A 144,179-nucleotide genomic window follows, 5' to 3' on the forward strand; every position below is an offset into this window, starting at 1 on the left:
GTTGAGGTATGGACAGCTACACACTGAGGCTTTGAGCCTCAGTCCTGCCTGTTCACATTTTATTCTGTAAAAACTAAATTTTCACTGCTTTTATGACCTTTTTAGTGGGGAGAACATAGCTAGGATTTAATGATTTAACAAATCTTTTGAATCCTTTGTCCTCCACAATGCTAAATGGCTGGGAGTCCTCAATCACCATGCTGACCAGGTCTTCATCTATTTGAGATTGTTCTCCTGAGGAAAGACAATAAAGATAAAGCACAAATATAAATATCACACACGTAACTTATAACAGTTGTATAATATTGTTATATCATTTAGTAACATTACTGCATCCTATATTATCATGGCATTTGATGGCTCACCTGGTCTTGCTCCACAATCGGTGTCCCCCTTATTCTCATGCAAAGCTCTGTAGTGCCTAAGCATGGATGAGGTGTTGTTGTTATATCCCAGCTCCCTGGCACATAGCAAACACTTCACCTTGTACAAAAGTCAAGACAGCTCAACATAAATTGTATTGCACCATCAGTATCATGAAAATACATCTTCTGTAGAAATTTACATACCTTGTTGGGAGGAATAAGATCAAAATGTTCCCACACAGGGGAGGACATCCTCCTCTTCTTAGCTGGCTCCATTCTCTCCTGACTTTCTCTCCTCACTCTCATAAACCTCCATACGGTCTCCAAACTCTCACTAACCGCAACTCTCCATCAAACACCCACATTTTTGAATGAAGTCTGAGGGGTTTATATCGCTGTCATATCTCGCGGCAAAGTTCGAACCACTTCATGAACCAGTCACGTGGTACAGCCGGGCAGCGAGGCTTCGGACGTCATCATTTTCAGCTCCTCCCATAAATGAAGCAAGCCTCGATACGCGCTTCGCGGAAACGCCCCCTCCATTACTCGACACACGCTCCGAAGCCTCGATACAGAACGTCCCATCACTAGTTTCTGGTGTTTGGGTCTGTTTTTCTGTATTTATGCAGATAAAGTGTAAACTCAGATGAATTATACCATCAAATGTTAAAGGAAAATATCAGGATGAGTGTCTGTGAGCTGAGAAGGACGTGAAGCGAGCAGTTTATCCCAGAGCTGAAGCTGCTCTGTGTGCAGAGATGAGCTCAGATTCCTGCTGTGATTGATCAACAGTCACAGAAATGTAGACTTGTAGTTATTACTGCAGTATGGTCACAGCAGATACTGATAAACATGTATTATGAGGATGGATGATCAAGTTTCTCACTCTCTCCTTTAAATCTCAGTTTTTTCTTCTTCACAGTTTATCTGTTAATTTATTAATGAATAACACTGAAAGAGTTTCTGTTATATTTCCCCTTGAACATCAGCTTATTAGGGCGGCATTAGGAAATAGCCCCCCTCCAAAGAATGAATAAATGAATGATGATAATAATAAAATGATTCAAAAGCAGAGCTCAGAGTGGTAGAATGGTCAAACATGGATCCACGGGTGGTTCAACTGCATTTGGTGACGTGACTAAAGCAAATCTTTCAAATAATCCCACCATCAACGGGATGTTGTCTCCTTTACTACGGTTACTTTACTTGGTCACCGTGTGAATTTCTTTGAAATGAACCAAATTCTTTTATTTGTCGGTTGTTGCATATTTAACCTCTACAGTCAGGAAAGGAGGAGATGAGGCCTCAACAATGTTGGGTTGTAGCTGTGCTTCAGGTTAGAGTGAGTGTCCATGGAATAAATGTAAGTCAGTGAACTGGAAACATGACTGTGTTCAAACTTTGTTTTCCTTTTTATAATGAGTCTAATCAAAGGTGGACAGAAGTATCTCCACTGTGACTTTTCTGTGTCACCATCAGAGCTTCTGCACAGTGTTTCTGGGGCAGATAACATTGCAGCATTATGGAGACATTATGGAGACAAAAAGAAAAGCGTCTGGACTTCTTTAAGTTAAACTTAAAGAAATCCAGACGCTTTTCTTGGACTGTTGGTTTCAGTGTTGAGTCTCATTCACACACTCCCTCAGACTCTTCACACACACTGATTTGCTGACATAAACACACTCCTGTGTGCTTCACACACACACTGAGGACCATCTACAGACTGTGAGCTCCGTCTTCTTTGTCTTTGGAGCCGAACTCTGACAAAGTTAGGAACAAAACTTTCTCCAGCGTGTGAACTTTCCTCCTAGACTCAGTCTGAGCAGTCAGACCACATATTTCTAAAGCAGCACATGAAGGTGTGGCTCACACACACACAGGTGAAGGAAACAGCTGCAGTATTAAAAACTGCTTCACTGTCTACAAATATATGAACTGAATGTTTCTTTCAGGCTGTAAAAACCTTATTTATCCTCCATTACAGTCCTGCATTCAGAGCATTACTTCTGTTATATTAGTACATGTATTTTATTCTGATGAACACATGAAACTCTGAGCTGGATTGAATCCATTGAATCAGAGTCCAGGACTCAGACTAAACACACTGAATGTGTCCTGAGCTCGGCCGCTGTTCCACAGTAACTGCTGTCAGAGTCACTGTTACTGAGTTAGCTTAGCTAGCAGAGCAGCTAGCAGTTAGAGTATGAACTCTGTAAGCAGTCAGCTCGGTCCTGGACATGGTTACTGACATAAAGCTGCTCTCTGCAGCCATGTTTGACCTGCTGCTTTGTAGGACTACAGTAATGGAGGATTTGGAGGCTGAACTGGGCTCTGTGACACTTTTTGTAGTGAACTGATGAAAGCTGCGTCTCAGATGGATGTTAGTCCAACACATCAGACACGACCTCTGCAGCTCTCAGTTGATGTGCACATGAATGATTTGTGTTTCCTCTGCAGGTGAAGGTAGAAAGTGTGTGTGAGCTGATGTGAATTGAGCAGCATGGATCAGTGTGAGGACAGAGAGGAGGGAGTCCCTCCCTCTAAAAGCACTCTGTGTGGGGAACATGAGAGCCAGACCAAAGCTCAGAGGTGAGATGACCATCTCTAACTGTCCATGACTCTTCTCCATGTCACAGCTCAGCACTCACATCACTGCTCCATCATTATTCACACTCATACCTCTGTGTGTGTTGTTTTAAAGCCCAGAGCTGTGGGGCGTACCAGGCTCAGCTGGACATAACCCTGAAACTAATCCAGAGCCTGGACCTGAACCCAGCTGTGTTTCCTTAAAGAGCAACATGTCGAAGGATGCTGTTATAGACTTTAAAGGCTGTTCTTCTGCTGCTGAGAGGTAATGTGTGTCTAGATGTTGTTCCTGACTCTGTATTTCTGAATAAATCCTCATGTTTAATATCAGCTCAGCTCTTTTTCACACACATTTCTATGTTGGTATGTGAAGCGGTGTGTGTTGGAGTGTTTCCACAAACACAGCAGTCAGAGTGGAAAGAGTGGATGTTGTAGGAGGTGTTTGTGTAGTGAAGAGGCTGAGTGTCTGTAGGACTCCAGCTGCTCCAGCAGGTGTCTCCTTTGTGCTTTGCTTCAAACACAGTGTAGGGAGGAGCTTCCACTCAGGTGTTTCAGGTGTTGCTGGATGGAGGAGGACAAATAGTTTTTCCCTTCAGTGACACTTCAGCAGCTCAATGTTCTGGGAGATGTTTGTCTTTATGAAGGTTTATGGATTATTGTTCTTACTTTGGTTAAACTGAGCAATACATTTTCCATCTAACATTTAAAGTAAATTTCCAGGTGAATAAAAGATCTGCAGCTGCAGCCTCTGTGATGTTTCACAGTCTGAAAGTAACAAATTCAACCAGAGTTCAAACAAAGGCTTAATATACGTGTGTGTTTGATATAATGCCAACAAGTACAAACAGGTGTTCTTACAGGTCTTAATCACAGAGGTCTGATAAGTCTGGTGACTTTCACACTCAGCAATTTTGCTGCCTTTTATTTTATATTGGCCTTTTTAAAGCCCTTCAAAGTCTCCCACATTCATACAGAGCTTTTAACACCAAACTCCTTTACAGTCCTTCTCCTCTCACACACGATCACACGACTGATTTGTCTGCAGCAGCTGTGTTACTGCTAGTATTTTATTATGTGTGTAATCTCCTCATATTGTTCCTGTGGTTTAGTTTGACGTCCTTCTGCAAACTCAGCTGCTCTGTTGCTGATACACGTCTCCATGAATATGATTGATCAGATGCTGCCAACACCATGTGTTTCATGTGAGCGCTCAGCTGAAACCCTGGGTTGACTTATCGAGTTAATAACAAGCTTCACGTGACTGTGAATGCTAAAGTGAATCCAGATAAAGGAAAGAGACCCTGCTAATGTTGGACTCACTTCTTAGTGTAGATCCCAGGAGGAAGTTCAACATAGCCATTCTTTGTGCTAGCTCGACCAAACCTGAGACCACAGTGCAGGATAATGATCATCATCTGTCTCTGTCAAGGACATTTAAAATCCACAAATAACAAACATAATTATATTTGATCATTAAAAATGATGATTAAACAAAGTGTCAAACATACTTAAGTAGAAGGACTGATGTTTGTGTTAAAATACCCTCTTAAAGCTGAAATAATGATTCAACTTTCTCCAAAAGTTGTTTCTGTTCATAGCGTTTAAATGGTAAATGGCCTGTATTTATATAGCGCTTTTACTAGTCCCTAAGGACCCCAAAGCGCTTTACATATCCAGTCATCCACCCATTCACACACACATTCACACACTGGTGATGGCAGCTACATTGTAGCCACAGCCACCCTGGGGCGCACTGACAGAGGCGAGGCTGCCGGACACTGGCGCCACCGGGCCCTCTGACCACCACCAGTAGGCAACAGGTGAAGTGTCTTGCCCAAGGACACAACGACCGAGACTGTCCAAGCCGAGGCTCGAACCGGCAACCTTCCGATTACAAGACGAACGCCCAACTCTTGAGCCACGATCGCCCCCCCGTTTAGTGGGAGAAACGTTTCGTCATCATCCAGGTGACTCCTTCAGTCTCAGCTGACTGCAGGATTCAATCTTATAAACAGGACATTTGCATGATGACTGAAACCTGCCCACTGAAGGAACGATGGGCTGGGAGGTCAGTTCCTTAATCTTAATTATGCAATTCTCATGACCATTGATCAACAACCACTGATCAATGGTCATGAGTCCCATTCACAGAGAGTTGGGGAATGGCTGCAATCACAGCATGTAAGATGGTGACAGATGTACCCTTAGGCCCCCTCCTCAATTCAGAGATGGTCTTTCCCTTTTCACGTAAATGGCCTCCTTGACTCCGCCCTCAAACCAGCGTTCCTCCCTGTCCGGGATGTTACATCCTCATCATTGAAAGAGTGTCCACTGGCCTGTAGGTGTAAATAGACTGCAGAGTCCTGGCCTGACGAGGTAGCTCTTCTGTGTTGTAGCCAGAGGTTGTTTGGTTTCCTCGATGTATAAATCCTGCCAATCGTCCTGCACTTAACAGCGTACACTATGTTACTCTGTTTGTGTCGGGGGACCCGATCCTTGGGGTGGACCAGTTTTTGGCGCAGCGTGTTTTGGGGTTTAAAAGCCACAGAGACCCAGTGTTTAGAAAAAATGCGACTCAGCTGCTCCGACACTCCTGACACATATGGGATAGCTACAGGTTTTCTCTTAGGCAGCGGTTGTCCTTCTCTCCTGGATCGACTGGAACTTTCTTTAGGAGCCTTTCCAGCTTTGACAAAAGTCCAACTGGGACACATTTACGCTACGTCCAGATGAAGAGAATCAACTTTTGGAGATTTACTTTCCTGGATGATTGAGAATGCATCAAGACGTTCCTCCTAAAGTGTTATTCAGAAAAATGACAAAAAAAGTTTTAAAAATAAGGATTAAAATATTAAAAACTATGTTTTTGAGTTTCCTGATGTAGCACAAAAATATATGAACATAACTGTATATAGGACAGATATTTTACGGTTCTTTTAGGCAGCACCAAAAAACAAAAAGACTATTTTTAAGCTGTCTGAGGTAGTGAGTCAACATGTCACACTGGGACAAAGGTCAGGGAGTAAAAGTGTGTTTTAAAGGAGGTTTAAAAGCAGCGAGTGAAGGAGCCTGTCGAGGTAAATCGTTCCATAACTGATCAAATTCAGTTGGTGGACCTCTGTGTGAAATCAAGCATCTGGTTCGCAGAGAGGATAACCCTCACATGGGCTGTACAACATTATATAGGGAGACATTGTATTTTTATTTTATTTTTTATTCCTATTTATTCTATTTATCCCCTTTGTATATTTTATTTATATTTGTCTCTGTATTTATATATATATATATATATATATATATAAACAATTCTGTAACTGTAACTTCGGTCGTTGCTGTGCTTTTTGGAAGTCGAATTTCCCAGAGGAACCCACCCGAGGGATTAATAAAGTTCTATCTTATCTTATCTCTTATCTTATCTTAAAAACAGAGATTATCGTAGCCATCGCTCTCTCGCATGGACGTGGCAGTCTTGCTGTCTGCTGCGAATCCTCCCCGTACCTCCGTGACCTCGTCTGGTATCTGCTCCCTCCTCTGTAAGAGACAGTAAAGGAAAACACGTCTCTGCCTAGTCTTGAAAATCTAATCTTATCATCCATTGTTCTTCTAGGGCCTCTTCTTCTTGTGGCCTCAGCTAACTGCTAATATTTAAATGGCTAACATTAACATGTGTGCCAGCCAGGTTCACATTTATGATTAACTATGATTAATTAACTGATGTTGAACCTGGAGCTTTACTGACCTCTGAAATTCCTCCTAAAGTGTTATTCAGTGTTGTGACAGTCAGCTGCTTCAGCTGCTGCTGGGATGGGCTGTGGCAAAGAGAACAGAGAAAATCCAAATCAGAGTTTTTCTCTGAATTAAAAGGAAACAACAATATATTCTACATGGTGAAACTGATGGTTTCTGGTGTTTGGGTCTGTTTTTCTGTATTTATGCAGATAAAGTGTAAACTCAGATGAATTATACCATCAAATGTTAAAGGAAAATATCAGGATGAGTGTCTGTGAGCTGAGAAGGACGTGAAGCGAGCAGTTTATCCCAGAGCTGAAGCTGCTCTGTGTGCAGAGATGAGCTCAGATTCCTGCTGTGATTGATCAACAGTCACAGAAATGTAGACTTGTAGTTATTACTGCAGTATGGTCACAGCAGATACTGATAAACATGTATTATGAGGATGGATGATCAAGTTTCTCACTCTCTCCTTTAAATCTCAGTTTTTTCTTCTTCACAGTTTATCTGTTAATTTATTAATGAATAACACTGAAAGAGTTTCTGTTATATTTCCCCTTGAACATCAGCTTATTAGGGCGGCATTAGGAAATAGCCCCCCTCCAAAGAATGAATAAATGAATGATGATAATAATAAAATGATTCAAAAGCAGAGCTCAGAGTGGTAGAATGGTCAAACATGGATCCACGGGTGGTTCAACTGCATTTGGTGACGTGACTAAAGCAAATCTTTCAAATAATCCCACCATCAACGGGATGTTGTCTCCTTTACTACGGTTACTTTACTTGGTCACCGTGTGAATTTCTTTGAAATGAACCAAATTCTTTTATTTGTTGGTTGTTGCATATTTAACCTCTACAGTCAGGAAAGGAGGAGATGAGGCCTCAACAATGTTGGGTTGTAGCTGTGGTTCAGGTTAGAGTGAGTGTCCATGGAATAAATGTAAGTCAGTGAACTGGAAACATGACTGTGTTCAAACTTTGTTTTCCTTTTTATAATGAGTCTAATCAAAGGTGGACAGAAGTATCTCCACTGTGACTTTTCTGTGTCACCATCAGAGCTTCTGCACAGTGTTGTCAAATCTGGATGTTTGTCACTAACAGTCACTGATTGTAGTGATAAAGAAATGTGTTCACAGAGGGAGGAAGAGGAAGAGGAGTGGTGTTTGTGATGAGGAGCAGCTGTCCTGCTGTGCTTTGTGCCAGGACGTCCTGAAGGATCCAGTCTCTACCAGCTGTGGACACTGGTTCTGCAAACAGTGCATTTCCTCATACTGGGACCAGTCTGCTTCATCAGGAGACTCGTCCTGTCCCCAGTGTGGAGAAAGATCCAGAAGCAGAGCTGGACTGCAGACAGCCAGTCAGAGCAGCTGTGTACAAAGTAAGACTGAACATCTGTCTGCTGATGGACTCATTTCTGAAAACTGGACTTCTTGTGTTGTTCAGACATTGAAGAGTTTTCTTTCTCTTTAGTCTCATTGTTTTTCTTTCTTTCAGCAGATGTTGGTCTGCAGGAGGTTTTAGATGAACATAAGATCAGTCTGAGGAGGAGATGTGAACGTGTGACTGAAGGAAGTGATGAAACAGGAAGTAGAACCCTCCTCAACACCATCTACACTGAGCTCTACATCACAGAGGGACAGAGTGAAGAGGTTCATACCCAACATGAGGTGAGGCAGCTGGAGACAGCTTCCAAGATGGACGCCCTCCATGACGCTCCAATCAGGTGCCAGGACATCTTTAAAGCCTTACCTGACCAACAGAGACCCATCAGAGTGGTTCTGACCAACGGCGTGGCTGGTGTTGGAAAAACCTTCTCAGTGCAGAAGTTCACTCTGGACTGGGCAGAGGGCTTGGAGAACCAACATGTCAGTGTGGTGGTTCTGCTTTCATTCAGGGAGCTGAACCTGATCAGAGGTGAGCAGTACAGTCTTCTGGAGCTGCTCCATGTTTTCCATCCAACATTACAGAAGGTCACAGCAGAGAAGCTGGCTGTCTCTCAGGTTTTGTTCATCTTTGACGGCCTGGATGAAAGCAGACTTTCATTGGATTTCACCAACAGGAAGCTGCTGTCTGATGTCACACAGAAGTCATCAGTCAGCCAGCTGCTGACAAACCTCATCCAGGGGAATCTGCTTCCCTCGGCTCTCGTCTGGATAACTTCCCGACCCGCAGCAGCCAATCAGATCCCTCCTACATGTGTTGACAGGCTAACAGAAGTACGAGGCTTCACTGACGCCCAGAAGGAGGAGTACTTCAGGAGGAGATTCAGTGATGAAGAGCTGTCCAGCAGAATCATCTCCCACATGAAGACATCCAGGAGCCTCCACATCATGTGTAGAATTCCAGTCTTCTGCTGGATCACTGCTACAGTTCTGGAGCACATGTTGACTACAGAGCAGAGAGGAGAGCTGCCCAAGACCCTGACTGACATGTACTCACACTTCCTGCTGGTTCAGACAAAGAGGAAGAAGAACAAGTACCATGAGGGACATGAGACGAGTCCACAGGAGCTGACGGAGGCTGACAGGGAAGTTCTTCTGAAGCTGGGGAGGCTGGCGTTTGAACATCTGGAGAAAGGAAACATCATGTTCTACCAAGAAGACCTGGAGCAGTGTGGTCTGGATGTAACAGAGGCCTCGGTGTACTCAGGAGTTTGTACAGAGATCTTCAAAAGAGAGTGTGTGATCTTCCAGAAACCAGTCTACTGCTTTGTTCATCTGAGCATTCAGGAGTTTCTGGCTGCTGTCTACAAGTTCCACTGTCACACCAACAGGAAGACAAAGGTGCTGAAGATGTTTCTAAAATCAGAATCTTTCACCAAGATGATTTCCAGTCTTTTTGATGACAAAGATCTCCAATCACTTGATGTATTTCTGAGGAGAGCCATGGAGAAATCCCTCCAGAGTAAAAATGGCCACCTGGACCTGTTTGTTCGCTTCCTTCATGGCCTCTGTCTGGAGTCCAACCAGAGACTCTTAGTAGGTCTGCTGGGTCAGACAGAGATCAGTCATAGAACCATCCAGAGAGTCATCAACAACCTGAAGAAGATGAACAGTGATGAAATCTCTCCTGACAGAAGCATCAACATCTTCCACTGTCTGATGGAGATGAACGACCTCTCAGTACATCAGGAGATCCAAGAGTTCCTGAAGTCAGAGAACAGATCAGAGAAGAAACTCTCTGAGATCCAGTGCTCAGCTCTGGCCTTCATGATGCAGATGTCAGAGGAGGTTCTGGATGAGTTTGACCTGCTGAAGTACAAAACATCAGAGTGGGGACGACAGAGACTGATTCCAGCTGTGAGGAACTGCAGAAAGGCTGGGTGAGTCCAGATGTGATCATTAACATCATTGATCAGTGTAGGTTAGTAGTTTAATGTTGAAAATAAAATCAGATTGTAACCACAAAGTGTTTGTGTCCGTACGCTGCAACCTTCCACACCATTCCTTTATTGTACAGACTCAGCAGCAGCTCCATGGATCCCAAATCCAAGAGTGGAGAACAGATTTGAAGTGTGTCACATCCATGCAGTCACAGCTGTTTCCACCATGTTTCCACTGATATTAATCCTGTTCAATGACACGTTTCATATCAGTGAATATGTTCTTTAGGACGTCCACTGACATGTTTAAGTGTCCTGCTGGAAATCACTCAAATCATCCATGAAATCCATGAAAAATCCTTTTAGTGTTTCTAACTTCACCCTCTGTCCTCTCTCTCTCTCCATCCTAGTAAGTAAGTAAGTAAGTAAGTAAGTAAAATTTATTTATATAGCACATTTCACAGATAAAAATCACAAAGTGCTTTACAGTAAGATCAGACATACAAGTTAAAATTAATTAAATTAATTAAAAGCCCGTTTGTATAAAAATGTCTTCAGCTGCTTTTTAAAGGAGTCAGTAGAGTCTAGACACAGTAGTAAAGACAACGGCGGAGAGTTCCACAGCCTAGGTGCCAGTGCCTGAAAAGCCCGATCCCCACATGTTTTAAACCTAGTACGTGGGACCACCAGTAGCCTCTGACCTGAAGACCTAAGTGCTCGGGATGAAGCATGAGGTTTCAACAGGTCAGAGATATACTGGGGAGCTTCACCATGCAGAGCTCTAAAAGTTACAACTAAAATTTTAAAATGAACCCTAAAATTTACAGGCAACCAATGAAGAGAAGCCAAAACTGGAGTAATGTGTGACCTCTTGTTTGTACCAGTTAAAAGTCTTGCCGCTGCATTCTGTACAGCCTGAAGGCGATCCAGAGCTGATTTGTTAAGACACGTAAAAAGACCGTTACAATAATCCAAACGAGAAGAGATAAAAGCATGAATAATCATCTCAAGTTCTGCCTTTGACACCAGTAGCCTGAGTTTAGAAATGTTTCTTAGATGATAAAAACAGTTCCGGACAAGTTGTTTAGAGTGTTTCTCAAGAGACATCGAACTGTCAAATATAACACCTAAGTTTCTGAGACTCGACTGAAATGAAGGGTCTAAAAAACTGATATGCTGCCTAATTTCTGAGAGCATGTGATCAGGTGCAATAATCAAAGTTTCTGTTTTATCTGCATTTAACTGAAGGAAATTGTCATTTAACCATTGTTTGATTTCTGACAGACAATTATTTAAACAAGACAATTTATACAACTCAGAAGCTTTGAAAGAACAGTACAACTGAATGTCATCAGCATAGAGATGATAAGAAATGTTATTGTAACATCTGATAATGTGGCCTAGAGGGAGGATATACAGCAAAAAGAGAATAGGACCTAAAACAGATCCTTGAGGTACCCCAGAAGACAGAACTGATGTTTCCGACAGCACATGATTTATACAGACAGTAAAGGATCTCTCAGATAGATATGACATAAACCATTTTAAAACAACGCCAGTAATCCCAAACAAGTCCTTCAGCCTATTTATCATGATGCTGTGATCAACAGTATCAAAAGCAGAGCTGAGATCCAACATAACCAGAACAGTGTACTCTCCAGAGTCTGCTGCCATCAGAATGTCACTAGACACTTTAAGCAAAGCGGTTTCAGTGGAGTGCAATTTGCGGAAACCAGACTGGAAAATGTCCAGAACATTGTTCTCCTCACTGCTTCTTTCACTGATAATCACACAAACATCGTATTCAGCTACAAAATAACACAATAATATCATCTGATGATCATTATTATAAGAGCAGGATCCATATTTGATATCAGAGTAACACACTGCTTGGTTATGTGCAGTCATCATCAGTGACTGTGGGTCAAACAGAAGCTCTCTGATTGGTTGCTGACCTTGGTCACCTGTCCACTCTCACCTGTTTGTGTTTGCTCTCTCTTTGCTGTCTCCATCCTCTCTCTCCTTTCTCTCCCTCTCTGTCTTTGTACGTCACTCAGGTCCAATGGAAACAGTGACATTTACAAACCAATCAAAGACAAACTGATCCATGTCAGGTTATAACAATATTCAAAGTGAATACAGGCTGCTGCTGGACACAGACAGGTAACATCATTTTGACTTGCTGTCACCTGGATCTGGACTCATAAACACTGAAGCCCTGAACAGGAATACAAATCATTTTCTGCCAACTAGCGACACACCAGCAGATAATGGCTCAGAAAGCTCAAATGAGCCAATCATTTCTGTGTTTAGTTCCCCTGAAATCAGATCTGATATCAGCAGCTCTGAGTTCATTCATCATTATTGTCCAGTGATGAGATTTCTGCTCCGTTTGGTAACAGTCAGCAGGTTTTTCCTGCGTGTGGACGTGAACAGTCGTACCTGACAGCAGGTAGCAAACAGAGATCATCTTTCCAGCTGGAACTCTTCACTGAGCTGAACTCATTCAAAATGTTCTGGAGTCAAAACAGGAAACAGTCCAAATGTGTGTCTTCACTCTGACTCTGGATCAGATCTCAGTGACAGACTGTGGACATTATGGAAGCCTAAATGTGACACCATCTTCCTCCTTCATCTGCAGATTAAAGCCAAACAAAGATTCTCATTAAAAGTCTGCAGGTCTGAGAGAGACTCAATCGTTGTGTCATGTCAAACACAGTAAGAGGAGCTGAAGCACAGATGTGAAGAGCAGATTCATCAGATTATGACCTCACTCTGTTTTGTCTTCATATACATTCAGTCTGTGTTTATAATGCAGATTTTCTGCTTTTATAATAACACATTTTATATTTTCTATCATCACAGACTGACTCAGTGTGGACTCTCAGAGTCTCACTGTGAAGTTGTGGCCTCAGCTCTGAAGTCCAACCCCTCCCATCTGACAGAGCTGGACATGAGCAGAAACTACAAGCTGCAGGATTCAGGTGTGAAGCTTCTGTGTGCTGGACTGGAGAGTCCAAACTGTCGACTGGAGACTCTGAGGTGAGTTCACTGACTGCGGCTGTTGTTGTTTTTCTATATTTCAGGTCTTTGATGTTTGAAACTTTCTTTAGTTCCTAAATGTTCAGGATGTGTCTGAAGACAAATGTGAAGAAGTTTGAGTGCTTTCAGAAATGTTGTCTTTCCAAACGACTGAACAAGAGTTTTTCCTTTTGGCTCCAAACAGAAGTGACAGACTTGAGCAGGGTTCATTTAAAGGCTGACAGAAGTGGAGTGGTGACGGGGAGATGTTTGACAGGACAGTGTTTCAGCCTCCACAGGTTCATGTTGTGCTCCATCAGTCAGTGAAGATGAAGTCAGTGCTGATGAGGCTGTAGAGTGTGTGAAGGATGTGAATGAGGATGATGAAGATCTGATGATAGCAGATAAAAACAGGCTGCAGAGACTTTGAGCCATACAGGGCACACAGTGTGTGTACAGAACAGCTGAAATCATTATGGAGGCCTCACTGGAATATGGAAGCATCACAGTACAGCTTCAGTGAAGCATTAAAGTCTCTGATATGAGATGAGAAATGAAGCAGCCAGAGCTTTTTCATGAGTGGAAATCCACTGTGACTGTGAGCTGCTGCTACAGCCTCCAGATTAGCCAGCAGCTCATCCTGCTCAACATTTCCTCACCAACTTTAATGGAAGTGTGATGTTTTCAGCTGGAGTGATGGTCAGGGTGGCCTCCCTCTCCTCTTCTTCTCCTCTTCCTCTTTCCTTTGTAAAGCCACTTCTGCTGCTTTCATTCATTTGGAAGTCCTGTAGCTGAGTTTGGGAGAGACTAACAGCCTCGGCAGCAGAGGGGAGAAAGGCTGTAACTGTTGGGTCTGTGTTTCCACAAGCCCCGCTAATTCTAGAGACTTATTCATCATGAAGAAAACAAGACAGTCGATCGATCCATTACTTGCGCAAGGGAGGCCTCGTCTGTGTCCAGCACGACAATGACCCCAATGGTGGCCTCCTCTCGCTGCCTTTTATTGACAATCTTCAAACAATAGTTTACAAAGCACCTCCCCTTGCAACCCCCCTTTGGTTACATAGACAAGGCACTGTGTGTGTGTGTGTGTGTGTGTGTGTGTGTGTGTGTGTGTGTGTGTTACCTCCTGCTGACCAAAGGGTCATAAACCCAGGAAGTTTACATCAAAAGAAACAGATCTTTCAGATAGGATGTATCTACAATAAAACCTCCCCCAGCACAGAGTGGCTGGAGAGGTGGTCAGGATCAAAGGGATGGCTTTGATCCTACTGCTTAAACTAAGACTGTACAAATTTAAGAAACACAATGGCAACATTCAACAATTAGACTTAACATTTCCCTCCTTTTTGTCATTGTTCTTAAATTTCAACTTATGCACCCTTTGTTTGGACAGTGTCAGTATAGATTTCATTCATACACAGTAAACTACATCCTATACATAAGCAAATCAGTATCAACAGTCCAAAAACAGGAATTAATTTTTTCAAAAGAAGATGCCACCAAGGACCAGACGGTAACCAAGCTATCCAGCCTTGTGGCGGATCTACTCCTGTCGTGCAATTCATTATGTATTTCTTCAAGTAAACAACTGAATGTCAAAGGTCAAACAAGAAGAATCATCATTCTCAAAAATCATATGTCACTACAATCCAACTGTATACAGACATAGGTATTTAAACGCATCAGTTGACTTTATTGTTTGTCCATATGGCTCTCAGCTAACTTCAAAGCTGCAGCCTGGTCAACACCCTTCTTTATGACTCCTATCAACCCCCCAAATCTTTTCACTGTAGGCATCCTGTGGGGGTTAGAGTCAACTGGTGAATTATCTGCATTTACAACTCTTCTCCTGTCCTGTTGTCACCACAGAAAAAGCTTTGTAAAGGAAATTGGATCAAGCTGTTTTGAACTTCTTGGCTCGAAACCTCAAGTGTTCATGATGTAATGTAGACAAAAGGCTTCTCTGTTTACATCCTTCTTGCAGAAGACAAAAGAATAGGTGATGTTGCCATGTTCCATGGTTGATCTCCAACTTGGGCTAATCCATTGTCCTTCATACACATAGGCAATTGGCCTGTTTCCAGTTCGTTTAGCTGTTCAATGTCCTGCAGCAAGTCATATTCTTTGAGTCAGACGAGCAGGTCTGTCTCACCAGAGCAGTTCACCTTCCCAGCTACTGGTGAATCAACCTTCCATTCAGGTTCAGAGCAGTTGAAAAGTTGGCAGTGTTCCCGGATGTGTTGCTAAAGCAACCAGACAAACTGCCTCGCTCTCAGTGATGCTATAGGGCCACAGTCCAGAAGAATGTGTAGCCAGTGGCATCACAAGCATAACCATTGGTCTCGTTCTTTATGTGAGCGGTTGTGTTCTTAAACTGCCACCAGTAGTTGTTGAAAACCCATGCTGGTACTGGGTGTGGTTTGCTCTGTTCCAGTGCGCTCCCTGTCATCCCACTCAGGGTCCACAGGCACAAGAAGATGCACAGCACATTCCCAGCCATTCTGATGAGTACCTGTGGCTCAGTTGGTTTCTTCACCGGATTGAGACGAGGGGCCCTGGAGGCTTTCCCCCCCCTTTGTTCCCGGTCTTCCTGCCACTTACTCCGAGCTGGCCTGGATGTGTGTCACCTTCTTGCAGTGCGCTTGATATATCCAAGTGTTCCTTCCAGCAATCTTCACTGCTGTGGTCGTCGTCAGCAGCATCCGATATGGACCTTCCCACCATGGACTGGACCAGCACTTCCTCTCCATGGCCTTATCAACATCCAATCTCCAGACTTCAGACTCTGCTCCTGCGGAGAAACAGAATCATCTGGCAGATCATTTGTTCTCATGACTACTTTACTTTTAAACATTTTCAAGCATCTAATCTGCTAATACGCTCTCTCTTCTGCTTTTCTATCATCACTACAGAAGACTGGAACTCTAAATGCTCTAACATGTGTAATCTCAAAGAGTCAGACCATTCTCTGTTGGAGTAATCCTCATGTACTTATTCTATACAGTCTAACCATGTCCTGCCTGTCTTCCTAAATCTTAACTTTACTATTCCATTAGTTCTCTCTGCCTGCAAAAGTTTTTTTTTTTAAAAAGTATTTAATAATCCTAGAATGAGTATAACGACTGCTCATTTCCCTCCTGTTTGAGACATGGCAAAGCCAATGGCTCAAAATAGCAGCAGTCTTATACAAATTATCAGGCAGTACTGGTTTATCACACAGATAAAAAAATCATCCTGCAAGCTTGCTCCCTCTGTAAGTCACAACTGTTTTCCTGCTGTAGGTGAGTGGGCCTGCATGTCTGCTGATGCTGTACTGATAAAAGGTTAACACCATGTTTAACTACAGCTGCTTCTTTTGTGATCTTATCTGCAAAAACTTTCCCTAATGCAACTGGATCTTTCCCTCACATGTGTGCTGCACATTTACAAACGGCAATTCTACTGGTTAATAACACTGCCTCCAGCAGATTTTGCAAGAGTTTGGTGTGTTCTGCAGGTTTCCCTGTAGAGGTTGTCACACCTCGTCTCACTCACTGCACTACAAAGAAATGTACAGTAGCAAATGTATACTGCCTATCAGTGTATATTGTCTCTCTACAGCTTTACACACTTCCGTTAAAGCTAGCATCTCTGCTGCTCAAGCAAATATGAAACATGCTAGTTGTCCTACATAGATAACTCTCTCTCACTGTCTGCTACAGTAAAACCTGTTCTAGTCTGTCCCTCTGCTGTTGTAAAACTCAAACCATCAGCAAACCAAACCTTTCCCTCAACGAGTGGCACATCTATTAAGTCATCCCTCAGCTTACACTTCTTCTCCTCGCGCTCTCTACACTCATGAGAAGTGCCCTCCTCCGTTGGCAAAAAGGGTTGGACAGATTCAGAATTGTGCACCACTTTATGGTAATATGTGTGGTTGTGAGAGTAACATTAAAGACAAGTGTCTTGTAGGTGTCAGAAATGTAAGTTTAGTCTGCAGTAGTAGACATCTACCTCGTGTGGAACTAACAATGTCAAAAGGTGAAATAAACTATTGAAACATTGTACAGCTTAAAATGCTGCACATACTGATCTCACGCATGGAGGTAAAGCACGAGCAACTAGAGCTAATCTTTTAGGATAGTAAGTTACTGGCTTCACTTGTGGAAAAAGTGCTGTTAGTTATTTTACAGTCACCTGGCATTTGTGCTGTTCACAGAACCACAAGTCCATCGCTGGACCTCCTCTGCGCTGTCACTTTCTGGAGCTTGGCACGCTCCCTCAGGTTCCATTTTCCAACGCTGCTGAAGATTTAACCCTAGAACACTATCGCTATAAATAGTAACACGATCACTAATGCCGGGTGATTTTTACCCGATATAATATAACCAATGAAAAGTAATCAAATATATCAAAATATGACAACACATGACAAATTAGAGTGGTCTTCTTTTACTTTCAACTGTGCCATGTCTAACAAAATGAAAAATAAAACTCCTAAAACAAAATAATGACTCTGGAAAGCTGGTCTTTGGTCCACCCATTCCTGGGACATTTGAGACTTCCCTGGTGATGGCACAGGCTCCTCGACACGCAAACAGCTTAGTTGTCTTCCTTAACGTCAACGTCGAAACTCTTTCATCTTATTTAAGATTTGCTGTGCAAAGTCTCCTCGTGACGATCCTTTGGAAGACCAGTAACACAGCTCTCTGTGCTGAAGGTGATCTCCGATCCTCCTGAAAACTCTCTCCTGGCCTCAGCTTCCATCTTGTGGACGATCCTCTCAGTCACTCCTTCTCGTCATGGCACCTCACGATATCTACAAATTAAAAAATGACACTCCTCTCGCCACACGGCTTTCGCCATGTGTCAACTCCCCAATGAGACATGTACAAGAGTGTTGCACAGTCTCCCTAAAACAGTCTCCAAGGTTTGTCCCTTGGAGCAGCTTCACTCCAAGCTGTAACCCTGTGTAAAAACATTAGTCAGCATTGAAATGTTCAGCTTGTTTAGCTCCCAGCTCCTGTATCCTAGAAGACAGTCTTAAAATTAAAACAACTTCACATTTGCAACCAACTATAGATCATAAGAGTAATAAAGTATTCAGCATCACAGAGACAAGTATCATTGCAGGTTTATTCTAAACTCATTAAACTCCTACTTTTCCCCATAATTTGTTCCAAATTATTTAACATCTCACTGTCATTCCACATTGTAATCAGTGACGTCCCTTAAGTTTGTTACTCACCATGAGCCCAACAGTGTGGTCAGATAATGGGCCCCGATGTAACTATTCTGTAACCACTGCACATCTGTTCAATTGTCACTCGTCTGTCTGTGCTGAATCCTTTACAAGCACTCTTAAAGAAAAACAACATTAGCCAAACACAAGGTTCATCCCGGTTGTCAGGTGTCGGCCATCCAGATTCCAGAGGAGCTGTGAAAAGTCATAAAGTTAACACTCGCTGTGGAAAAAGTAACAATGGTCTCATCACAGTATGTCTCACACTGCATTCATTTCTTCCCTGTAACATTCTCTCAAAAACACAGTGTAATTTCATCATCAACATATAGCCTGTAACTACAGTTCTCTTCATACAAAATCTCAGTAATCCTGTGGTAGAGAAACATCATTAAGTTGTGTCCTGCTGTAAACCACATGATCAAATCACATGATTAACCATCTGCTGTAAAGAGAAATGTAAATGTTAGCGCTGCGCAGGTGTGTACACACTTTCTCACAGTAATCTCTGTGAGCAACACAAGGTAGTGAATGACACACACATGGTAAATTCACAGACATAGAATTTAAACTAAAAAGGTTAAATTTTCAGAGTTCACATAGTCATGTGACCCAAGTTTCCTCCTGTGGTCTCCTTCTGCTCCTGCAACAGAGACACACACAGAGACACATCCACACCTTTGTCAGGTGGGGGTTGACTTCACACAATGGTGTTAAGTCAGTCAGTCTTGTCAGCTTTTGTCAGTCAGTCAGTTTCCCATTTATTTTAAAACTCTTACTCATTCACTCAGTGATTCCTTCTTTTGCTAATTGTGGAAATTATCGTCGCATCCGTTTCCACGCTCAGCAAAACAACGTCATTTCAAAAAGAAAAATAATTTAGACTGGATTTTCTCGCTGAATCCTTTTGGACAGGAACTTGTCTCAAATAAGTGGATTTCTCCTGAGCCCATTTTAATTTTGGAGAAGCTCACTTTGCAACAGTTTTCTCGACGACGCTTCGATTCTGATCGTGCTCAAACAGAGATCATCAAACAAAACTTTCAGTGCACCATGAAAGTAACAAAATAAAAGAAAGAAAATAAAGGAAATCAAAGGAAAGAAAGGCCTTGTTTAAGTCATGACACGTGTTCTTCATGCCAGGGGGATAAATCGTCACAACCCAATTGGCAGGCTCAACTTAAATAACAAAAGACAAATCAAACAGCCAGTTTAATCTCAAACATTCATCCAATCAGCCATACACACAACATACAGCATAACCCTGTTGTCTTAGCACATAATAAGTTTTAGTTCTCATGTAACTAAATGTGTGCCATGGTAAAACTTCTTCACACACCAGAAACTCACAATCAGCTCACTCAGCTCACTCATTTAAGACCTCTCATCTATGATGCAACCATCTGTCCTCCTATAATATTCAGTCCACTAGTCTATGTATCACTTTCATCTTACTAGTGACTTGGACAAGATGACAAACAGAATCTCATGCTTAAGATGCTGTCTGGTCTTCATGAGTATCATTTATGTGTAAATGCATGTAGGGTTAGTATAGTTAATGCATTTTCAGTATGTTTTTGTGTTCTTCTCTCATCACACTTTCATTATTCTCATCACTGCTTAAAACAACACACATCTCTCTCTGTTTTTTTTTCTTTAACTGTACTTTTCTCCAAAACAGAAAATAGCATTACAGCTGTTTCAGACTTAGAAACACCAAACACTCTTCGTGCTATCATTCATCCACACAACTATTTTATTTCTTTTTGTCCACTGGGCAGGTGACCTGCAGAATCACGTCTGCCCCAGCTGGATACCTTTCACACACACCATGACGTCAGACACACTCACGGACTGGATCAGGAGAAAAACTTTCTTCATCTTCACACTCTGGGACAGAAACACCATATGTTTTTTTTTGTTTGTTTGTTTGTTTTGTGTCAGGGATGGATATGTAGTTGTAACGTTTGTGTTCACTAACTTTACTTTCTGTTTCCTACCCTGCCCAGTCTGTCTTGGACTCAATGCTTCTCCCAATGTCTCTCCATACTCAGCCTCTGCTCTCTCACGCTCTTCTCTGGCTCTACTTTCTGCTAACATTCTTGCTTCTCTCCTCTTCTGAACCTGCTCCAGCCACAACTTAGCAATTGCTAACTGCAATTCCTTCCTCTGCTTCGCTTTACCTGTTTTACCAGCTACACTTACAGCTATTCTTTCTACCAGCATTTTACACTGAACTTCCACTAATGTCCCTTCAAATCCACATTTCTTACGCCAACAACCTACATACTGCGTACTGCCTGGTAAAAATTTCTCCATAAATTTTAAATCTCCTTCTAAAGCAGACTTACACATTTTATTCTCCATTAACAATCAGCCACACTCACGCAGACCACGTCTGGCCCGCACACACACACAACATAGGCCTATCGCTTGCGTCTGCACGCACAGCTAGCGCTCTCTGTTGAAAACTCTCAAACGCCCCATATGGCGGAGAATTCAACCTTCGGACACTCTCTAACGCCCCAAATGGCGGAGATTCCGGACTCCTTCACGGCGGAGACGCCGAACCTAGGTTATCTCCACGCCCCAAATGGCGGAGAACTCTCTACGCCCCAAATGGCGGAGAAGCCTGCGTCTCTCTCACGCGGCTAGCGCGCTCCCGGACTCACGTTTAACGCACAGCCCGTAGCCGCTCTCTAAGGCCTTCTGTACTCACTGTTTGTTTACGTTCATGGGAAGAGCCTCTGGATCCCGTCAATCGTCATCCATCCCGAGGGGAGGTCAGGAGCAAACTTCCCGGCCTGGTGGCAAGCCAAAAACACCAGGGCTTTACGTCAATCATCCCAGACGTTGCGGTGGCGTCCTCTCCCTCTCCTCGGTGGATGCAATGTGTTAGGCTCCGGCTCCGAAGGACCAAATAAATGTTGGGTCTGTGTTTCCACAAACCCCGCTAATTCTAGAGACTTATTCATCATGAAGAAAACAAGACAGTCGATCGATCCATTACTTGCGCAAGGGAGGCCTCGTCTGTGTCCAGCACGACAATGACCCCAATGGTGGCCTCCTCTCGCTGCCTTTTATTGACAATCTTCAAACAATAGTTTACAAAGCACCTCCCCTTGCAACCCCCCTTTGGTTACATAGACAAGGCACTGTATGTAAGTGTGTGTGTGTGTGTGTGTGTGTGTGTGTGTGTGTGTGTGTGTGTGTGTGTGTGTGTGTGTGTGTGTGTGTGTTACCTCCTGCTGACCAAAGGGTCATAAACCCAGGAAGCTTACATCAAAAGAAACAGATCTTCCAGATAGGATGTATCTACAATAAAACCTCCCCCAGCACAGAGTGGTTGGAGAGGTGGTCAGGATCAAAGGAATGGCTTTGATCCTACTGCTTAAACTAAGACTGTACAAATTTAAGAAACACAATGGCAACATTCAACAATTAGACTTAACAGTAACACCACCACTTTACTCTGTTCTACCTGTCACATCATTTTATCAGGAAACAAATATGCTCATGTTTTTACTATGTTTGTCTTGAAGATGTAAGAAGATCACATGGTGCTTTTTATTATTGTGTTGGTTTGTTTGCTGTCTCTTGGATGGAGCCCAGCTGTGCGTGGCCCCTGGGCCTGTGGTCAGAGTGTGTGCTGGATAATCCGGCCCAGGATGAGGCCAAACTGACATGGGATGAAATGTCTGTCACATAATTGAGCTTTGTGAGAAATGTACGACTTTAATGTGAAACATTCAGAGTTTTTTCTCTTGTTGTGTTTGTTTGAAGCTGCTTCCTGTTGGCTTCAGCTGTTTGGAGTTTCCATTTTCTAAACTTCTACATTCTGAACCTTCTTCAGCTCTGAACAGATGATGAAACACTGAATGATTTCAAGCTCACACTTTGTCTAATAAACTTACATCTTTCATTCTTTATACAGATTGGGGGACTGTGGTTTGTCAGAGATCAGCTGTGATTATCTGGCAGCAGCACTGAAGTCCAACCCCTCCCATCTGAGAGAGCTGGACCTGAGCAGGAACAACAAGCTGCAGGATTCAGGAGTGAAGCATCTGTGTGGTTTCCTGGAGAGTCCAGGATGTGGACTTGAAACTCTGGGGTCAGTCAGCATGTTTTAGTTGTGCTGAGATGAATATGATGTGAAAGTTGTGCTGACACTAAACTGCAGACATCAGGCTGATATTATACTGATCCACACTGAGGATCTTCATGGTAAAGTCTGTTTTCTTCTTCTCTGGTTTAGTCCATTGACTGCAGCAGAACAATGTTCACATTTCAAACCTTCAAAGAAGAAGAAAAATCCTCCACTGGATAATTCACTGTGAAACTCTCCAACTCTTCATTCCACCTTAAAGTCTGTCTGACACTGAAATCCAAAGCAAAATGTGCGTTTGCTTTACAGACAGCAGTCCAACACAAACATACACACATCATCCAAAACACAGTCCAACATCCAAATCTCCTCCACTGCCAGCATGAATGATGGGAAAGAGAAGGAGGAACACTCTGACATTCAGGGTTAGAATGAGTTTCATGAAGCAGACTGTGAAGATCAAAGCTGCATTAGAAAGCTTACATGAATGAATGAGTGGACAGAAGTGGACAGAGATCATCTGAAGCACTTCAAAGGCTTTAAATCAGCACATTTCTCTTTATTCTTTATCAACTCTGTTAGTTTCTCTCAGTTTTCTGTGGAATGAAGCTAACAGCAGGCTAATAAGATGCTGACCAATAGGTTTCTATTAAAGGTTGTAATTTGTATATGAAAAAGTGCTTTGGCTCAGCAGGGATCAGCTTACAGGTACAGCTGCTGGATGGGATTAGCATGTCATAGCTATCTACCAAACTGCTAACTGGGGGATTTCAGGCCATCTATGGATCATTTTTGCTAACTGTTTATTCAGCTTAGGCTCACAGGGCTGCAGCCTGTGCCCTAGCTGTCATAGGGCAAGAGGCGTGGTCCACCTGCACAGGTGAGCAGTCCATCACAGGGCCAACAGAGAGAGACAGAGAAGCACTCTCTCACATCCACACCTACAGCCAATTTAGAAGCACCAATGAACCTAAGCAGCATTTCATTGGACTGTGGGAGAACATCCAACCTCCACAGAAAGGCCAACAAGCTTCAACCTACAACCTTCTTGCTTTAAGGCACTAGTGCGAACCACTTTTCCCCATTTCAGCCCAAATCCTGCATCTTCCTGTTTCTGACTCCAGGCCAGCTCCACTAACACTTTCTCATCAGACACTGCCACCTAGTGGAGGAAGTCTTAGTTCCATTTGAAGCTTCAGATGACAGTTAGTTCCTTTACAAAGAGGTGGAGGTGGTGGGGCCACAGCACCATCATCACTGAGTGCCATAGGACACTTAACCTTTGTTTCCATATGCTGGGAACTTCCTGTTGTTCCAAGGAGGACTGGAAAATGTGTGAAGATCTCCCAGTCAGTTCCTCACAGCACACTTCAATCATTTCCCTCCCACAGCATCAGGACCAGGGCTTTTTCTCTCTTTGGTCCCACTAAGAGATTTCCACACAAACACCTCATCAGTGGGACTCTCAGAGCTACCAGCCCTTTGCTACAATCACAAAGCTCTTCATTGAAATCAATGATATCAAAGCTGGAATCCAATGAGTCCAAGTCTTCTGCTGATTCAGCATCACATTCATCTTTGCTCCTTGTTCTGCATCCCCACCATGGACTTCATTCCTTTCCAAGCCAGCCTTGAGTGTCCTTTATTCAGCTCATCCTCTGCTTTACTTTTACACCTGATTTTAGCTGCTTTATCTCTCTTTCAACAAGTTTCTGTGCCTCAATCTTTTTCTTCTCTCCCTCATAACAAGACAGCTTCTTCTGCCTGAGAACATGTTGGAGTGATTTACTAATCCAGGGCTGCTTATTGGGGAAAATACTTCCTGTTTCCAAAGTAATCCCCATTTTTCCCAGAAAGAAATGTAAGTAGAAATCAATGATCTAAGTGAGAACATGAGCCTTTAACAATAGCAGCAAAATATTTCTCCAATCTCAATACTCCCTCTCTCGACCTCTGGAACACCAGAGGTCACAATACATTGTGTGGGGTCACTCCTCGGCCCACTCAGCTGCTTCCATGTCCATCCATGGCATCATGGACATCGGGGTCACCACTCCCGCTCTGACCCTCTCTAGCCGTCCTCTGGCTCAGCAAATCAGACAACCTCATGTCATCTAAGTGGCCCAGTAATAAACACCAGCTCCCCCTCGAGAACACTCCATGCGTAAGATTAGGTTTTTTCTGCGTCCCTCTCTTGTGGTCCATCATGCCTCGGGCCTCCAGGATCCTCACCCCCCTGTGGTCGCCGAGATCTTGTGTAAAGCAAACCAAACACCTTTTCCTGCACCTCCCTAACTTATCATCTTTGGGACTCTTTAATCAAAAGCCTGATCCTAATTATCTTCTTGACTTATTGACTTGTATTTATATATATTCTTCAACGTTACTCATCATTTTAAAACTCTTAAAACGCTGCTTTCACGTCCCTGCATGCGTTTCCTGTCGCTTGCCTTATCTAATCATCAACATCCTGTACACAGAAGTCTCGCTGCTGCAAGGCCTCCACTCTGACCTAGAATCTCCTTTCACAAGAAAATCATTATAAGCGCCTATTCTACTAAAAGATCCAAAAAAAAAACAACCACTTTAATCAATTAAGTTTAAACATATAAGCAATTACTCCTGCATACATTTTATCACAGCTAAACGCTGCCTTGAAACAACTCCTGTGTGTTAACACTAACTTCATTTTAAAACTCACATTTCCTATGTTATAGCCTGTTTTTGGTACAGCCTTTTTATTTCATCTTGCTCCTTTGATGTAACAATACCTTCTCATTCTAGTTTATCAGACTTAACCAAAATATATGCTTTCCTTCCTTTGGTCCTTCTCTAAAGCAAGAAACTCCTATTCAGTTCCTCTTTTCTGTCACTTGTTACAGGGCCAGCTCAAGTTCAGTTAAACGCTAAATTAATTTGAGGCCTTTTGCCTGGAATCAATACTGTCATGTGTGTTTATGGACTCTATATGTCTGTAAGCGTGTGCAATCCTTCAATAACTCATATCATCCTCACAGTAGATTGGCTAATCATAGCGCTAGCCAAAGGCTCGTGACCCACAAGAGACGAATTGAGCCACAACTCCCTTAAAGGCACAAAATGCAATATGTATAAAAAGTCATTTCTACGTATAAGCTCTCCCCTTTATCCTAAAAATAAATCTATGTAATATCTGTATGTGTGTCTTCTATTCATTAATGTAATTGTCAGTTATTTTCTCTCTTTATTTTACCTTCTTTTTGTTTACCTCTTTGTTTGTGACGTGGACATCCCTAAACCATCCTGAGTTCCGGCTTCAATTTCAACCCAATTGTACCCTCTATTCTCGCAGTCGAACTCGTCTGGGCTTCACCTTCCCACTGGCCCCTGTGCCCTTCTCTTAGTGTCCTTTGTTGTCTTGTGATCCCCAGCAAACACAGTCTGTTTCTTCTCTGTTTCTTCTCCGTTGCTCTTTTCAGTATTTTCCTTTTAGATTAAATCCCAGCCTGGCAAAATATCCCATTCAGTGTCTTTAAACAGTTATGTCACACTGTTCTTACCAGCCTGCAGTTCACCGTGCATTTTCCATCACGTGCTTTTCTTCCATGCTGCTGCTGGTATCGTCAGTGTAGTTTCAGTTGCACTGTCTTTTGCCTGCTGTTAATTCTTGAAGTCCACGATGTTCTGTCGGTCTTCATCAGGAGATTAACTGTCCTATGAGCTTCTTCTCAGGATCGGGACAAGTGGGAGGTCAAGCTGTAAAATTTTAAGCCAAAATCTGGCCTGTTTTCCTCCCAATTCTGTTAATCAATGGTTTTGTACTCAAGATTCTAGGTTGAAAGAAGTCCACCTGTATTGACACACTAAAGCATACAATTAATATCCTTTTCATTTCTTTTCTTAAAACCTCCATTTGCTTCATCTGCCTGGAGTTTAACTCGTATGTTTCTCTCTCTGTGTGCTCACTTGTCACAGTCAGTTCCTTTTATGGGCATGCAAAGTTCCTGTCACACACACCATTTCCTGTCAACCTTGCAGCTGCTCAGAACCATATTTTCTGTTTCTATCTCTCCTGTTTTGTTTTTTTTACAGGCTAATAAAACTCTTGTTTTACTAAGTCTTGATCTAAAACAATTCACCCTTATTTCACGCACACACTTCTAAATATACTAAATTCTTTGCGTTTGTCAGATCGTCTCACACACACACCGCCTTTTCTCTCACACTTCCACTTCTGCACTCACTCTACTATCAACTTTCATAGTGTTATTATTATTTATTATTTTGTACAAATCACACCCAATCACTCAAAGCCTGCTACTCACAGCATTCACACACTTAAACTGTGACAAGAGTTGAGGAATATACTCACAACACGCTTTCCTAAGAGTATTTCAGACATGCCTTTCATAATCAGAAAGAGCAAGTCAAAGAAAACAATTGAAACCTCTATTAATTCTCACAGCACACACATAGAATAGAAAAAATAAAACACACCAGCATGTATTGCTGATGAGAGGTTACTCCTAAAAGTAATATGTTAGTCTTAAATATATACAGTGCACTCACTATATTTATATATCAAAACTCAGTCAATTACTATACATCCACTACGGCAACTCAAAACTTTATTTATAGCCCTCTAATGAACATAAATGGCGTCTTAAACACACACTCAACAATGTTTGCAGCAGTATTTGTAAAACCAACTGTGGTTTAAACAGTTCACTGCTGACTAATTTGCATTTTCACACTCACACACACACAGTCTAAAAATAGCTCCAGCACTGCCTCAGACTCCTTTCACACAGAGATCTCTTATTTTATATTACAAAGACGTCTTATATTTACAACCACTGTCACATCTGTCAGCTTTAGCGCCTAAACAATTTCGACAAATTTAAGTTAACGGTCCAATCGATAAAGTCCAACTTTTTTGTGATCAATTAACCAGTATCTGTCCAACAGTTTCTGGCCTCATCTCTAAAATCCCTAACTCAATTTAAAAGCGTCAACCAACCCAAACTTTGCCTGAAGCTCTATTTTTGGCATTTCACAGCCAAGGCTTACCCCGAAGTTTTAAGTTAAAGTTACACGCCCGAAGTCCAACTTCTGCTGGCCAAAAAAGCGCAGACTACCGTTCCAAACGGTAAGGAGACTCTAACTCCTAGTTATTCTGGAGTGCCCCAAGCTCCACAGTGACCAACTGACTATCCCTCTTCGAGGACAATGCCTAAGCGTCCTTGGCATTGGCAAGCGTTACCTCTGAGCACTGCGCTTCCTATCAGTCCAACTGACGTTCTTGAATAATTTATAATACTTTGGAACAACAGTAAAACAGCCAAAAAAGTGTAAGACTGAAGCAGGTCCAACCTTATAACCAATACGGGCTCCACCCCAAACAATAACCAAATTCCCTAATATACTAAAATCACTCAGCAGTCCAACTGCTTTCCACGGTCCAACCGTATTAAATCCTTTAGCGGTCCAACCGCATTCAATCATTTTTAGCAGTCCAACTGCATTAAATCCTCAGTACTGTCATGAGATTCTCATCAAAATCAAAGCAGACATTCCCCAGTAATTTCAGTGAGTAGACTTTAATTTGTAATGTCCAATTTGGCACACTTTGGAAATAATTCAACAGGTAGTGCCTTACCTTTGGATAAGCGGCTTAGAACAACAATGAGAAAAAGAGAGCTGATTATTAGCTCATCAAAACACAAAACAAAATCACAATGAATTATCGGTTAATTTCATTTAAAATAATTCATTAAGTATTTATGTACAATTCAAATTAGTTAATTACATATTTTGTTGGTTTGTTTTCTATTTTAATTATTTTACTGACACATTTAATGAATTATTTAATGATGTATTTATTTAATTCACGTTGCTACTCCTGGCCCTGCATCGCTGTTCATAAATACATTTTATTTGTCAGCTTCACCCATCAAAGTCAGGGGGCGGGGTTAATGCTGATCAAGTCAAAACCATTGCTTTGGTCTGGTGGGCGTTCTTTTAGTGGGCTTTTCTCAATACTAAGTAGGCCTACACACCAGGGTTTGGACATGTGTGGACCCAAACTATACTTTTACCCTTTTTTGTGTGTCACCAAATACACTTTAATATTTTCTAGACAAGAATGTAGTGGCGTAATCTTTAACCTCGTTTGGCTCCAAACAGAAGTGACAGACTTGAGCAGGGTTCATTTAAAGGCTGACAGAAGTGGAGTGGTGACGGGGAGATGTTTGACAGGACAGTGTTTCAGCCTCCACAGGTTCATGTTGTGCTCCATCAGTCAGTGAAGATGAAGTCAGTGCTGATGAGGCTGTAGAGTGTGTGAGGGATGTGAATGAGGATGATGAAGATCTGATGATAGCAGATAAAAACAGGCTGCAGAGACTTTGAGCCATACAGGGCACACAGTGTGTGTACAGAACAGCTGAAATCATTATGGAGGCCTCACTGGGATATGGAAGCATCACAGTACAGCTTCAGTGAAGCATTAAAGTCTCTGATATGAGATGAGAAATGAAGCAGCCAGAGCTTTTTCATGAGTGGAAACCCACTGTGACTGTGAGCTGCTGCTACAGCCTCCAGATTAGCCAGCAGCTCATCCTGCTCAACATGGACCTGTGGTCAGAGTGTGTGCTGGATAATCCGGCCCAGGATGAGGCCAAACTGACATGGGATGAAATGTCTGTCACATAATTGAGCTTAGTGTAGTTTCATTTCTGCACAATTTAAAAACAACCAAAACTTTGTTCTGTCTTTTCTATGTTATACTGTAGACTTTCTTTGATACTGTGTCCAAAAGGAGCAGCTTTTACTTTGAAGGGGAGGCGTCTCTGTTTCCTCTTCAGGTTGGATGATGGAAGCAAATTAGTAGCTGTGTCCCAAAACGTCGGCTGCATCCTCCAGAGGCTGCATTTGAAGGCCGATTACGTCACAGCCAGGCGATGAAGGCTGTCCGTATTTGTCGACTCCTTCAAATGTGCCCGACAAATGCGTCCTTCATTTCCCCGAATTTGAAGGATTCGTCGGGTGTGTCCTTCGTGGCCCACCATATCCCAGAATTCATATCCCAGCCAAATTTCAGCTGCCAACAATGGCGGCAGCTACTAAGTTTTCAAATTACTCTTATTAATCTTTCTGGGTCACAAAATAAACTTTTAACATATTTTCAGGCGAGAAAGTAGCTGTGTAAACTTCAAATATCTGCTTGGTTTATCAAGACATCACATATTTGCAAAAGTGTGCCGACGTTTTCGGAGACGTCTGTTACCCACCCGCTCGCTAGCAAGCCGGGGGGTTCAATGGTCACTCCAGCCGGCGAGAGCAGCGGACGCCCGGCTTCATCGTTTTCAGACCCCGCTCTTTCGCTACTCAGGTGAAACACGATATATAAGTCACTCGGATAACTTAAAAATGTAATTGTTTGCCTTTTTTCTGTGTTTTATTTGTTCCGGAGTAAATCGGTTTGGCTGAGATCAAAGTTCCTCCGGGATTTTCACACAGCTGAATAAACGTTAAACAGGAAACTGATTAAACAGAAGTGTGAGACGGTCGAGAGTTTACGCCAGTGTCCTGTTATATTTTAGATAGCAAGGAGCAGACGGCCGAGTTTATTTAACTCCACCAACACAGCGGTGACACAAATCTGAAGGCTAGACCGTCCCATTTCACAGCCTCGCACTTCCAGCCTTTTCGGTCTTTGAAGGACCCGGCCCATGTAGGCCGCGAATACCGGGTCCTCCGAAGGATGCAGCCGACGTTTTGGGACAAAGCTAGTGTGTGATGTTCTTTCAGTGTTGCACTTTGTAGACGCTCCCTGAGCACTGGTCTCACAGCCAGCTGCACATAGAGACCAGTGTTGTTAGTCCAGGTCAGAAGATGACTTGTTGGAATGAAAATGAGCTTGTAGTTTGTCTGCTTTAATAATGTGACTGGAAAAAGGTGTTGGACTTCAAATATGTCCATTTCTTTCACACTTCACCTTTAAAAGTGAAGCCTTGTGGTTCCTGGAAGGAAAAACACGACTTTTTCAAGTCTTTGTCCTGTTTTTATGAGAAATGTACGACTTTAATGTGAAACATTCAGAGTTTTTTCTCTTGTTGTGTTTGTTTGAAGCTGCTTCCTGTTGGCTTCAGCTGTTTGGAGTTTCCATTTTCTAAACTTCTACATTCTGAACCTTCTTCAGCTCTGAACAGATGATGAAACACTGAATGATTTCAAGCTCACACTTTGTCTAATAAACTTACATCTTTCATTCTTTATACAGATTGAGTCTCTGTGGTTTGTCAGAGATCAGCTGTGATTATCTGGCAGCAGCACTGAAGTCCAACCCCTCCCATCTGAGAGAGCTGAACCTGAGCTGGAACTACAACCTGCAGGATTCAGGAGTGAAGCATCTGTGTGGTTTCCTGGAGAGTCCAGGATGTGGACTTGAAACTCTGAGGTCAGTGAGCATGTTTTAGTTGTGCTGAGATGAATATGATGTGAAAGTTGTGCTGACACTAAACTGCAGACATCAGGCTGATATTATACTGATCCACACTGAGGATCTTCATGGTAAAGTCTGTTTTCTTCTTCTCTGGTTTAGTCCATTGACTGCAGCAGAACAATGTTCACATTTCAAACAGTGAGACTCAACGTATGGCCCGCGGCCCACACGCGGCCTGCCCAGCTTTCCTGATTCAGAGAGAGGGGACCCTGATTAACTGTGTAGTGTTCTTCCTCACAGTTCTAAGTATCAGACACAACAATGAATAATCCACAGCTGACTGTCTTTAGCAGGTCAAAGGTCACGGCACACAGCAGACAGTGGGAAATATTATAACTCTGATCATTTATCAGCACATATCCATATGTATAAAAACAAAGCTGACACTGTGAGACTTGATCAGAGGTGTGATCATCACAGCAGAGGCCTTTGTGTCAAAGTCACTGAGGATCAAACAGAAACACATGAAGCAGATTTTCCTGTTCTGGCTTTTTATAGCAGATAACCTTCAAAATATTCTGCAGTCCATCAAAAACTGAAGCAAACCATGAATCAACATGTGAACATGAGCTGATGCTGCTGAAGTGAAGCAAAGTTACAGAGGTTTGATTACAGACACAGCTGAGAGTTTGTAATCTGTCATCATTTTAAAAGGTTTACATTTCTTCAGTATATCCACATTTGCAGCTGGTACCTCAACCTCCACTTGTCCAACACAACTGCTGTCCACTGCCTCCATGACATTGTGATTTTGCTGTTGGTCTTCTGTCAGCTCTTCATCAATCACTTCTGCACGGGGCACACCTTCAGACTCTGCAGCTGCATAACAAAAGCCTGTAAGATAAAATTAGACATAAGGTAAATGTACACCAATATTCCAATGACAGGTGTGTGATTCATCTGGAAGTTATGTGCGGATTAGTGTACAGTGATAGCAATTTAGTATGTTTTTAGAGGGGGGGGGGGTTGTTTACCTCCGATGGGTGCTCTTTTTCACTTCCGTTGCGTACGCCTTGAGTGCCGGTCCGAGTCTGATACAGGTATGTCGTCATGCCCCATGTGCAGTGTTGGTTCCCAGTCTGGATTTGTTACATCCATTTCATATGCTGGTTTGCCTGCAATAATGCCAAATCATAAGCTACTCAGTCGACATGACGTGGTTCTGCAGCATCACACATTAGCATGTTTTATCTCATTATCTATGACCTCAGCACATTGAAAATAACACTAAAAGCCTTTCAAGAGTGATATGAATTAATTTAGAACTCACCGGAAAGAAAATGCCGTGAGCAAACCAACAAAAAGCTGGGGATTGCAGAGAACTCGATATCCCCTCGTCTCACCGCTGCAATCCAAGCCTGACGTCTTTGTTTAGTAATATCGGATACATGGGATCCCTCACGTTGCCTCCAGGACGGAAAACGATGAAAAGAGAGCCCGTTATCCAGCTTCTTGCCTTCACGATCGTGTGATCTAACGTTGCAACCGACAACACAACACGTACGATCCATAGCTGAAATGGTATCCTTTGGCTGGCCTACTGTCATGGCGGAAGGGGGCATGGCCCATCTCCCGTGACATCACGCTCCAAAGCCCTATAGGTGGGAAAATGTACCATGTCGACCAATCAAAAATGATATGGAAACATGACATTTGGTTGTTTAGCAAAAGGGGGAAGTTTTAGGAGTGACCGGCAAGAGAGAGCGAGTGAGCGAAAGAGAGAGAGAGTTTTGATACGCGAGAGATTTGTGACGTTTACCGTGTTTGGTCTCAAGTTAGTTTGTTGTCTTGTGTATTTAGTGTGTAGCTGTTGTTTTGTTTTGTGTGTCAGTTCTACTAGTGATCGTCACAGTTGCTGCCTTAAAGCCAACAAAGGCAGATTGCAGTGTAAACGCTGAGTGACACACCTGCTGTCAGACCTGCAGGTTTATCCCTGTGCTGTTCTCATATGTGTTAGAGTGACACAAACTATTGTTTGACACCTGATTGTTCTGTAAATAGTTTGAAATGATTATATGAAAAACGTCTGAGCCTTGGCTGCATTTTTTGGTAAATAGTACCATATAACTTTGTTGTTTGCAAAACGTGTGCGTATTTTTAAAAATGTACAATCTCTATTTGCATTTCAAGTTATGAAGATGATTCGTTAAACATGTGTGTGGTTTTTACAGTCAAAATATCACTTTCTACTTGTATTTTAAATTTTGTCTGAATTTAGATAAATTGTGCTGATACAGTTGGTCAAAATGAGAAAATAACAGATTGGCAAGATAAACTGTTTTTAAAGGTAAAATATAGAGGCCACATCAAAAGTAGTCAAAAAGGGTTAAAGGCTAAAAGCAAAGTTGTCACCAAGTACTGTTTATATTTGTGTGTATTGCTGCAGCTTTTTTGAGTATTAATTTGGTGCCTTTGTGTGAAATAATGGTATTGTGAGTGATCCATATAGTCACAAAGAATAGCCACTTGTTTCTGTGCTACCAAAGTTCCCCGGCTTTCATTCAAAATGTGTTTATCGTCAGCACCTGCACATTAAACTACTTAAACATTATAAATGTCTTCAAGCTCACACTGAGGCCTGTGGGGTACTATCAGCCACTGAGACAGTACACACATTTATATGTGTTTGTATATGAATATTTCATACTTTAAGACTGCCTGTTTATTTAAGGGAGATGAACAAAATACATTGGAATTGTACAAAATAATATCATGGATGATAAATTAAATAGATTTTAAGTAGATGCTTGTGCATTCTTAAAGTCTTATATGTTGAACTGAACTATGTGATCTGTTCAAAGCCTTAATCTTAATTTGAAGTGAAATGTGCATTTTGAGTTTATACACTATGTATATAAGGCGACCGTTTCCTTTTGCAGTATTTTTGTGTGGTGTACTTTTCTATGTCTTAACAAAAGGGGAACAAAGGTGTTTAAGTTCACCTAGGATGATGTGTTTTAATTTTCACATGGTCTTGCTTGAATTTGACCCTGACAAAGGCGTATGAACTCTGTCAGCTGTTTGGAGTTTCCATTTTCTAAACTTCTACATTCTGAACCTTCTTCAGCTCTGAACAGATGATGAAACACTGAATGATTTCAAGCTCACACTTTGTCTAATAAACTTACATCTTTCATTCTTTATACAGATTGTGGGTCTGTGGTTTGTCAGAGATCAGCTGTGATTATCTGGCAGCAGCACTGAAGTCCAACCCCTCCCATCTGAGAGAGCTGCACCTGAGCTGGAACAACAAGCTGCAGGATTCAGGCGTGAAGCATCTGTGTGGTTTCCTGGAGAGTCCAGGATGTGGACTTGAAACTCTGGGGTCAGTCAGCATGTTTTAGTTGTGCTGAGATGAATATGATGTGAAAGTTGTGCTGACACTAAACTGCAGACATCAGGCTGATATTATACTGATCCACACTGAGGATCTTCATGGTAAAGTCTGTTTTCTTCTTCTCTGGTTTAGTCCATTGACTGCAGCAGAACAATGTTCACATTTCAAACCTTCAAAGAAGAAGAAAAATCCTCCACTGGATAATTCACTGTGAAACTCTCCAACTCTTCATTCCACCTTAAAGTCTGTCTGACACTGAAATCCAAAGCAAAATGTGCGTTTGCTTTACAGACAGCAGTCCAACACAAACATACACACATCATCCAAAACACAGTCCAACATCCAAATCCCCTCCACTGCCAGCATGAATGATGGGAAAGAGAAGGAGGAACACTCTGACATTCAGGGTTAGAATGAGTTTCATGAAGCAGACTGTGAAGATCAAAGCTGCATTAGAAAGCTTACATGAATGAATGAGTGGACAGAAGTGGACAGAGATCATCTGAAGCACTTCAAAGGCTTTAAATCAGCACATTTCTCTTTATTCTTTATCAACTCTGTTAGTTTCTCTCAGTTTTCTGTGGAATGAAGCTAACAGCAGGCTAATAAGATGCTGACCAATAGGTTTCTATTAAAGGTTGTAATTTGTATATGAAAAAGTGCTTTGGCTCAGCAGGGATCAGCTTACAGGTAGAATACAGCTGCTGGATGGGATTAGCATGTCATAGCTATCTACCAAACTGCTATGGATCATTTTTGCTAACTGTTTATTCAGCTTAGGCTCACAGGGCTGAAGCCTGTGCCCTAGCTGTCATAGGGCAAGAGGCGTGGTCCACCTGCACAGGTGAGCAGTCCATCACAGGGCCAACAGAGAGAGACAGAGAAGCACTCTCTCACATCCACACCTACAGCCAATTTAGAAGCACCAATGAACCTAAGCAGCATTTCATTGGACTGTGGGAGAACATCCAACCTCCACAGAAAGGCCAACAAGCTTCAACCTACAACCTTCTTGCTTTAAGGCACTAGTGCGAACCACTTTTCCCCATTTCAGCCCAAATCCTGCATCTTCCTGTTTCTGACTCCAGGCCAGCTCCACTAACACTTTCTCATCAGACACTGCCACCTAGTGGAGGAAGTCTTAGTTCCACTTGAAGCTTCAGATGACAGTTAGTTCCTTTACAAAGAGGTGGAGGTGGTGGGGCCACAGCACCATCATCACTGAGTGCCATAGGACACTTAACCTTTGTTTCCATATGCTGGGAACTTCCTGTTGTTCCAAGGAGGACTGGAAAATGTGTGAAAACCTCCCAGTCAGTTCCTCACAGCACACTTCAATCATTTCCCTCCCACAGCATCAGGACCAGGGCTTTTTCTCTCTTTGGTCCCACTAAGAGATTTCCACACAAACACCTCATCAGTGGGACTCTCAGAGCTACCAGCCCTTTGCTACAATCACAAAGCTCTTCATTGAAATCAATGATATCAAAGCTGGAATCAAATGAGTCCAAGTCTTCTGCTGATTCAGCATCACACTCATCTTTGCTCCTTGTTCTGCATCCCCACCATGGACTTCATTCCTTTCCAAGCCAGCCTTGAGTGTCCTTTATTCAGCTCATCCTCTGCTTTACTTTTACACCTGATTTTAGCTGCTTTATCTCTCTTTCAACAAGTTTCTGTGCCTCAATCTTTTTCTTCTCTCCCTCATAACAAGACAGCTTCTTCTGCCTGAGAACATGTTGGAGTGATTTACTAATCCAGGGCTGCTTATTGGGGAAAATACTTCCTGTTTCCAAAGTAATCCCCATTTTTCCCAGAAAGAAATGTAAGTAGAAATCGATGATCTAAGTGAGAACATGAGCCTTTAAAAAGTCCCAGTGGGTGCAGTCAAAGCAGTCCCTCAGTCCCAGTATATAGTCTTTGGTCCAGACTGGAACAACTGTGTGCCCAGTTTGAGCTCTCTTCAGTGCTGTGACCTGACAGACCCAGAGGGGCCATCACATCACATTTAGAAGCTCCTCTAATGGAGCCACAACACATGTCCAACACTTAGTCTGTCTTGTTGGACCAACTGGAAGAAATGATTCAAGGACTTAGTCACAGAACAGAGATTCAAATCTCCAAAATCCAACTGGCTGCATCAGGACATATAGTCTGAAACTCTGCACAGTTTCCTGTTTGAAGCTGCTTCCTGTTGGCTTCAGCTGTTTGGAGTTTCCATTTTCTAAACTTCTACATTCTGAACCTTCTTCAGCTCTGAACAGATGATGAAACACTGAATGATTTCAAGCTCACACTTTGTCTAATAAACTTACATCTTTCATTCTTTATACAGATTGATGGACTGTGGTTTGTCAGAGATCAGCTGTGATTATCTGGCAGCAGCACTGAAGTCCAACCCCTCCCATCTGAGAGAGCTGGAGCTGCAAGGAAACAACCTGAAGCATCCAGATGTGAAGCAGCTGTCTGATCTTCAGCAGAGTCCAGACTACAGACTGGAGACTCTGGGGTCAGTAGAGTGATGGAGTGAGTGGGTGGTGCTGTCAGCAGTATTGTACTAAACACAGTCAGTATGAAACAAAGATCCAGTGTTTCCTGTAAAGCTGCAGCTTCTCAGTGAAGCTGTGAGAGGAGAATGGTGACAGGCTTCAGGATTGGACACAAACACTTCCTGTTTCTGACCTTTATGGTCACCATAGTAACGGCTGACACGCTCTGATCAAACACTGTCAACAGCCAATCAGCTCTCTGAACAAAGCAGCACGCAGACCAATGACTGCATTCGTTTCCAAGTTTAAAGCAGTGAAGAACACAGTCTGTAGGTGAGGAAGAATTTAGTGAGAGCAGATGTTTGGATGGAATTCCTCCAGTTAACAGCTGGAACCGTCCATCTGGATTGTTGGGCTTGTTGTTGGGGTTCCTACAGAGCTCAGAGTGGACACACCAAGGTTCTTCTAATGAATGAAAGTCCAAACTCAAACTAGGAGGGAAAAACATTTTCATCAACTTCAATAAAAATCCAAAGATTAGAAAAAGTGAAGCAACAATGAGTCCTAGTACAGTCCCAGCACTGAAGTCCCTGCTGCTCTTTATACTGGATGTGCTGCATCACTGACTGACAGCTGATGAAGAGTCTCTGGAAACACTCGTTTATCTCCTCTGCTCTTCCTTCTTCTCTCTGCAGGTGTAGGCCATGATGGTAAACAGGACGGTGTGTGTGCTGAGAGAGGAGGAGCTGTGTCCTGATGATCCAGAGAGGTTGAAGCAGCAGCAGCTTGTGTGTAGAGACGCTCTGACTGGGCCATGTTACTGGGAGGTGGAGAGGAGAGCTTCATCCAGCAGTGACTGACAGAGGAATGAGAAGAAGTGCAGATGACTGTCAGTGCTGCAGAGTGAACTGCTCTGAGAACAGCTCCACTGTCAGACACAATGTAGAGTCCAGCATCATCCCTGTGTGTCCCTCTGGATCTGACAGAGGATCATCAGTGTATCTGGACTGCTCTGCTGCTGCTCTGTCCTTCTACAGTCTCTGCACAGTCTCTGTCTGACTCTGGCTTCAGACCCTCCTGGATCAAACTCACCTGGAAAGACATTCAACCATCACTCAATAGATTTGAATACAGAATATATTTGATATATACTGTAGATGTACTGTAGAGTTGCAGTTTGTCACTTGTAAATACAGTCTGTGAGCAGCTGTGAGCTGAAAGATCTTTCTAGAAACACGAAATGTTTTCACTCTTCTGTTGCTTTTTCATATATTTCCACAACATTAATATTGATCCCACCTGTCTCACCTGTTTCATGCTTTTATACATAATAACAGGACACGTGTGATCTGAGCGCTGCTGTGGTTGCTGTGCTGCACGTCTTCATTTAGATAACAGAGACATCTAGTGGTTCAGAGGGAGAACTGCAGGAGGTGGAGCTGTGTTTTAGCATGGAAAACTTTTTATCTTTTAGGCGCAGATACAAATATGACAAGTATCAGTGTGAGATACAAAAGGTCACATCAGTCAGCAGAGGGAACAGTGATCACACAGCAATGTAAGAATAGAAACATAACAGTGAATCTGGACATGTATACAGATGGAAGCAAACAAACAGGATGTAACACTACATTAAAGCCACAAATGGGAAGAAAACAAACACAAAGGAAAATATATTTGATCTCAGGAATCCAAATCAGATGCTTTAGAGCAGGGGTCGGCAACCCTGGGCACGCGTGTCACAGCTGCCACGTGAAGGGTTAACTGATGGCACGACCATAGCTGGACTGGCCATCGGGCATACTGATGGTGATTTTTCGTTTTTAATGGGCTGATGATGTTTTTTTATTTTCTTGTAACGGTATAAACAATGGAAGGTGGTGGATTGGCCGGATGCTGGTCGATATGTAAAAATAAGTCAGTTGTTTGGTGGTGGCTATGGCGGAGCTTCCACAGAGGCAGCAGGTGGATGAGGGAAAGGGGAGGCAGGAGGAGCAGAGACCCGAGGCGGCCGCCGGTCCGAGTGTCAGGTGAACTGAACTTCAGGTAAGAAGTTATGACCTGCAGTCTGTCTGGGTCAGATATAAACCAAGTTTAGGTGGAGTTTATTTTCCTTGTGCTGACTTTTTACAGTCAGTTACAATAACTCATACTGTGTACTAGCTAGCATGACGGAGTTTCTATACAGCTGGGTGGTGCTATGATGTTACTGATAGTGAACTTTACAGTGGCTTGCAAAAGTATTCGGCCCCCTTGAACTTTCCCACATTTTGTCACATTACAGCACAAACATGAATCAGTTTTATTGGAATTCCACGTGAAAGACCAACACAAAGTGGAACGAAAATCATACATGATTCCAAACATTTTTTACAATAAATAACTGCAAAGTGGGGTGTGCGTAATTATTCTGTCATGGAAAAACACACTGCCATCAACTGTTTTGTTTTTGTCAAAATCACTGTAATATAATCACTGTGCCTTTATATACATGTGACTTATATTAATGCTGCTGCCCTCTTGTGGCTAAAGTGTAATTATGTTCTTGTTATTAAGGAAAACATTTGAGAGTAACATGAAAAATGAGTCAGCACTTTGGCTTCAGCTTAAGAAATCCTCATTTTTATGTCATCAGTTATAGTTGCATGTATTCATTATCATAATTTAACCTTTAATATTGATGTTTTAAATAGATTTTGAGTAAATTAGCAATTTTATGGTATTTTATGGTTGTATTAAATTAATACATCACTAATGAATTAATTATTTCAGTAATTAATTTAAAAATGTACATAGTCAATTAAAGAAATATATTAATAATGAATTATCAGTTAATTTCATTTAAAATGTTTCATTATTTGTTTATATACAATTCAAATTAGTTAATTACATATTTAATCAATTATTGGTTTGTTTTCTATTTTAATTATTTTACTGACACATTTAATGAATTATTTAATGATGTATTTATTTAATTCACGTTGCTACTCCTGGCCCTGCATCGCTGTTCATAAATACATTTTATTTGTCAGCTTCACCCATCAAAGTCAGGGGGCGGGGTTAATGCTGATCAAGTCAAAACCATTGCTTTGGTCTGGTGGGCGTTCTTTTAGTGGGCTTTTCTGTCACGGCCTGCGTGGCAGACTATGATGAGGGGAAGGAGGACCCAAATGCTGGACTCTTTGATGAGGTAGTGCGTTTATTTACAGTGATGCTAAATAATCCAAACAACAATAAATCCCCAGTGCGTTCCCGACTCTGACATGTCCTCTTGCCAGTGTTGGTGTTCTTTGTCTCCGCTCCTCAGTGTCTGAGCACCCCGTGCTCGCTGCCCTCTCGTCTCCACACTCATCCTGGGGAATAACAAAGAGGCAGCCGTCAGCAACGCCACAATGCAGCAGACTAACCTTAACTAACTCGCCAAGAGACTAACGTGAAGTTACGCAATGATCCAGCATCAGAGACAGCTCCACCACACTCCTAAGTAGCTCCTCTGACGAGGCTTGATCAGCTGCAGGTGTGAGTAATTCTCCTCCGCAGGTGTGGCCAGGCTCCTGGCTGACACACTCACACACACACCTAGATACACAAACATGGAAACAGGAGACAGCAGCACCAAAAACACACATGTCCATAACTTCTTACAGGCCCTGGGTCACCCAGACCCCGGTCCCATGACAATTCCTCAAAACTAAGTAGGCCTACACACCAGGGTTTGGACATGTGTGGACCCAAACTATACTTAAACTTTACCCTTTTTTGTGTGTCACCAAATACACTTTAATATCTTCTAGACAAGAATGCAGTGTCACAATCTTTAACCTCCTAAGACCCAAACTCCTCCGTGGCATTCATTTTTAGTTTCTCTTTGATATTTGGGCTGATTGGGACCTGATGAATGTAAAAACAAAGAATTACCAGATTTTTTTTTTTTTTTTTTTTAACCAAATTTTAGTTTCTGAGAAAAATGAGAGCCACATATGAGGCTATTTGTCTAAAATTTTGATAGCACAGTGGCAGTGTAACATCCTTGTGAGTGGATATCAGGCCCATCCATCCATCCATCCATCTTCATCCGCTTATCCGAGGTCGGGTCGCGGGGGTAGCAGCCTAAGCAAAGAGGTCCAGACCTCCCTCTCCCCAGCCACCTCCTCCAGCTTGTCCGGGGGAATACCAAGGCGTTCCCAGGCCAGCCGAGAGATATAATCTCTCCAGCGTGTCCTGGGTCTGCCCCGGGGCCTCCTCCCGGTGGGACATGCCTGGAACACCTCGCCCAGGAGGCGCCCAGGGGGCATCCTTGCCAGATGCCCGAACCACCTCAGCTGGCTCCTTTCGATGTGGAGCAGCAGCTGCTCTACTCTAAGCCCCTCCCGGATGGCCGAACTTCTCACCCTATCTCTAAGGGAGAGGCCAGCCACCCTTCGGAGGAAGCTCATTTCCGCCGCTTGTATCCGCGATCTCGTTCTTTCGGTCACTACCCACAGCTCGTGGCCATAGGTGAGGGTAGGGACGTAGATCGACCGGTAAATTGAGAGCTTCGCTTTTACACTCAGCTCCCTCTTCACCACGACTGACCGGTGCAGTGTCCGCATTACTGCAGCCGCAGCCCCAATCCGTCTGTCGATCTCCAGCTCCCTTCTCCCATCACTCGCGAACAAGACCCCGAGATACTTGAACTCCTCCACTTGGGGCAGGAACTCATCCCCGACCCGGAGTGGGCACTCCACCCTTTTCCGGCTGAGAACCATGGCCTCAGATTTGGAGGTGCTGATCCTCATTCCCGCTGCGTTACACTCGGCTGCGAACCGCTCCAGTGCGAGCTGGAGGCCCTCACCCGATGAAGCCAACAGAACCACATCATCCGCAAAAATCAGAGATGAGATTCTGAGGCCACCAAAGCGAAAGCCCTCCGCCACTTGGCTGCGCCTAGAAATCCTGTCCATAAAAATTATGAACAGAACCGGAGACAAAGGGCAGCCCTGGCGGAGCCCATCACCCACCGGGAACGAGTCCGACTTATTGCCGGCAATGCGAACCAAGCTCTTGCAACGGTTGTATAGGGATTGAATGGCCCGTAGCAATGGGCCAGACACCCCACACTCGCGCAACACCTCCCACAGGACGCCCCGAGGGACACGGTCGAATGCCTTCTCCAGGTCCACAAAACACATGTAGACTGGTTGGGCAAACTCCCATGCACCCTCAAGTATCCTCGAGAGGACAAAGAGCTGGTCCAGTGTTCCGCGACCAGGACGAAAACCGCATTGTTCCTCCTGTATCCGAGGTTCGACTAGCGGACGAACCCTCCTCTCCAGCACCCTGGCATAGACTTTCCCGGGGAGGCTGAGGAGTGTGATCCCCCTGTAGTTGGAACACACCCTCCGGTCCCCCTTCTTGAAGATGGGGACCACCACCCCGGTCTGCCAGTCCACAGGTACTGCCCCTGATCTCCACGCAACATTGCAGAGAGCAAAATGTAGTATTTTGGTCTAAACAACCCAAAATGTGATGTCTACATATGTGGACGCCAGGTCCTAGGAGGTTAAATATCTGCTCACTTTGTCAAAATGAACCTAATCATCTCTGATGAATTCAGTGATGTCTGCCAGCTCACCTTGCAAGTGGTCGAGCTTATACCGCCGACAACGCGGCACACAACTTGTAAACCCCCTGCTGACTATCAGCTCTGGAGTTATTTGTTTATGTTAGTTTCAACTGTTCCTGCAAAAAGTAAGCACGTGTTACTGATAAAAAGTCCAATAGAAGCAAAGTCTAAACTTTGAAAACAGAAACCTGTCTGATTAAGATCTGATCTTTGGGGGGTTTCAATAAGCAGTGTGACCCATGTATATGCATCAGGGGTGGTTTTGATTATCGATTTATCGATTAAAATCGATTCTGGCTTGGATAACGTGATATCGATTCATTAAAATCCTGAATCGATTTTTAATATAAATTTATTTTGGCCAAAACGCCAGAATCTCAGGTTAAACCTCCCAAAGTTTCAACAACCACCAAACAGCTAAAACAGTAAATGAGAGCAGGAACACGGATTCTGCACAAAGACGTAAACACAAAGCGCGGAGCCGCCGACGCATCAGAATCAGTGAGATGTGACTTTCTCACCTGACTGCACGGACACGAGCTGAAAGCCGACAGCTCGCTGATTCTGATGTTGCGGCGGCTCCGCGCTTTGTGTTTACGCCCTTTTTGCGCTGATTCTGAAGCTGCAGGTTTGATGTCTCTCCAAACAATATTGAGTAAACCAGCATCAAAAGAAGCTCCAAACTACGCTTCACATAAACATCGTCATGAATTCCCTCTGATTGTTTTGCTGCCACCAGGATAAAATCACACTTCATGCACAGCTCTCTCTCTCTCTCTCTCTCTCTCTCTGTACTTCAAGAACAGTTTCCTGTTTTCTGCATTATTCGCTTGCTTGTTACGCACAAGTCTACCGTTCTTACAGCCTGTCGGCCGCTGTTTTTTTTTCTTTTACTTACTTCTGAAAACAAAGCCTCGTTTCTGCCGTTCAATACTGAACAAATTTAAACTTTTTAAAATGATGCAAAATTGCAAAATGCTCAGCTGTGTCTGTAATCAAACCTCTGTAACTTTGCTCTGCTTCACATCAGCAGCATCAGGTAATGTTCATATGTTCATTAATGGTTTTCTTTTGTTTTTGATGTACTGCAGAATATTTGTATAAAATCCCAGGCCAGGAAAACCTTCATGTTTTTCTGTTTGATCCTCAGCTACTTTGACACAAAGGCCTCTGCTGTGATGCTCACACCTTTGATAAAGTCTGGCAAGTGTCAGATTTCTTTTTATAGATATAAAAATATAGAAATGTACTGATGCATGTAGTAACTGTTAGCTTTAACTGTACAAGGCTTGTTAGACATAATGAAACACACCGTACAGATTTCTGGATGTTAGACTATAATTTTTATAATGATTATTAATCTTGAGTCTAAAAAGTCAGTCAAGTATATCCAGGATATCTTTCTGTTAACTGGATTCACTGACACTAACACTGGGACCAGGATAAGCGGTCGCATGAAGCTGGTTATCAGCTGACAATCTTATTATTTAATTAATTTAATTAAGTTATTTAATTTTTCTAATTTTTCCTCTACATTTCCCCTGAAATGAAGGGATTGTGTTAAACATGCTTTAGTTCCTCACATTTTTCTGCATCTCTTTGTTCAACCCCCTGAATTAAAGCTGAAAGTCTGCACTTCAAACACATCTGAGTTGTTGCATTTAAAATTGATTTTAGTGTATGTACAGAACCAAAATCAGAAACTAAGTTCTCTCTGTCCAGATATTTATGGACCTAACTGTATAATCTCTACAGCACGTAAAAAATGCTGTAAATAAAGAAGTCTGTGAAAATGTGGCACTTAAGGTCAATTTAAACTGAAGTGATATAATCTTCTCCCCACAGTTTGAGTTTGTATTGTCTCAGCTGCAGACAGACTATGATATTAATATTATTAGTTATTAATATTATTAGTTATAAAGGACACCTTCCTGCCTTTAGTCTTATTCATGATGATTATTAGTCGTCTTCTAATGTCCACAAGTCTGTATGATGTGTTTCATAGTTTCTAACAAGCCTTTTAAACTTAAGTTACTGCATTGCTGAAACACCAACATCTGCTTATTGAACAAAACAAAAACAACCAAAAGTCCACACATCTGATTTCATTTTTATTTTAATAGACTTCCAAAGATTATACCAGATAACTGGCCTCAGAATATAATTGAATAAACATTTTTGAAAACGATAACCTAATCCTGTCTTGACAGGCTGAGCTCTTCAGTATCCACCAACAGCATCGTCATGCTGAGTCAGACGTTTCTGCTCCTGCTGGAAATACTCTTCCTCTTTCCACATTGTACCAAATGTTTTTAAATGTTAGTTTCAATTTAAAATGAAAGATTAAAAAAGTGTAACACATATAAACATCAGATAATTAAGACAAGCGAATGGTTCAGTTCCACATGTGCTCCGCTGACACATTAAACTTCAGTAAAATGATGCAGTTATGAAACAACTTTAATCTAAAACAAACTGATTTGCTCAGGAGCAAAAACAGTGAAGTCAGTGACTGTAAGTGAGTGAGCTGTGCTGGTGACTGGATATCAGATTTCCAGTCATTAGAGCAGATAAGTGGCAGAACTATATTACTGATTTAATTTAAATGCAAATAGCCCAAATCCTGATTAAAGCATCAGGTTCACTTATAAAGTATTCTGTAGTTATCTTAGTGTCCATCGCCCTTCCCAACATGGGAATAAAGCAGCTGTGAGAGAATTAAACATGAATGAATCAATGGTACGGAAGTGGAGGAAGCAAGAAGAATGAGCTGAGTAAAGTTTGACTCATGCGACATTTTTGTTTCGCTTAATGCGCCTTATAATCCAGTGAGCCTCATGGTCTGTAAAATATGGTGCATTTGCAAATTATGTGCACAATATTGGAACTAAACTATTTTATATTGACAAACAGCGGCCCGCATTAAACTGTGACTGTCACCAGGTAATGTGGGCGTGTTTGCTGAATAAGCAGCAGGTGTTAAACAGCTGACAGGTGAACAGGATGCATGCAGGTAAACTCGAGGGCCCTTCGAGCTGATCGGTGGTGTCGTGAGGAGAATTTCAGCTCATTATTCATGTTACAGAAACACAGAGGTACGAGACCAGGCAGAAGACTTTCTGATTATTTGTTTTTAGTTAAAATAATTCCATTGTTGTCTAGTGATGGTGTGGTAAAGCTCTGTGAATGTGTCCAATTTTTCCGGCTTTGTTGCTTCACCCAAAGGCAGATCACACAAAGTTTAACTGCTTATTATGAAGAACTGACATCTGCTGGTCATTTAATGTTCAGCAGCACTGCTGTGAGAATACCTGTAGGACACATACCAGTGGATATGTGAGCACATGCACAGCTGCAGGGCTAGAAGGGCCCAAATGAATTAAATAAATAGATTCTTAAATAATTAATTAAATGTGTTATTAATTGATTAATTACATTTATTTAAAAATCATTAAATTTTTAATTTATTGTAAATGTTGGAAATGAAATTATTTGGCATTAAATCAATGATGTATGTATTTAATAAGTATTTTGAACTTAGATTCCTGTCAACTCACAATCGACACAAACACAGTGAACACAAAGCTCCAGCTGTCTGACAACAACAGGACCACTGTATATACTATGGGCACCATGATGCCCATAGTATATACAGTATTCTGAAGAAGGTCTAAAATGTCACTGTGTGTGCGTGCATGTGTGTGTTTTATTTAGATGGATTTTTTTAAATTATTACTCATGATATAACATTGTGCAGACATGCCTGGTAAGGACATGAGGAGGAAACAGCAGGAGCTGTGTGAGGCTACTAAAGGCAGGGCTATAACATTTTCTGTCATCATTTTATTATAGATTAAGTGCAGGAGTTGTTAGGTGTGGATAATTAGATTATAGTTTATTGCAATAGCAAGTTGTGCCTTGTTCTCAGATAGACAGCAAGTGGAGAGTGATATATGAAATGATGGGAAGGAAGGAAGAAGAGAAGCAAAGAGTGATTCACAGGCAGAGCCTAAATTATTTCTCACAGTTTTTCGTTGCCTTATGGTTCCAAGCGCTGTCACCAATCTTTGCATTTTGTTATTATCTCATGACCCTTGTTTAATCAGCTACCATCTCTCCTATGGACTTTTTAATGTTTACAGTCTCAGATCAAAACAGCCCTGCCCTTCCCATATTAGATTCTTGATGAATGTGTGTTGTTATTATTCAGCCTGGTTCAATGTGCCCCTTTTTAACTTTGAGCACCCGCCCCTTTAAACCTGTCTGCACGTCCCTGGTGGCCAACCACCTGGCAGGGCCACACCCACCAGGCCTGAAGGTGCCTGTAAACAGGTGCTCTCAGAAACTCCGGCATCCACACACAAACACAGATATACAGTGGGGCAAAAAAGTATTTAGTCAGCCACCGATTGTGCAAGTTCCCCCACTTAAAATGATGACAGAGGTCAGTAATTTGCACCAGAGGTACACTTCAACTGTGAGAGACAGAATGTGAAAAAAAAATCCATGAATTCACATGGTAGGATTTGTAAAGAATTTATTCGTAAATTAGGGTGGAAAATAAGTATTTGGTCACTTCAAACAAGGAAAATCTCTGGCTCTCACAGACCTGTAACGTCTTCTGTAAGAAGCTTTTCTGTCCCCCACTCGTTACCTGTATGAATGGCACCTGTTTGAACTCATCATCTGTATAAAAGACACCTGTCCACAGCCTCAAACAGTCAGACTCCAAACTCCGCCATGACCAAGACCAAAGAGCTTTCGAAGGACACCAGGAAAAGTATTGTAGACCTGCACCAGACTGGGAAGAGTGAATCTACAATAGGCAAGCAGCTTGGTGTGAAAAAATCAACTGTGGGAGCAATCATCAGAAAATGGAAGACATACAAGACCACTGATAATCTCCCTCGATCTGGGGCTCCACGCAAGATCTCATCCCGTGGGGTCAAAATGATCATGAGAACAGTGAGCAAAGATCCCAGAACCACACGGGGGGACCTGGTGAATGACCTGCAGAGAGCTGGGACCAAAGTAACAAAGGTCACCATCAGTAACACACTACAACGGCAGGGAATCAAATCCCGCAGTGCCAGACGTGTTCCACTGCTGAAGCCAGTGCATGTCCAGGCCCGTCTGAAGTTTGCCAGAGAGCACATGGATGATACAGCAGAGGATTGGGAGAATTGGAAGGAATTGGAAAGAATTGTGGAGAACACAAGGTCCCTCAGGGTCTCATTGTAAATTTCGACGAAGCTCGCTGTGAACGTGAACTGTGAACTGTGAAGTGAGTGGGGGTTAATGCCCCACACTCTTTTCTGTCACTGCTTTGAATGCACAGACTGGTCTTAATGTTGATCTTTGTAATCTTCAGTGTTACGACCCGGCTCAAAAGCCGCAACATAAAAACAGAGATGAATAGCAGAGTGTGGGTGAGAAGAGGTTTCATCCTAAAATGGAAAACCAGGTTGGCTAAAATGGCTGGTGCTTCGATGGAAGGGCAGCACAGTCACCCAGCTGAAACACACTAAAGGGAGTTTGCTCAATTACACTGAACACCATCACTCACCCACTTAAAAGCAAAACAAACTGACATTCAGTCTCCACTAAAATGTCCAAAGATCCCGGACGAGCCACCACTTATGTTATGTATAGTGTGATTTGGCCATCTGAACATGCTACCTATATAAATCCCAGCAGGAAGCATGTTTTAATAGTGTGATTGGGTCATCTGAACAGGCTACCTATATAAATCCCAGCAGGAAGCATGTTTTAATAGTGTGATTGGGTCATCTGAACACGCTACCTATATAAATCCCAGCAGGAAGCATGTTTTAATAGTGTGATTGGGTCATCTGAACATGCTACCTATATAAATCCCAGCAGGAAGCATGTTTTAATAGTGTGATTGGGTCATCTGAACATGCTACCTATATAAATCCCAGCAGGAAGCATGTTTTAATAGTGTGATTGGGTCATCTGAACACGCTACCTATATAAATCCCAGCAGGAAGCATGTTTTAATAGTGTGATTGGGCCATCTGAACATGCTACCTATATAAATCCCAGCAGGAAGCATGTTTTAATAGTGTGATTGGGCCATCTAAACATGCTACCTATATAAATCCCAGCAGGAAGCATGTTTTAATAGTGTGATTGGGCCATCTGAACACGCTACCTATATAAATCCCAGCAGGAAGCATGTTTTAATAGTGTGATTGGGTCATCTGAACACGCTACCTATATAAATCCCAGCAGGAAGCATGTTTTAATAGTGTGATTGGGTCATCTGAACACGCTACCTATATAAATCCCAGCAGGAAGCATGTTTTAATAGTGTGATTGGGTCATCTGAACACGCTACCTATATAAATCCCAGCAGGAAGCATGTTTTAATAGTGTGATTGGGTCATCTGAACACGCTACCTATATAAATCCCAGCAGGAAGCATGTTTTAATAGTGTGATTGGGTCATCTGAACACGCTACCTATATAAATCCAAGCAGGAAGCATGTTTTAATAGTGTGATTGGGTCATCTGAACACGCTACCTATATAAATCCCAGCAGGAAGCATGTTTTAATAGTGTGATTGGGTCATCTGAACACGCTACCTATATAAATCCCAGCAGGAAGCATGTTTTAATAGTGTGATTGGGTCATCTGAACACGCTACCTATATAAATCCCAGCAGGAAGCATGTTTTAATAGTGTGACTGGGTCATCTGAACACGCTACCTATATAAATCCCAGCAGGAAGCATGTTTTAATAGTGTGATTGGGTCATCTGAACACGCTACCTATATAAATCCCAGCAGGAAGCATGTTTTAATAGTGTGATTGGGTCATCTGAACACGCTACCTATATAAATCCCAGCAGGAAGCATGTTTTAATAGTGTGACTGGGTCATCTGAACACGCTACCTATATAAATCCCAGCAGGAAGCATGTTTTAATAGTGTGATTGGGTCATCTGAACACGCTACCTATATAAATCCCAGCAGGAAGCATGTTTTAATAGTGTGATTGGGTCATCTGAACACGCTACCTATATAAATCCCAGCAGGAAGCATGTTTTAATAGTGTGATTGGGTCATCTGAACACGCTACCTATATAAATCCCAGCAGGAAGCATGTTTTAATAGTGTGATTGGGTCATCTGAACACGCTACCTATATAAATCCCAGCAGGAAGCATGTTTTAATAGTGTGATTGGGTCATCTGAACACGCTACCTATATAAATCCCAGCAGGAAGCATGTTTTAATAGTGTGATTGGGTCATCTGAACATGCTACCTATATAAATCCCAGCAGGAAGCATGTTTTAATAGTGTGATTGGGTCATCTGAACACGCTACCTATATAAATCCCAGCAGGAAGCATGTTTTAATAGTGTGATTTGGCCATCTGAACACGCTACCTATATAAATCCCAGCAGGAAGCATGTTTTAATAGTGTGATTGGGTCATCTGAACATGCTACCTATATAAATCCCAGCAGGAAGCATGTTTTAATAGTGTGATTGGGTCATCTGAACATGCTACCTATATAAATCCCAGCAGGAAGCATGTTTTAATAGTGTGATTGGGTCATCTGAACACGCTACCTATATAAATCCCAGCAGGAAGCATGTTTTAATAGTGTGATTGGGTCATCTGAACACGCTACCTATATAAATCCCAGCAGGAAGCATGTTTTAATAGTGTGATTGGGTCATCTGAACACCCTACCTATATAAATCCCAGCAGGAAGCATGTTTTAATAGTGTGATTTGGCCATCTGAACATGCTACCTATATAAATCCCAGCAGGAAGCATGTTTTAATAGTGTGATTGGGCCATCTGAACATGCTACCTATATAAATCCCAGCAGGAAGCATGTTTTAATAGTGTGATTGGGTCATCTGAACATGCTACCTATATAAATCCCAGCAGGAAGCATGTTTTAATAGTGTGATTTGGCCATCTGAACATGCTACCTATATAAATCCCAGCAGGAAGCATGTTTTAATAGTGTGATTGGGCCATCTGAACACGCTACCTATATAAATCCCAGCAGGAAGCATGTTTTAATAGTGTGATTGGGCCATCTGAACATGCTACCTATATAAATCCCAGCAGGAAGCATGTTTTAATAGTGTGATTGGGCCATCTGAACATGCTACCTATATAAATCCCAGCAGGAAGCATGTTTTAATAGTGTGATTGGGCCATCTGAACACGCTACCTATATAAATCCCAGCAGGAAGCATGTTTTAATAGTGTGATTGGGCCATCTGAACATGCTACCTATATAAATCCCAGCAGGAAGCATGTTTTAATAGTGTGATTGGGCCATCTGAACATGCTACCTATATAAATCCCAGCAGGAAGCATGTTTTAATAGTGTGATTGGGTCATCTGAACACGCTACCTATATAAATCCCAGCAGGAAGCATGTTTTAATAGTGTGATTGGGTCATCTGAACATGCTACCTATACAACGGAGCCATTAACCACGTAAGGTAGCATATTCTGATAAGTTAGCACGGATTGATAGACAAGACTATAAATTTACGCTACGGTAGGATGTTTTGACAGAACACCGGTTCTCGTCGCCAACATTTTTCTTTTGTTAAGCTTACTGTTATCAAGGCATGGTAAATGAACAGTAAACCTTGCCTGATGACTAATCTTCCCGTTTCCCTCTCATTGATTTATTTGGGTTGTCATGGCAGAAGTATTAAACGATGCCTTTTATTAGAACATAAGCATTTAAATGGAGCAATTGTATTTGAATTAGTTAAATATGAGTGGGCAACTCTGACCATGACAAGACTGCATTTGCTCTAAAGAATTAATAAAAAATTTAGACATATTGTTGTCATTATTTTTACTCTTCAATTTTATGTGTTTTTTTCTTTAAGATGGTATCAGAAGTTGCTCCTCCACCATGAAAAAAACCATCTGCATATATTCTCTCACTACATCCACGATTCTCCTCTGTGGTCTTCCTCATTCATCCTGTTTGGAGCTTAATGTTCAACATCCTTTATCTGTTAAAATTACAGAAGGAGAAGAAAGTAATCATCAGAGCAGGAATCATGATAAATGATAAATAGATTACCAGTACATACAAACATAACACTTGCATAATTTCTCTGATAACGCTGCATTGGATGGGTTTATTAACGGTGGGCTGAAATTGTACTACAGTCTGCTGGTGAGGAACTTTTTTGAGTGTTGAATAAAATGTCCTCCACAATCTGTATATGAATTGTCATTAAAACCACAGAGATTCTTACTTATAAAGGAAAGAAAAGTGGGACAAAGCCCATCAACATATAGTGTATATTTTCTGAAACATTACAAAGATGCAGGTAATTCTGGGTTCACCTGAATTACAGATTAGACTGGTGGACAAACAGAGATGTTGTGTACAACTGGTGACAGCATCAGTGACAACAAATTAATCAGCGAGGCTGGAAGCAGAATTAGGAGGCGTCAGAGTCAGCGAGGGTCAGAGATCGACGAACAAATTGCCCACCTTCATGGATAATGCATCCCCCTCAGAAGGATTCAAAATTAGGCCACGAAGAACAGTTCAGGAAACCTATTTTGTTTCGTCTGTGAAACTGTATAAATAAAATGTAAATTATGTTAAAGGCAAACACATTTGTAAGCCATAAGAAACAAACATGCTTTGCAATATACCTTCAAACATCTGTATAGATTTGATACATTATTTATTAACTGAATTTGCTAACATGTCTTACATAGTGAGTGTGTCACGGCTGCCGAGGCGAGCCGTGCGGAATAAATGAGGATCCAATCACAGGCAGTCGTGGAGAAGTGAAGGTGATTTATTGAACACAAAAAGAATGTGGACAAACAGCAAACGGGGCTCGAACTAAACTAAACTGGGAAACAACTAAACTACAGAGCACAATCCTGATTGAAAACGAGCAGAGGAGAATGACGATGAAAAGCAAGGAGAAGGCACGGTGGATACACTGAGTAATACAGACGAACCGGCAACATGCAGGAGAACACACAGGGCTTAAATACACACACACCAGTAATCAGGGGATGAGAGACAGGAGGGCAACACAGCTGGGAGAAATCAGAGCTGATGGGACAGGGGAAATGTAAACTGAACATACTCACATCAGACAGAGACCTTCACAATAAAACAGGAAACTCAGACACGGGGAACCAAACAAGACACAGATCTAAACAGACAGCTTCACAAACAGATGGGGTGACACCATAGACAGACAGAGACACAGACTCAAAGGCAGACCGAATATCACACATAGAACTCAAACAATAATAATAATCATCATCATCATAATAAACTAGAAAATGATAACTAAAAGCACTGGGTCACTGACCCAGGACCATGACAGAGTGTTTCTTTTACTGATGATATTTCAGTGATATGTATTTTTTATGACTAAATAATGCTCTATCGAACACCTGGCAATAACAGCAGGTGTGGCAATTTTGTAATTTGTTGTTTAAATTTGATATTATTGTAGGCAGTATATTTTCTTAGCCTTTGTCATACTCATGCTTAACCCTCTCAGGCTCAAATTAAGTTTTTGTTGCTAATGCACAAAAGAATACCTGCAGTGGTACTTCTGAGTAAAAAACTCATGAAATATGTATGTGGGGTGATCAGGTTGTTAGCTTTTAACTGTTGCATATCTGCAATGCCTGCCTTGAGAGGGTTAACAAAGCAATCTCAGAAACCGTACAGTAATCTTGGGTGTGTGGGGGTCACCCAGAGTCAGAATCTAGTGAGATATCAGTGTCACCTCTTACAGTTTTCCTGTAATCTGAGCTCAAATATGAGAAAATATAGAGTACAGTACAGTAAATTGGGTAAATTTTACTGTTAATTTTCTCTGAATCGTACAGTAATTTGGGCTGTGGATCACAGGGTGGAGTGGAAAAAGTGGAAAAGTGGAGATGAACCAAAACTGGGAGTGGATTGTGAAGTACAATAGTGTCAGGACCAGAGTTGGTCAAGTTACTTGAAAAAAGTAATCAGTAACTAATTACTGATTACTTCCCCCAAAAAGTAATCCTGTTACTTTACTGATTACTTATTTTCAAAAGTAATTAATTACTTAGTTACTTTTTAAAAACACGATTTACAACCTGAATAGGTGATAAAGCGATAGATCTTTCAGCCCAATTCTACTTTTTCTGCATAATTCATCATATAAAATGTAATCAAATGGAAAAGTCTCTCTTTTTAAAACTTGTTTAATTAGTTTTAATCTTTTAACTTTATGCATCAAGCAAAAATTGAATTATATGTAACATTCTCTGACTGGAAGAAATTTGTTTAATATTTAAACTTATTTTCTGCCCATTCCAGCACATAAAATAAAATATTTTTTGTGTTTACACTCACTCTTTCAAATAGATGCAAGTAAAACACAGCAGAAAATAAATAAAATCAAAGACTAGCGGTCCTTTGGCTCTATTTTCACCTGTAAAGCAGGAGTAGGGTAGGCGGAGGTTTACCCTGGTGCAGGTGTGCCGCGGTCAGTTGAAGAATCCGCGAGTTTCTCTGTGACTTTCCCATTACGTCGTAGCGCACTCGGTGCTTGCTTGGAAGTTTAGGGGGTTTTTTCGCCGTAAAAAGAAGTTTTCTTCCCACGCACAACGGACACTAATGTTTTTGTCACTTTTTATGGAATCAAACTCAAAGTAAGGTCAGTACTTCCACGCTTTAAACGCTGCACGCTCATACTCTCTCCCGCACTCGATATATTATCCATTGTTGATCTGCACACAGCTGTTGTCACGGACGTTGCACTTGCTTACGTCACTGTCATGAGACATTCTCGCAAAAAAATCACTGTTTTAGTAACGCAGCGTTCCTACGGGAAAGTAACGGTAATCTAATTATCGTTTTTGCAATAGTAATCCCTTACTTTACTTGTTACTTGAAAAAAGTAATCGGATTACAAGTAACGCGTTACTGCCCATCTCTGGTCAGGACACAAAAGACTGCATTTCTAAGCCAGTCGGCACCCGTACCGTAATATGCATAAGAATAGTGCAACAACATTTTAGGTGCGGCTGGCTTGACTGTGTGGTCGTAAGTGAGGGCTCAATTGACCACGGTCAAATATGGTGCTGGAGAAACAAACTACAGAGAACTTCGTAAAGAGAGTATTGAGTGCTTTGGCGATGTAAATGGACTGGTTCTTATATAGTACTCAAAGCACTTTAAAGAACTTGCCTCATTCAGGTGTACGCAAGCACTTTTCTCTGTAAGCACTTTCTGTGTAATGTTCACACACATTCGGAGAGCAACTCTGGGTTGGTATCTTGCCCAGGGATATTTGGCATGCAGACGGGGATTGAAGCACCTTCCTCTACTACCTGAGCAAAGCCACCCCATGTTCGTCTGTGCACAGATTTCTTTCAATACAGTATTATCACAATTGTGCAAAAATACAGGCATGAAAGCTTAAAGTGCGCGATCACAATAAAGGTGACGCTCAGAGACTGACTGAGTGATCTGAGAACTCATCAGCCCTCATCACTGCCTTCACTTACTTGCTGCTATGGGTGCAGGAATAACATAGTTATGCAGTTATCTGGGACTCTCCACCATTTGACCTTAGAACTGAAGAAGCTTCTCGGATGAGAGGTGAAACGTCTTCAAGTAACTTAAAGAAGTCCAGACGCTTTTCTTTACAAGCTCCTTTGACCAGTTATGCAGTTACTTTCTCAGTCTGCTAGAGCCTCCACTTGAACGCAAGAACCTTCATTTATCTTCTCAAACGGAATTCAAAATGTTTTTTTACAAATTGAAGGATTAAGATATAAATCGCAGAAGCATCGATCCACACATTCAAAGAAGAACAACCCAACAAACTCTTCATAAAACCCCAAGAGATATGAAAATCTTTATTTCTGTCTATTCTGTGTTGTTAATAACATCACATCTTCACATAGTAGCAAAAACATATTAAACAAACATTAATCTCAACATGCATACTGTACTTCAAGTTTCTCTCATGGAAAGGCCAGTGTTACTTTTATAGTATCCTTTCCATAAATATCATAAATATCTTTACCCATGTAGTGGAATTATTTTATTTTTTCATTTTAGTTAACAAGTATAATGTGACCACATTCACTTTTTATCAGGACAAGCTACACCACCACGGTGGTTAGCATACAATAACACTGCCTTGTTCTCAAAGCTTCTTGCTAACTGTACTTTTTTCTGAGATGTTCTCTTTAAGTAAGGATACTGAAAGTGTAAGCAGTGTATACGGTCACATCACGTGCTTAAGGTTGTGTTAGCACTGATAATTCCTTCACAGTTCTTTAAAGATGCTGAAGTCATCATATCAGCTGTAAATGCAGTGCTGCTGCTGTCCTTACGCTATACTTTCAAGCATCACACTTTCTTACTGGCCAGTTTATTTCCACTTTTTATGCTCTAGTATGGTGTGACTGAATGAAGTCAGCAAACCAAATTCTGTCCATCTGAGGATGAGAAGAAACTTGCATGAAATGGGAAGCATGAGATGAAGATGGCTCCTATGCTTTAGACGTGGCACTGTTTCTGCCATTGTAAGTACGCTAATGCTTGAAAGATCCATTAAAAGTCTGACACTTCACTCTTCAGCTGGAGCGTCCATCAAGTTTTACATTCCAGGTTTCCTCGTTGGGATTACGACTCAGACGATGATGTGAAAAATTAGTTATTACATTAAACCCATAAGATCAACACTGGCAAAAAAGCCGTGCACTTCACAGAGCAGCTTTCTATGGCCGAGCAGCTCCTGCAGGTGTAAGGTGTAGGTGTCACAGCACTCTGGTCCAAAGAGGTTATGTGCAGCATGCAGACAGAAAATGGCTTTACAGAATATGACTGAATGTTGAGGCACCAAAACACACTCAGTCTGCCCCTCAGTCTGATCAAGAAGAAAACCTGACTGAGCGCTTCATAACATCAGTACGATGATGTCCCAGAGGCCATGTTCAGGTTATTCTCCCGTCCACACTGAGCGGGCGGATCAGTGGAGTCTGCATTAGCTTTAACAGAAAGGTCTGATTTAAGCAGGTAAGCTGAATAGACAAGAAAAGCTAGAAAGCTTTATCAACTATAACCCCAGCGAGGACCTTGACAGGTGTCTTGTGTACAGGTGAAGGCTGGACAGTCAGCAGGATACCTTCCTAACATTTGTCATTCCCAGCATTGAACCGTTTCCTGGCACAGCCTCAGTGAAACAGAGCATCGTTTCCACCCCACAGTTACAGACAGGCTGTGCTTTTCTTTGGTAACACCGTCGAATGAGCCCCGTGTCCTCTCTCAGTAGCTGCTTTCGTGTCCTGTCAGGATGTACAGGCTGCTCAGTGCTGACGGGTCATCAGTCGGTGTGCTCTGAAGGATGATGTCTCTGCACATTGTCAGCAAATGAGAAGGAGATGAGTTGTAAAGGAGAGCCAGAGAAAGGCAGTACTAACCTAAAGCCAGTGCCTCCACCTGCTTCTACTCCTCCCACCTCTAGTACTAACACTACTCTACTGATACTACAACCACTGTAGTTTGACTTTAATGCTACACACTGGTACAGTACTGGTACACTTACTGGAGTTTTACTCCTGTTCCTGCTCATCACCACGCCTACTACTTTTTTAAACTTTATGATAAGTGTGAACATTTACACACCAGCATACAAACAAGTTTAAAGTAGAAAAAAGGAAGCAAAGAGCTGAGAAATACATAAAACATAACACAGAAGAAAAAGAAACCTTTGCAGGGATTCCTTCTACACCCAGTTTGAGTAAAAACTAACTGAAACACAAGGAAAGAAGATAAGATCCACTAAATAAGGGTTGTATAATAATACTTAGTACTGGCAGCCACCAGCGCTAAGCCTCAGCCTCCCAGTAGACACACCTATGGTACCGATTTAAAATCCTACATGTCTTTTTTCTCAGGTTATCACGTTCACAAACTTTGGTGTCCACGCTATTTGCCTGCCAGGCTGACAATGATTTAGATCACAGAAACATTTTTAAGCTGTTATTCCTGGTTTCACAGTGGAAAACTCCGGGTAACGTCCATTATCTTTGCTCCTGTATAAGACTTTCCTGAATGCTGAGGTTTGGTCTTCCACATGAAATTCAGTACTTTTGTTTCAGTTTCATTAATGATGCATTGATTTTGGACATCGATGTAATACATATGTGATACACGACAGTCTTTGAGTCCGTCCTTCTCATATATAATCCCACTGTTTTTGCACTTCAGATGATTCCAGTAATGACTGATTTAAAAAAGAAAAGTGAAATATTTCTAATGAACTCACCACGATTCTTATTACAAACTTCATTAAGAGCTGCTGGATCAACAGGGGTGTCCTGGATTTGTTAGTAATATAATATAGTAATATATTATTATTAGTTTTAATTATTTAGTCAAAAATCAATTCCAGACTGCTCTGAGCAACATGCTGCAGCGAGAGTCCTGACAGGGACTAGAAACAGAACATTTATTGGCTCCCTGTTTTATCCAGAATAAAAGATTCAAAATCCTCACATAAAAGGTTTTGAATAATCAGCCCCTGTCTTATCTTAATGACCTTATAGTACCATATCACCCCATTAGAGCACTTCGTTCCAAGTATTTAAAAGTAAAATGGGAGCCAGACCCTTCGGTTTCCAGGCCCCTCTTGGTAAATGGTAAATGGACCGGTTCTTATATAGTGCAGCGTTCGATACTGTTGATCATAATATCCTATTAGAGCGATTAGAACATGCTGTAGGTATTACAAGTACTGCGCTGCAGTGGTTTGTATCATATCTATCTAATAGACTCCAATTCGTGCATGTAAATGGAGAGTCCTCTTCACACACTGAGGTTAATTATGGAGTTCCACAGGGTTCAGTGCTAGGACCAATTCTGTTTACATTATACATGCTTCCCTTAGGCAGTATCATTAGAAGACATAGCATACATTTTCACTGCTATGCAGATGACACCCAGCTCTATCTGTCCATGAAGCCAGATAACACACACCAATTAGTTAAACTGCAGGAATGTCTTAAAGACATAAAGACCTGGATGGCCGCTAACTTTCTGCTTCTTAATTCAGATAAAACTGAGGTTATTGTACTCGGCCCTGAAAATCTTAGAAATATGGTATCTAATCAGATTCTTACTCTGGATGGCATTACCTTGGCCTCCAGTAACGCGGTGAGGAACCTTGGAGTCATTTTTGACCAGGACATGTCCTTCAACGCACATATTAAACAAATATGTAAGACTGCTTTCTTCCATTTGCGCAACATCTCTAAAATTAGAAATATCCTGTCTCAGAGTGACGCTGAAAAACTAGTTCATGCATTTATTACTTCCAGGCTGGACTACTGTAATTCATTATTATCAGGATGTCCAAAAAACTCACTGAAAAGCCTTCAGCTAATCCAAAATGCTGCAGCAAGAGTCCTGACAGGGACTAGAAAGAGAGAGCATATTTCTCCTGTTTTGGCTTCCCTTCATTGGCTTCCTGTTAAATCCAGAATTGAATTCAAAATCCTGCTCCTCACATACAAGGTCTTAAATAATCAGGCCCCATCTTATCTTAATGACCTTGTAGTACCATATCACCCTATTAGAGCGCTCCGCTCTCGCTCTGCAGGCCTACTTGTTGTTCCTAGAGTATTTAAAAGTAGAATGGGAGGGAGAGCCTTCAGTTTTCAGGCCCCTCTTCTGTGGAACCAGCTTCCAGTTTGGATTCGGGAGACAGACACTATCTCTACTTTTAAGATTAGGCTTAAAACTTTCCTTTTTTCTAAAGCATATAGTTAGGGCTGGACCAGGTGACCCTGAATCCTCCCTTTGTTATGCTGCAATAGATGTAGGCTGCCGGGGGATTCCCATGATGCATTGAGTTTTTCCTTTCCAGTCACCTTTCTCACTCACTATGTATTAATAGACCTCTCTGCATTGAATCATATCTGTTATTAACCTCTGTCTCTCTTCCACAGCATGTCTTTATCCTGTCTTCCTTCTCTCACCCCAACCGGTCGCAGCAGATGGCCGCCCCTCCCTGAGCCTGGTTCTGCCGGAGGTTTCTTCCTGTTAAAAGGGAGTTTTTCCTTCCCACTGTCGCCAAAGTGCTTGCTCATAGGGGGTCATATGATTGTTGGGTTTTTCTCTGTATCTATGAAGCGCCTTGAGGTGACTTTTGTTGTGATTTGGCGCTATATAAATAAAATTGAATTGAATAGTGGTTTTCTACTCTGAGCACTCAAAGCTTGCCTCATTCACCCGTTCACACCCATTCATACTCTGACGGATGCACCGAAGAGCAACTTTCATGCAGGATATCTGGCATGTAGACGGGGAGTAGGTGACCTGCTCCCCCACCTGAACTACAGCCACCACTTCTGTGGAACCAGCTTCCAGTTTGGGTTTGGGAGACAGACACCCTCTCTACTTTTAACATTAGGCTTCAAACTTTCCTTTCTTCCCTGAATCCTCCCTTAGTTAGCCTAAGTCTAGGCTGCTGGCGGGTTCCCGTGATGCACCAAGTGTTTCTTCTTCAGTCGCCCTTTTCACTCACTATCTATTTAAACACCTCTCTGCATTCAATCATTAGTTGAGAATATTCTCTGGCTCTCTTCCCCAGATTGTCTTTGTCCCGTCTTCCTCCTCTCACCCCCCCAACCAATCGCAGCAGATGCCCGCCCCTCCCCCAGCCTGGTTCAGGTTTTCACCTGCTAAAAGGGAGTTTTTCACCTTTGTGCACCATAATTGCAGGGCCTTTACCTTACAATATACAGTGTCTTGAAGTGACTATTGTTGTGATTTGGTACTAGCATAAAGAAAATTAGCACTAAGGAAAGTAGTTTTCTGTACAAAGTGTCAGGTAGACGGTAGTTGATAACTTTAATGGCTGTTTTTCTTTGGAGGGCTGCATGCAAACACATAGGCTGCATTTCCTAAATCCTTGGATCTGAGTAACCAACAGAACAAACACTCTAGTGTGACTCCTGCTTTAATGCTACCATTAATGCTAGCAGTATTCATGCTACTTCCACATGCTACTCTGAAAATCACTTCCAGGTCTATTAACAATAGTATCAAGAAAAATACTATCCTGATTACTTCTGATGTACTAGGATTACTAGTTTCTCACAGTGATTGATAGCTCTTGTCAGCATACAGTTAACATACCTGTTTGTTCCCAGAACTCTGAACACACGACTCTCATCTGTAATTTCTTGTGTTACCTGCACATAAAGTGAAAATTCACATGTGTAATGACTTAGAACTAATATGATAAGCACATGATACGAGCTCAGCCAACGTTGGATGAATTTACTAGTTCATCACCTCATCTGAAACTCCTCCCTTTGAGGCCATGCTTCCAGAACGCCAGCACACTATCCTGCAAGCAGACTGACAGAACAGGAGGTGTCACTCAGCTTTCAGGACACACATCAGCTCTCATTCACTTTGTCACATCATCATTTCTACCTAGTGTTTCAATGGGGAAGTCAAAGACTATTTCTGCAGCCAGCTGTCTGGATGGAAGTCCTTGCAGGTTCACGATCTTTACAGTTCCTGTCCAAACAGTACACAGATTGAGAATGAGCATGAAAGACATTTGAAGGATTCACAATATGCGAGGGGACTTACTTTCCAAGGTGATGAGAACAGTGTCTCGGTCCAGCTGGGTTACCTGCACGACTCTGAGTGCTCCACTATCTCCTGATGCACGGAAAGAAGGAAGCTTGTTGCAACAAGTTGAAGCTTGAAGCTTCAGGAAGTCAGCAGAGACACGCAGAAACGGTCCTACCTGGCACTGGAACAGGAGCGCCGTTCAGCTCTATAATATCAAACCTGAGCTGTTGGCCGGTTGGTGGTTTATCATTACTACAGTCTCTCACTCCAACACACAGCTGAGAAGAGAATCTGGGAGTCTGATGGCGAGTTGCTGTGAAACAGTCACCAAGGAAAACAAAAAAAACTAAATAAATTCTCATGGATGGTTAAGTGATGCTTGTTAAACCTGAGCTGAACCTGTTCATACAACCGTCAAAAACAGCACAACAGAATTCTTGTATGATTATTAAATCTTGAGATTAAAGATAAACCGATGCCATCCACCCATCCATCCATCCATCCATCCATCCATCCATCCATCCATCCGTCCAGCCGTCCATCCATTCATCCATCCATCCATCCATCCATCCATCCATCCATCCATCCATCCATCCATCCATCCATCCATTCAATTCAATTCAATTCAATTCAATTTTATTTATATAGCGCCAAATCACAACAAAAGTCGCCTCAAGGCGCTTCATCCATCCATCCACCCGTCCATCTGTTCGTCCAAACATCCACCCACCCGTCCATCCATCCATCCATCCATCCATCCATCCATCCATCCATCCATCCATCCATCCGTCCATCCATCCATCCATCCATCCATCCATCCATCCACCCGTCCACCCATCCACCCACCCATCCCTCCATCCATCCATCCATCCATCCATCCATCCATCCAGCCGTCCATCCATCCATCCACCCGTCCATCCATCCATCCATCCATCCATCCACCCGTCGATCCATCCTTCCATCCATCCATCCATCCATCCATCCATCCATCCCCTAACTGCACGTCTTTGGACTGATGCCACTTTTCCATAATGTTGTGGCACAGGCGTGTTTCTCCAAGCAGCACTGTGTTAGGACTGCAGACAGGCTTAACACAGAGCTCTGTTCTCACAGTACATACATTATCGTTATGAAATGTGCGAGACATTCACAAAAAAACTGTCAATTATCTGTGCTATGTGATCTAATGGTGCATGCTGGCGTTGAACTGTGTGCTGATAACACTGTTCCTGTAGCACAGAAAACACATGGTAACCATTCAGTTACACGAGCTTGGACCCAGAGAAGGTGCTGTTGGTGTTTTTGGACGGCGTTTATACAACGTTTCTTTTATTTAGTCTCTAAAATCTTGTTGGGCTTGAATAAAAAGTATGCATATGTTATTAAAAAAAAATCAATTACATTCTTCAGCTTCAGATTTTGATATGCTGTCTGTCTACTTTTATGTAATCCAGGTCTAATGGCTGGTTTGCATTGTGGAAATAGGGTTAGAGTTAGAAAGGAAGACATTTATTCAGGTGGCAAGTTCGACATATCTGTACAAACCTTTAGATGCATGAACTTTTGAAGAGGCTCATACCACAAGAGTAAAACCAGGCCAGATGGGACAGCCCCGCACAGATATGTACTATCTGTGTATGGGTTTCTTGCTGAAACAGAGAGAGCAGGACTAAGTGTCTGCAGTTGTTCTCCGTGAACAAACAGACTGACCAGAGTAACTCGGCATTGCTTACCTACACTGCACCTCCTACAACCTTTAGTGTCAGGAATCTTTACAGATATGGTAAACTTTCTGTGGCCAACAGAGAATATCCAGGTCAGAACAAGCAGACAAAATTGGGTTTACAGTATCCTCCTTCCTCAAAATCAGGTGGTAGCATCATACATGACATTATTAACACTGCTGCACCTACAGCTCCTGTTTCCCTGCATCTGTGATGGCGTGTCGTACCTGAGACCGATCCGCTCAGTGAGGCGGTTGGTGCTGAGCGACAGGCTGCTGTGTTTCTTGTGCAGATGTCCTTTCTGTTCAAACAGAGCTGGCAGGCTGTGCGAGTAAAGCTGGGCCGACTTGCCTGCAGGATGGAGCCTTTTTAGAGCAGCATATTATCGAGTGGACACAATGTTCTCCATTTGTGTCACGCTGTTTGTTACCTGATACGGACATCAGCACATTGTTCATAACATATAGCCATATACATCGCTGAGGGAGGAGCTGTGGGGAAAAGACAAGCAGTTCACTGAGACTTCAAACATCCAGCTTCAGTCATCAGACTGTTCCAGAAACATCATTTCCTGGTTTTCAGTGCTCCTCCTTTCATCAGGAGCTGCACTCCTTACTCAGGTTTTTCAGGGTGATGCGATTAATGACTTGCACTTTTTTGTTATTACTTGCATTTTTACACAATGCTCTTCTACTCTGACTGACACTTTCAACTACCAGCTTGACCGCGCATCACTCTTTTCTACCTCAAAACGACCAGTTACACATGTCTGCATGAATTCTGCACGCACGTTTGCACTACAAGCTGCACACAAACACGTGCGCACATCCATGATTTACTCCAAACCTAACTTAACCTTCGGCGCTTTTTAACTTTCAACCCCTTCAGTGGAAACATTGGGAGAAGTTTGCCAGTGTGGTATTATAATATTATTTTATGCCACGTTAGACCCCTAATTGAAGATTGTGAATTATTATGTAGTTTTAGTTTGCATTATTCTCCTGAATTAGAAGAAGGTGATAACTATTGCATTTGTTAAACTGATTTGCATTACATTAGACTGCTGATTTATTGTGAATGAATGATATTGTTTCATGATGCATTATACTGCTGAGTTATAAGAAATACTGTTCGCAGAAAGTCATCGCCTTATTTGTCTGATTAGAAGAGAACAGAACATGCTGGAGTTTTCTGCCCCATCTCAGCAGGAGCAGATAAACAGGGAGCCAAGGTCGTAGCTTAGGCGCCGTGTGAGAGAAAGCATGTGAATGTTTAGGCTTTTATGATAAGGTGGGGGCCACTAGAGGCTATAAGAGTTTGATCAATGCTCCACCATTTTGAGATCTGATGCTGTCTGCGTACGGTGTCCATCTCCCACGCGTGTGATCATTAAAATCATCGTTTGACTCAACCCGGTCGGACCAGTGTTGTTATTGTGGTTTTTCCTCTTGTATCCATCCCCAATATTTGAATCCGTAACACCATCAAACTCGTCGTTGGAGGGGAGAGGGAGGGGAAACAGGAGGACAAAGGATGGCGGGAACAACTGAGCTGTAGTGCTTTTTTTTTTCAACTGTGCAATATTTGCAATATTGTTTTATATTCGACCTTTTTTGTGGGGCAAATAATATTGACACCAGTCATTTTGTGTTTTTCTGAAATTATTCTGTTATTGTGTACAAAATATTTAAAAAATTCAGCTATATATGTTGATGCATGCTTTTATTACCAGTCGCATTGATTGCTGTAACGCCCTGCTCTCTGGTCTCCCCAAAAAGAATATATCACCCTTACAACTTTTACAAAACTGCAGCTCGTGTGCTGACGAAGACCAGAGGGTGGGCCCACAGTACACCGGTTTTAGAATCGCTGCATTGGCTCCCCGTGTATTTCAGGATCGATTTTAAAGTTCTTTTATTGGTTTTTAAATGTCTTAATGGTCTGCTTCTCTCAATGACTATCGCCCTGTAGCCCTCACCTCAGTAGTGATGAAGTGCTTTGAACGCCTGGTCAGAGACTTCATCATTTCTTCACTACCAGACACACTGGACCCACTACAGTTCGCTTACCGTCCAAATCGTTCCACAGACGATGCCATCTCTCATCTCCTCCACACATCAGTCACTCACTTGGACACTAGAAGGGGGAATTATGTTAAAATGCTCTTCATAGACTACAGCTCTGCATTTAATACCATAATTCCCTCCACACTCACCACCAAGCTGGAGCATCTGGGACTCAGCTCATCTATGTGTCAGTGGATCTCCAACTTCCTAACTGGCAGACCACAGGCAGTAAGGATGGGCGGACATGTCTCAGCCTCCACCACTCTCAGCACTGGAGCCCCCCAGGGGTGTGTTCTGAGCCCCCTGCTGTACTCTCTGTACACATATGACTGTGTGGCCACTACCAGCTCCACCACCATCATCAAGTTTGCTGACGACACCGTCGTGGTGGGCCTGATCTCTGATAACAACGAGACGGCCTACCTGAAGGAGATTAGGAATCTGGAGAACTGGTGCCAGAGGAACAACCTCCTTCTAAACGTCAGTAAGACAAAGGAGCTGATAGTGGACTTCAGCACTAAGCAGGAGAGGAACTACCAGACCCCTGTCATCAACGAGTGCCCAGTGGAGAGAGTGGACAGCTTCAAATACCTCAGAGTTCACATCACGCAGGACCTGTCATGGTCCTGTCACATCAACACCGTGGTGAAAAAGGCCCGACAGCGTCTCTACCACCTCAGACGCTTGAGAGACTTCCAACTGCCCTCCAAGGTGCTCAGGAACTTTTACTCCTGCACCATAGAGAGCATCCTGACGGGAAACATCTTAACCTGGTTCGGGAACAGCACCATGCAGGACAGACGAGCTCTACAGAGGGTTGTGCGGTCAGCTGAGCGCACCATCCGCTCCGAGCTCCCTGACCTGCACTCAATCTACAGCAGGCGGTGCTGGACCAAGGCCAGGAAGATTGTGAAGGACCTCAGCCATCCCAACAACAGACTGTTCTCTCTGCTGAGGTCAGGAAAGCGATTCCGCTCCCTGAAGACCAACACAGAGAGACTGAGGAGGAGCTTCTTCCCGCAGGCGATACGGTCTCTCAATCACACCACCACACAGTACTGACCCACACATATGGTTCTTACACACACACTGGACTTTCTGGACATTGTTTTCACTTCATCACTTAAATCACTTTAAGCATATTTGCACTGCACAAGACATAATGTGGATTGCACAACACTGGTCACTATATTCTTCATTTCCAGTTAATACTTGTACAGCTGCTGTTATTGTGTATATATTTATTTATTTATATTTCTTCATACATTCTTATATAGTTCTATATTGTGTATTTTGTTGTACAGTTATTTTATTTTCAACTTTAATTTATATATTTTATGTTATTCTCCCAGTTAAATTTACCCTTCATTCTAATTTGTGTTGTACAGTTATTTCATTTTTAACCTTAATTTATATCTTATTCCCTCCTAGTTAAATTTACCCTTTTTAATTTTTCCTATTTATTTCCTATTTATTTCCTTTTTTTTTTTTCTTTAGGTCACGAGCAGTTGTCCAAGCATTTCACTGCATATCGTACTGTGTACGACTGTGTGCGTGAAAAATAAAATTTGAATTTGAATTTGATTTGGGCCGTCTTATCTCTCAGATCTGCTTTTACCATATGAACCCTCGCGGACCTTGAGGTCCTCTGGTACTGGCCTTTTGACTGTTCCCAAAGACAGCACACATACTCACGGAGAGGCAGCTTTTCAGTGGTATGGTCCTCGTCTGTGGAACAGCCTGCCGGAGGAGCTCAGGGCCGCAGAGAACGTACATGTTTTTAAGAACAGGCTCAAGACCACCTTTTTAATTTATCTTTCACCTAACGTTTATTTATTTTATGCTTATTTATTCTATCCTGTTATTCTATTTATTAATTTAGGTTTTACCTAATATTTATTGATTTTATTCTTACTCATTTTTTATCTTCTTACTATTTCTATTGTATCCCGTTCTTATTTACTTTATCTTTTTACCCTGTATATATCCTATTGTGACATATCTCCAGTGTTTCTCTGCACCGGGGCTGTGATCGACCGTGGCTGCTGGGGCTCTGGGGGTCCTCTCAGCCTGGCTGGGGGGGGGGGGATATGGGTGCATTCATGATTGTTTATGTTAATGAGAGTGTGGGGGGTTAGTTGGAGGGCGGGGTGGGGTGCTTTTAACCATGTAAAGCACTTTGTGCTACTTTTTTTGTATGAAAAGTGCTTTATAAATAAAGATTGATTGATTGATTGATTAATTTCCCAGCTTTGGTCATTATATACAGTATTTTGGAGACAGAGAGTTACAGACTCTCTCCCAGACCACGGACTCATAATACAAGTCAGAGCTTTATAAAAAAAAAAAAGTTGTGTTTTCTAAATTGGAGTTCAAGTTATTTGTACTTCCAATAGTGTTAACATACTACACAGGTCATGAACAAGATTTCTTTTACATTTTCATTGTAAATGGGCTGAAGCAGTTAATTAAAAGTAGTCTAACATAAATGTAAACGCTGTAATTTGATTATTTTAATAAACCATGAAACTTGGATGGATTCGATGCCGGCGTGACCACAGTGCACACGTCTGCTGTCGCTCACAGTGGTCCAAGGAACCGCTCAGGGAGTTTGTGTGTTCGCTCAGACACCTGAAAAATTAGAGGGAACATTGGGCCTCTGACATTCAGTACCCAGTTATTAAAATGTTAAGTGTAAATCATCCGCAGCCCACAATAGCAGCTGAATTTACTACGATTTCAGATCTTTTTACACGTCAATAAGAAACCACCGATGTGTAAAACAGGCTGACAACAGGCTGACAACAGGCTGACAACAGAATGACGTAAACCACACTGCTGCAACTGTGCAGCTCTCAGGTTTTATCTATTGTTTCTCTGTGTGGCCAGCAGGGGGAGGTGTTTTTTTTTTTTTTTTTAAATATTAATGAAAACATTTTTCATGAAAGTTGCAAATTTGTTATCTGTTTTTATGACATTTTTCACTGTGGATTACAACAACATCAACATTAGAAAATGAAATACATTTATAGTAGGTGATCATTAATCACTATTATTGGCACTATTAAAGGGCCCCAAAAATCAAACTTTGCTTAGGGCACCACGGAGGGCCAACCCTTTTTACACTTCAACGATTGTACACAAAATACAATCATCCATCCTTCTATCTATTTATTTTTGTCCACTTATATAATTCAGCATCACAGGGAAGCTGGATCCCAGTTGTTTTTCACAGAGGGCCAAGCAGTGGAGGGAGCTGCCGACCTCCCAGCAATACATGTAAAAGCTTTATTTTATGCTGACTCTGGTCATCTTTATCTATCATAAAAATTTGCTTCACGATCTGAAACACGTAAGTGTGGCAAATATGCAAATAGCTAAGAAATCAGGATGGGGTAAATCGTTTCTCACTGCACTTCTGTTAGGCGACTGAATAAAAACACAAAGTCAGCAGTCTGGCTATGAATGTCTTTAATGTTTCCAAGATCAGAATCACATCAGGGTGTACAACCTCACCCCTGGCGCCGTTGCCCACCTCTCAATTTTAAATACACGTATACATTGAGGGCTACCAGGAGGGGCTATGCGCTTACCTGCTGCTGAGTAATTGCATATGAGAGCATGAGGGTGGGAATGGATGTTTGTATCTGTGTGTGCCTGTTTGTCTGTGTCCATATGTCAGGTCGGGTATCAGACGCCACCTCTCTGGGGACATCTCAGGCCCTCCAAGGTATGGAGGCCTATCTCCCCCCACCACTCCCCCTGCCAGTGGCAGACGCCTTCAGACATCGGTGCATTGGTGGTTCTTTGTGTCTGGGGATGGGCGTCCAGGTACTGCTTGTCGGGGCCTGGAGCCTGGGGCTCGGTCACTCTGGCACAGCTGGCTGCCGGCGGAGCTCACGGGCACGTCACGTTTAAATCATGCTTTTTATCCGTTTTTGTTTTTTAATGTTCTGTAAAGAACTTGGGATCACCTTGTTGTTGAATTGTGCGATATAAATAAACTTGCCTTGCATTTTGGCTGCTACCTCAAAGCACACTGTGCGCTGTCGATCTTACGTGCTGCACAATAATATTCAATATTTAGTATTTACAGTTATATTCACATAGATCATCGCGGTGATGTTGTTTATTATATTGCTCTCTTTTGTTTGCTTCTTTTCTCTTTTTTCTTTCTCAACAGGTGATCCAGGTGATTGATAGATGGATTTTTTGTCTGTTTGTTTTGTTGGCTTGGACAACTTCCTACCAGACCCGTGGAAGTGGAAGCTTCAGTGAAGAAAGATTCCTGCTCCCAGCCGTTCATTGGCTCGGCATTTTAAACCCCTAAAGGGTCACCTGGCCTGTAAATAAACAGGGCCAATAAAAAAAATCACAAGAATAATACAAAAACTTCAGCCAGTTTATCTTAATACATTAAGTTATTCTTGTGTACACAGTAATTCATAAATAAATAATGTATATTATCAATAAAGATTGATCTAAACAGTTTAACTGTTATGTGCAGATAAAGGTTGCATAGCTTTAAAACATTTGCTATCCAGCAAATATCAGTCAAACTCAACACAAAAGGAAACACAACAATGGTTCAAATTGTTTGGACCGGTGATCCAAATCAACTGGTGTTGGTCAAACAGATGTGTGGTAGACTTACTTTGAAGGAGCTGCTACCGACAAACCAGCAAATAAACACCAAATATTTCATCTGTGACATTTGTGAGGTTTCCTCAAACACACAATACATTTGTAACTTTTAATTTTTTCTGTTTTTGTGTCTTGCAAATAAACCTTTAAACTGATTTGAAATGATGTTATGCATTTATTTTTGGCCCTTATCTACGGTGGCCCTGAGAGGCCAAATGGACTGCAACTTAAGAAAACACCAGCAATAAAAAAAAACGCTGCAAAAGCACAAAAAACACAACTGAAATAGGAAAAAAGAAAACACAAATACAAAAAACGAAAACACAAATAGGAAAAAACGAAAACACAAATAGGAAAAAAGAAAACAGAACTGTTTCTGGGGAGACAATAGTAATTAGTAATAAACAGAGCCAGTGTGACTAAGTGGAGCTTGTGAGAGTGAGTGGATTGAAGAAAGTGAGGGACTCAGATGTGTCAGTTGGTTTGTCTTTGTTTGTGAGTGTGGAGGAGAGTTAGATTGGGTTGGTTTTAAAGCTAAGTTAAGAATATTCTGAATTTCAATTCATTTTTATTTACATAGCACCAAATCACAACAACAGTCGCCTCAAGGCGCTTTATATTGTACAGTTTAATTTCCAAAACTTGCATATGATCTTCAGTTTGCAGCTGGACTATCACATAGCAGCTGGAGCAGTCTCACATGGAGGCCAGTCCACTGCTGCCACCTGTGGCCAAGTGCCATAGCCTACTACTAGATGAACTTGTGACACACATCTGCAGCAGAGGCTGAGTGGCTGCTCTCACACCTGGAGCATCCAAATCGACCCACAAACACGCTGAAAGATGCAATGCCATCAATGTGGATTGTCAAGACTGAGAGACCTCTTCCCTCTGACCCCTCCCCAAACCCTCAAACCCTCCTACCCACCTCGACATACAAACTCTGTGTGGCTTCACGTGTTCTGTTGATGTTTACATGATCGAAATAACTTGAATACAAACACAAACAAACAAAGAGGAAGACCGCACCGGAAGGAAACAACTACAAGTCCCAGCATCCTCTGTGTTTAGGGAGCAGTAGTGAAAGTGAAAGTATTGAGCCTCCGTTCAGAGCAGCAGGAGGAGGAAGGTGGAGCTGAGGCAGGTGAGTGTTTACATGAATATGTTTCTTCTTATGACATAAAATAATTCCACGCTGTTCGTGTCTGTGGGTGAAATGTGAGGCCGGTCGGCTCCTCTGAGCGCTGGTTTCCTGTAAGTAGAGAGGAAGTGAGTTTAGCTGAGCCTCCGTTTAGTGTGAGAGAGCAGGAGGAGAGTGAGAGCTGTGCTGAGGCAGGGTGAGTGTTAACACCGCTCTGACATTACTGTGTCTCTGTGGCGGGAACAACAGGCTCCGTCAGTGGAGGCAAAAATAATCAGACTTTGGTTTTTCAAAGGAAACAACTTTATGTCGGAAGTTCCCGCACGCTCATTGGATAACGATGTGTCAATCTCGAGCTATTAGCCAATGAGCGTGCGGATTCACAGAAAGACCCGCCTTTATCACGGGACTTTAAAAACTACAATGGCGACAGAAACTCCGTGAGTGGAGTTCAGGGTGACGTTATGAAACTGTGACGTTTGAGCCACTTCCTGTTCTCAGTCCCAGCGTCCTGATCACCGAGGTTTCTGTTGCTCTGATATCTGATATTGATTATATTGGTAAACAGGCTGTAGCATAAACATCAAACACAGCTGAAGCAGTTTTTGGATGGTTGGCTTCAAATGATCCGTCGGTTTGAAAAGTAAAAACAATTAAAAAATCATATGCAAGCTGATGCAGGGTGAGTGTTAACACCAGGACTTTAGAGGGAAGAAGAGTCACAGCTCAGCATGTTGTTGACGGGTTGTTGTTCAATCGGGGGAAGACATCTGAATCATTGCAGGGGGAATGGCTTTCACAACTTTAATGAATTTACTCTGAGTACATGATATGCCATAATTATCTATGAGTTTGTTATATGTTAACACATTTCCGTCATTGTCTAAAAGGTGTAAAACCGTCCAAATGCCATGATCCATCCAATCCTTATAAAAGATGGATTTTCTTTTATCGTATACATCTGTTGTTCCAAATCGAATTTGTATGTGGAGAAAAAATATGCTTGTGTATCATTTTCCAGTACTGGAGAACCTGTTTGTGAAAATTGGATAATTTAATTTGGAAATTTCAAAGTCGCACTTTATAAGAAATTCAATGCCACCCAGCTTCTCCAAAATTACTTTGGGAAAATAAAACCAAATACTGTTTGAATTATTTATGAAAGATTGCAACCATTTGAGTTTGATGGAACCATCATTGCTTCAAAATCAATCGCATTCAAACCTCCTTCTTCAAATGACTTCACTATATCATTCTTCCTAACATAATGTTGCTTGTTTCTCCAAATGTAATTGAAATTAATTTGATTTATATTATTGATTAGACTATTGGAAACATATAAACATTGTGATGGATAAATCAATCCAGAGATACCTTCTGTTTTAGTAAGCAAGACACGTCCAAAGATGGAGAGGTGTCTTTGTAGCCTGTAATCTTTTTGATTTCTGGGTAATTTGCTCAAAATGTAGATTTTCTCTATTATTTGTGTTCTTTGACATTATAATACCCAAATATTTAATGTCAGTTTTAACAGCTATGTTAAGAGAGCTACTAGGTCACAATCATGAATAGTTAATAATTTGCATTTTCTAATATTCAGGTACAAACCAGAAGCCTTTGAGAAAAGTGAAATTTCATTCATGTTCTATAAAAACTGACGATTCCTCGTCTAACATTAAAGCGTTTAGATGTTCCAAAAGGTAAAGAAACAGAACTATTGAGTCAGAGTATAATAAAGAAATTAAATCTATGAAGTTTTGTTTACCAAAACCAAAATAGGGTAGAGCTTTTAAAATAAAAGGATGTTCGACCGTATCAAATGCCTTATAAAAGTCTAAAAAAAGAATCACACCATCATCTTCAATTAAGTGATTAGAATCCAGTAGATCTACAACCAATCTAATATTATTGGTCGTAGATTATCGATTAGTCTTTTATCTTTACCAGGTTTGGGAATAAGGGAGATAAGACCCTGTTTCATTGTCGTTGCTAACATTTCATTACTAATGATTTCAGTAATAGTTTTGAAGAAAAATTCTTTTATTTCTTTCCAGAAGAATTTATAAAAGATTGCAGTCAAGCCATCCTGACCAGGAGCTTTGTCATTTTCAGTTTGTTTAAGGCTTGATCTCAGTCATCCAGTGATATATCAGAATCACAAATTTCTCTGAATGCAGAATCGATTTTTGGAGTATAAGGTTCAATCTGATCACAAAAAGTTAATGAATCAGCAATTAAATATTTTGAGGAGAATAAATTTGAGTAAAATTTATGTTTTTCTTCCGCTACAGTCTTATGATTTGTGCATTCCTCCCCATTTATGATTAATGTATTAATAGATTTCTTTTCTTGCCTCTGTTTCTCCAAATTGTAGAAATATGAAGCACTTTTTCAGTTTCTTCTATCCATTTTGCACGAGCTCTAATGTAAGCTCCATGAGCCTTTTTCTTGTATAGATCATCTAATTGAGTAAAGACAACAGGGATTTCTTATCAGCCTCTGACATAAAATGTCTATTACAATAGTTATTTATATCGTAAAGTAATTTACTTTCAAATTCCTTCTGTTGTCTACTTTTCATTTTACTAAACGTAATTGAAAATTCTCTAACTTTAAATGAAAAAATTCCCATCTATGTATGTAATTGCCAATTGTTACGTTGTTGTAAATGTTATGGAGGAGCTCTTTAACTATCTTAACATACCCGTCATCAATTAATAGATCTGCATTTAATTTCCAGTAATCTTTTTTTAAACTGCGTTTTATTTTCAGGGTTAAGTTTAAAAGTAATAATACTGTGATCTGTCAACGGGGCTGCTGAGATGGAAACATGTGAAACATCTATATAGTAAAGTCGACCCAACCACAGTATGGAACGCCAGGAGTGCCATAATGAATTAATTAAATGCACCATTGAATAATAAATTAAATGTGACAATAATTAATTAAAATTTGAAATAATTAATTAAAATGGGAAATAAATAATTAAATAAACATTTTTTGACACATTTAATTAATTAATTAATTATTTCACGTTTTAATTAATTATTGCCACATTTAAATAATTATTTAATGGTGTATTTAATTAATTCATTTTGGCACAGTTGACTCCTTCAGGTCTCACCATAAATTTATTTTATGTGTCAACCTCACCCATCAAACCCAGGGGGCGGGGTTAATGCTGATCGAGTCAGAACCATTGCTTTGGCCTGGTGGCCATTGTTTTTAGAAGGCGTTACTGCACACCAACAACTGCCATGTGGAAACTAACAGAACTGAACTTTGAAAAACCCTGTTTGTGTTTGTGTGTGGGATGGACTCAAGCGCAGACAAGGCAGCTAGAATACAGTTCCGTTTTTTACTATACAACACCAGGTGCAAATATATACAAGTGAGATGGCAGGGGGAATCCAGGGCACAGGGAAATCCGGGAAAGGAGCTCTTCACACACGAGGGACTTCATAAAAAACACAGCACACCAAGGGTTCCAGGGAAACGGAATTCCTGTTTACAGACAACAAGTGATTAATCCAAAGGGTCAGCGATACGAAAAGGCAACAAGAGACTAGTACTCCGGAGCTTACTACCGAGGTTACTCAATAGTCCAGCGACGAGATGTTTCCAGCCTCTGCCTTAAGTAGTGGATGAGTTTAGGCGATGAGCCACAGATGTGTGATTAACTTCAGGTGCAAGGGCCAGGGGCGGGAGCCCGCAATGAGCTCCGCCCTGGCGAGACACAGCTAGCGTGAGAGAGGTCGATGTAAACAAGAAACATATGTAGCCAACCTGAGTCAGCCGGGCAGACACGGGGACCATGACAGTTTGTGTCTCACCAAATACCGTTTTAATGTTTTTTAGCCGAGAATGTAGCGGTTTAATCTTCAGATGTCTGGTCGGTTTGTCAAGATACAGCTTTTTTGCAAAAGTGCTTCGATGATTTCGGAGATGTCTGCCCAGCCCAGTCTCACGGCAAAGCGTGGGACAGACCCGCTCGCCTCGCAAGCAATCGAGCTGCTATTACCACCGACAAAGCGCAGGCCGGTACACAGCTGTAATAACCCCTGCTGCACACTGACTTCATTTACAGAAGTTATATTTATCGTGTTTTTATTTCCTGATGTTCGTATGTGTCATATGTGTTCCAGTCACCAATTCTGAATTATAACTAACATTAAAAACATGTTTAAGGAGGAGAGAGAGCAAAAAGATTCGATTAACATCTGATGTTTGGGTTTTTGTTCAATAATCAGCGTGACCTGATAAACACATAAAAGAAATAACGTTGGTGTTTCCGTCATGTAGTAACTGTTAGGTTTAACTGTACAAAGGTGGTTCGACACTATGAAACACACACAGACTTCATGATGTTCGCCTCATTTTTTTATTGTGAATATTAATCATGAGGGTAAACGGCCCTGTACACCACGGAGCGAGGTCAGCATGTCCACCATATCTTCAGCTCTCTGAGTTAACCCATCAAACTAATCTAACGCTCATCTACGAATAATTCACGGGTCATATCAATATAATTTTACAGAAAATCATCCTTATTACTGCCAACTATTCCAGATACCATCAAATGTTAAAGGAAAATATCAGGATGAGTGTCTGTGAGCTGAGAAGGACGTGAAGCGAGCAGTTTATCCCAGAGCTGAAGCTGCTCTGTGTGCAGAGATGAGCTCAGATTCCTGCTGTGATTGATCAACAGTCACAGAAATGTAGACTTGTAGTTATTACTGCAGTATGGTCACAGCAGATACTGATAAACATGTATTATGAGGATGGATGATCAAGTTTCTCACTCTCTCCTTTAAATCTCAGTTTTTTCTTCTTCACAGTTTATCTGTTAATTTATTAATGAATAACACTGAAAGAGTTTCTGTTATATTTCCCCTTGAACATCAGCTTATTAGGGCGGCATTAGGAAATAGCCCCCCTCCAAAGAATGAATAAATGAATGATGATAATAATAAAATGATTCAAAAGCAGAGCTCAGAGTGGTAGAATGGTCAAACATGGATCCACGGGTGGTTCAACTGCATTTGGTGACGTGACTAAAGCAAATCTTTCAAATAATCCCACCATCAACGGGATGTTGTCTCCTTTACTACGGTTACTTTACTTGGTCACCGTGTGAATTTCTTTGAAATGAACCAAATTCTTTTATTTGTCGGTTGTTGCATATTTAACCTCTACAGTCAGGAAAGGAGGAGATGAGGCCTCAACAATGTTGGGTTGTAGCTGTGCTTCAGGTTAGAGTGAGTGTCCATGGAATAAATGTAAGTCAGTGAACTGGAAACATGACTGTGTTCAAACTTTGTTTCCTTTTTATAATGAGTCTAATCAAAGGTGGACACAAGTATCTCCACTGTGACTTTTCTGTGTCACCATCAGAGCTTCTGCACAGTGTTTCTGGGGCAGATAACATTGCAGCATTATGGAGACATTATGGAGACAAAAAGAAAAGCGTCTGGACTTCTTTAAGTTAAACTTAAAGAAGTCCAGACGCTTTTCTTGGACTGTTCAGTGTTTAGTCTCATTCACACACTCCCTCAGACTCTTCACACACACTGATTTGCTGACATAAACACACTCCTGTGTGCTCTCTTGGCTTCACACACACACTGAGGACCATCTACAGACTGTGAGCTCCGTCTTCTTTGTCTTTGGAGCCGAACTCTGACAAAGTTAGGAACAAAACTTTCTCCAGCGTGTGAACTTTCCTCCTAGACTCAGTCTGAGCAGTCAGACCACATATTTCTAAAGCAGCACATGAAGGTGTGGCTCACACACACACAGGTGAAGGAAACAGCTGCAGTATTAAAAGCTGCTTCACTGTCTACAAATATATGAACTGAATGTTTCTTTCAGGCTGTAAAAACCTTATTTATCCTCCATTACAGTCCTGCATTCAGAGCATTACTTCTGTTATATTAGTACATGTATTTTATTCTGATGAACACATGAAACTCTGAGCTGGATTGAATCCATTGAATCAGAGTCCAGGACTCAGACTAAACACACTGAATGTGTCCTGAGCTCGGCCGCTGTTCCACAGTAACTGCTGTCAGAGTCACTGTTACTGAGTTAGCTTAGCTAGCAGAGCAGCTAGCAGTTAGAGTATGAACTCTGTAAGCAGTCAGCTCGGTCCTGGACATGGTTACTGACATAAAGCTGCTCTCTGCAGCCATGTTTGACCTGCTGCTTTGTAGGACTACAGTAATGGAGGATTTGGAGGCTGAACTGGGCTCTGTGACACTTTTTGTAGTGAACTGATGAAAGCTGTGTCTCAGATGGATGTTAGTCCAACACATCAGACACGACCTCTGCAGCTCTCAGTTGATGTGCACATGAATGATTTGTGTTTCCTCTGCAGGTGAAGGTAGAAAGTGTGTGTGAGCTGATGTGAACTGAGCAGCATGGATCAGTGTGAGGACAGAGAGGAGGGAGTCCCTCCCTCTAAAAGCACTCTGTGTGGGGAACATGAGAGCCAGACCAAAGCTCAGAGGTGAGATGACCATCTCTAACTGTCCATGACTCTTCTCCATGTCACAGCTCAGCACTCACATCACTGCTCCATCATTATTCACACTCATACCTCTGTGTGTGTTGTTTTAAAGCCCAGAGCTGTGGGGCGTACCAGGCTCAGCTGGACATAACCCTAAAACTAATCCAGAGCCTGGACCTGAACCCAGCTGTGTTTCCTTAAAGAGCAACATGTCGAAGGGTGTTGGTCTAAACTTTAACAAAAGACTGTTATGTGACAAAGAGTAAGTACATTATTTTTATGAGTTTCACATTGTTCATCATGTCTTTAATTTAATATTTCCAGTTTTTCCTTCCTGTCTCATGAAGCTGTGACATTTATTCTTTTTCTTTTAGGATCAATAAGAGGCCAGAATCTCCTGGACCTGAACCCAGCTGTGTTTCCTTAAAGAGCAACAGGTCGAAGGATGCTTTTATAAACTTTAAAGGATGTTCTTCTGCTGCTGAGAGGTAATGTGTGTCTAGATGTTGTTCCTGACTCTGTATTTCTGAATAAATCCTCATGTTTAATATCAGCTCAGCTCTTTTTCACACATTTCTATGTTGGTGTGTGAAGCGGTGTGTGTTGGAGTGTTTCCACAAACACAGCAGTCAGAGTGGAAAGAGTGGATGTTGTAGGAGGTGTTTGTGTAGTGAAGAGGCTGAGTGTCTGTAGGACTCCAGCTGCTCCAGCAGGTGTCTCCTTTGTGCTTTGCTTCAAACACAGTGTAGGGAGGAGCTTCCACTCAGGTGTTTCAGGTGTTGCTGGATGGAGGAGGACAAATAGTTTTTCCCTTCAGTGACACTTCAGCAGCTCAATGTTCTGGGAGATGTTTGTCTTTATGAAGGTTTATGGATTCTTGTTCTTTGGTTAAACTGAGCAATACATTTTCCATCTAACATTTAAAGTAAATTTCCAGGTGAATAAAAGATCTGCAGCTGCAGCCTCTGTGATGTTTCACAGTCTGAAAGTAACAAATTCAACCAGAGTTCAAACAAAGGCTTAATATACGTGTGTGTTTGATATAATGCCAACAAGTACAAACAGGTGTTCTTACAGGTCTTAATCACAGAGCTCTGATAAGTCTGGTGACTTTCACACTCAGCAATTTTGCTGCCTTTTATTTTATATTGGCCTTTTTAAAGCCCTTCAAAGTCTCCCACATTCATACAGAGCTTTTAACACCAAACTCCTTTACAGTCCTTCTCCTCTCACACACGATCACACGACTGATTTGTCTGCAGCAGCTGTGTTACTGCTAGTATTTTATTATGTGTGTAATCTCCTCATATTGTTCCTGTGGTTTAGTTTGACGTCCTTCTACAAACTCAGCTGCTCTGTTGCTGATACACGTCTCCATGAATATGATTGATCAGATGCTGCCAACACCATGTGTTTCATGTGAGCGCTCAGCTGAAACCCTGGGTTGACTTATCGAGTTAATAACAAGCTTCACGTGACTGTGAATGCTAAAGTGAATCAGATAAAGGAAAGAGACCCTGCTAATGTTGGACTCACTTCTTAGTGTAGATCCCAGGAGGAAGTTCAACATAGCCATTCTTTGTGCTAGCTCGACCAAACCTGAGACCACAGTGCAGGATAATGATCATCATCTGTCTCTGTCAAGGACATTTAAAATCCACAAATAACAAACATAATTATATTTGATCATTAAAAATGATGATTAAACAAAGTGTCAAACATACTTAAGTAGAAGGACTGATGTTTGTGTTAAAATACCCTCTTAAAGCTGAAATACTGATTCAACTTCTTTACTCAAGTAAAGGTAAAAGAGTCCAGGCTCTGAAATGTACTCACAGTATTAAAGTAAAAACTGCATCTTTGAAGGAAATTTCTGCCAGTTTTTGTGCAAAGTTCCCTGAATTTCTACCTCCAACATTAATATGAGAAAATTATCTGAACTTTTATTCTAATGAATTTAATCAGCTTGAACATTTTGTAGCACAAAAGTAGAAAAAACCCAAAGGGAATCAAAAATAGCTCCGTTTGCTGTTGCCTGCATTGTAGATGGGCGGCTTTGCCTCAACACCTAAACAGGAAAATGAGTTTAGTCAAGTATTAAAGTGGGATTGAAGAGGTGAGGAAACCAGAGATCAGGTGTTGTGGTGCAGCATTAAGATAAGATGGGGCCTGATTATTTAAGACCTTGTATGTGAGGAGCAGCCAATGAAGGGAAGCCAAAACAGGAGAAATCTGCTCTCTTTCTAGTCCCTGTCAGGACTCTTGCTGCAGCATTTTGGATTAGCTGAAGGCTTTTCAGGGAGTTTTTAGGACATCCTGATAATAATGAATTACAGTCGTCCAGTCTGGAAGTAATAAATGCATGAACTAGTTTTTCAGCGTCACTCTTTTTAGCGTTTTTTAACAACAAGCTTCTATCTATTAGGGCTCTTGTCTCGCCGACTGCTGCCTCAGATCCGAGTCTTTCTCCTGTGTCCTCAGCTGTCTTAGAGCAGTTTGATCCCGTCTCCCTTAATGACTTGACTGCGGTAGTTTGTAACCTAAGATCATCACACTGCCCCTCTGATTGTCGCCCCCCAACTACTCTTTCAAGGATTGTCAGGTTGGAGATTGGCCTATAATTAGCTAAGACAGCTGGGTCTAGGGATGCTTTTTAAGTAAAGGTTTAACTACAGCCAGCTAGGGATGGGTACCGTTTAGATTTGAAAACCTGCTAAATCAGAATCAGTTGCTGATGACGGCTTTTTTCTTTTACATCAATCACGTATAATCTTAACTCAAAGTGAACATAGACTTGATTGCTCAGATCAGCCAATTCAAAATGCTAATTCAATCAACTCTGAGTTCATGGCTAGACTCAGTTTGTTGGCCCTGCACCTTAAAACTATTTCCTGTTTGTCTCTCGTGTTTTTTGGATATTGTTTTCACATCTTATGTCACGGCTAGCGGGGCGAGCCATGTTGAATTTAATAAAGGACCCAAGATGCAGACACTGCTGTGAAGTGAGTGAGCTTTATTGAAACGGTGAAGTGCAGTGGAGATGGCCTGTGCAGAAGCTAAGATAACCTCTACTGAAAAACTAAAAAACTAACCTGAAACCTTAAACGGAGACACGGGGAGACAACACAGACGAACCAGCAACAAGCAGGAGAAAACAAAGGGCTCATATACACAAAAGAGCCATCAGGGAATGAGAAAAGGGAGACACAGCAGGATTCATTGGACATAACCAGACAAGGGGAAGCAAAAGTAGACACACTAACGTAGGACATGGCACTGTCAAAATAAAACAGGAAGTGAACACAGAGACACAATACTAACACAGTACAGAGGGAACACAGAAACCAAAACCTCAGAACTAGAAAATCTTAATCAGAATGAAATTGTAACAAAAGACAATAACAATCAAAACAAAACCACTGAGTCCACAGACTCGGGACATACATCGGCTCAAACTGTGGTCATAAATATTTTGTACTTGTAAATCAGACTGTGTAGTTGTGAACTGAGTTTTGTAACATTGTAAAACAAAATATCTGGAAAGTTCATGTTTTTGCGTTCATTGATTTGTGTGTGTAAAAATGTAAAAAAATGTAATAAATGTAAGAAACATTAGAACTACTTTTGCTGACACAAAGTTTGGCGAGTTGTCCCTTTAAACCAGTCACTGATATAAAGAGAGCACCGTGTTCCAGGGCATCTGAGCATGGAGGGAAAGCTTTATGCAGGAGATGGTAAGAGCTGTTGGGACTAAAGAAACTGAGCAGAAAACTACAGACATCTGGAAACTGAGTTGTTAATTCTCAGTGGGATCAGCAGGACTAGCAAAGCTTCACCATGACAGTCATCTGATTGACTGAACCCATCCAAACATCACTTCATGGACCTTTAGCTTGTGTCTGTGTGTGGACAGACATAACATGAGCTAATTATACATTACTCCTCCACAGAGTGGACCAGCAGAGAGCAGAGGTTTCCACTGGTCAGTCTGCACAGCAGCATCAAACACACCTGGACTCTGTGGTTATGGTTTGTAGTACTACGTTTACATTTGTTCTTTTCAGTCACCTCTATGCTGCACTTTGTGGACCAGAGGATTGTCAGTGTGTCCAACATAAATCAGAGTTTGGGCTCCATGATTTCAGTCAGATTGGGGTGACTGTAGCTCAGGAGGGGAGCAGGTCAGCTACTAGTTAGGTTTGTGAATCAAACCCTGGCTGGCAAATGTACTGGGTAACGTACTAAACCCAAGCTGCCCTCTGATGCATCCATCAGAGTGTGAAAGAAAGTATTTAAGCATAGAACAATGTGCTTGGTTGAATGAGGCATGTTGTATAAATGCTTTGTGTGCACAGAGTATCAAAGAGAGCTATATAAGAACCAGTCCATTTACCACTGGGTAATTCATATAGTCTTCTTTTCCAGCGGCTGGAGGACAACATCACCATGTTTGTGAAGAACGAGCTGAAGAAGATCCAGAAGCTTCTGAGTCCAGATCACCCAGAAACTTTAAAGAGCCAGATGGAGGATGAGGAGATGTTTGAAGGAGAGGATGAAGATGAAAGAAAGAGCTGCAGAGAAGCATTTCTGAAGATCACACTCCACTTCTTGAGGAGACTTAAGCAGCATGAGATGGCTGACCATCTGCAGAGCAGTAAGAGAATTTCTCTAAAGACTGAATATTGATCTTTCCTAATAGCTCAAGAAATGGACAAATAGACATTCATCCTTTCAGGGTACTGAAAGGCTATGATATTTATTATATAATATTTTTTTCTGAATTTCTTACCTTCAGAAATATTTGCTCCACTCTGTAAACGTGAACTTAAAGCCCAACTGAAGAAGAAGTTCCAGTGTGTGTTTGAGGGCATCGCTAAAGCAGGAAGCCCAACCCTCCTGAATCAGATCTACACAGAGCTCTACATCACAGAGGGAGGGACTGCAGAGGTCAATGAGGAACATGAGGTCAGACAGATTGAAACAGCATCCAGGAAACCAGACAGACCAGAAACAACAATCAGACAAGAAGACATCTTTAAAGCCTCACCAGGAAGAGACGAACCAATCAGAACAGTGCTGACAAAGGGAGTGGCTGGCATTGGGAAAACAGTCTTAACACAGAAATACAGCCTGGACTGGGCTGAAGACAAAGCCAACCAGGACATCCAGTTCATATTTCCATTCACTTTCAGAGAGCTGAATGTGCTGAAAGAGGAAAAGTTCAGCTTGGTGGAACTTGTTCATCACTTCTTTAATCAAACTAACGAATCAGGAATCTGCAGGCTTGAAGACTTCCAGGTTGTGTTCATACTTGATGGTCTGGATGAGTGTCGACTTAATTTGGACTTCAACAAAACTAAAATCCTGACTGAAACAAGAAAGTCCACCTCATTGGATGAGCTGCTGACAAACCTCATCAGAGGGAACCTGCTCCCTTCTGCTCGCCTTTGGATAACAACACGACCTGCAGCAGCCAATCAGATCCCTCCTCAGTGTGTCGACATGGTGACAGAGGTCAGAGGGTTCACTGACCCACAGAAGGAGGAGTACTTCAGGAAGAGATTCAGAGATGAGGAGCAGGCCAGCAGGATCATCTCCCACATCAAGAAAGCTCGAAGCCTCCACATCATGTGTCACATCCCAGTCTTCTGCTGGATCACTGCTACAGTTCTGGAGGATGTGCTGGAAACCAGAGAGGGAGGAGAGCTGCCCAACACCCTGACTGAGATGTACATCCACTTCCTGGTGGTTCAGGCCAAAGTCAAGAGGATCAAATATGATGGAGGAGCTGAGACAGATCCACACTGGAGTCCAGAGAGCAGGAAGATGATTGAGTCTCTGGGAAAACTGGCTTTTGATCAGCTGCAGAAAGGAAACCTGATCTTCTATGAACCAGACCTGATAGAGTGTGGCATCGATATCAGAGCAGCCTCAGTGTACTCAGGAGTGTTCACACAGATCTTTAAAGAGGAGAAACAACTGTACCAGAACAAGGTGTTCTGCTTTGTTCATCTCAGTGTTCAGGAGTTTCTGGCTGCTCTTCATGTCCACCTGACCTTCATCAACTCTGGACTCAATCTGCTGGAAAAACAACAAACAAGCTCTCAGACAGAGAAATACTTCTACCAGTGTGCTGTGGACAAGGCCTTACAGAGTCCAAATGGACACCTGGACTTGTTCCTTCGTTTTCTCTTGGGTCTGAAGACTAATCAAACTCGTTTGCAAGGCCTCATGACACAAACAGGAAGTAGCTCAAAGACCAATCAAGAAGCAGTTCAGTACATCAAGAAGAAGCTCAGTGAGAATCTGTCTGCAGAGAAAAGCATCAATCTGTTTCACTGTCTGAATGAACTGAATGATCGTTCTCTAGTGGAGGAGATCCAACAGTCCCTGAGATCAGGAAGTCTCTCCACAGATAAACTGTCTCCTGCTCAGTGGTCAGCTCTGGTCTTCATCTTACTGTCATCAGAAAAAGATCTGGATGTGTTTGACCTGCAGAAATACTTTGCTTCAGAGGAGGCTCTTCTGAGGCTGCTGCCAGTGGTCAAAGCCTCTAAAAAAGCTCTGTAAGTTATAAAGTTTTTATTATTTAATTTGGTTGGTATGTTATGAAAAACACACTGCCATCAACTTCTGTTTTGTTTTTGTCAAAATCACTGTAATATAATCACTGTACCTTTATATACACGTGACTTGTATTAATGCTGCTGCCCTCTTGTGGCTAAAGTGTAATTATGTTCTTGTTATTAGGGAGGATTTGAGAGTAACATGCCAAGTGAGTCAGCACCTTCGCTTTAGCTTAAAAAATCCAAATTCTTATGTCATCAGTTATAGTTGCATGTATTCATTATCATAACTTAACCTTTAATATTGATGTCTTAAAATTATTTTGAGTAAACTAATGTTAAGGTTCAAATATTGGGGAAGGAGAGTACAAACAACCATGGTCCAGAACTTGGTCAAACAATTGATTTTAATGAAATACACGCGTGGGAAGACCAGCTCCGTTCGCAGACCGGGCTGATCTCCGACTTAATCAAAGCATAAACAGATATTTTATACCATCAGGGCTTGAATTTAATGACGCCCCCTCATACGTCACAAACAGAATATATGCATACGTCAAATCAAAACCACAATGACTTTTAACACAGTTTAAAAGAACATTATCTCCTATCTTCATGGCAGGTACTTCCTGTCACTGCCGGATGCTCGCTTATCATCTTGACACATCAGCAGCAGTTCTGCGACAAACTGCTCTTTTGCAACCCCGAGCAAAACATGATTAAACTTCCACCTATAAATGATTCTCTTTAACTAAGTGTGTGTCTCGTCCTTAAAGGCTCCTCAAAATAACCTGCACTTAGACTCTGCTTTCGGTTTCAGTTCTGCAAAAGACACACTCTGCAAACCTGCAACTTCCTGTCAGCCTGCAACTTAGTCTTTCTGAAAGACACACACTGTTTAAACATCTGAATGCAATATCAATTCTGTAGATTATATTATTAATGCAATGGTAATGATGATGATTATTAACAATAGCAGCAAAATATCTCTCCAATCTCAATACTACCTCTCTCGACCTCTGGAACACCAGAGGTCACAATACATTGTGTTGGGTCACTCCTCGGCCCACTCAGCTGCTTCCATGTCCATCCATGGCATCATGGACATCGGGGTCACCACTCCCGCTCTGACCCTCTCTAGCCGTCCTCTGGCTCAGCAAATCAGACAACCTCATGTCATCTAAGTGGTCCAGTAATAAACACCAGCTCCCCCTCGAGAACACTCCATGCGTAAGATTAGGTTTTTTCTGCGTCCCTCTCTTGTGGTCCATCATGCCTCGGGCCTCCAGGATCCTCACCCCCCTGTGGTCGCCGAGATCTTCTGTAAAGCAAACAAAACACCTTTTCCTGCACCTCCCTAACTTATCATCTTTGGGACTCTTTAATCAAAAGCCTGATCCTAATTATCTTCTTGACTTATTGACTTGTATTTATATATATTCTTCAACATTACTCATCATTTTAAAACTCTTAAAACGCTGCTTTCACGTCCCTGCATGCGTTTCCTGTCGCTTGCCTTATCTAATCATCAACATCCTGTACACAGAAGTCTCGCTGCTGCAAGGCCTCCACTCTGACCTAGAATCTCCTTTCACAAGAAAATCATTATAAGCGCCTATTCTACTAAAAGATCCAAAAAAACAACCACTTTAATCAATTAAGTTTAAACATATAAGCAATTACTCCTGCATACATTTTATCATAGCTAAACACTGCCTTGAAACAACTCCTGTGTGTTAACACTAACTTCATTTTAAAACTCACATTTCCTATGTTATAGCCTGTTTTTGGTATAGCCTTTTTATTTCATCTTGCTCCTTTGATGTAACAATACCTTCTCATTCTAGTTTATCAGACTTAACCAAAATATATGCTTTCCTTCCTTTGGTCCTTCTCTAAAGCAAGAAACTCCTATTCAGTTCCTCTTTTCTGTCACTTGTTACAGGGCCAGCTCAAGTTCAGTTAAACGCTAAATTAATTTGAGGCCTTTTGCCTGGAATCAATACTGTCATGTGTGTTTATGGACTCTGTGTCTGTAAGCGTGTGCAATCCTTCAATAACTCATATCATCCTCACAGTAGATTGGCTAATCATAGCGCTAGCCAAAGGCTCGTGACCCACAAGAGACGAATTGAGCCACAACTCCCTTAAAGGCACAAAATGCAATATGTATAAAAAGTCATTTCTACGTATAAGCTCTCCCCTTTATCCTAAAAATAAATCTATGTAATATCTGTATGTGTGTCTTCTATTCATTAATGTAATTGTCAGTTATTTTCTCTCTTTATTTTACCTTCTTTTTGTTTACCTCTTTGTTTGTGACGTGGACATCCCTAAACCATCCTGAGTTCCGGCTTCAATTTCAACCCAATTGTACCCTCTATTCTCGCAGTCGAACTCGTCTGGGCTTCACCTTCCCACTGGCCCCTGTGCCCTTCTCTTAGTGTCCTTTGTTGTCTTGTGATCCCCAGCAAACACAGTCTGTTTCTTCTCTGTTTCTTCTCCGTTGCTCTTTTCAGTATTTTCCTTTTAGATTAAATCCCAGCCTGGCAAAATATCCCATTCAGTGTCTTTAAACAGTTATGTCACACTGTTCTTACCAGCCTGCAGTTCACCGTGCATTTTCCATCACGTGCTTTTCTTCCATGCTGCTGCTGGTATCGTCAGTGTAGTTTCAGTTGCACTGTCTTTTGCCTGCTGTTAATTCTTGAAGTCCACGATGTTCTGTCGGTCTTCATCAGGAGATTAACTGTCCTATGAGCTTCTTCTCAGGATCGGGACAAGTGGGAGGTCAAGCTGTAAAATTTTAAGCCAAAATCTGGCCTGTTTTCCTCCCAATTCTGTTAATCAATGGTTTTGTACTCAAGATTCTAGGTTGAAAGAAGTCCACCTGTATTGACACACTAAAGCATACAATTAATATCCTTTTCATTTCTTTTCTTAAAACCTCCATTTGCTTCATCTGCCTGGAGTTTAACTCGTATGTTTCTCTCTCTGTGTGCTCACTTGTCACAGTCAGTTCTTTTATGGGCATGCAAAGTTCCTGTCACACACACCATTTCCTGTCAACCTTGCAGCTGCTCAGAACCATATTTTCTGTTTCTATCTCTCCTGTTTTGTTTTTTTTACAGGCTAATAAAACTCTTGTTTTACTAAGTCTTGATCTAAAACAATTCACCCTTATTTCACGCACACACTTCTAAATATACTAAATTCTTTGCGTTTGTCAGATCGTCTCACACACACACCGCCTTTTCTCTCACACTTCCACTTCTGCACTCACTCTACTATCAACTTTCATAGTGTTATTATTATTTATTATTTTGTACAAATCACACCCAATCACTCAAAGCCTGCTACTCACAGCATTCACACACTTAAACTGTGACAAGAGTTGAGGAATATACTCACAACACGCTTTCCTAAGAGTATTTCAGACATGCCTTTCATAATCAGAAAGAGCAAGTCAAAGAAAACAATTGAAACCTCTATTAATTCTCACAGCACACACATAGAATAGAAAAAATAAAACACACCAGCATTTATTGCTGATGAGAGGTTACTCCTAAAAGTAATATGTTAGTCTTAAATATATACAGTGCACTCACTATATTTATATATCAAAACTCAGTCAATTACTATACATCCACTACGGCAACTCAAAACTTTATTTATAGCCCTCTAATGAACATAAATGGCGTCTTAAACACACACTCAACAATGTTTGCAGCAGTATTTGTAAAACCAACTGTGGTTTAAACAGTTCACTGCTGACTAATTTGCATTTTCACACTCACACACACACAGTCTAAAAATAGCTCCAGCACTGCCTCAGACTCCTTTCACACAGAGATCTCTTATTTTATATTACAAAGACGTCTTATATTTACAACCACTGTCACATCTGTCAGCTTTAGCGCATAAACAATTTCGACAAATTTAAGTTAACGGTCCAACCGATAAAGTCCAACTTTTTTGTGATCAATTAACCAGTATCTGTCCAACAGTTTCTGGCCTCATCTCTAAAATCCCTAACTCAATTTAAAAGCGTCAACCAACCCAAACTTTGCCTGAAGCTCTATTTTTGGCATTTCACAGCCAAGGCTTACCCCGAAGTTTTAAGTTAAAGTTACACGCCCGAAGTCCAACTTCTGCTGGCCAAAAAAGCGCAGACTACCGTTCCAAACGGTAAGGAGACTCTAACTCCTAGTTATTCTGGAGTGCCCCAAGCTCCACAGTGACCAACTGACTATCCCTCTTCGAGGACAATGCCTAAGCGTCCTTGGCATTGGCAAGCGTTACCTCTGAGCACTGCGCTTCCTATCAGTCCAACTGACGTTCTTGAATAATTTATAATACTTTGGAACAACAGTAAAACAGCCAAAAAAGTGTAAGACTGAAGCAGGTCCAACCTTATAACCAATACGGGCTCCACCCCAAACAATAACCAAATTCCCTAATATACTAAAATCACTCAGCAGTCCAACTGCTTTCCACGGTCCAACCGTATTAAATCCTTTAGCGGTCCAACCGCATTAAATCATTTAGCGGTCCAACCGCATTAAATCCTCAGTACTGTCATGAGATTCTCATCAAAATCAAAGCAGACATTCCCCAGTAATTTCAGTGAGTAGACTTTAATTTGTAATGTCCAATTTGGCACACTTTGGAAATAATTCAACAGGTAGTGCCTTACCTTTGGATAAGCGGCTTAGAACAACAATGAGAAAAAGAGAGCTGATTATTAGCTCATCAAAACACAAAACAAAATCACAATGAATTATCGGTTAATTTCATTTAAAATAATTCATTAAGTATTTATGTACAATTCAAATTAGTTAATTACATATTTTGTTGGTTTGTTTTCTATTTTAATTATTTTACTGACACATTTAATGAATTATTTAATGATGTATTTATTTAATTCACGTTGCTACTCCTGGCCCTGCATCGCTGTTCATAAATACATTTTATTTGTCAGCTTCACCCATCAAAGTCAGGGGGCGGGGTTAATGCTGATCAAGTCAAAACCATTGCTTTGGTCTGGTGGGCGTTCTTTTAGTGGGCTTTTCTCAATACTAAGTAGGCCTACACACCAGGGTTTGGACATGTGTGGACCCAAACTATACTTTTACCCTTTTTTGTGTGTCACCAAATACACTTTAATATTTTCTAGACAAGAATGTAGTGGCGTAATCTTTAACCTCTTTTGGCTCCAAACAGAAGTGACAGACTTGAGCAGGGTTCATTTAAAGGCTGACAGAAGTGGAGTGGTGACGGGGAGATGTTTGACAGGACAGTGTTTCAGCCTCCACAGGTTCATGTTGTGCTCCATCAGTCAGTGAAGATGAAGTCAGTGCTGATGAGGCTGTAGAGTGTGTGAGGGATGTGAATGAGGATGATGAAGATATGATGATAGCAGATAAAAACAGGCTGCAGAGACTTTGAGCCATACAGGGCACACAGTGTGTGTACAGAACAGCTGAAATCATTATGGAGGCCTCACTGGGATATGGAAGCATCACAGTACAGCTTCAGTGAAGCATTAAAGTCTCTGATATGAGATGAGAAATGAAGCAGCCAGAGCTTTTTCATGAGTGGAAACCCACTGTGACTGTGAGCTGCTGCTACAGCCTCCAGATTAGCCAGCAGCTCATCCTGCTCAACATGGACCTGTGGTCAGAGTGTGTGCTGGATAATCCGGCCCAGGATGAGGCCAAACTGACATGGGATGAAATGTCGGTCACATAATTGAGCTTAGTGTAGTTTCATTTCTGCACAATTTAAAAACAATCAAAACTTTGTTCTGTCTTTTCTATGTTATACTGTAGACTTTCTTTGATACTGTGTCCAAAAGGAGCAGCTTTTACTTTGAAGGGGAGGCGTCTCTGTTTCCTCTTCAGGTTGGATGATGGAAGCAAATTAGTAGCTGTGTCCCAAAACGTCGGCTGCATCCTCCAGAGGTTGCATTTGAAGGCCGATTACATCACAGCCAGGCGATGAAGGCTGTCCGTATTTGTCGACTCCTTCAAATGTGCCCGACAAATGCGTCCTTCATTTCCCCGAATTTGAAGGATTCGTCGGGTGTGTCCTTCGTGGCCCACCATATCCCAGAATTCATAGCGTGGCCCAGCCAAATTTCAGCTGCCAACAATGGCGGCAGCTACTAAGTTTTCAAATTACTCTTATTAATCTTTCTGGGTCACAAAATAAACTTTTAACATATTTTCAGGCGAGAAAGTAGCTGTTTAAACTTCAAATATCTGCTTGGTTTATCAAGACATCGCATATTTGCAAAAGTGTGCCGACGTTTTCGGAGACGTCTGTTCCCCACCCGCTCGCTAGCAAGCCGGGGGGTTCAATGGTCACTCCAGCCGGCGAGAGCAGCGGACGCCTGGCTTCATCGTTTTCAGACCCCGCTCTTTCACTACTCAGGTTAAACATGATATATAAGTCACTCGGATAACTTAAAAATGTAATTGTTTGCCTTTTTTCTGTGTTTTATTTGTTCCGGAGTAAATCGGTTTGGCTGAGATCAAAGTTCCTCCGGGATTTTCACACAGCTGAATAAACGTTAAACAGGAAACTGATTAAACAGAAGTGTGAGACGGTCGAGAGTTTACGCCAGTGTCCTGTTATATTTTAGATAGCAAGGAGCAGACGGCCGAGTTTATTAAACTCCACCAACACAGCGGTGACGCAAATCTGAAGGCTAGACCGTCCCATTTCACAGCCTCGCACTTCCAGCCTTTTCGGTCTTTGAAGGACCCGGCCCACGTAGACCGCGAATACCGGGTCCTCCGAAGGATGCAGCCGACGTTTTGGGACAAAGCTAGTGTGTGATGTTCTTTCAGTGTTGCACTTTGTAGACGCTCCCTGAGCACTGGTCTCACAGCCAGCTGCACATAGAGACCAGTGTTGTTAGTCCAGGTCAGAAGATGACTTGTTGGAATGAAAATGAGCTTGTAGTTTGTCTGCTTTAATAATGTGACTGGAAAAAGGTGTTGGACTTCAAATATGTCCATTTCTTTCACACTTCACCTTTAAAAGTGAAGCCTTGTGGTTCCTGGAACGGAAAAACACGACTTTTTCAAGTCTTTGTCCTGTTTTTATGATAAATGTACAACTTTAATGTGAAACATTCAGAGTTTTTTCTCTTGTTGTGTTTGTTTGAAGCTGCTTCCTGTTGGCTTCAGCTGTTTGGAGTTTCCATTTTCTAAACTTCTACATTCTGAACCTTCTTCAGCTCTGAACAGATGATGAAACACTGAATGATTTCAAGCTCACACTTTGTCTAATAAACTTACATCTTTCATTCTTTATACAGATTGATCAACTGTGGTTTGTCAGAGATCAGCTGTGATTATCTGGCAGCAGCACTGAAGTCCAACCCCTCCCATCTGAGACAGCTGGACCTGAGCTCCAACAACAAGCTGCAGGATTCAGGAGTGAAGCATCTGTGTGGTTTCCTGGAGAGTCCAGGATGTGGACTTGAAACTCTGGGGTCAGTCAGCATGTTTTAGTTGTGCTGAGATGAATATGATGTGAAAGTTGTGCTGACACTAAACTGCAGACATCAGGCTGATATTATACTGATCCACACTGAGGATCTTCATGGTAAAGTCTGTTTTCTTCTTCTCTGGTTTAGTCCATTGACTGCAGCAGAACAATGTTCACATTTCAAACAGTGAGACTCAACGTATGGCCCGCGGCCCACACGCGGCCTGCCCACCTTTCCTGATTCAGAGAGAGGGGACCCTGATTAACTGTGTAGTGTTCTTCCTCACAGTTCTAAGTATCAGACACAACAATGAATAATCCACAGCTGACTGTCTTTAGCAGGTCAAAGGTCACGGCACACAGCAGACAGTGGGAAATATTATAACTCTGATCATTTATCAGCACATATCCATATGTATAAAAACAAAGCTGACACTGTGAGACTTGATCAGAGGTGTGATCATCACAGCAGAGGCCTTTGTGTCAAAGTCACTGAGGATCAAACAGAAACACATGAAGCAGATTTTCCTGTTCTGGCTTTTTATAGCAGATAACCTTCAAAATATTCTGCAGTCCATCAAAAACTGAAGCAAACCATGAATCAACATGTGAACATGAGCTGATGCTGCTGAAGTGAAGCAAAGTTACAGAGGTTTGATTACAGACACAGCTGAGAGTTTGTAATCTGTCATCATTTTAAAAGGTTTACATTTCTTCAGTATATCCACATTTGCAGCTGGTACCTCAACCTCCACTTGTCCAACACAACTGCTGTCCACTGCCTCCATGACATTGTGATTTTGCTGTTGGTCTTCTGTCAGATCTTCATCAATCACTTCTGCACGGGGCACACCTTCAGACTCTGCAGCTGCATAACGAAAGCCTGTAAGATAAAATTAGACATAAGGTAAATGTACACCAATATTCCAATGACAGGTGTGTGATTCATCTGGAAGTTATGTGCGGATTAGTGTACAGTGATAGCAATTTAGTATGTTTTTAGAGGGGGGGGGGTTGTTTACCTCCGATGGGTGCTCTTTTTCGCTTCCGTTGCGTACGCCTTGAGTGCCGGTCCGAGTCTGATACAGGTATGTCGTCATGCCCCATGTGCAGTGTTGGTGCCCAGTCTGGATTTGTTACATCCATTTCATATGCTGGTTTGCCTGCAATAATGCCAAATCATAAGCTACTCAGTCGACATGACGTGGTTCTGCAGCATCACACATTAGCATGTTTTATCTCATTATCTATGACCTCAGCACATTGAAAATAACACTAAAAGCCTTTCAAGAGTGATATGAATTAATTTAGAACTCACCGGAAAGAAAATGCCGTGAGCAAACCAACAAAAAGCTGGGGATTGCAGAGAACTCGATATCCCCTCGTCTCACCGCTGCAATCCAAGCCTGACGTCTTTGTTTAGTAATATCGGATACATGGGATCCCTCACGTTGCCTCCAGGACGGAAAACGATGAAAAGAGAGCCCGTTATCCAGCTTCTTGCCTTCACGATCGTGTGATCTAACGTTGCAACCGACAACACAACACGTACGATCCATAGCTGAAATGGTATCCTTTGGCTGGCCTACTGTCATGGCGGAAGGGGGCATGGCCCATCTCCCGTGACATCACGCTCCAAAGCCCTATAGGTGGGAAAATGTACCATGTCGACCAATCAAAAATGATATGGAAACATGACATTTGGTTGTTTAGCAAAAGGGGGAAGTTTTAGGAGTGACCGGCAAGAGAGAGCGAGTGAGCGAAAGAGAGAGAGAGTTTTGATACGCGAGAGATTTGTGACGTTTACCGTGTTTGGTCTCAAGTTAGTTTGTTGTCTTGTGTATTTAGTGTGTAGCTGTTGTTTTGTTTTGTGTGTCAGTTCTACTAGTGATCGTCACAGTTGCTGCCTTAAAGCCAACAAAGGCAGATTGCAGTGTAAACGCTGAGTGACACACCTGCTGTCAGACCTGCAGGTTTATCCCTGTGCTGTTCTCATATGTGTTAGAGTGACACAAACTATTGTTTGACACCTGATTGTTCTGTAAATAGTTTGAAATGATTATATGAAAACCGTCTGAGCCTTGGCTGCATTTTTTGGTAAATAGTACCATATAACTTTGTTGTTTGCAAAACGTGTGCGTATTTTTAAAAATGTACAATCTCTATTTGCATTTCAAGTTATGAAGATGATTCGTTAAACATGTGTGTGGTTTTTACAGTCAAAATATCACTTTCTACTTGTATTTTAAATTTTGTCTGAATTTAGATAAATTGTGCTGATACAGTTGGTCAAAATGAGAAAATAACAGATTGGCAAGATAAACTGTTTTTAAAGGTAAAATATAGAGGCCACATCAAAAGTAGTCAAGAAGGGTTAAAGGCTAAAAGCAAAGTTGTCACCAAGTACTGTTTATATTTGTGTGTATTGCTGCAGCTTTTTTGAGTATTAATTTGGTGCCTTTGTGTGAAATAATGGTATTGTGAGTGATCCATATAGTCACAAAGAATAGCCACTTGTTTCTGTGCTACCAAAGTTCCCCGGCTTTCATTCAAAATGTGTTTATCGTCAGCACCTGCACATTAAACTACTTAAACATTATAAATGTCTTCAAGCTCACACTGAGGCCTGTGGGGTACTATCAGCCACTGAGACAGTACACACATTTATATGTGTTTGTATATGAATATTTCATACTTTAAGACTGCCTGTTTATTTAAGGGAGATGAACAAAATACATTGGAATTGTACAAAATAATATCATGGATGATAAATTAAATAGATTTTAAGTAGATGCTTGTGCATTCTTAAAGTCTTATATGTTGAACTGAACTATGTGATCTGTTCAAAGCCTTAATCTTAATTTGAAGTGAAATGTGCATTTTGAGTTTATACACTATGTATATAAGGCGACCGTTTCCTTTTGCAGTATTTTTGTGTGGTGTACTTTTCTATGTCTTAACAAAAGGGGAACAAAGGTGTTTAAGTTCACCTAGGATGATGTGTTTTAATTTTCACATGGTCTTGCTTGAATTTGACCCTGACAAAGGCGTATGAACTCTGTCAGCTGTTTGGAGTTTCCATTTTCTAAACTTCTACATTCTGAACCTTCTTCAGCTCTGAACAGATGATGAAACACTGAATGATTTCAAGCTCACACTTTGTCTAATAAACTTACATCTTTCATTCTTTATACAGATTGATGGACTGTGGTTTGTCAGAGATCAGCTGTGATTATCTGGCAGCAGCACTGAAGTCCAACCCCTCCCATCTGAGACAGCTGGACCTGAGCTGGAACAACAAGCTGCAGGATTCAGGAGTGAAGCATCTGTGTGGTTTCCTGGAGAGTCCAGGATGTGGACTTGAAACTCTGGGGTCAGTCAGCATGTTTTAGTTGTGCTGAGATGAATATGATGTGAAAGTTGTGCTGACACTAAACTGCAGACATCAGGCTGATATTATACTGATCCACACTGAGGATCTTCATGGTAAAGTCTGTTTTCTTCTTCTCTGGTTTAGTCCATTGACTGCAGCAGAACAATGTTCACATTTCAAACCTTCAAAGAAGAAGAAAAATCCTCCACTGGATAATTCACTGTGAAACTCTCCAACTCTTCATTCCACCTTAAAGTCTGTCTGACACTGAAATCCAAAATCAAAATGTGCGTTTGCTTTACAGACAGCAGTCCAACACAAACATACACACATCATCCAAAACACAGTCCAACATCCAAATCTCCTCCACTGCCAGCATGAATGATGGGAAAGAGAAGGAGGAACACTCTGACATTCAGGGTTAGAATGAGTTTCATGAAGCAGACTGTGAAGATCAAAGCTGCATTAGAAAGCTTACATGAATGAATGAGTGGACAGAAGTGGACAGAGATCATCTGAAGCACTTCAAAGGCTTTAAATCAGCACATTTCTCTTTATTCTTTATCAACTCTGTTAGTTTCTCTCAGTTTTCTGTGGAATGAAGCTAACAGCAGGCTAATAAGATGCTGACCAATAGGTTTCTATTAAAGGTTGTAATTTGTATATGAAAAAGTGCTTTGGCTCAGCAGGGATCAGCTTACAGGTAGAATACAGCTGCTGGATGGGATTAGCATGTCATAGCTATCTACCAAACTGCTAACTGGGGGATTTCAGGCCATCTATGGATCATTTTTGCTAACTGTTTATTCAGCTTAGGCTCACAGGGCTGCAGCCTGTGCCCTAGCTGTCATAGGGCAAGAGGCGTGGTCCACCTGCACAGGTGAGCAGTCCATCACAGGGCCAACAGAGAGAGACACAGAGAAGCACTCTCTCACATCCACACCTACAGCCAATTTAGAAGCACCAATGAACCTAAGCAGCATTTCATTGGACTGTGGGAGAACATCCAACCTCCACAGAAAGGCCAACAAGCTTCAACCTACAACCTTCTTGCTTTAAGGCACTAGTGCCAACCACTTTTCCCCATTTCAGCCCAAATCCTGCATCTTCCTGTTTCTGACTCCAGGCCAGCTCCACTAACACTTTCTCATCAGACACTGCCACCTAGTGGAGGAAGTCTTAGTCCCATTTGAAGCTTCAGATTACAGTTAGTTCCTTTACAAAGAGGTGGAGGTGGTGGGGCCACAGCACCATCATCACTGAGTGCCATAGGACACTTAACCTTTGTTTCCATATGCTGGGAACTTCCTGTTGTTCCAAGGAGGACTGGAAAATGTGTGAAGATCTCCCAGTCAGTTCCTCACAGCACACTTCAATCATTTCCCTCCCACAGCATCAGGACCAGGGCTTTTTCTCTCTTTGGTCCCACTAAGAGATTTCCACACAAACACCTCATCAGTGGGACTCTCAGAGCTACCAGCCCTTTGCTACAATCACAAAGCTCTTCATTGAAATCAATGATATCAAAGCTGGAATCAAATGAGTCCAAGTCTTCTGCTGATTCAGCATCACATTCATCTTTGCTCCTTGTTCTGCATCCCCACCATGGACTTCATTCCTTTCCAAGCCAGCCATGAGTGTCCTTTATTCAGCTCATCCTCTGCTTTACTTTTACACCTGATTTTAGCTGCTTTATCTCTCTTTCAACAAGTTTCTGTGCCTCAATCTTTTTCTTCTCTCCCTCATAACAAGACAGCTTCTTCTGCCTGAGAACATGTTGGAGTGATTTACTAATCCAGGGCTGCTTATTGGGGAAAATACTTCCTGTTTCCAAAGTAATCCCCATTTTTCCCAGAAAGAAATGTAAGTAGAAATCGATGATCTCAGTGAGAACATGAGCCTTTAAAAAGTCCCAGTGGGTGCAGTCAAAGCAGTCCCTCAGTCCCAGTATAGAGTCTTTGGTCCAGACTGGAACAACTGTGTGCCCAGTTTGAGCTCTCTTCAGTGCTGTGACCTGACAGACCCAGAGGGGCCATCACATCACATTTAGAAGCTCCCCTAATGGAGCCACAACACATGTCCAACACTTAGTCTGTCTTGTTGGACCAACTGGAAGAAATGATTCAAGGACTTAGTCACAGAACAGAGATTCAAATCTCCAAAATCCAACTGGCTGCATCAGGACATATAGTCTGAAACTCTGCACAGTTTCCTGTTTGAAGCTGCTTCCTGTTGGCTTCAGCTGTTTGGAGTTTCCATTTTCTAAACTTCTACATTCTGAACCTTCTTCAGCTCTGAACAGATGATGAAACACTGAATGATTTCAAGCTCACACTTTGTCTAATAAACTTACATCTTTCATTCTTTATACAGATTGTGGGGCTGTGGTTTGTCAAAGATCAGCTGTGATTATCTGGCAGCAGCACTGAAGTCCAACCCCTCCCATCTGAGAGTGCTGGACCTGAGAGGAAACAACCTGAAGCATCCAGATGTGAAGCAGCTGTCTGATCTTCAGCAGAGTCCAGACTACAGACTGGAGACTCTGTGGTCAGTAGAGTGATGGAGTGAGTGGGTGGTGCTGTCAGCAGTATTGTACTAAACACAGTCAGTATGAAACAAAGATCCAGTGTTTCCTGTAAAGCTGCAGCTTCTCAGTGAAGTTGTGAGAGGAGAATGGTGACAGGCTTCAGGATTGGACACAAACACTTCCTGTTTCTGACCTTTATGGTCACCATAGTAACGGCTGACACGCTCTGATCAAACACTGTCAACAGCCAATCAGCTCTCTGAACAAAGCAGCATGCAGACCAATGACTGCATTCATTTCCAAGTTTAAAGCAGTGAAGAACACAGTCTGTAGGTGAGGAAGAATTTAGTGAGAGCAGATGTTTGGATGGAATTCCTCCAGTTAACAGCTGGAACCGTCCATCTGGATTGTTGGGCTTGTTGTTGGGGTTCCTACAGAGCTCAGAGTGGACACACCAAGGTTCTTCTAATGAATGAAAGTCCAAACTCAAACTAGGAGGGAAAAACATTTTCATCAACTTCAATAAAAATCCAAAGATTAGAAAAAGTGAAGCAACAATGAGTCCTAGTACAGTCCCAGCACTGAAGTCCCTGCTGCTCTTTATACTGGATGTGCTGCATCACTGACTGACAGCTGATGAAGAGTCTCTGGAAACACTCGTTTATCTCCTCTGCTCTTCCTTCTTCTCTCTGCAGGTGGTGATGATGGTAAACAGGACGGTGTGTGTGCTGAGAGAGGAGGAGCTGTGTCCTGATGATCCAGAGAGGTTGAAGCAGCAGCAGCTTGTGTGTAGAGACGCTCTGACTGGGCCATGTTACTGGGAGGTGGAGAGGAGAGCTTCATCCAGCAGTGACTGACAGAGGAATGAGAAGAAGTGCAGATGACTGTCAGTGCTGCAGAGTGAACTGCTCTGAGAACAGCTCCACTGTCAGACACAATGTAGAGTCCAGCATCATCCCTGTGTGTCCCTCTGGATCTGACAGAGGATCATCAGTGTATCTGGACTGCTCTGCTGCTGCTCTGTCCTTCTACAGTCTCTGCACAGTCTCTGTCTGACTCTGGCTTCAGACCCTCCTGGATCAAACTCACCTGGAAAGACTTTCAAACATCACTCAATAGATTTGAATACAGAATATATTTGATATATACTGTAGATGTACTGTAGAGTTGCAGTTTGTCACTTGTAAATACAGTCTGTGAGCAGCTGTGAGCTGAAAGATCTTTCTAGAAACAGGAAATGTTTTCACTCTTCTGTTGCTTTTTCATATATTTCCACAACATTAATATTGATCCCACCTGTCTCACCTGTTTCATGCTTTTATACATAATAACAGGACACGTGTGATCTGAGCGCTGCTGTGGTTGCTGTGCTGCACGTCTTCATTTAGATAACAGAGACATCTAGTGGTTCAGAGGGAGAACTGCAGGAGGTGGAGCTGTGTTTTAGCATGGAAAACTTTTTATCTTTTAGGCGCAGATACAAATATGACAAGTATCAGTGTGAGATACAAAAGGTCACATCAGTCAGCAGAGGGAGCAGTGATCACACAGCAATGTAAGAATAGAAACATAACAGTGAATCTGGACATGTATACAGAGGGAAGCAAACAAACAGGATGTAACACTACATTAAAGCCACAAATGGGAAGAAAACAAACACAAAGGAAAATATATTTGATCTCAGGAATCCAAATCAGATGCTTTAGAGCAGGGGTCGGCAACCCTGGGCACGCGTGTCACAGCTGGCAAGCGAAGGGTTAACTGATGGCACGACCATAGCTGGACTGGCCATCGGGCATACCGATGATGATTTTTCGTTTTTCTGGGCCAATGATGTTTTTTTATGATTTTTTTTTTGTAACGGTATAAACGATGGAAGGTGGTGGATTGGCCGGATGCTGGTCGATGTGTAGAAATAAGTCAGTTGTTTGGTGGTGGCTATGGCGGAGCTTCCACAGAGGCAGCAGGTGGATGAGGGAAAGGGGAGGCAGGAGGAGCAGAGACCCGAGGCGGCCGCCGGTCCGAGTGTTGGCCCCCTTGAACTTTCCCACATTTTGTCACATTACAGCACAAACATGAATCAGTTTTATTGGAATTCCACGTGAAAGACCAACACAAAGTGGAACGGAAATCATACATGATTCCAAACATTTTTTACAAATAAATAACTGCAAAGTGGGGTGTGCGTAATTATTCTGTCATGGAAAAACACACTGCCATCAACTGTTTTGTTTTTGTCAAAATCACTGTAGTATAATCACTGTACCTTTATATACATGTGACTTATATTAATGCTGCTGCCCTCTTGTGGCTAAAGTGTAATTATGTTCTTGTTATTAGGGAAAACATTTGAGAGTAACATGACAAATGAGTCAGCACTTTGGCTTCAGCTTAAGAAATCCTCATTTTTATGTCATCAGTTATAGTTGCATGTATTCATTATCATAAGTTAACCTTTAATATTGATGTCTTAAATTGATTTTACTTAAACTAGCAATAATTTTATGGTTGCATTAAATAAATGCATCACTAATGAATGAACTATTTCAGTAATTAATTTAAAAAATCTACATAATCAATTAAAGATATATATTAATAATGAATTATCCATTAATTTCATTTAAAATTTTTCAATATTTGTTTATATACAATTCAAATTAGTTAATTACATATTTAATCAATTATTGGTTTGTTTTCTATTTTGATTATTTTACTGACACATTTAATGAATTATTTAATGATGTATTTATTTAATTCACGTTGCTACTCCTGGCCCTGCATCGCTGTTCATAAATACATTTTATTTGTCAGCTTCACCCATCAAAGTCAGGGGGCGGGGTTAATGCTGATCAAGTCAAAACCATTGCTTTGGTCTGGTGGGCGTTCTTTTAGTGGGCTTTTCTGTCACGGCCTGCGTGGCAGACTATGATGAGGGGAAGGACGACCCCAATGCCAACACGTTCTCACTCCTGTATGGAGGACCACAAGAGCCACGCGCATCGAAATAAAGAATTCTGTGCTTAAGTAATGAATTATAGAATAAATTCTGCATTTGTAAATTCATTTTTGAATTCCCATTTAATAAACTGATTTTTGAAATGCTTTTAAAAACTGCATTTCAAAATCCTTTTTCCAATTGCACTTTAATAAACTGCATAAATTGCATGAATGAAGGGATCCTGCAGCGAAACGGAGAGCCCAACCTCTGACTTAGTGCCTGTTTACTCAGTCTGACCACCTGTGAAGTTAACGCGCTAACGTGGCTAACGCTAGCATCACCACACGTAGCCCCGTTATTTTAAGGTCATCTTAGCTCATGAAAGTTTAACGTCGCAGCTGTACGAGCTAGCTACGTGTTTTGTAAGCTGCTGTGCTCTTCACAAATAAAGCTGGAAGCAGCTCAGACTATTAGAACCAGCACTGAGGCCTGTTACATTTATGTTAGAGCAACAGCTGCAGCCTTTAAACTAGCGATTAAAATGCTGACAGTAATCAGAATCAAAAACGGTTTTATTGCCAAATGTTGAGCAGGTTTACAACATTAGGAAATTGCTGCGGTGCTTCAGTGCAAACATACTGTCATATAACACTTAAATAAAAATAAAAATAAGGATTAAAAGTGCTAAGTAGATAGATATATACATGAGTGCAGGTGGTGATCAGGGCCAAACATGGAATGATGCAGTGAACACAGCGTAGGGTCACGTGGTAGTGGTGGGAACAGTCATACGGTTATTGTTCATGTGTCCAACAGCAGAGGGGAAGAAACTGTTCTTATGGCGAGAGGTTCTGGTGCGAATGGACCGGAGCCTCCTGCCTGAGGGGAGCAGGTCAAACAGACTGTGTCCAGGGTGAGAAGGGTCAGCTGTGACTGAGCTGCACGCCCCAGTGTCCTGGAGGCGTACAGGTCCTGCAGAGATGGGAGTCTGCAGCCAATCACCTTCTCAGCAGAGCGCACAACATGCTGCAGTCTCTGTTTGTCCCTGATAGTGGCTCCAGCGTACCACACGGTGATGGAGGAGGTGAGGATGGACTCGATGATTGCAGTGTAGAATTGCATCATCGATCATATAATCCATTGTTTCAAATTAGACCTAAAACTCCCCCTTTTGACACATCTTCATGTGTCAAACAAAACCACAACTAGAAAATTAAAAGAAAAAGGTTCATCAGATCATTTCTCAGAAAACCTCAGCGATTCTCCTCTCGAGTATATTTGCTCCGGGCCTGCAAACCTGTGTTTAAATAATAAAATCAGTTTAATTATCATGTTCGATCTTTTCAGCTCCTGGCTCCACCCAGAGCCTGCATCCCCAGAACGACCTAGAAACAAAACCTGTATATTAGCATCAACTTCACATTTAAACTCAGTTCCCCCCCTGTCCTTCCCTCACTGTGATCCACTCTGTGCTATAAGAAACTAAACTTAAAACACAACAGTTATCAGTCATGTGCTTCATACAAAATGTGCGTATGTTTTAGTTTCACGTTGATCCTCTGAGTGTCATGGTACTTCTTTTAATCTGACTTTATCAAACCGAACCAAAATAGGTTTGCTGTCTTTACTTTGCTCGTTTTCCTCCAGCACCACCTCGTATCACCTGCCCTTTCCCTTGGACCAGTGTTTGTTGTTCCATAACTGGATTTGGAATGTGACAAGTCCACCAATCCCCTATATAACTCCTACATTTGGCTTTGGTTCTGTTTTCCTTCTATAAAATGTCATTGACTTCTACAGTGGCCTGCTTTGGTTAATGGTAACATCAGTAATATCAAACATTTTCTCCCCTTCAGCATTTGGCATTTTCCCAACAATATAATGTGACACCATCATCTAAACCCAGTCAATAAAACATTTTCTTAAAGCAAACATCAGCAACCCAAAATTAGCCGCCCAAGGGTGGAGTCTGCAGCTCCACTCTCATGTGAACCTTTCGGTCTCCCTCTCTCTCTTGTGCTCCTGCCAAAAGCAAAGCAAAGCATCCACCCTTTTCTTACCGGCGTCGTGAATTGTTTGTCAACATCTACTCATCCTAACGCTGGTCCAGTCTTTGTCACGGCTGCACAGCAGACAAGTGGAGCCTCACGCGCAAAGCATCAGAGTCTCCACCCTCATCAATATGAGCTCATTTATTTGTTCTTTCTTTTGTTTTTAGAAAAAGAGTTCTTTATGATCTTGGACTGGATTGACTCGCTGCAATCCTTTTAGACAGGAACTCGCAGGTTCCCACAGGTGACCTTTCCCTCAGCCCATTGTAATCTGGAAAAGCTCACCTTATATTTGCTCTCACAACAATGTTTTACAGCGCTGTTAATTCAATCTTGCAGGCCTGCTTAGAACAAAGAAGGAGGAAAAGAGAGCTGATTATTAGCTCATCAGAGCACAAAACATCATCACCAAAGGGGGCGACACCTGACAGTTTTCTCTAAGTGCACTGTTACAGAAATAATGAGCCGCTCCTGGACATGTCCATGTTTAGTAAAACTCCCTCTATTGAAATAAGAAAACAAGCCAAAGCTAACTGACAGAATGAACCCATCACTAAAACAACAACCCCAAAAATCTTCATCACAGAAAAGTTTTGCTTACTAATCGAACAATATGTTGTGGGAATTAGAACTTTCCGGGTCATAAAGCTTTTGCCCGACTCTTGGCTTAACTAATACTGACATAGTCTGAAATCAGACTTAAAGTCACTCCCTCTGTTCATTTAGGATAAATGTATCTATATCTGATTTAGGCTAAGTGCCTTTTGTTTAGATGAACTGCTGGACTTCCAGACCAGCAGGTTTAGGGAAGTCTTTATGGGGTCACACTCTGACCCCCCCCACCACACACACACACACACACACACACACACACACACACACACACACACACACACACACACACACACACACGCACGCACGCACGCACACACACACACACACACACACACACGCACGCACACACACACACGCACGCACACACACACACGCACGCACACACACACACACACACACACGCACAGGCAACGTACTCTTTGTTTGTATGTAGACGTCATATGTTAATGAACGTCATATGTATATTCATGTAACCTCAATAAAAGAGCAGTGTTACGGGGGAGCGGACGAGAGCAACTGGGGTCAAGCGAAGGAACGGCGTTTGTCCGGTTCTCTCCCGTGCACGGGAAACATGAAGAACTTTGCCTACTCGTGTCTTGCTTTGCTATGTAATTAAATTGTCCTTAACGTTCCAACGAATAGGTTTATGCTACAAACCTATCACTGAGGTTAACTACACAACCCCTCGCCACCTCCTTATACACAGGAGTGAGTACAAAAGGGTTCGTACGGACGCATCAGCCGGCCGTCCTTCTGCTCGACACTGTTAGCTGAAAGATGATCGGATCATCCTCTGTCCTGTATTTAAGGCTGAGAGTCTTTGTCCAGTCTCTTTTCCACAGCTACTGTCCACAGCACTGATCCACCTGCAGCACAGCCCCACTCAGTTGTTTTATGATTTACATTGTGCACGTTTCCCTTCCAGTGAGCTTACAAAACCTCTGACAGGAGAAGTCAGGCATGTGTTTCCCCCACCTCCCCTTTTAGGCAGTAATAAAATAGAAAACAAACAATCAAACAGGCTAAAGCTAGAGCACAAGCAAAGACAGCACCGGTGACTAAGTTCTCCCATACTGGACGTACGCTACCACGTGGGCTCAAACAGCAGCACATCAGCTCAGTTTACATACTGTTGACATCTTCATCAGAGGGTCAGCAGGGAGCGCTGCTGAGCTGCAGTGGTCTCCACCAGAGTGACGGAGCAGGAATCACAAACAGCACAAACCCACCGTGTTGTTTCCACCCTGTTCAGGAGATCTGAGCCCCCATCCCTTTTTTTCATGTTGCAGCTCTGCACTGCAGGCCCTGAACGCCTCCCGGTTACCCTCAGTGTGCTTAGAGTTTAATTTACAACCGACGAGCTCACAGATCATCTGCAGGCAGGTGAACGAACCCTTAATGTGAGGATAATAGCAGAGCTGAGCTGAGGTCAGAAATAGTCAGGAACGGTGTCGACACAGTGAAGTCAGCTGTTTGGGAATTTGTCTGATTATCAGTTTGGGGGGGGTCGGTGTTAAATAACAAAGGCGGTGTAGGATGGAGAGAGGAGGAGGGAGGGAGCAGTGATGATATGAAGTCAGAATACACATGTGGCAGACATAAGGGGGTCAGACAGGAGCAGCATCAGTCTCTGCTCTGTTTTGTTAATAACGTAGAAAAATAGTTTTGTACAATCAAGCTACATCGACGGACGCTTTACCTCACGTACCCTAAAATGAAAAAGTAGTGACAGTAAGATGGAGGCTGCACATGACACCATGACTGAGTTCACAGCTGTTGCTTTGATTCTAACGTTTAAGACTTTTGGCATCGACTCCGTTTTAATAAATGAGTGCTGGGAGGCGTCGTTTGACTTCAGGAGCTCCTGCGATGCTCCTGCGATGCTCCTGCGATGCTCCTGCGATGCTCCTGCGATGCTCTTACTCTGCGGGAGAAAACCAAAAACCAAAAGTAGCAAACATGGAGCGATATGACTCGTTTAGATTTTGGGAAACGTGCATCGACAGGTACAGTGTCCTTTTCCCCGCGTCTTTAAAAATAATTCATGCATAGATCCCCCACTGAGAAAACCCTTTTATATACTTTCTCCTTTGTACACATTTTATATAGAACTATATATAATATCATTTCTCTATATCTATATTTTCAGAAAAATTCTTTCCACACAATAAAAAACAACAATTAAACAAATGCTTCAAACAAAACAACAAAAAGAGAGAAGATGGAAGAAAGAAAATCACGACTGAGGCCAGTTTGGCACTTTGTCATGAGAACATGACAGAACTCTGTTAGTTGACGGTAAATAGCGAAACTCTATTTTTCTTTGGTTTTTCTTCTCCCTCGATGAGAAATGAAACACAGCAGTACTTACTTGGCACCTAAAAATGCTGGTCGAATGAAAGATATCAGTGTTTTCATAGTTATATGTTTAGTGTACGCCTCCCCCTCCAAACTGCTCAGCAGATCGGGAATTTTTAGAGAAGAGCAGGAGGGAGGCGTGTCAAATGAGAGGAAGAGAGCAGTAATAAAACACGGATGTAGAAAAGAGAAGCATAATGTGCACATAACACACAGGAGATGGAAAAAGAGATGACGCCAACGTAAAAAAGAGAAAACAGCGAGGAGCGAGAGAGCATTCGTCCCTTTGACAAATGTTGGAGGTCTTGAGCCTGGAAACAGCAGACCGTCTTTGAAAACAGTATCTTTGAAAGATCTGAGTCACCCACCCCAAACTGCTCATCTGCTGCTGGACACTTCAGTTGCACCTCCACATGCCACCAGTGGAGGGAGCTGCCAAGTTTCACAGCACATGATGCAGCAGGTGTAGTTGCTTTTGGAGAAAGAAGAGAATAAGAGGACAGAACGAAGGCCCACGTCTAGAGGCCTCCCTTCCAGAGCGGTAGCAGAGCCAGTGTTCCTGGTCCCTAGGTGGCGCTGTGTCGGGCCTGTCCCTACTATACCCTGGTGGTGGAGTGGGGGTGGGGCAGGGTGTTGTTGTGGCCGGTGGAGGGGAATGTGTTGAAGGCGTGAAGAGGCTGCATGCTGGTGATGGTGCTGGGGATCACGGTGATGGTGTTTGGCTTCATCAGCGGCACGTTGTCGGGGGCGCGGCGCAGCGCCAGGGTGTAGTCGGGAGGGCAGGCGGGCCGCAGGATGTCGTGGGGTCGCAGGGGCTCCATGTCGTGGTGAGCGTCGTGCTCCCAGTCCTTCATCTGCAGGGACATGATCTCCTCCTCCTGGCTGTGAGCCAGGTCGTTGGCGGGGCCGCCCCGCTGAGGGGACAGCCGGTGCCGGCGCATCTCGTGCTGCTTGTCACGCTTGTAGTAAAGGGCGGCGAAGGCCAGGATGTTGAGGAAGAAGAGCGACGCTCCAACTGCAACTGTCACGCTCAGTTCGGTGGAGTAGTCGCGGGTGTGTCTGGGAAAGAGGTCCTGGGGCGGGCGCTCTGAGCCCTCGGGCTCAGGATCTGATGGGAAGGTAGGGTAAGGATGACGAGTGGTTCGAGGAACGTTGTTTCTGGGCCTCATGGTGCCGGGGTCACGGCCTGCGGGGGAGCGCGTAGTGGTGGGAAAGAGCACGTCGTGCAGGCTGTGAAGATGAGGGACTAATTCCAGCCAAAAGGCCACTTTGTTAGCTCTGTAGTTGTCTCTGACACGAGGTTTCAAACCGATGTGAAGGTACTGCTTGTCCTTCCAGTTGAACTTGGTCCAGATGACCTCCTCGAAGCGGTTGGGCTTGGTATGAATGAACTCGGTGTCCTGAGGGACGGGCAGGTTGGGGTCCCTGGTGGAGCATAAAGGTTAAACGTTTCAGTTCAAAGTTATATTCAGTCTCCATTATAAGTAACATGTGGCATCAATACACTGAATACAGACAGGAGGCCCATTCTCTGTGCAACCTTTAAACTATCTAAGACCAACCGGCTGCTCTGGGATCTGGATGCTTTTGGTGAACCAGTATGTTCAATTCTTCAAAGCCACACGGGAATTAAACTAGCAACCCAGATTCAAGTATTCAACATGACTAGAAGGCTGTCAGAGAACATACAGTAACGTGTACAGTTTACACTACTGTGACATGAGGCCTACCCAGTCTTTGCGAAGTTAGTCCAGTAAGTCATGACCACAGCGCTCAGCATCACATCGTTCTTGGAGAAGTTGCACGGGAGCAGGTCCGTGGCACCGATCATCGGTACGCCGAACACGTAAGGTATCTCGTCTCCGTGCGCGGCGTCGGCCCACTCGGGCCGCGTCTCGGTTTGGCAGTGGTGGTAGAACGTGTAAAAGTAAACTGGGGACTGAAACTCAGCATGGAGTTTGGCAGTGGCCACAGCTGGTGCCACCCACTGGTGGTCCGTAAACAGGAAGTGAGTGAGAAATCTAGAGAGGAAAAAAAACTCTTTCTGATAACAGAAGGAGTGACAGGCAGCAGAGAGGAAGCATGACTGCATTATCCAAACATGTCTGTACTGTGACTGTGGTCCGGCTGTGAGGGGTTCGCAGGCTGATCTGTCAGAAACACCGACACTGAGATTGGGAGCCCACTACCTGGGGGATGATAGCATTACTGCCCACAGAGCCTCAAAGGTTAAGGCGCAGACACGCCGTGATGTGGATGAGTGGCTCTCTTTAGCACGCTTGTCTTGTTTGATGCACTTCACTGGGCTCACATGTTACTGATTCCATTCTTTACTCGCATGTTTTAAACGCTTAAAGCACTTTCACAGCTTTTTATATTCTTTTGAAAATTCATATGAACTCAAGCTGTCAGAATTGTAATGTAAGCTTTGATAATTGTCCACATTTGTCATTTTGACGATTATCCGTTTATTTTAATGAATACAGCAAACAGAAAAAAACGAACAAATCAACAAACGCGGCTCCTAATAAGACAAAACCTGATGATGCTGCAAAATGCAGTTAAGTGAGAGGAGGCTGTAAAATGGAATAACTGAAAAAGTGGCAGTGTACAGAGGTGGCATCCTCACCCTCTGGGTAGCCATAGAGGTTGTCAACAAAGCTGGAGATGGTGTAGTCGAACGCCGCAGCTGAGATGCCGTCGTTGTCCTCACTGTCGTCCACAAACTTCAGCCCCTCTCCCTGGTTCACTCCTATCAAGATGTCATAGTTTAGGAGCTCCCCCTGGTGGAGCAAATAAGGAAGAACATGCTGAGTGCTGGAACAGAGCCTGTGTGCATCACAAGTCTACAACAGGAAGTGCAGCTAAAGCACAGCTTTGTGAATTGGCAGCATTTCATTTCCCAGTAAACAAAATAAAGATTAGCTGTTGCCATGAAATTCCTACTATAAACTGTAAATACTGCAATATATGCAGGGTTCATACACATTTTTAGGGTCAAATTCAAGCACTTTTTAAGCACATTCAAGGTCAATTTTCAAGCTTTTCCAGCACATTACCAAAAAAGAAGCATGTTTCACTTTGCATCACCTCAGTAAGACCTTGTAAAAATTTAAACAAATCTTCTGAGGTCGATTTAAATGTCTTTTGTTCCCCTTTTGTTAAAAGAGCAGCACACAAAAATACAGAAAAAGGAAACGGTTGCCTTACATGCATATAGTGTACAAACTCAAAAAAACACATTCCTCTTAAAAATGTGCAAATGTGAACAAATCAACTTGTTAGAGATCTTCATCTCCACTGTAAATAAACAACAAGCCAGAAAACAAGAAAACTGCACCAAACACCACAAACACCAACAAATTAATGTCTTCTCATCAGACATTGAAGCTTCTTTCCTGTGTGACATAAAAAATAAGAGACAGATGTTTGTTTGTTTCTTTTAACTAGTTAAGCACCCACGTTCAGTCATCCACCCATTCACGCACACATTCACACACTGGTGATGTAGCTACAGCCACCCTGGGGCGCCACCAGGCCCTCTGACCACCACCAGTAGGCAACAGGTGAAGTGTCTTGCCGGGTGAAGTGTCTTGCCCAAGGACACAACGACCGAGACTGTCCAAGCCGGGGCTCGATTACAAGGCGAACTCCTAACTCTTGAGCCACGATCGCCCAGTGGGGACATGGGGACATTTCAATTTCCAGCAGGAAGCTCCCCCTTTTTGTTAAACCCTTTAGATCAGGGGTCGGCAACCTGCAGCTCTTTAGTCCTTATAGTGCGGCTCCGCGTGGTTTGGGGAAATAAATTAGCTGAAGTGTATTTTATTTATGTTAGTTCTTTTTTTAACTTGTAGTTCTAAATTGGAAGATTATTGTGATTTTGCAATATACAAATAAAATTATATTTTCTTATTTTTTCATCGCTCAAAATAAGCGTCACACTCGCGGAAGCCGGTGTACCCGGCGAAACGCCGTGCATTTATCGAGCCTTTCAACCCCAGATAGGCCAATTATGGCTCTTTGGCTCTTTGGGTCTTAAAGGTTGCTGACCCCTGCTTTAGATGAACAGAGTTTTTTAATTAAATACATAATCTTTAATAAATGTTCTCTTTTATAAAAAGTAGGATAATTAAAAAAACTTTTATTATACCTCTATTGAGTAGAAAAAAAACTCGTGTTTTCTGTCGTCTGTTATATAATATTAGGGATGTTTGTGACAATTAATTTCTTAATCGGCTGGACTAACCAATAGTCCACAACCAGGAAACACTGAATTTTAAGTTAAGTTTGAAAACAGTTTAAAAAAAAATACCCCATTCCAAAATGTCTTGTGACAATCTCATTGGCTTAGGGAGTGATGATGTCATAGATCTTAAGAATCTTAAGTCCTTTGATGTTTTTCCTCAAGTAGGGGTGAGAAACAGCAAGTTTTAGTTCGTTTCAGCAGCAGCTGTGTTTGCAGCCTACAAAACGTTCACCACAAGCTCTTCAAAGTCATCGTATAGAAACTCCAACATGTTTCCAAGGAAAAAACAACCAATTCAAAAAGATTACGCCGCCTCTCCTTCCTGGCGTGGCCGGCCAATTTCCCCAAATGGCTCCTCATCCTTCCAAAGGGCGTTAGAGGAGAGTAGGAAGGAAAACTACCTTCTCCAGAAAAAAATGCAACAAATTGAAGAAGAGAAACTTCAACTGGAGGACAAATGTAGACGAATGGAAGCCCAAAATAAAGAGCTGGAAGAAAGACAACAGCGCCAGCCGGACATAAAAATTATTAATGAGGGCTGGGGAATCAAGTTTGCTCAGAGCCGAGAGCAGATTGTGCACCTCATTAAAGAAAACAGGCAAAAGAGTGCAGAACTAAAAGAAATGACCAACCAGCTCCAAGACAAGAAAACGATGACTGATAAGATACAACGGGATCTCCAATACATGGACCGAAAAAATCGGCTCCTCCAAAGACAGCTCCATGAAGCTGTGGAAGAAAAGAAAGAATTCCTCCAACAGAAGGAAGAGCAGGACAAAAAGCAACGAGACATGCAGCACGAACTGAAGAGCATGCAGGAAAAATACCGCATGCTGAAAGAAAGCCTGGATGAAACACTGCGCCAAAATAAAGACCTTCTTCAACAGAAAGAGCAACAGCAAGAAAGACTGAAAGAAGGAAAACGTATCGTCCAGGACTTTGAGTCTAAAAATCTAAAACTGCAAGAGTTTTGTAATCAGCTGGAGGACAAAGCAACTAAAGTGGAAGAAGAAAAGGACAAACTGGAGAAACGCTGCTCACAGATGCAGAGAAGGATCGATCAGATAGCGAGAAACAGCTCCGAGCTCGTTAAGGGGATTTTGGTGGAATTCAATAACTTGAAGCGTGAAAACACTCAAATGCAGGCGCAAAAACAACAAGAAGACAAAATACATGAAGACCTGCAGCTCACGCTCCAAGAAATCCAGAAAAGAAACGAGCAGTTAGAAGACAAGCACAAAGAGGTCCAACAGAGAAATGCAGACATGCACAAGGACAAGCTGATACAGGAGGCAACATCCAAACAACTCAAAGACAAGCTTGAAGAACAACAAGCAACATTGGAAGAGGTGGAACAAAGATGTGAGAAACTTGAAGAACAAAACGCAGAAACCATCGATGAGCTGAGAAATCTCATCCTGGAGAAAAAAGCGCTCGTGGAAAAGTGCATGAAAAAAAAGAAAAAATGGTTCCACTTGTTCCGGAGGAGAGACGCTACTGCTTCCTCACCTGATGTAGCCTCGTCTTGCTCCACCTCTGTTAACCCCCCCCCAACCAGTCCCGGCCGTTGACTGTCCCCTCCTGAGCCTGGTTCTGCCGGAGGTTCCTGCCCGTTTAAAGGCAGTTTTTCCTCCCCACTGTCGCCAACTGCTTGCTCAGAGGGGATTGTTGGGCTTTTCTCTCCTCTGCCTTGTTTCTTCATTTACTTGTTTAACTTTTTTCATTATTACTTCATTTTACCTTGTTTCTTCATTTACTTGCTTGTTTAACTTTTTTCAACTTATCTAAATAATAAACCAATTAAATTTATCCTTTGAGTATTTTTCATCTCATCTTTACAGAATCTTTCCAAAACATTTTCAAACATTCAGATCTGTCTTTTATTTTCTTCTTGAAGCCTCATAAATGGTGAACTAAAAACCCGGAACATGGTTTGAAACATAGTTTCAGCTGAAACTGGCATAACATGCTGTGTTATTTTAAAACAGTGTCATTTCATACACATTTTCAATTCACTTCAATCGCACAAATGCAGAAATAATTATTTGCAGTATCTTATTTATTATGAGAATGTCATGCCTGATCATTTGTACCTACACCACCAAAAATGGGGGCAAAAGGGAGGAGATCATGTTTAATCGGTTATAAGAAAAGGTCAGAAATATAAGTGCCGACATGAGCAGTGTCCACAGAAACCTCTGACTCTCAGCTCAAAGCTCATATAAACCATTTCTACAACCAGCAAACAAACAAAGACACCGAACAGTTAAAAGAGCAGTGACGTCACCACGAATCTGTGGTCAGGTAATATCCATGTTTTGATTGATGATTTTCTGGAGTTAAATGTGAACCGAAGCATATTTTGGGTGTTATATGCTATTAAATACTTTTTAATTTATTTAAAAGTATTTAATAGCATATAACACCCAAAACATGCTGGGTGTGGAAATAAAAAAATCAGAATTTCCTCTGTTTGAGTCACAGTAACTTTGACATAGTAACATTTGCAGTAAGTCCTAAATGTTCACCTTTAAAATCCCTCCCTCTGTTCATTTTGCCCACATCATGTTTCAGTGGTTGGCCTCAGGTTCTTCAGCTTCCTGACAGTCTGAAGTCAGCTGACAGAGTTTCACCTGCTAAATACACAGAAAATCTTGTTAAAGCCGCACAGTTTGCCCAACAGTAATATTCCCATTAAGCCCTTTCTAAACACTTTATAACAATGTGTCATCACTAAATTATAAACTTCTTCTCCAAATCTGCACGACTGCACTTAGTCACAGACTTTATTTAATTGTCCTGCGGCTGCTATCATATATTTTACCAAACAGTTCTTCTCACACAGTCACAGATATATTTCTCTCAATGCAAACTTCACTCATGTCTCAGACAGGAAACTTGAGTTTTTCTTTTTTTTCTGTCCCCACTCATTCAACTAATTTGCATATTGAGTCACATCTCGAGAAGTTGCCCTGACAACAGAAATGCATATTCAAAACATTGCTGCATAATTCAATTATTATTATTTTATTTTTATTTCTACAGTCGTCACTTCTTTTGCTCAATCAGCTGGAAACCACTTCTAATTCACTATTTTAAACCTGCTTTAAGCTTCTAATCACTGGTTGGTCCTCCCAGTCTCTTTTTCCTTGTCACAAAAGTCACTCTATTGTCCTGCAACTTCCTGAGTTATTCCTCAGCATCAGCCTTTAAGTGTGTTAAATCTACACCATTCAGCATTTATGTCATGTATTCACATTCATGAGTGTAAGCATGTCTTCATTGCGTGTATGTTGTGTGTTCATATTAATATTGAGTGTAAGCTGGTCTTCGTTGCCTCGATGTGTTTTTATAATCAGATTTAATTCCTGCATCTTTGCGCTGAACTGTGGATTCAAACTGTCTCACTTCTGATTCTCTCCAAAAACAATTTCACATGTGACAATTTCTACATGTGTGTTTTCTATTTTTCTATTCATTTATGTATTATTAGTTCATTTATTTCTTTATCTCTCTCTCTCTCTTACTTTTTTTATTTACCTTTCTGTTGCGATGCTCTGGATGTTTCTAAACCCCACAAATGCAGTCTCACTGTTCAACCCAATTTTCCTATGCTGGCATCCTGGCAGCTGCACGCTTGACTTTTCTCAGTTCATGGGCAGTTATTTTGCGCCTTGGTTTTTCCACACGCTTCTTGCGACCCTGTTGACTATTTTGAATGAAACGCTTGATTGTTCGATGATCACGCTTCAGAAGCTTTGCAATTTTGAGACTGCTGCATCCCTCTGCAAGATATCTCACTATTTTTGACTTTTCTGAGCCTGTCAAGTCCTTCTTTTGACCCATTTTGCCAAAGGAAAGGACGTTGCCTAATAATTATGCACACCTGATATAGGGTGTTGATGTCATTAGACCACACCCCTTCTCATTACAGAGATGCACATCACCTAATATGCTTAATTGGTAGTAGGCTTTCAAGCCTATACAGCTTGGAGTAAGACAACATGCATGAAGAGGATGATGTGGACAAAATACTCATTTGCCTAATAATTCTGCTCTCCCTGTAGACTTTTGTCTTATCGCCTTAACCTCCATGGTCTCAAATTCTTTAAGGATATAATTTCTTTTAACCGGATTTGGGCAAATTTCATTTATCAAAATATTCCTGATCACTTTGTTTGTAAACCTGCTGTCACCAAATTCAACTCCAGCTATGCAGAGCTGCCTCAGTCCAGGAGAAATTTTAGAGTGCACAATATCTTCTTTTATCATTGATCTCAAAGGGACTGGGATGGCTTTCACTGGGGATTTATATCTCTTAGCAGTACATCTTACATCAAATTTCTCACAAAACATCTCATGTTTTAGTAAGACCCCATTATCATCCATAAAATGAGCTACAGCCCAAATCCCTTTAGATCTCCATTCATCCACGTACACAGATTTCCTACACAAACGGATATACCTGTTGTTCCATATAGGGGTGTTGTGAGGAGTAAAGCTATGTTTATAGATTAATTTCCAGTAGAGACGGACCTGCTGATGGAAAGCTGAGAGTTTAACAGGTAACGAACTGCAATCAAAGTCACAACGTAACAAAAAGTCTATTCCACCCATTTTGCCAAAAATCACATTGGGAATAATGTTCCAAAAGGAATTTTTGTTCCTAATGAAAGATCTTAACCATTTCAATTTTAGTACACCATTCATAACATCAAAGTCAGTGGCATTAGCCCCACCCTCTTCATAATTCTTAATCACATCATTTTTCTTTATATAATGACATTTGTTCCTCCATATGAACCTAAAATTAAGAGTATTTATAGATTTAATTAGTTTTGGAGGTATGGGCAGAGAAAAGGCTGGATAGATGAGTCTGGACAGACTGTCCATGTTGGTTAGCAAGCTTCTCCCAAACAGAGTTATGTCCCTTTGCAGCCACATGTTTAAAATTGACTTACACTTTTCTATATTGGTACAGATATTCTTATTTTCTGTTGATGTCTTATCCTTGCAAATTACAATGCCCAGATACTTCACCTCTTTTTTGATCTGCATATTATTTATTGCTTGCAGGGGACACTCATGCAGAGCTAGAATTTTGCATTTATTAATATTCAGCTGTAGGCCAGAAGCTTTGGAGAAATGGTTGATCGCCTGCAAGGCTAAAGGAATCTGGTCCTCATTTTTTAGAAACAGGGTGGTATCATCTGCCAGCTGACTGATTATTATCTGTTCACCCATCACAGTTAACCCCTCAATGTGACTGTTTTTAATCAAAATAATTCCTCTGACACAGAAGACCTACATTCCTGGTTTAATTCTTGCTGTCAAAAAATCATGGACTCTGTGGCTCCTTTAAAAACCAGGCAGCTTAAGGCTAAACCTGAGCCTTGGTTTAATGAGAGCAGTCGTGCTGTTAAGAGGGAATGTCGTCGAGCAGAACGGAGGTGGAAAAAGGATAAACTGCATGTATCATTTCAAATTCTCAAAGACTGCTGGCATCGCTACCAGAACACTGTTAAAGAGGCAAAAAGGGAATATTTTGCAAATATTATTTCTTCCAACTGTCATAACCCACGTGTGTTATTTAGGACCATTGACACTGTTCTTAATACTCCTTTGAATGTCTGTTTGGAAGTTTCTCCTGAGATTTGCAATGATTTTCTGAACTTTTTTATTGAAAAGGTTGTCACCATCAGGGCTCTTATCACAGCTCCTGACTCTGACCCCTCTGTCTCTGTCCCTTGCGCTGCTGTTTTCACTCAGTTTGAGCTTGTGACGCTCTCCTCTTTAGAGGATGTGGTTCGCCATATTAAGCCCACAGGTTCCCCACGGGATCCTGTCCCTCCACAATTCTTTAAAGAAATTTTTCCTAGTATACAACAGTATGTCCTTGACATTATTAACAGCAGTCTGTCTTCTGGTGTGGTTCCTGCAAATTTCAAACATGCAGTAGTACAGCCACTGCTTAAGAAACCTGGCCTTGATCACACAGTTTTAGCGAACTATAGGCCTATTTCCAAGCTGCCTTTAGTCTCCAAGGTTTTAGAGAAAATTGTTTTTAGTCAACTGAAAGATTTTCTAGATGAAAATGGAATCTTTGAGGTTTTTCAGTCAGGTTTTAAAACCCTTCACAGCACAGAATCTGCATTACTAAGGGTTTTTAATGACATCCTTCTGGCATGTGATTCTGGTAACCATGTTGTTCTTGTCTTGCTTGACCTAACTGCTGCCTTTGACACAGTAGACCACAATATTTTAATTTCTCGATTACATGATGTAGTGGGTATTGGTGGCACTGCACTCAATTGGTTTAGGTCTTATTTGTCAGATAGAACTTTCTCTGTCAGCCTTCTCGGTTACGAATCGTCTTCTGCTCCTCTGTCATGTGGTGTCCCACAGGGCTCAATTTTAGGGCCACTGCTCTTTTATCTGTATCTACTGCCTCTGGGTTCTATCCTTAGAAGGCATGGGATCTCATTTCACTGTTATGCCGATGACTGCCAAATTTATTTGACACTAAAACGCAAGGATGCCATCTCCATAAAACCTCTCTTGACATGTCTAGATGACATTAAAGCTTGGTTGGCTCGAAACTTTTTAAATTTTAATAAAAAGAAAACAGAAGTGTTGGTGTTTGGACCCAGTGGTCCCTGTGAGTCCTCCTCTGTTGTTTTAGGATCCCTGGAAGTCTATTTTAAATCTGTTGTTACTGACCTTGGTTTTAAGTTGGACAGTGATTTTAAATTGGACAACCAAATCAGAGCAGTGGTGAAGTCCAGTTTTTATCATTTAAGGCGACTGGCAAGACTAAAATCTTTTCTTTCGAGGCAGCACCTTGAAACAGTGATCCATGCTTTTATTTCTTCCCGCCTGGACTACTGTAACTCACTTTATGTGGGGGTCAGTCAGTCATTGCTCTCACGTCTGCAGCTGGTTCAAAATGCGGCTGCATGACTCCTAACAGGAACTCGAAAAAGAGAGCATATAACCCCCGTGCTGGCCTCTCTGCACTGGCTGCCTGTGTCTTTTAGAGTTAATTTTAAAATTCTTATGTTTGTTTTTAAATGTCTACACAGTCTTGCCCCGCCTTACCTCTCTGAGCTTCTTCATCCCCACATACCCTGTCGGTCTCTCAGGTCAGCTGACCAGCTGCTCCTGGAGGTACCGAGATCCAGGAGGAAGCTCAGAGGGGACGGGGCCTTCTCTATTGTGGCTCCAAAATTATGGAATAATTTGCCCATGCATGTTAGAGAGGCCCCTTCACTGTCCACTTTTAAATCACGTCTTAAAACCCACTTTTATTCCTTGGCTTTTAACCTCAGTGAGACTTAGTTTCTTTTTTAATGCAGTAGTTATTTAATTAATGATTTCACTCTTCTTTTATTTGTTTTTTATTTATATCTCATGTAATTTTATTTTACAGTTCCAATGTACAGCACTTTGTGTCAGCTGTGGTTGTTTTAAAGTGCTTTATAAATAAAGTTGATGATGATGATGATGAAAATAGACAACAGCTCAGCAACCATGATGAACAGAAGTGGTGAGCTGCTACATCCCTGCCTTATCCCTCTATTAACCTCAAACCTTGAACATGTACCATGTTCTAGCAAAACAGAGCTGTTAATGTCATTATATAGCATCTCTATAACATTGATAAATGTTATAGAGATCTCCCATCTGACCCTCTGATGAGGTTTGTCAGCAGCTCATCCAATGAGGTGGACTTTCTTGTTTCAGTCAGGATTTTAGTTTTGTTGAAGTCCAAATTAAGTCGACACTCATCCAGACCATCAAGTATGAACACAACCTGGAAGTCTTCAAGCCTGCAGATTCCTGATTCGTTAGTTTGATTAAAGAAGTGATGAACAAGTTCCACCAAGCTGAACTTTTTCTCTTTCAGCACATTCAGCTCTCTGAAAGTGAATGGAAATATGAACTGGATGTCCTGGTTGGCTTTGTCTTCAGCCCAGTCCAGGCTGTATTTCTGTGTTAAGACTGTTTTCCCAATGCCAGCCACTCCCTTTGTCAGCACTGTTCTGATTGGTTCGTCTCTTCCAGGTGAGGCTTTAAAGATGTCTTCTTGTCTGATTGTTGTTTCTGGTCTGTCTGGTTTCCTGGATGCTGTTTCAATCTGTCTGACCTCATGTTCATCATTGACCTCTGCAGTCCCTCCCTCTGTGATGTAGAGCTCTGTGTAGATCTGATTCAGGAGGGTTGGGCTTCCTGCTTTAGCGATCCCCTCAAACACACACTGGAACTTCTTCTTCAGTTGGGCTTTAAGTTCACGTTTACAGAGTGGAGCAAATATTTCTGAAGGTAAGAAATTCAGAAAAAAATATTATATAATAAATATCATAGCCTTTCAGTACCCTGAAAGGATGAATGTCTATTGGTCCATTTCTTGAGCTATTAGGAAAGATCAATATTCAGTCTTTAGAGAAATTCTCTTACTGCTCTGCAGATGGTCAGCCATCTCATGCTGCTTAAGTCTCCTCAAGAAGTGGAGTGTGATCTTCAGAAATGCTTCTCTGCAGCTCTTTCTTTCATCTTCATCCTCACCTTCAAACATCTCCTCATCCTCCATCTGGCTCTTTAAAGTTTCTGGGTGATCTGGACTCAGAAGCTTCTGGATCTTCTTCAGCTCGTTCTTCACAAACATGGTGATGTTGTCCTCCAGCCGCTGGAAAAGAAGACTATATGAATTACCCAGTGGTAAATGGACTGGTTCTTATATAGCTCTCTTTGATACTCTGTGCACACAAAGCATTTTATACAACATGCCTCATTCAACCAAGCACATTGTTCTATGCTTAAATACTTTCTTTCACACTCTGATGGATGCATCAGAGGGCAGCTTGGGTTTAGTACGTTACCCAGTACATTTGCCAGCCAGGGTTTGATTCACAAACCTTCTGACTAGTAGCTGACCTGCTCCCCTCCTGAGCTACAGTCACCCCAATCTGACTGAAATCATGGAGCCCAAACTCTGACTTATGTTGGACACACTGACAATCCTCTGGTCCACAAAGTGCAGCATAGAGGTGACTGAAAAGAACAAATGTAAACGTAGTACTACAAACCATAACCACAGAGTCCAGGTGTGTTTGATGTTGCTGTGCAGACTGACCAGTGGAAACCTCTGCTCTCTGCTGGTCCACTCTGTGGAGGAGTAATGTATAATTAGCTCATGTTATGTCTGTCCACACACAGACACAAGCTAAAGGTCCATGAAGTGATGTTTGGATGGGTTCAGTCAATCAGATGACTGTCATGGTGAAGCTTTGCTAGTCCTGGTGATCCCACTGAGAATTAACAACTCAGTTTCCAGATGTCTGTAGTTTTCTGCTCAGTTTCTTTAGTCCCAACAGCTCTTACCATCTCCTGCATAAAGCTTTCCCTGCATGCTCAGATGCCCTGGAACAAGGTGCTCTCTTTATATCAGTGACTGGTTTAAAGGGACAACTTGCAGTGCTCGCCAAACTTTGTGTCAGCAAAAGTAGTTCTAATGTTTCTTACATTTATTACATTTTTACATTTTTACACACACAAATCAATGAACGCAAAAACATAAACTTTCCAGATATTTTGTTTTACAATGTTACAAAACTCAGTTCAAAACTACACAGTCTGATTTACAAGTACAAAATATTTATGACCACAGTTTGAGCCGATGTATGTCCCGAGTCTGTGGACTCAGTGGTTTTGTTTTGATTGTTATTGTCTTTTGTTACAATTTCATTCTGATTAAGATTTTCTAGTTCTGAGGTTTTGGTTTCTGTGTTCCCTCTGTACTGTGTTAGTATTGTGTCTCTGTGTTCACTTCCTGTTTTATTTTGACAGTGCCATGTCCTACGTTAGTGTGTCTACTTTTGCTTCCCCTTGTCTGGTTATGTCCAATGAATCCTGCTGTGTCTCCCTTTTCTCATTCCCTGATTGCTCTTTTGTGTATATGAGCCCTTTGTTTTCTCCTGCTTGTTGCTGGTTCGTCTGTGTTGTCTCCCCGTGTCTCCGTTTAAGGTTTCAGGTTAGTTTTGTAGTTTTTTCAGTAGAGGTTATCTTAGCTTCTGCACAGGCCATCTCCACTGCACTTCACCGTTTCAATAAAGCTCACTCACTTCACAGCAGTGTTGGCATCTTGGGTCCTTTATTAAATTCAACATGGCTCGCCCCGCTAGCCGTGACATAAGATGTGAAAACAATATCCAAAAAACACGAGAGACAAACAGGAAATAGTTTTAAGGTGCAGGGCCAACAAACTGAGTCTAGCCATGAACTCAGAGTTGATTGAATTAGCATTTTGAATTGGCTGATCTGAGTTACTTCAATCAAGTCTATGTTCACTTTGAGTTAAGATTATACGTGATTGATGTAAAAGAAAAAAGCCGTCATCAGCAACTGATTCTGATTTAGCAGGTTTTCAAATCTAAACGGTACCCATCCCTAGCTGGCTGTAGTTAAACCTTTACTTAAAAAGCATCCCTAGACCCAGCTGTCTTAGCTAATTATAGGCCGATCTCCAACCTGACAATCCTTGAAAGAGTAGTTGGGGGGCGACAATCAGAGGGGCAGTGTGATGATCTTAGGTTACAAACTACCGCAGTCAAGTCATTAAGGGAGACGGGATCAAACTGCTCTAAGACAGCTGAGCACACAGGAGAAAGACTCGGATCTGAGGCAGCAGTCGGCGAGACAAGAGCCCTAATAGATAGAAGCTTGTTGTTAAAAAATGCTAAAAAGAGTGACGCTGAAAAACTAGTTCATGCATTTATTACTTCCAGACTGGACGACTGTAATTCATTATTATCAGGATGTCCTAAAAACTCAGTGAAAAGCCTTCAGCTAATCCAAAATGCTGCAGCAAGAGTCCTGACAGGGACTAGAAAGAGAGCAGATTTCTCCTGTTTTGGCTTCCCTTCATTGGCTGCTCCTCACATACAAGGTCTTAAATAATCAGGCCCCATCTTATCTTAATGCTGCACCACAACACCTGATCTCTGGTTTCCTCACCTCTTCAATCCCACTTTAATACTTGACTAAACTCATTTTCCTGTTTAGGTGTTGAGGCAAAGCCGCCCATCTACAATGCAGGCAACAGCAAACGGAGCTATTTTTGATTCCCTTTGAGTTTTTTCTACTTTTGTGCTACAAAATGTTCAAGCTGATTAAATTCATTAGAATAAAAGTTCAGATAATTTTCTCATATTAATGTTGGAGGTAGAAATTCAGGTAACTTTGCACAAAAACTGGCAGAAATTTCCTTCAAAGATGGAGTTTTTACTTTAATACTTTTTACTCTTTTACCTTTACTTGAGTAAAGAAGTTGAATCATTATTTCAGCTTTAAGAGGGTATTTTAACACAAACATCAGTCCTTCTACTTAAGTATGTTTGACACTTTGTTTAATCATCATTTTTAATGATCAAATATAATTATGTTTGTTATTTGTGGATTTTAAATGTCCTTGACAGAGACAGATGATGATCATTATCCTGCACTGTGCTCTCAGGTTTGGTCGAGCTAGCACAAAGAATGGCTATGTTGAACTTCCTCCTGGGATCTACACTAAGAAGTGAATCCAACATTAGCAGGGTCTCTTTCCTTTATCTGATTCACTTTAGCATTCACAGTCACGTGAAGCTTGTTATTAACTCGATAAGTCAACCCAGGGTTTCAGCTGAGCGCTCACATGAAACACATGGTGTTGGCAGCATCTGATCAATCATATTCATGGAGACGTGTATCAGCAACAGAGCAGCTGAGTTTGTAGAAGGAAGTCAAACTAAACCACAGGAACAATATTTGGAGATTACACACATAATAAAATACTAGCAGTAACACAGCTGCTGCAGACAAATCAGTCGTGTGATCGTGTGTGAGAGGAGAAGGACTGTAAAGGAGTTTGGTGTTAAAAGCTCTGTATGAATGTGGGAGACTTTGAAGGGCTTTAAAAAGGCCAATATAAAATAAAAGGCAGCAAAATTGCTGAGTGTGAAAGTCACCAGACTTATCAGAGCTCTGTGATTAAGACCTGTAAGAACACCTGTTTGTACTTGTTGGCATTATATCAAACACACACGTATATTAAGCCTTTGTTTGAACTCTGGTTGAATTTGTTACTTTCAGACTGTGAAACATCACAGAGGCTGCAGCTGCAGATCTTTTTTTCACCTGGAAATTTACTTTAAATGTTAGATGGAAAATGTATTGCTCAGTTTAACCAAAGTAAGAACAATAATCCATAAACCTTCATAAAGACAAACATCTCCCAGAACATTGAGCTGCTGAAGTGTCACTGAAGGGACAAACTATTTGTCCTCCTCCATCCAGCAACACCTGAAAGACCTGAGTGGAAGCTCCTCCCTACACTGTGTTTGAAGCAAAGCACAAAGGAGACACCTGCTGGAGCAGCTGGAGTCCTACAGACACTCAGCCTCTTCACTACACAAACACCTCCTACAACATCCACTCTTTCCACTCTGACTGCTGTGTTTGTGGAAACACTCCAACACACACCGCTTCACACACCAACATAGAAATGTGTGAAAAAGAGCTGAGCTGATATTAAACATGAGGATTTATTCAGAAATACAGAGTCAGGAACAACATCTAGACACACATTACCTCTCAGCAGCAGAAGAACAGCCTTTAAAGTTTATAAAAGCATCCTTCGACCTGTTGCTCTTTAAGGAAACACAGCTGGGTTCAGGTCCAGGAGATTCTGGCCTCTTATTGATCCTAAAAGAAAAACAATAAATGTCACAGCTTCATGAGACAGGAAGGAAAAACTGGAAATATTAAATTAAAGACATGATGAACAATCTCATAAAAATAATGTACTTACTCTTTGTCACATAACAGTCTTTTGTTAAAGTTTACAATAACACCCTTGCTTAGTCTTTGCTCTGTACTGCAGTACTTGCACTGGTTTCACTGGACAAGTCTGCGTGTGAATCTACAACTGATCTGACATTGTGGCACAAACACAGTAAACAAACACTACGAGCACCTTGTTTCATGTGCAGTGGCTTTCTTCTCATTCTGTTACTGAACACTGTATGAAAAGCCTCTCACTGCCAGCATCCTTCCAGCCCCACGACAACAAGACCAACTCACATCTTCACAACACCAAGAATTTTTCCCCTTTTCTTTGGAGAAACTGAGAAGCCAATAGGATTGTAGCTCAAACTGCCCACAGTCCTGCTTCATCACTGCTCACTCCTACCTGTGTTGGTGCTCAGTGGACAGTCACAGCCTGCTGCTAGCATGAATGCTAAACGTACTGCTGTGGATGATCAGCAGAAAAACATGTGGTCAGTTTGACTGTTTGCTGTATTTAAAGTCTTTTTCTCAGTTCGTCTGTATTCAAAGTGCATTCGGGGCTTTAGCTGACAGCTCTTTGTGCTAACAAACTAAACTCTCTTAGTTTAAGCCAACAGACTTTACCAAACACAAAGCCTGCTGCTGCCTCCATGGGTTAGCTTGTGTGACTGGTGTTTACACCAATGAAATCTAAATCACACTAATGTGTCCTCCAAGGTGTTTGGTGGGAGCACCGAGTGAAACATCTGGTAAAATAACAAACAGGGCTGTGAGAGCAACTGAAGTGATAAAAATACTGTTTGAAGATAAAAAACACTTTGATCTTCTCTTGTCACCTAACAAAGTCCAAACCCTGTGAACTATTTTAGCTTTAATAACTGTGGATTCAGGTATCCTGAACCCATCTTTGGACATTTGTAATTAAATATTTTAAAACTCCATCAGAGACTCCTGATGTGGCTGTTTGGAGAAGGAAAAGAGGGACAAAGTGGAGCGTTGAGCTGAGGCTTCATTCACTGCAAACCTACAGTTATGTTTCCTTATTTCTGCTGTTTGCATGTTCACAGCTGAAATAAAGCTGCCTCTTTGACTTCATCCTGTTGTGTTTGGGTCCAATCCTGCCTGCCACACAGCGCTACAGGACAAAGTCTAATATTTTTATCTTTTTAATGAATCTTTGGTCATATTTATCCAGGAAAACACAAACATGTAAAGGAGTCATCACAGTTCTCTGACCTCGTTGGTTCAGGTTCAGCACTGAAGTCTGGAGGGTTTCTTTGTTTGGACCAGTCACTCCTCACAGACGGACAGCTGGATCCTGCAGACTGTGACCTCTGACCTCTGCAGACACAAACATGTTTTATTCAATGATCAATTCTCTGATGAAGTGATTGAAGCAGCTGTGATCACACAGACTGCAGATAATGCAGCTGTTTCCTGTCAGTAACAGTCCTCTTAGATTAGAGTTCAGCTTTTTACAGGAAAACAAATGTCCCTGAATGCAACAGTGAGACACAGTCTGCCTGTGTGGCTGTGATAGCTGCCGTTAGGAGCGCTCATGTGTTTGCAGTTAGACGAGGAGATGTTACCATCATGGACACGTTAACAAATCCTGCAGCATCACGTGGCACAAACACTTTGTGTTCCTGTCATCTGCAAGCAACAGGAAGTTCATTAATAAAGGCGGGATGGAGACGTGACTGTGATGGTTCTCCTTCATCCAGCTGTTACACACATCTGGGCTCACACGACGAGCCTTTGTCTAATACAGCAGCTGCTCTCTGAACACTTTTCTGAAGAGGAGCTGCACAAACCTTTGTTTGCTTTGTAGAGCAGCGTATCAAAGTCAAACTACCCACTGCTAGCAGCTGTTTCTATCATAGTTTAGGATCCAGATGTGTGAGGTCTAGATTTACACCTCTGATTAAAATACATAGTTAAAAACAGCCAATTGAGTCCAAATGTGTCTTAAACCAGATAAACTGACAGTTACAGCTGAGCCTGTGTGTCCTTGGAGACACTGCTCTGCTACAGAGATGCATTTTAGAAACCAGGAAACATCAAAATCATTCCAGGCTGGTTCCTGTGAATATGGAGCAGTGATGTGAGTGCTGAGCTGTGACATGGAGAAGAGTCATGGACAGTTAGAGATGGTCATCTCACCTCTGAGCTTTGGTCTGGCTCTCATGTTCCCCACACAGAGTGCTTTTAGGGGGAGGGACTCCCTCCTCTCTGTCCTCACACTGATCCATGCTGCTCAGTTCACATCAGCTCACACACACTTTCTACCTTCACCTGCAGAGGAAACACAAATCATTCATGTGCACATCAACTGAGAGCTGCAGAGGTCGTGTCTGATGTGTTGGACTAACATCCATCTGAGACGCAGCTTTCATCAGTTCACTACAAAAAGTGTCACAGAGCCCAGTTCAGCCTCCAAATCCTCCATTACTGTAGTCCTACAAAGCAGCAGGTCAAACATGGCTGCAGAGAGCAGCTTTATGTCAGTAACCATGTCCAGGACCGAGCTAACTGCTTACAGAGTTCATACTCTAACTGCTAGCTGCTCTGCTAGCTAAGCTAACTCAGTAACAGTGACTCTGACAGCAGTTACTGTGGAACAGCGGCCGAGCTCAGGACACATTCAGTGTGTTTAGACACAGGAGTGTTTATGTCAGCAAATCAGTGTGTGTGAAGAGTCTGAGGGAGTGTGTGAATGAGACTCAACACTGAAACCAACAGTCCAAGAAAAGCGTCTGGATTTCTTTAAGTTTAACTTAAAGAAATCCAGACGCTTTTCTTTTTGTCTCCATAATGTCTCCATAATGCTGCAATGTTATCTGCCCCAGAAACACTGTGCAGAAGCTTTGATGGTGACACAGAAAAGTCACAGTGGAGATACTTCTGTCCACCTTTGATTAGACTCATTATAAAAAGGAAAACAAAGTTTGAACACAGTCATGTTTCCAGTTCACTGACTTACATTTATTCCATGGACACTCACTCTAACCTGAACCACAGCTACAACCAGTGTTGGGGAGTAACGGAATACATGTACCGCCGTTACGTATTTAAAATACAAAATATGAGTAACTGTATTCCGTTACAGTTACCGTTTAAAAAGGTGGTATTCAGAATACAGTTACTTTGTTGAAATAAATGGATTACACTGCGGTACTTTCCTGTTTCATTTTGTCGCGGGTCAGGACTGTTTGGGTTTTGTTTGACAGCTACGTTCTGTTGTTCCAGGCGGCGTTACGGTTGCCATGGTACAGGGCTACGCTCTCTCTCTCTCTCTGCAACTGTGTGTTTCCGGGGTGAGAGAGCGCCTTTTCGTTGTTGTTGTTGTTGTGCTAAGCTAACAGGCAGAATGCTACAAGCATAGCTCTAAAGCAGGGGTGTCAAACTCAAATACACAGTGGGCCAAAATTCAAAACTGGAACAAAGTCGCGGGCCAACGTTAATATTTATTGAAAAAAATCTTCCTCCAGATATAACAAGGAACCTTTTCTTACAGACTCAAATAAGTTTTGCTGAAAAACTGAATATGGAATAAGCAACGCTTAATACTGAACGATATAGAACTTATATAAACATATATAACTTAATATTGCACACATGCAAAATTGAAATTCCAATTAAATAACATATCACTGGAATGCATTTCTTAAATAAAAATTGTATTTGCAGCCTTCTGATTTAAATTTTAGCAGTAAACTTTTTCCCCAGGCTAATAATAAATGTAAAAATAAAATAACAATAATAAACCACTTAACTAATAAAAATATCATTAAACGTGAAACCATTCAAGCCCATGTCTGGGAGTAGCAAGACAAATTGCACAAAGAAAATGGTAATTATAGCTCAGTTTGCTACACACTGATCTACTCTGATGCGTCCAAGCCAGATACCTGGCATCTCTTCTTGGATGCTAGTTCCTCAATGTCTGGGCTCAGGCTCTGAGCTGAGGAAATCCTCAGGATCGAGTGAAGGTGTTCATCGGTCAGACGTCTCCTCTGAGATGTTTTGGCCATCTTCATTGAGGAGAATAGTTGCTCACATAGGTAAGTGCTGCCGAACATGGAGAGCATCTGAGCAGCGTGGGTGCGGAGCCCAGGCATTTTGAAATGTGGAAATTGTGAAGCGCCCACAGCATCATACTTTGATTTCAGCGTGTCACTACACTGGAGTTCAATCAGCTCCATTTGGAGGTTTGTTGGAGCTTTTGCCACGTAAACTGCAAAAGGATTACTGAGCAGTTCAAATCGACATTTCTGGGCGTCAAAGTCGGCAAACCGCCGGGTAAACTCAGTACTGAGTACACAGAGTTTTTCAGCAAACTGTACGCATGGGAACACAGCAGTAGAGATTTGCATGTTCATCGTTTGGCAGCAGGGAAAATGGCCCAGGTTTCCTTGTAGCATCTGATTCTGCCACAGGCACAATTTCGTTTTAAAAGCCCTCACTGCAGCGTACATATCTGTGATGATACGCCCCCGTCCCTGAAGCTGCAGGTTCAGTGCAATGAGATGGCTCGTGATATCACACATAAAGGCCAGCTCACACAGAAACTCTTGCTCCCTGAGCTCAGCTGTGTCTTGCCCTTTGCTTTCCAGAAACTGAAATATTTCCTCGCGTAGCTCGAAACATCTGTTCAGTACTTTCCCTCGGCTTAACCACCTCACCTCCGTGTGATACGGCACGTCTCCGTATTCCGAACCACACTCCTCAAGAAAAGATTTGAATTGCCGGTGATTCAGACCTTTGGCTCTTATAAAGTTAACTACTCGTGTTACTGCGGTCATAACATGTTCCATCTTTAGGGCTTTGCCACAAAGTGATTCTTGATGTATGATGCAGTGATAAACAGTCAGCTCACCTGCACAGTTCTCCGCTCGCATCTTCTCCCGTACCCTGCCCACCAGTCCGCTCCTTTGACCACACATCGCTGGTGCACCATCTGTCGTTAACCCCACAAGTTTTTCCCATGGCAACTTCATTTCAGTTAGACATTTGGAAACCTCTTCAAGTATTTCCTTCTCTGTGCTTGTTCCATGCATTGATTTTAATCCTAAAAGTTCTTCCGTAACACAGAGAGTTGAGTCCACACCACGGATGAAGACTGAAAGCTGGGCAGTATCAGAGGCGTCGCTGCTCTCATCCACAGCGAGGGAGAATGCAACGAAACTGTTTCCCTTCTCCATCAGCTGGTTATTTAGATTGTTGGCAAGTTCACGTGTGCGATCAGCTACTGTGTTTCTGCTCAGGCTAACATTTGAAAATGCTTGCTTTTTCTCTGGGCACACAACGTCGCAAACTTTCATCATACAACTTTTCACAAACTCTCCCTCACTGAAGGGCCGGGCTGATTTTGCGATCTCTGCTGCCACAACAAAACTAGCCTTTACAGCAGCCTCACTTTGTGATATGGCTTTTTTGAACATAGTCTGTTGTGAAACAAAACTTCTTTTCATCTCTTCTGCTTTCCGGCGCCTTTGAGTCATGTCCAGGTCCTTGTACTTCTCTTGGTGTTTCGTTTCATAGTGTCGTCTAATGTTGTACTCCTTGGTTAAAGCCACATGAGCTCCACATACAAGACAAACAGGTCTGTCTTTTACATAAGTAAACAGATATTCTGTCTCCCACCTGTCCAGGAAGCTCCTGTTTTCGTTCTTTCTTTTCGCCATTTTGGGAGAGGTAGCGCGGCAGTATTCGCGCGGTTGCTATGACTACAGTCAACAGAGGAGAGGGCGTTAATGGGTCCTCTCCTGACTGACGTGCCAAAACGCCAACAGAGCATTCTGGGAGTTGTAGTATTAGCAGTACATGCGCTGCTTAAGACCGGCGGGCCAGCTCTAATAGTAATTTGGTATGGCCTCGCAGGCCAAATGTAATTAGGCTGCGGGCCAAATTTGGCCCGCGGGCCAGAGTTTGACACCTATGCTCTAAAGAATGTAGCATCATGGGCAGTGTAGTCCGTGCTGCAGGGAGAATGGACTGCCATACACGTTATGGGTCTGTGAGCGCGAGGAGGGAAAAAAGGGGAGTGGAAAGGTACAGCTGTCATCGAGGAAAAACGGGAGCTGGAAGCATGTAACTTTTACTGCCGTTTTGACGAGCCATCAGGCAGCCTTCACACCTCCAACGGCCCCAACAATAGAGGCACTTTGGACACTAATTCCCCCACCTCTCCCCCCTCCATAGAGCCATCACCACCTTCAAACTGTTCACCTACAACACCCCCCTCCTCACCCCACACAAAAGAGGATTTCACACCACCTCCTCCCACCACAACTCTTCATATTCATGAAGCAGATGTGAGGAAGCAGTTTAAGAATCTGAATGCTCGGAAAGCTCCCGGCCCAGACGGTGTGTCTCCTGCCACCCTCAGACACTGTGCAAACGAGCTGGCCCCAGTGTTTTCTGGCATTTTCAACTCCTCACTGCAGGCATGTCATGTGCCTGCCTGCTTCAAGTCCTCCACCATAATCCCTGTCCCCAAGAAACCTAGGATCACTGGACTAAATGACTACAGACCCGTGGCTCTGACATCTGTGGTCATGAAGTCATTTGAGCGCCTAGTTCTCTCCCATCTCAAGACCCTCACGGCCCCCCTCCTGGACCCCCTGCAGTTTGCATACAGAGCCAACAGGTCTGTAGATGACGCCATCAACATGGCCCTACACTTCATCCTGCAGCATCTGGACTCCCCAGGAACCTACGCCAGGATCCTGTTTGTGGACTTCAGCTCTGCCTTCAACACCATCCTTCCAGACCATCTCCGAGGCAAGCTTTCCCAGATGAATGTGCCTGATCCCATCTGCCGGTGGATCACTGACTTCCTGTCGGACAGGAAGCAGCATGTGAGGCTGGGAAAGAATGTCTCGGACTCCCGGACCATCAGCACCGGCTCCCCTCAGGGCTGTGTTCTTTCTCCTCTGCTCTTCTCCCTGTATACCAACTGCTGCACCTCCACCCACCAGTCTGTCAAGCTAATCAAGTTTGCAGATGACACCACCGTTATTGGACTCATCTCGGACGGGGATGAGTCTGCCTACAGGAGGGAGGTTGAACGTCTGGTGTCTTGGTGCAGCCACAACAACCTGGTGCTGAATGCCCAGAAGACAGTGGAGATTATTGTGGACTTCAGGAAGCACACAGCTCCACTCCCCCCCATCATCCTGACTGACACCCCCATCACCTCTGTGGACTCATTCCGCTTCCTGGGTACCACCATCACCCAGGACCTGAAGTGGGAGCCCACCATCACCTCCGTCATCAAGAAAGCCCAGCAGAGGATGTACTTCCTGAGGCAGCTGAAGAAATTCAACCTGCCAACACGGACGATGATGCAATTCTACACTGCAATCATCGAGTCCATCCTCACCTCCTCCATCACCGTGTGGTACGCTGGAGCCACTATCAGGGACAAACAGAGACTGCAGCGTGTTGTGCGCTCTGCTGAGAAGGTGATTGGCTGCAGACTCCCATCTCTGCAGGACCTGTACACCTCCAGGACACTGCGGCGTGCAGCCCGGATCTCAGCTGACCCTTCTCACCCTGGACACAGTCTGTTTGACCTGCTCCCCTCAGGCAGGAGGCTCCGGTCCATTCGCACCAGAACCTCTCGCCACAAGAACAGTTTCTTCCCCTCTGCTGTTGGACACATGAACAATAACCACATGATTGTCCCCGCCACTAACACATGACCCTACGCTGTGTCACTGCATCATTTCATGTTTGGCACTGATCACCACCTGCACTCATGTATATATCTTTCTACGTAGCACTCATAATTCTTATTCTCATGTATATATCTCATGTATATCTCATGCACATATCTTTCTTTCTTTCTACATAGCACTTTAATTCTTATTGTCTGCACTGAAGCACCGCAGCAATTTCCTAATGTTGTAAACCTCAACATCTGGCAATAAACCCATTCTGATTCTGATTCTGATTCACTGGGCTCACATGTTACTGATTCCATTCTTTACTCGCATGTTTTAAACGCTTAAAGCACTTTCACAGCTTTTTATATTCTTTTGAAAATTCATATGAACTCAAGCTGTCAGAATTGTAATGTAAGCTTTGATAATTGTCCACATTTGTCATTTTGACGATTATCCGTTTATTTTAATGAATACAGCAAACAGAAAAAAACGAACAAATCAACAAACGCGGCTCCCATTTTAATCAGCTCCCCCTCGAGAACACTCCATGCGTAAGATTAGGTTTTTTCTGCGTCCCTCTCTTGTGGTCCATCATGCCTCGGGCCTCCAGGATCCTCACCCCCCTGTGGTCACCGAGATCTTCTGTAAAGCAAACAAAACACCTTTTCCTGCACCTCCCTAACTTATCATCTTTGGGACTCTTTAATCAAAAGCCTGATCCTAATTATCTTCTTGACTTATTGACTTGTATTTATATATATTCTTCAACGTTACTCATCATTTTAAAACTCTTAAAACGCTGCTTTCACGTCCCTGCATGCGTTTCCTGTCGCTTGCCTTATCTAATCATCAACATCCTGTACACAGAAGTCTCGCTGCTGCAAGGCCTCCACTCTGACCTAGAATCTCCTTTCACAAGAAAATCATTATAAGCGCCTATTCTACTAAAAGATCCAAAAAAAACAACCACTTTAATCAATTAAGTTTAAGCATATAAGCAATTACTCCTGCATACATTTTATCACAGCTAAACGCTGCCTTGAAACAACTCCTGTGTGTTAACACTAACTTCATTTTAAAACTCACATTTCCTATGTTATAGCCTGTTTTTGGTACAGCCTTTTTATTTCATCTTGCTCCTTTGATGTAACAATACCTTCTCATTCTAGTTTATCAGACTTAACCAAAATATATGCTTTCCTTCCTTTGGTCCTTCTCTAAAGCAAGAAACTCCTATTCAGTTCCTCTTTTCTGTCACTTGTTACAGGGCCAGCTCAAGTTCAGTTAAACGCTAAATTAATTTGAGGCCTTTTGCCTGGAATCAATACTGTCATGTGTGTTTATGGACTCTGTGTCTGTAAGCGTGTGCAATCCTTCAATAACTCATATCATCCTCACAGTAGATTGGCTAATCATAGCGCTAGCCAAAGGCTCGTGACCCACAAGAGACGAATTGAGCCACAACTCCCTTAAAGGCACAAAATGCAATATGTATAAAAAGTCATTTCTACGTATAAGCTCTCCCCTTTATCCTAAAAATAAATCTATGTAATATCTGTATGTGTGTCTTCTATTCATTAATGTAATTGTCAGTTATTTTCTCTCTTTATTTTACCTTCTTTTTGTTTACCTCTTTGTTTGTGACGTGGACATCCCTAAACCATCCTGAGTTCCGGCTTCAATTTCAACCCAATTGTACCCTCTATTCTCGCAGTCGAACTCGTCTGGGCTTCACCTTCCCACTGGCCCCTGTGCCCTTCTCTTAGTGTCCTTTGTTGTCTTGTGATCCCCAGCAAACACAGTCTGTTTCTTCTCTGTTTCTTCTCCGTTGCTCTTTTCAGTATTTTCCTTTTAGATTAAATCCCAGCCTGGCAAAATATCCCATTCAGTGTCTTTAAACAGTTATGTCACACTGTTCTTACCAGCCTGCAGTTCACCGTGCATTTTCCATCACGTGCTTTTCTTCCATGCTGCTGCTGGTATCGTCAGTGTAGTTTCAGTTGCACTGTCTTTTGCCTGCTGTTAATTCTTGAAGTCCACGATGTTCTGTCGGTCTTCATCAGGAGATTAACTGTCCTATGAGCTTCTTCTCAGGATCGGGACAAGTGGGAGGTCAAGCTGTAAAATTTTAAGCCAAAATCTGGCCTGTTTTCCTCCCAATTCTGTTAATCAATGGTTTTGTACTCAAGATTCTAGGTTGAAAGAAGTCCACCTGTATTGACACACTAAAGCATACAATTAATATCCTTTTCATTTCTTTTCTTAAAACCTCCATTTGCTTCATCTGCCTGGAGTTTAACTCGTATGTTTCTCTCTCTGTGTGCTCACTTGTCACAGTCAGTTCTTTTATGGGCATGCAAAGTTCCTGTCACACACACCATTTCCTGTCAACCTTGCAGCTGCTCAGAACCATATTTTCTGTTTCTATCTCTCCTGTTTTGTTTTTTTTACAGGCTAATAAAACTCTTGTTTTACTAAGTCTTGATCTAAAACAATTCACCCTTATTTCACGCACACACTTCTAAATATACTAAATTCTTTGCGTTTGTCAGATCGTCTCACACACACACCGCCTTTTCTCTCACACTTCCACTTCTGCACTCACTCTACTATCAACTTTCATAGTGTTATTATTATTTATTATTTTGTACAAATCACACCCAATCACTCAAAGCCTGCTACTCACAGCATTCACACACTTAAACTGTGACAAGAGTTGAGGAATATACTCACAACACGCTTTCCTAAGAGTATTTCAGACATGCCTTTCATAATCAGAAAGAGCAAGTCAAAGAAAACAATTGAAACCTCTATTAATTCTCACAGCACACACATAGAATAGAAAAAATAAAACACACCAGCATTTATTGCTGATGAGAGGTTACTCCTAAAAGTAATATGTTAGTCTTAAATATATACAGTGCACTCACTATATTTATATATCAAAACTCAGTCAATTACTATACATCCACTACGGCAACTCAAAACTTTATTTATAGCCCTCTAATGAACATAAATGGCGTCTTAAACACACACTCAACAATGTTTGCAGCAGTATTTGTAAAACCAACTGTGGTTTAAACAGTTCACTGCTGACTAATTTGCATTTTCACACTCACACACACACAGTCTAAAAATAGCTCCAGCACTGCCTCAGACTCCTTTCACACAGAGATCTCTTATTTTATATTACAAAGACGTCTTATATTTACAACCACTGTCACATCTGTCAGCTTTAGCGCCTAAACAATTTCGACAAATTTAAGTTAACGGTCCAACCGATAAAGTCCAACTTTTTTGTGATCAATTAACCAGTATCTGTCCAACAGTTTCTGGCCTCATCTCTAAAATCCCTAACTCAATTTAAAAGCGTCAACCAACCCAAACTTTGCCTGAAGCTCTATTTTTGGCATTTCACAGCCAAGGCTTACCCCGAAGTTTTAAGTTAAAGTTACACGCCCGAAGTCCAACTTCTGCTGGCCAAAAAAGCGCAGACTACCGTTCCAAACGGTAAGGAGACTCTAACTCCTAGTTATTCTGGAGTGCCCCAAGCTCCACAGTGACCAACTGACTATCCCTCTTCGAGGACAATGCCTAAGCGTCCTTGGCATTGGCAAGCGTTACCTCTGAGCACTGCGCTTCCTATCAGTCCAACTGACGTTCTTAAATAATTTATAATACTTTGGAACAACAGTAAAACAGCCAAAAAAGTGTAAGACTGAAGCAGGTCCAACCTTATAACCAATACGGGCTCCACCCCAAACAATAACCAAATTCCCTAATATACTAAAATCACTCAGCAGTCCAACTGCTTTCCACGGTCCAACCGTATTAAATCCTTTAGCGGTCCAACCGCATTCAATCATTTTTAGCAGTCCAACTGCATTAAATCCTCAGTACTGTCATGAGATTCTCATCAAAATCAAAGCAGACATTCCCCAGTAATTTCAGTGAGTAGACTTTAATTTGTAATGTCCAATTTGGCACACTTTGGAAATAATTCAACAGGTAGTGCCTTACCTTTGGATAAGCGGCTTAGAACAACAATGAGAAAAAGAGAGCTGATTATTAGCTCATCAAAACACAAAACAAAATCACAATGAATTATCGGTTAATTTCATTTAAAATAATTCATTAAGTATTTATGTACAATTCAAATTAGTTAATTACATATTTTGTTGGTTTGTTTTCTATTTTAATTATTTTACTGACACATTTAATGAATTATTTAATGATGTATTTATTTAATTCACGTTGCTACTCCTGGCCCTGCATCGCTGTTCATAAATACATTTTATTTGTCAGCTTCACCCATCAAAGTCAGGGGGCGGGGTTAATGCTGATCAAGTCAACACCATTGCTTTGGTCTGGTGGGCATTCTTTTAGTGGGCTTTTCTCAATACTAAGTAGGCCTACACACCAGGGTTTGGACATGTGTGGACCCAAACTATACTTTTACCCTTTTTTGTGTGTCACCAAATACACTTTAATATTTTCTAGACAAGAATGTAGTGGCGTAATCTTTAACCTCTTTTGGCTCCAAACAGAAGTGACAGACTTGAGCAGGGTTCATTTAAAGGCTGACAGAAGTGGAGTGGTGACGGGGAGATGTTTGACAGGACAGTGTTTCAGCCTCCACAGGTTCATGTTGTGCTCCATCAGTCAGTGAAGATGAAGTCAGTGCTGATGAGGCTGTAGAGTGTGTGAGGGATGTGAATGAGGATGATGAAGATCTGATGATAGCAGATAAAAACAGGCTGCAGAGACTTTGAGCCATACAGGGCACACAGTGTGTGTACAGAACAGCTGAAATCATTATGGAGGCCTCACTGGAATATGGAAGCATCACAGTACAGCTTCAGTGAAGCATTAAAGTCTCTGATATGAGATGAGAAATGAAGCAGCCAGAGCTTTTTCATGAGTGGAAATCCACTGTGACTGTGAGCTGCTGCTACAGCCTCCAGATTAGCCAGAAGCTCATCCTGCTCAACATGGACCTGTGGTCAGAGTGTGTGCTGGATAATCCGGCCCAGGATGAGGCCAAACTGACATGGGATGAAATGTCTGTCACATAATTGAGCTTAGTGTAGTTTCATTTCTGCACAATTTAAAAACAACCAAAACTTTGTTCTGTCTTTTCTATGTTATACTGTAGACTTTCTTTGATACTGTGTCCAAAAGGAGCAGCTTTTACTTTGAAGGGGAGGCGTCTCTGTTTCCTCTTCAGGTTGGATGATGGAAGCAAATTAGTAGCTGTGTCCCAAAACGTCGGCTGCATCCTCCAGAGGCTGCATTTGAAGGCCGATTACGTCACAGCCAGGCGATGAAGGCTGTCCGTATTTGTCGACTCCTTCAAATGTGCCCGACAAATGCGTCCTTCATTTCCCCGAATTTGAAGGATTCGTCGGGTGTGTCCTTCGTGGCCCACCATATCCCAGAATTCATAGCGCGGCCCAGCCAAATTTCAGCTGCCAACAATGGCGGCTGCTACTAAGTTTTCAAATTACTCTTATTAATCTTTCTGGGTCACAAAATAAACTTTTAACATATTTTCAGGCGAGAAAGTAGCTGTGTAAACTTCAAATATCTGCTTGGTTTATCAAGACATCGCATATTTGCAAAAGTGTGCCGACGTTTTCGGAGACGTCTGTTCCCCACCCGCTCGCTAGCAAGCCGGGGGGTTCAATGGTCACTCCAGCCGGCGAGAGCAGCGGACACCCGGCTTCATCGTTTTCAGACCCCGCTCTTTCACTACTCAGGTGAAACACGATATATAAGTCACTCGGATAACTTAAAAATGTAATTGTTTGCCTTTTTTCTGTGTTTTATTTGTTCCGGAGTAAATCGGTTTGGCTGAGATCAAAGTTCCTCCGGGATTTTCACACAGCTGAATAAACGTTAAACAGGAAACTGATTAAACAGAAGTGTGAGACGGTCGAGAGTTTACGCCAGTGTCCTGTTATATTTTAGATAGCAAGGAGCAGACGGCCGAGTTTATTAAACTCCACCGAGACAGCGGTGACGCAAATCTGAAGGCTAGACCGTCCCATTTCACAGCCTCGCACTTCCAGCCTTTTCGATCTTTGAAGGACCCGGCCCACGTAGACCGCGAATACCGGGTCCTCCAAAGGATGCAGCCGACGTTTTGGGACAAAGCTAGTGTGTGATGTTCTTTCAGTGTTGCACTTTGTAGACGCTCCCTGAGCACTGGTCTCACAGCCAGCTGCACATAGAGACCAGTGTTGTTTGTCCAGGTCAGAAGATGACTTGTTGGAATGAAAATGAGCTTGTAGTTTGTCTGCTTTAATAATGTGACTGGAAAAAGGTGTTGGACTTCAAATATGTCCATTTCTTTCACACTTCACCTTTAAAAGTGAAGCCTTGTGGTTCCTGGAAGGAAAAACACGACTTTTTCAAGTCTTTGTCCTGTTTTTATGATAAATGTACGACTTTAATGTGAAACATTCAGAGTTTTTTCTCTTGTTGTGTTTGTTTGAAGCTGCTTCCTGTTGGCTTCAGCTGTTTGGAGTTTCCATTTTCTAAACTTCTACATTCTGAACCTTCTTCAGCTCTGAACAGATGATGAAACACTGAATGATTTCAAGCTCACACTTTGTCTAATAAACTTACATCTTTCATTCTTTATACAGATTGAGGGACTGTGGTTTGTCAGAGATCAGCTGTGATTATCTGGCAGCAGCACTGAAGTCCAACCCCTCCCATCTGAGAGAGCTGGAGCTGAGCTCCAACAACAAGCTGCAGGATTCAGGAGTGAAGCATCTGTGTGGTTTCCTGGAGAGTCCAGGATGTGGACTTGAAACTCTGAGGTCAGTCAGCATGTTTTAGTTGTGCTGAGATGAATATGATGTGAAAGTTGTGCTGACACTAAACTGCAGACATCAGGCTGATATTATACTGATCCACACTGAGGATCTTCATGGTAAAGTCTGTTTTCTTCTTCTCTGGTTTAGTCCATTGACTGCAGCAGAACAATGTTCACATTTCAAACAGTGAGACTCAACGTATGGCCCGCGGCCCACACGCGGCCTGCCCACCTTTCCTGATTCAGAGAGAGGGGACCCTGATTAACTGTGTAGTGTTCTTCCTCACAGTTCTAAGTATCAGACACAACAATGAATAATCCACAGCTGACTGTCTTTAGCAGGTCAAAGGTCACGGCACACAGCAGACAGTGGGAAATATTATAACTCTGATCATTTATCAGCACATATCCATATGTATAAAAACAAAGCTGACACTGTGAGACTTGATCAGAGGTGTGATCATCACAGCAGAGGCCTTTGTGTCAAAGTCACTGAGGATCAAACAGAAACACATGAAGCAGATTTTCCTGTTCTGGCTTTTTATAGCAGATAACCTTCAAAATATTCTGCAGTCCATCAAAAACTGAAGCAAACCATGAATCAACATGTGAACATGAGCTGATGCTGCTGAAGTGAAGCAAAGTTACAGAGGTTTGATTACAGACACAGCTGAGAGTTTGTAATCTGTCATCATTTTAAAAGGTTTACATTTCTTCAGTATATCCACATTTGCAGCTGCTACCTCAACCTCCACTTGTCCAACACAACTGCTGTCCACTGCCTCCATGACATTGTGATTTTGCTGTTGGTCTTCTGTCAGATCTTCATCAATCACTTCTGCACGGGGCACACCTTCAGACTCTGCAGCTGCATAACGAAAGCCTGTAAGATAAAATTAGACATAAGGTAAATGTACACCAATATTCCAATGACAGGTGTGTGATTCATCTGGAAGTTATGTGCGGATTAGTGTACAGTGATAGCAATTTAGTATGTTTTTAGAGGGGGGGGGGTTGTTTACCTCCGATGGGTGCTCTTTTTCGCTTCCGTTGCGTACGCCTTGAGTGCCGGTCCGAGTCTGATACAGGTATGTCGTCATGCCCCATGTGCAGTGTTGGTGCCCAGTCTGGATTTGTTACATCCATTTCATATGCTGGTTTGCCTGCAATAATGCCAAATCATAAGCTACTCAGTCGACATGATGTGGTTCTGCAGCATCACACATTAGCATGTTTTATCTCATTATCTATGACCTCAGCACGTTGAAAATAACACTAAAAGCCTTTCAAGAGTGATATGAATTAATTTAGAACTCACCGGAAAGAAAATGCCGTGAGCAAACCAACAAAAAGCTGGGGATTGCAGAGAACTCGATATCCGCTCGTCTCACCGCTGCAATCCAAGCCTGACGTCTTTGTTTAGTAATATCGGATACATGGGATCCCTCATGTTGCCTCCAGGATGGAAAATGATGAAAAGAGAGCCCGTTATCCAGCTTCTTGCCTTCACGATCGTGTGATCTAACGTTGCAACCGACAACACAACACGTACGATCCATAGCTGAAATGGTATCCTTTGGCTGGCCTACTGTCATGGCGGAAGGGGGCATGGCCCATCTCCCGTGACATCACGCTCCAAAGCCCTATAGGTGGGAAAATGTACCATGTCGACCAATCAAAAATGATATGGAAACATGACATTTGGTTGTTTAGCAAAAGGGGGAAGTTTTAGGAGTGACCGGCAAGAGAGAGCGAGTGAGCGAAAGAGAGAGAGAGTTTTGATACGTGAGAGATTTGTGACGTTTACCGTGTTTGGTCTCAAGTTAGTTTGTTGTCTTGTGTATTTAGTGTGTAGCTGTTGTTTTGTTTTGTGTGTCAGTTCTACTAGTGATCGTCACAGTTGCTGCCTTAAAGCCAACAAAGGCAGATTGCAGTGTAAACGCTGAGTGACACACCTGCTGTCAGACCTGCAGGTTTATCCCTGTGCTGTTCTCATATGTGTTAGAGTGACACAAACTATTGTTTGACACCTGATTGTTCTGTAAATAGTTTGAAATGATTATATGAAAAACGTCTGAGCCTTGGCTGCATTTTTTGGTAAATAGTACCATATAACTTTGTTGTTTGCAAAACGTGTGCGTATTTTTAAAAATGTACAATCTCTATTTGCATTTCAAGTTATGAAGATGATTCGTTAAACATGTGTGTGGTTTTTACAGTCAAAATATCACTTTCTACTTGTATTTTAAATTTTGTCTGAATTTAGATAAATTGTGCTGATACAGTTGGTCAAAATGAGAAAATAACAGATTGGCAAGATAAACTGTTTTTAAAGGTAAAATATAGAGGCCACATCAAAAGTAGTCAAGAAGGGTTAAAGGCTAAAAGCAAAGTTGTCACCAAGTACTGTTTATATTTGTGTGTATTGCTGCAGCTTTTTTGAGTATTAATTTGGTGCCTTTGTGTGAAATAATGGTATTGTGAGTGATCCATATAGTCACAAAGAATAGCCACTTGTTTCTGTGCTACCAAAGTTCCCCGGCTTTCATTCAAAATGTGTTTATCGTCAGCACCTGCACATTAAACTACTTAAACATTATAAATGTCTTCAAGCTCACACTGAGGCCTGTGGGGTACTATCAGCCACTGAGACAGTACACACATTTATATGTGTTTGTATATGAATATTTCATACTTTAAGACTGCCTGTTTATTTAAGGGAGATGAACAAAATACATTGGAATTGTACAAAATAATATCATGGATGATAAATTAAATAGATTTTAAGTAGATGCTTGTGCATTCTTAAAGTCTTATATGTTGAACTGAACTATGTGATCTGTTCAAAGCCTTAATCTTAATTTGAAGTGAAATGTGCATTTTGAGTTTATACACTATGTATATAAGGCGACCGTTTCCTTTTGCAGTATTTTTGTGTGGTGTACTTTTCTATGTCTTAACAAAAGGGGAACAAAGGTGTTTAAGTTCACCTAGGATGATGTGTTTTAATTTTCACATGGTCTTGCTTGAATTTGACCCTGACAAAGGCGTATGAACTCTGTCAGCTGTTTGGAGTTTCCATTTTCTAAACTTCTACATTCTGAACCTTCTTCAGCTCTGAACAGATGATGAAACACTGAATGATTTCAAGCTCACACTTTGTCTAATAAACTTACATCTTTCATTCTTTATACAGATTGTGGGGCTGTGGTTTGTCAGAGATCAGCTGTGATTATCTGGCAGCAGCACTGAAGTCCAACCCCTCCCATCTGAGAGAGCTGGACCTGAGCTGGAACAACAAGCTGCAGGATTCAGGAGTGAAGCATCTGTGTGGTTTCCTGGAGAGTCCAGGATGTGGACTTGAAACTCTGAGGTCAGTCAGCATGTTTTAGTTGTGCTGAGATGAATATGATGTGAAAGTTGTGCTGACACTAAACTGCAGACATCAGGCTGATATTATACTGATCCACACTGAGGATCTTCATGGTAAAGTCTGTTTTCTTCTTCTCTGGTTTAGTCCATTGACTGCAGCAGAACAATGTTCACATTTCAAACCTTCAAAGAAGAAGAAAAATCCTCCACTGGATAATTCACTGTGAAACTCTCCAACTCTTCATTCCACCTTAAAGTCTGTCTTACACTGAAATCCAAAGCAAAATGTGCGTTTGCTTTACAGACAGCAGTCCAACACAAACATACACACATCATCCAAAACACAGTCCAACATCCAAATCTCCTCCACTGCCAGCATGAATGATGGGAAAGAGAAGGAGGAACACTCTGACATTCAGGGTTAGAATGAGTTTCATGAAGCAGACTGTGAAGATCAAAGCTGCATTAGAAAGCTTACATGAATGAATGAGTGGACAGAAGTGGACAGAGATCATCTGAAGCACTTCAAAGGCTTTAAATCAGCACATTTCTCTTTATTCTTTATCAACTCTGTTAGTTTCTCTCAGTTTTCTGTGGAATGAAGCTAACAGCAGGCTAATAAGATGCTGACCAATAGGTTTCTATTAAAGGTTGTAATTTGTATATGAAAAAGTGCTTTGGCTCAGCAGGGATCAGCTTACAGGTAGAATACAGCTGCTGGATGGGATTAGCATGTCATAGCTATCTACCAAACTGCTAACTGGGGGATTTCAGGCCATCTATGGATCATTTTTGCTAACTGTTTATTCAGCTTAGGCTCACAGGGCTGCAGCCTGTGCCCTAGCTGTCATAGGGCAAGAGGCGTGGTCCACCTGCACAGGTGAGCAGTCCATCACAGGGCCAACAGAGAGAGACAGAGAAGCACTCTCTCACATCCACACCTACAGCCAATTTAGAAGCACCAATGAACCTAAGCAGCATTTCATTGGACTGTGGGAGAACATCCAACCTCCACAGAAAGGCCAACAAGCTTCAACCTACAACCTTCTTGCTTTAAGGCACTAGTGCGAACCACTTTTCCCCATTTCAGCCCAAATCCTGCATCTTCCTGTTTCTGACTCCAGGCCAGCTCCACTAACACTTTCTCATCAGACACTGCCACCTAGTGGAGGAAGTCTTAGTTCCATTTGAAGCTTCAGATGACAGTTAGTTCCTTTACAAAGAGGTGGAGGTGGTGGGGCCACAGCACCATCATCACTGAGTGCCATAGGACACTTAACCTTTGTTTCCATGTGCTGGGAACTTCCTGTTGTTCCAAGGAGGACTGGAAAATGTGTGAAAATCTCCCAGTCAGTTCCTCACAGCACACTTCAATCATTTCCCTCCCACAGCATCAGGACCAGGGCTTTTTCTCTCTTTGGTCCCACTAAGAGATTTCCACACAAACACCTCATCAGTGGGACTCTCAGAGCTACCAGCCCTTTGCTACAATCACAAAGCTCTTCATTGAAATCAATGATATCAAAGCTGGAATCAAATGAGTCCAAGTCTTCTGCTGATTCAGCATCACATTCATCTTTGCTCCTTGTTCTGCATCCCCACCATGGACTTCATTCCTTTCCAAGCCAGCCTTGAGTGTCCTTTATTCAGCTCATCCTCTGCTTTACTTTTACACCTGATTTTAGCTGCTTTATCTCTCTTTCAACAAGTTTCTGTGCCTCAATCTTTTTCTTCTCTCCCTCATAACAAGACAGCTTCTTCTGCCTGAGAACATGTTGGAGTGATTTACTAATCCAGGGCTGCTTATTGGGGAAAATACTTCCTGTTTCCAAAGTAATCCCCATTTTTCCCAGAAAGAAATGTAAGTAGAAATCGATGATCTAAGTGAGAACATGAGCCTTTAAAAAGTCCCAGTGGGAGCAGTCAAAGCAGTCCCTCAGTCCCAGTATATAGTCTTTGGTCCAGACTGGAACAACTGTGTGCCCAGTTTGAGCTCTCTTCAGTGCTGTGACCTGACAGACCCAGAGGGGCCATCACATCACATTTAGAAGCTCCCCTAATGGAGCCACAACACATGTCCAATACTTAGTCTGTCTTGTTGGACCAACTGGAAGAAATGATTCAAGGACTTAGTCACAGAACAGAGATTCAAATCTCCAAAATCCAACTGGCTGCATCAGGACATATAGTCTGAAACTCTGCACAGTTTCCTGTTTGAAGCTGCTTCCTGTTGGCTTCAGCTGTTTGGAGTTTCCATTTTCTAAACTTCTACATTCTGAACCTTCTTCAGCTCTGAACACATGATGAAACACTGAATGATTTCAAGCACTTTGTCTAATAAACTTACATCTTTCATTCTTTATACAGATTGAGTCGCTGTGGTTTGTCAAAGATCAGCTGTGATTATCTGGCAGCAGCACTGAAGTCCAACCCCTCCCATCTGAGACAGCTGAACCTGTACGGAAACAACCTGAAGGATCCAGATGTGAAGCAGCTGTCTGATCTTCAGCAGAGTCCAGACTACAGACTGGAGACTCTGGTGTAAGTAGAGTGATGGAGTGAGTGGGTGGTGCTGTCAGCAGTATTGTACTAAACACAGTCAGTATGAAACAAAGATCCAGTGTTTCCTGTAAAGCTGCAGCTTCTCAGTGAAGCTGTGAGAGGAGAATGGTGACAGGCTTCAGGATTGGACACAAACACTTCCTGTTTCTGACCTTTATGGTCACCATGGTAACGGCTGACACGCTCTGATCAAACACTGTCAACAGCCAATCAGCTCTCTGAACAAAGTAGCACGCAGACCAATGACTGCATTCGTTTCCAAGTTTAAAGCAGTGAAGAACACAGTCTGTAGGTGAGGAAGAATTTAGTGAGAGCAGATGTTTGGATGGAATTCCTCCAGTTAACAGCTGGAACCGTCCATCTGGATTGTTGGGCTTGTTGTTGGGGTTCCTACAGAGCTCAGAGTGGACACACCAAGGTTCTTCTAATGAATGAAAGTCCAAACTCAAACTAGGAGGGAAAAACATTTTCATCAACTTCAATAAAAATCCAAAGATTAGAAAAAGTGAAGCAACAATGAGTCCTAGTACAGTCCCAGCACTGAAGTCCCTGCTGCTCTTTATACTGGATGTGCTGCATCACTGACTGACAGCTGATGAAGAGTCTCTGGAAACACTCGTTTATCTCCTCTGCTCTTCCTTCTTCTCTCTGCAGGTGGAGGCGATGATGGTAAACAGGACGGTGTGTGTGCTGAGAGAGGAGGAGCTGTGTCCTGATGATCCAGAGAGGTTGAAGCAGCAGCAGCTTGTGTGTAGAGACGCTCTGACTGGGCCATGTTACTGGGAGGTGGAGAGGAGAGCTTCATCCAGCAGTGACTGACAGAGGAATGAGAAGTAGTGCAGATGACTGTCAGTGCTGCAGAGTGAACTGCTCTGAGAACAGCTCCACTGTCAGACACAATGTAGAGTCCAGCATCATCCCTGTGTGTCCCTCTGGATCTGACAGAGGATCATCAGTGTATCTGGACTGCTCTGCTGCTGCTCTGTCCTTCTACAGTCTCTGCACAGTCTCTGTCTGACTCTGGCTACATTTTTGGCATTTATATTCTTGGTTGCTCTCTTTATATTTTTCACATGCAAAATGTGCCCATCTTTGGCAAGATTCACACTGCACCTGGAAAGGAAAAATAAATGGCTCATATTCTGTTTGGTGAATACTATTACTCAACATTTTAATTATGATTGGCAAGTAATGATACTAAGACTTATGTGTTTCTTTTGTTTTGTTTTGTTTTACCATTTCAATCATGCTGCGGTCAGCGTTAGCATCTAACATGGAGCAAACAATGCAGTAGTCCTCAGCGTTCCCTGAATCACAATCATAGTTAGGTTTTAATCAAACATTATTTATTGAATAATTAAAAAATAATAGTACATTTTTTCCAAATATACTTCCTGGAAAATTAGTCTAAATTAGACTTTGAGAAGGGTCTTATCTGAAAGTGTTTGAAGAGCACTATTTGTACTGTGCTGTTTGAAAAGCACTATTTAAATTGGAAGTACGCACTAACGTGATAAGGACTTTACTGGACTTACCTCGATTTTCAAGTAGGGTGCAAGCTATCTGCATTCGCTCCAGCACAACTGGCTCTGTAGTGGTTGACACCTCACTGACCTCTCCAAAATCAAGGTAGTGTTCTGCAAACTGTGAGATTGATCATAATTAGAATGTAAAGTCTTAATTAGGTAAAGGATAGGATAATTATAAGCCACAAGGCTTCAGCCTATTCCTTTTTCAGTTA

The 144,179-nt window shown here is 42.1% G+C and overlaps 4 protein-coding genes and 3 pseudogenes across 5 annotated transcripts; 3 read left to right on the forward strand and 4 right to left on the reverse strand.

The window, feature by feature from the left end:
* Positions 1–5,007: 5,007 nt before the first annotated feature.
* On the forward strand, positions 5,008–99,509 carry LOC147336298 (NACHT, LRR and PYD domains-containing protein 12-like). The gene is made up of 9 exons (XM_086286168.1): positions 5,008–5,019; positions 7,785–8,061; positions 8,178–10,005; positions 12,871–13,047; positions 22,185–22,361; positions 30,619–30,795; positions 33,989–34,157; positions 36,517–36,686; positions 97,668–99,509. Exons 1-9 carry the CDS (start codon positions 5,008–5,010, stop codon positions 97,672–97,674), a joined length of 2,994 nt encoding a protein of 997 aa, XP_086142294.1. The 3' UTR covers positions 97,675–99,509.
* LOC147336299 (mitogen-activated protein kinase kinase kinase kinase 2-like) lies at positions 55,167–61,429 on the reverse strand (annotated as a pseudogene). The gene is made up of 6 exons (XR_015128273.1): positions 61,099–61,429; positions 60,939–61,010; positions 60,777–60,863; positions 60,622–60,698; positions 60,474–60,529; positions 55,167–56,685 (listed from the first exon to the last, which is right to left on the reverse strand). The product of XR_015128273.1 is annotated as a mitogen-activated protein kinase kinase kinase kinase 2-like (transcript).
* On the reverse strand, positions 62,339–63,481 carry LOC147336300 (mitogen-activated protein kinase kinase kinase kinase 2-like). The gene is made up of 4 exons (XM_086285346.1): positions 63,078–63,481; positions 62,875–62,998; positions 62,657–62,715; positions 62,339–62,572 (listed from the first exon to the last, which is right to left on the reverse strand). The coding sequence occupies exons 1-4, from the start codon at positions 63,103–63,105 to the stop codon at positions 62,433–62,435; spliced, it is 351 nt and encodes a 116-aa protein (XP_086141472.1). The 5' UTR covers positions 63,106–63,481; the 3' UTR covers positions 62,339–62,432.
* Positions 81,220–94,464, forward strand: LOC147336301 (protein NLRC3-like). Its single transcript, XM_086285357.1, has 4 exons — positions 81,220–81,660; positions 81,802–83,572; positions 90,900–91,076; positions 94,269–94,464. Exons 1-4 carry the CDS (start codon positions 81,453–81,455, stop codon positions 94,462–94,464), a joined length of 2,352 nt encoding a protein of 783 aa, XP_086141483.1. The 5' UTR covers positions 81,220–81,452.
* A 5,890-nt stretch (positions 99,510–105,399) lies between the features above and the next one.
* Positions 105,400–109,454, reverse strand: LOC147336302 (neuroligin-2-like). The gene is made up of 4 exons (XM_086286169.1): positions 109,416–109,454; positions 107,547–107,717; positions 106,665–106,978; positions 105,400–106,359 (listed from the first exon to the last, which is right to left on the reverse strand). The coding sequence occupies exons 1-4, from the start codon at positions 109,452–109,454 to the stop codon at positions 105,531–105,533; spliced, it is 1,353 nt and encodes a 450-aa protein (XP_086142295.1). The 3' UTR covers positions 105,400–105,530.
* Positions 109,453–110,988, forward strand: LOC147336303 (uncharacterized; annotated as a pseudogene).
* A 14,501-nt stretch (positions 110,989–125,489) lies between these two features.
* LOC147336304 (general transcription factor II-I repeat domain-containing protein 2 pseudogene) lies at positions 125,490–127,695 on the reverse strand (annotated as a pseudogene).
* Between the last annotated feature and the right edge of the window lie 16,484 nt (positions 127,696–144,179).

The sequence above is a fragment of the Aulonocara sp. 'chitande type north' Nkhata Bay genome, linkage group LG3 (genome assembly GCF_057382095.1).
Source record: "Aulonocara sp. 'chitande type north' Nkhata Bay isolate Kocher_YH1m ecotype deep benthic linkage group LG3, A_spYH_male_GT1.1, whole genome shotgun sequence".
Lineage (NCBI taxonomy): Eukaryota > Metazoa > Chordata > Actinopteri > Cichliformes > Cichlidae > Aulonocara > Aulonocara sp. 'chitande type north' Nkhata Bay.

Bases quoted from the DNA above. Each gene is read 5' to 3' on its own strand.
- LOC147336298 (XM_086286168.1), top strand. The intron at 8,062-8,177 runs GTAAGACTGAAC...TCTTTCTTTCAG, and splicing joins TCAGAGCAGCTGTGTACAAA to CAGATGTTGGTCTGCAGGAG. The intron at 34,158-36,516 runs ACTCTGGGGTCA...TTATACAGATTG, and splicing joins GTCCAGGATGTGGACTTGAA to ATGGACTGTGGTTTGTCAGA.
- LOC147336300 (XM_086285346.1), bottom strand. From the start codon at position 63,105: ATGAACAATGTGCTGATGTCCGTATCAG. The intron at 62,999-63,077 runs GTAACAAACAGC...TCCATCCTGCAG, and splicing joins TGTGCTGATGTCCGTATCAG to GCAAGTCGGCCCAGCTTTAC. The intron at 62,716-62,874 runs GTACGACACGCC...TGTTGGCCACAG, and splicing joins ACTGAGCGGATCGGTCTCAG to AAAGTTTACCATATCTGTAA.
- LOC147336301 (XM_086285357.1), top strand. From the start codon at position 81,453: ATGTTTGTGAAGAACGAGCTGAAGAAGATCCAGAAGCTTCTGAGTCCA. The intron at 81,661-81,801 runs GTAAGAGAATTT...TCTTACCTTCAG, and splicing joins GGCTGACCATCTGCAGAGCA to AAATATTTGCTCCACTCTGT. The intron at 83,573-90,899 runs GTAAGTTATAAA...TTCTTTATACAG, and splicing joins AAAGCCTCTAAAAAAGCTCT to ATTGATCAACTGTGGTTTGT.
- LOC147336302 (XM_086286169.1), bottom strand. From the start codon at position 109,454: ATGTTGGAGTTTCTATACGATGACTTTGAAGAGCTTGTG. The intron at 107,718-109,415 runs GTGAACGTTTTG...TTGCTCCACCAG, and splicing joins ATGACTTTGAAGAGCTTGTG to GGGGAGCTCCTAAACTATGA. The intron at 106,360-106,664 runs GTAGGCCTCATG...ATGCTCCACCAG, and splicing joins ACTAACTTCGCAAAGACTGG to GGACCCCAACCTGCCCGTCC.